Source organism: Ascaphus truei, chromosome 1 (genome assembly GCF_040206685.1).
Source record: "Ascaphus truei isolate aAscTru1 chromosome 1, aAscTru1.hap1, whole genome shotgun sequence".
NCBI lineage: Eukaryota > Metazoa > Chordata > Amphibia > Anura > Ascaphidae > Ascaphus > Ascaphus truei.
Genome location: NC_134483.1, coordinates 75,783,090 through 75,895,614, shown reverse-complemented (window position 1 = coordinate 75,895,614; position 112,525 = coordinate 75,783,090). Strand labels below are relative to the sequence as shown.

The 112,525-nt window shown below is 46.0% G+C and overlaps 1 protein-coding gene across 1 annotated transcript; it reads left to right on the top strand.

Annotated features, from left to right (window-relative positions):
• The first annotated feature begins 21,456 nt into the window (after window positions 1-21,456).
• On the top strand, window positions 21,457-83,586 carry LOC142489260 (very long chain fatty acid elongase 7-like). The gene is made up of 8 exons (XM_075589715.1): window positions 21,457-21,581; window positions 54,897-54,983; window positions 57,929-58,119; window positions 61,565-61,645; window positions 62,715-62,771; window positions 63,219-63,324; window positions 71,832-71,968; window positions 82,872-83,586. The coding sequence occupies exons 2-8, from the start codon at window positions 54,920-54,922 to the stop codon at window positions 83,079-83,081; spliced, it is 846 nt and encodes a 281-aa protein (XP_075445830.1). The 5' UTR covers window positions 21,457-21,581; window positions 54,897-54,919; the 3' UTR covers window positions 83,082-83,586.
• Window positions 83,587-112,525: the final 28,939 nt, after the last annotated feature.

Sequence of the window (112,525 nt, the reverse complement as noted above, 5' to 3'; positions counted from 1 at the left end):
TGTCCCTACGCGTTTCATCAGATAAACTGACTTCTTCTGTACTCTCCAATCTCTGCATGCTGCGGCCCCTCTGCTCCTTCCCTGCCTCCTGCAAGCCCCCTTACTAACCGCTTCCCGCGCAGGGCAGGAGATGGTAGTGGGGTGTCCCCCATTCTGTCCCTGTCCCCACTTACCCCGGCTTCCCGCCGATCCCTGCGCGGGGCAGCAGATGGTAGTGGGGTGTCCCCCCTTCTGTCCCTGTCCCCACTTACCCCGACTTCCCGCCGATCCCCCCGCGGGGCAGGAGATGGTAGTGGGGTGTCCCCCCTTTTGTCCTTGCCCCCGCTTACCCCGACTTCCCGCCGATCCCCGCGCGGGGTTGGAGATGGTCACGGGGGGGAGGGGGGCGAGCGGGGCAGTGGTGGTGGTCACGCGGCCCTTCCTCTTCTTCCCCTTGTCGTGTGTGTGTGTGTGTGTCTGTTTGTATGCATGAATGTGTGTGTGTGTGTGTGTGTGTGCATGGGTGTGTGTGTGTATGCATGGGTGTGTATGTGTGTCTGTGTGTATGCATGGGTGTGTGTGTGTGTGCATGGGTGTGTGTGTGCATGGGTGTGTGTGTGTGTGCATGGGTGTGTGTGTGTGTCTGTGTGTATGCATAGGTGTGTGTGTGCATGGGTGTATGTGTGCATGTGTGTGTGTGTGTGTGCATGGGTGTGTGTGTGTATGCATGTGTGTGTGTGTGTATGCATGTGTGTGTCTGTGTGTATGCATGGGTGTGTGTGTGTGTGTGTGTGCATGGGTGTGTGTTTGTGTGTGTGTATGCATGGGTGTGTGTGTGTGTATGCATGGGTGTGTGTGTGTGTATGCATGGGTGTGTGTGTGTGTGCATGGGTGTGTGTGTGTGTGTGTGTGTGTGTGTATGCATGGGTGTGTGTGTGTGTGCATGGGAGAGTGTGCCTCCCCCCACCCTGTCGCCTCCCCAAAGATTGCACTTTAGCCTAAGCCCAGCTATCTTCATGACGGCGCAGCATGAGGTGTGGGGGGGGATGCCGGTCTGCCCGCTCGACCACTAGCTTCATGCCGTTGAGTGGAGCAGGACAGTGGCAGCCACGGCGGGGCTGACTGTCCCCTGGGGCGCCTGCTGGGGGACACCTCGCGACATGCCTGCCACCTCCCCAAAGCTTCCACTACGCCCACGTGAGGTATGGGGGGGGGGATGTCGGCCTGCCCCCCCTTCCCCCCACGAGCAGGGAGATGGGCGCGGGTGGGTGGTGGTGGTGGTGCTGGTCGCGGCCTTTCCTCCCCCCCCCTGTATGTGTAGTGTGTGTGTGTGTGTCTGTATGTGTATGGGAGAATGTGTATGGGAGTATGTGTGTGACACCAGAGGTACCCCCCCCAATCAGTCACCCCCTACCCCCAGTCAGTGTCAGTCAACCCCCACCCACAGTCAGTGTCAGTCACCCCCCACCCCCAGTCAGTGTCAGTCACCCCCCACCCCCAGTCAGTGTCAGTCACCACCCACCCCCAGTCAGTGTCAGTCACCCCCCACCCCTAGTCAGTGTCAGTCACCCCCCACCCCCAGTCAGTGTCAGTCACCCGCCACCCCCAGTCAGTGTCAGTCACACCTCACCCCCAGTCAGTGTCAGTCACCCCCCCACCCCCAGTCAGTGTCAGTCACCCGCCACCCCCAGTCAGTGTCAGTCACCCGCCACCCCCAGTCAGTGTCAGTCAACCGCCACCCCCAGTCAGTGTCAGTCACCCGCCACCCCCAGTCAGTGTCAGTCACCCCCCCACCCCCAGTCAGTGTCAGTCACACCTCACCCCCAGTCAGTGTCAGTCACCCCCCACCCCCAGTCAGTGTCAGTCACCCCCCACCCCCAGTCAGTGTCAGTCACCCCCCACCCCCAGTCAGTGTCAGTCACCCGCCACCCCCAGTCAGTGTCAGTCACCCGCCACCCCCAGTCAGTGTCAGTCACCCGCCACCCCCAGTTAGTGTCAGTCACCCCCCCACCCCCAGTCAGTGTCAGTCACACCTCACCCCCAGTCAGTGTCAGTCACCCCCCACCCCCAGTCAGTGTCAGTCACACCTCACCCCCAGTCAGTGTCAGTCACCCACCACCCCCAGTCAGTGTCAGTCACCCCCCACCCCCAGTCAGTGTCAGTCACCCCCCACCCCCAGTCAGTGTCAGTCACCCCCCACCCCCAGTCAGTGTCAGTCACCCCCCACCCCCAGTCAGTGTCAGTCACCCCACACCCCCAGTCAGTGTCAGTCACCCCCCACCCCCAGTCAGTGTCAGTCACCCCCCACCCCCAGTCAGTGTCAGTCCCCCCCCACCCCCAGTCAGTGTGTCACCCCTGCCCCAGTCAGTGTCAGTCACCCCTGCCACAGTCAGTGTCAGTCACCCCTGCCCCAGTCAGTGTCAGTCACCCCTGCCCCAGTCAGTGTCAGTCACCCCTGCCCCACCCACCCAGCCAGCCAGCCACCCCTGCCCCACCCAGTCACTCACCCAGCCAGTCACTCACCCAGCCAGTCACTCACCCAGCCAGTCACTCACCCAGCCAGTCACTCACCCAGCCAGTCACTCACCCAGCCAGTCACTCACTCACCCAGCCAGTCAGTCAGCCACCCAGCCAGTCACCCAGCCACCCAGCCAGTCACTCACCCACCCAGTCAGTCACCCACCCAGCCACTCACCCACCCAGTCAGTCACCCACCCACCCAGTCACTCACCCACCCAGCCAGTCACTCACCCACCCAGTCACTCACCCAGCCACTCACCCACCCAGCCAGTCACCCACCCAGCCAGTCACCCACCCAGCCAGTCACTCACCCACCCAGCCAGTCACTCACCCACCCAGCCAGCCACTCAGTCACTCGCCCACCCAGCCAGCCACTCAGTCACTCACACACCCAGCCAGCCACTCAGTCACTCACGCACCCAGCCAGCCAATCAGTCACTCACCCACCCAGCCACTCACCCACCCAGCCAGTCACTCACCCACCCAGCCAGTCACTCACCAACCCAGCCAGTCACCCACCCAGCCAGTCACTCACCCAGCCAGTCACTCACCCAGCCAGTCACTCACCCAGCCAGTCACCCACCCAGCAAGTCACCCACCCAGCCAGTCACTCACCCAGCCAGTCACTCACCCAGCCAGTCACTCACCCAGCCAGTCACTCACCCAGCCAGTCACTCACCCAGCCAGTCACTCACCCAGTCAATCACTCAGTCACTCACCCAGCCAGTCACTCACCCAGCCAGTCACTCACCCAGCCAGTCACTTACCCAGCCAGCCAGTCACTCACCCAGCCAGTCACTCACCCACTCACCCAGCCAGTCACTCACTCACCCAGCCAGTCACTCAGTCACGCACCCAGCCAGTCACTCACCCAGCCAGTCACTCAGTCACTCACCCAGCCAGTCACTCAGTCACTCACCCAGCCAGTCACTCACCCAGCCTCTCTCTCTCTGTGTATCACCCACCCTCTGTATGTGTCACCCACCGTTTCCCACCTCTGTGTCTCCCCCCACACTCTCTCTCTCTCCCCCCACACTCTCTCTCTCTCCCCCCACACTCTCTCTCTCTCCCCCCACACTCTCTCTCTCCCCCCACACTCTCTCTCTCTCCCCCCACACTCTCTCTCTCTCTCCCCCCACACTCTCTCTCTCTCTCCCCCCACACTCTCTCTCTCTCCCCCCACACTCTCTCTCTCTCTCCCCCCACACTCTCTCTCTCCCCCTACACTCTCTCTCTCTCCCTCTCCCCGCACTCTCTTTCTCTCCCCCCCACACTCTCTCTCTCTCCCCCCCACACTCTCTCTCTCTCCCCCCACTCTCTCTCTCTCTCTCCCCCCCCCACACTCTCTCTCTCTCCCCCCACACTCTCTCTCTCTATCCCCCCACACTCTCTCTCTCTCTCTCCCCCCACACTCTCTCTCTCCCCCCACACTCTCTCTCCCCCCACACTCTCTCTCCCCCCACACTCTCTCTCCCCCCACACTCTCTCTCCCCCCACACTCTCTCTCTCTCTCCCCCCACACTCTCTCTCCCCCACACTCTCTCTCTCTCCCCCCAGACTCTCTCTCCCCCCACACTCTCTCTCCCCCCACTCTCTCTCTCCCCCCACACTCTCTCTCCCCCACACACTCACTCTCTCTCCCCCCACACCTCTCTCTCTTTCTCTCCCCCACACTCTCTCTCTCTCTGTCACTCACACTCTGGATCTCTTATTTACCCTGTATATCTTAACTGCCCTATACTACACCGAAATCTTAACTGCATATACATACATATATACACAAATATATATATATATATATATATGATATATATATGATATATATATTTGTGTATATATATGCAGTGGTTGACAAATCACCAAAAAATCTACTCGCCACACAAAAAAATCTACTCGCCACCTAGTACCAAACGTGTGCTGCTTGGGCCAATATTTACTCGCCCGGGGGTTAAATCCACTCGCCCGGGGCGAGCAAATGTATAGGTTTGTCGAACACTGTATATATGTATATATATGTATGTATATGCAGTTAAGATTTCGGTGGTATATATATATATATATACCACAATTATTAAGGTTATGGTGGGTAAAAAAAGTGACAAAAACCCTCCACAGTAAAGCATAAAGCAACTGTAAATATTCCTGTATGTTCATTTGCATGTCTTAGATAGGGTTGCAGACCTGTCTAAGACATGCAAATGAACATACAGGAATATTTACAGTTGCTATATATAGTATGCTATATATATATATTGTGACAGAAACCAGGCGATGGTAATAAATTCCATATATAGGGCTCCCAGGATACTGAACAGTTTCTATCCTGTTTAGGCTGAAAAGTGCAGCCTCATAATACATGCACTCCATCCCACAGTTTGGCAAGTGCTGGAACTGAGGGATGAGGGATCCAGACCAGAGTTTGTATGCTGCCTGATTTCTGTCACCTGTTCTGCTAGTTAGAAATCAGGTATTTAAGACTGATTTCCTGGTTCCTCTTCCCTCTCCCCAAGAGCCTGGAGGCAGGAAGGCTGCTGGAAGCAGAGAGGGGAAAAGCCTCTCCCCAAACAGGTTAAATCATTCTACTCCTTTTTTTTTCTAAAACTGCATTTACGCCTCGTCATTTAACCTACCCTAAAAGACCGTGTTCTAACAGTCCCGGACAGACGGCAGAGCCCCGGAGTAAGCCGTTTGTCACAATATGTATATATATATATATACACAGTATATTCTCTGATCCACTATGTGGTACTACACACTTAGTTTCAAAATTAGTGAATAGCTGCCTCCAATACTGTGTACTTTCCTACAGTCATTTCATTATTTTTCAGAGGTGACATAACTGTAACATGAACTTGCAACCTCCAGCGGGTAAAAAGTAATAGACACCACTGACTGAAACAATGACATTGTAACAAACACCTAGCAATAATAATCCCATTTAATGTTGTGGCAGATGATTACGGCGACTTGGGCCGGAAAGATGTCTTTAGTGCAGCGGTGTTCAGAGGCTCAGTTAAAGACTGCACCACCTGTGCTGAAGCAGGGACTGATTGAGCCACCTGTGCCGAATCAGGGATATCCTGAAAACCTGACCTGTTGGGAGGGCTTGAGGACTGGAGTTGGGCACCCCTGCTCTAGTGTATTATAGAATAACACAGTTTAGTAAATATAGGTCCTCTAAAAATATTTTTGTCCTTTTCTAAAATGCATAAATAAATAAGTGTGTAAGTGTGTAAGTGTGTGTGTGTGTGTGTGTGTATACCGCCCCTGATGATGGTCCCATAGCTGGACTGAAACGTATCTTGTATGAGTGAAGTATCTTTCGCTCTCTCCATAATTTACCATACCTGCTAGCTGGTCTAGCTTTATCTTGGTGGTTTTAGTATATTTGCTATAGGTTGAGGCAAGAGTGCATTGCACTTTATTATGTGTTCGTGATCCCATGTGAATATTTCTTCTGTGCGAGTAATCACGCTCTCTTTCTGCTTCACTAACAGGGCAATACCAAAAATGCAGGCGACAGATTAAACAACTCACCCATGTAACTGGCTTCTTTTACGAGATGTAATCAGTAATCCTCCTTAAAATAAATGTCTACTTTATTTTATTGTGCCCACTGTGGAGGTTTCACATTCTTTTCACCTAAAATATTATGTATGGTTATAACAAGTTTCCAAAGCATCTGATTACCCGGGAATCCTGAGTCTTTTCACTGCCAGAGAGGCCTTCAATGCAATGAGTTGCAGGTCCTTCTGGAAGCGAAAGAGTTAAACACCTTTTTTTTTTGTCTTAAATGATATTAAATCCATGAAACATATCACTGTTTAATATTTAATATCCAAGTACTATTCTTATTAAAAACAATTTAAGGGCTCTATATTAAAGTGGATACGAAGCGAAAAATCTGTACATTTGAAAAATAAATGCTATATTGTGGTAAGCTCACAAACTACATGGACGGTATCTATAGCTGTCCCGAAAGGTTATATTTATTGCCATTTATCAGTGACTGATGGCTGTTAAATAATAATATGTCCTCAATAAAGCTGTGGCCAATTTTACAATCCATCAATGGTGTGAATCAAATTACTTTATATATAATTTAAATAATATGAAACAAGAAGAAATTAAACAATCCCAAAAAATGCAAGAAGAATTGAATATGTAACGGTTGTTCCCTCTGGTCTGACCCCCCCAATCTCATATTGGCCCCTGTGGTCTATCCAGCCTTCATTACATGTTCGTGTCTGGTGGTGCATCTGTAGGCAACAGGACTCCTGAGTCTCCCGCATGATGGTATTCGGGGATGTCAGCAAGACAGGCAGCTGAGGTAGTGGGTGCGAGTCCTACCTATATCATGTGCAGCGCTTCCACCTCATCAGGTTCTATGCGTCCGCAGGGGGAGGGTCCTGATGAGGAACTCCTTCTTGGTGGTGAGGGCCCATGAGAGTAATTGCAGACTCACACCATGGGTTTCTCGTTGAACAAGTCATCTTTATTGTGCGTGATGATGTGGGCCAGCTGCCCCTCACAGTCATTGCTTCAGCCGCACATTGCTCTGTGCTCCCTTTAAAAGGTACGCCCTCCCAATGGAGTGGGATTCCCTCTCCCCGTAGGGAGATCACCCCTGTGCCAGGTCCCTGGACACAGTTGGCCTTCTCTAACTGAATATATATACGGTGCCACTAGTTACTGCACTAGTGGGCACATTAGAATTTGCTGCTTCGCCTTCACCTTGCAGCATCCAACCGTAGCAACAACAACTAACTTTAGGCAGTGCACTGCCTTATATACCTCAGGAGGCAGGCACATCTCTGATGTCACTAACTGTGGACTCAGAGCATGTAGCCACTCCCATACATACATACGACACCTCACCAAGGTGTGAGGGCAAACCTCCATGATTACTGCTGGCATTCCTGTAACTTACCAGGTTTTTCTGCCAGCAGGAGAGATGACAGTAGACCATTGTTATGCATGGCTACAAATATATAGAGCTCTGCAAGATGATCCACAAACATATAGCTGAAGATGTAAAAAAATGTAACTTTGATATGGTGATGAAGACTATTGAAGAGAACAAAAGCTTAAAGAAGGTACAGCAGCGACTCGTGATTGGAAGCAAATGATGACGTTCAAACAAGATAATCAAATAATTAAAGACTTTGCACGCACCATAAAAAAGAGTTGAGGATTTCTACATGAAATTGTACAAGAACACAGATAACACAGCGCACAATCCAACAGACAAAGTGCAAGAAGAAACCACCAATTATGTGCCATGCGTCCTCCCAGAAGACGGTAATAAAATCAATGAAGAATTGGAAGGCTCCTGGAGAAGATGGAATTACAACTGAACTCTTGAAAGAAGCTAGAGAAAATCCTTGCCAAACTCTTCATGCTGCTTGAAGAACAGGAAAATTCCAAAACAATGGAGCAATGCCATAGTAATTCTCATCCACACGAAAGGAGACAAAAGAAGGCGTCAACAACTACAGAACAATCAGTCTACTTCCGATAACTTTTCTAATTTTTTCAAAGATATTCACTAATCGGCTGCAACAGACCCTAGACTTCGCCCAGTCTAGAGAACAAGTGGGATTTCCAGTGAATACATCACAAAAGACCACATGAGAAGGAGTGGCTCAGTGAGTAAAGACACTGAATGACACTGAGAATGCTGCAGGGGAGTCTGGTTCAATTCCCGGTGTCGGCTCCTTGTGACCTTGGGCAAGTCACTTTATCTCCCTGTGCCTCAGGCAGCAAAAACATAGATTGTAAGCTCTACGGGGCAGGGACCTGTGCCTGCAAAATGTCTCTGTAAAGCGCTTTGTACAATTAGCAGTGCTATAGAAGAACATGCTATTATTATTATCCAAGTTATACAATAAATAATTTCCAGAAGTAATTAATATGATTTACTACTCTATCAGTCGGACAATGAAGATGGGATGGAGGGCATTTGGAAGAAATAATATTTCAAGGAAATCTTGCATTGCACCTCAAGAGGAAAGTGTTCAAGCAGTATATTTTGCCTCTGCTCAAGTAATGATGTGAAACCTGGAACTTAAATGTGAAAATAATTAAGAAGCTTCAGACAACTCAAAGAAGTATGGAGAGATGTAGGCTGGGTATTAACCGAAGAAAGGGGAAAAAGAAAGGGTTCTAGAGCAAACAAAAGTCTGTGATGTAATCACGAGTGAAGAAATTAAAATGGCAGTGGTTCTGACACATTACAAGAAGAAATAACAATCGTTGGACAAAGATGGTATTCCACATTAGAGATGGGCAGATTTGGATCTGCAGCGGATCATCCCGTTACTTTTGTCCACTGATTTCTGTGGCTCAATCTCACAAAGGGCAATTCGCGTTTTGTAGATTTTTATTATTATTATTGCCAATTCAATCAGCGGATTCAGCAATCCGTTGGTGGATTTTTAAAAATCTGCTAGTGGATTGTTGAATCCCCGGATTTGATTATACAAATCCATCAACGGTTTTTGATGAATCGGCGCAGATTAAAATTGACCAAATCTGTTTGCGGATTTTACACCATTAACCGGATCTTGGGGGGAAATGCGAGAAAATCCAGGAAATGGATTTGGGCTGATTTGCCCATCCCTACTCAACATTATTCCAAGGACAATTAAAAGACCAAGACAACAATCAAAAGTAAGATGGGAAGATTAACTAAAAAAAAATTGTTGGAGCAATGTGGAGAGAAGAGGCTTGCAACCTGTAACGCGTGCGCTGCCCACGGGCAAGATAGGACCCTGGTACAGAGGTGGGGATGTAAACACGCACCCACAGCAGCAGAAGCATACCTGGCAGGCGGATTGTCAACGTAGCCGGGTCTGGGATGGAGAGAGTGGGTTAGTCATGATACTTGCCAAGGTCCTGGGAAGGAGAGGTCAGGATGGTCAAAGCCGTATAGCCGTGGTCTGGGTTTTGAGAGGTCAGAAACGTAGAAGTCCGTATAGCCGTGGTGTGGGTTGGAGAGATCAGCAGCGTCGAGGGTAAGCCGGGGTCAAAATCCAGAGGGGTTTCCAAAGTTAAGCCGGGTCGGTACATGAAGAATCAAACTGCAGGGAAAAACACAGGACAAGGAGCAGGGCACAATGGACGTAGGAGCTCAAGGCTACAAGAGGTTATGCTCAGCACAGTAGGAAGGGAACTGCAGGATATTTATAGCACACAGAAACCAGTAGCAAGGGAGGAGGATCAGAGGCGCGGGATTGGCTGCAGGAGACAAGTGGACTGGAAGTACTTGCCACGCAGCTGGGGAGCGGTGCACGACGTCACGTGTGCGCGGCGCGCGAGAGAGAAGCATGGTGCGTCCGAGGGGGCGGAGCTAAGCTCCGTGGCACTCTAGAAAAGCTGCGCGTGTGCACGCGCTCTGTAAGCAGAGCGGGGGTGTGCGCACGCACTGGTGCCAAAGTGGAGGTCTGCGCGATGACAGGTAAGGTGGGAACACGTCGCAAAGGATGTTTTCCCCGATTCCTTACACAACCACAGTATGTGGAAGATCATCATTGGCCTTCATCTAACAGTGGATCGCAAGTGCTGCTATATATATATATATATATTTATATATATATATATATATATATATATATAAATGTATCTACAACAGAATGGCGGAAAAAGAAAAGAATCAAAGTGATGCAATTGCCCAGTCAAAGTCCAGACATCAACCCGATTGAAATGCTGTGGCTGGCCCTTAAGAGCGCTGTGCATAAACATATGCCCACAAACCTCTATGAACTGTAGCAACGTTGTAAAGAAGAGTGGGCCAAAATTCCTCCACAATGATGTGAGAGACTGATAAAGTCATACAGAAAACGATTACTTCAAGTTATTGCTGCTAAAGGTGGTTCTACAAGCTAATGAATCATAAGGTGTACTTAGTTTTTCACACATAGCTTCTCAATTTTGGCTTTATTTTTGTTAAATAAATCATGACACAGTGTACTATGTCATGTGTTGTTGTTCATCTGAGGTTGTATTTACCTAATTTTAGGACCTGCTAAGGAACAGATGATTGTTATTATGTCCTGATATGTAAAACCATAGAATTCAAAGTGGGTTTACTTTCTTTTTCATACAACTGTACATACACTATTTATGTGTATTAGTTGGATAAGATTATTGTTTTTTTAATTCAAAGACGTTTCTGTTGTTTTTAGTAGTTGTGTTACCTCTTTGTTGTCAAAGTGCTAAATAATTTCTTGTTGCAGTCACTCAGCTATGTTTGTTAAAATATTCTGTGCTGGACAAACTAAGCAATCCATTACAGACCACTCCTGAGTTGAAACGTTTCAGGCGTAAGGTCCCAAATATGTTGTCACAGTTGTCAAAGTTGTCAAAGTACAATAATAATACGCACAGTATGATTTGGGATTATAGACCAAGAATATGAATTTCCGATTATTTACTATTCTCACTTAATTCTGAAAGTAAATATTCTGAAAATAATCTCCAGTGGTTATGGAGTTCATTTGTTTTTTTCCTGTTTGCAAATGAGCTACTTTTTGAATAAATGAATGATATTCACAGCTTCACGAGGCGGCCTTTTAATGAGCGAGTCTAACTCCAATAAATGGACTTGGTTTAATATTTTGTAGTCAAATCGAGAGATAAGTATACCACATAACAAGTATATCTGAGTGGGAGTAATAACAGGGTTGATGTAGTAAGAGAAGTAGAATATTCACCGCTCTGTTTAACAAACGATGTTCTCTATTACTGAGTCTAAAATTATATCGGACAAACGAAACAAAAGGTTCCCCCTTGAATGCACTCGGGTCGATGAGTGAGAATGATATGGTTAATATATTAAAAACCTTTAATCACGTATATAGTCATAAAAATAGGCCTCTACAACACAATGATATAATGATATAATATTATATCATTGTGTTGTAGAGGCCTAACTGGATACGGTCATTGAACTGTGCCTCAGGGCATTTAATATTGCACATTTTGTGCTTGCCCTTCTCCACAATCCATCAATACACACCAGGTATTTCTCCCTTACTCACAAGTACGTTTATTTATCACTCATGTCTGATATGTTGCAAGTAGCCTACCATGTATATGATTTTGATTTCGGTGCATATACTATTGTGTTTCAGAGGCCATAATCTGATACGGTCACTGAACCGTGCCTCAGGGCATTAATATCGCACATTTTGTGCCTGCCCTTCACAGTAATCTATATATACACATTAGGTAATCTGTCCCCACTGTTTAGTACGTTTATTTACTTAGTTATTACATTACGCGTGTGTTAGTATATTTACTTTATACACTGTTCAGTTTTTACTATTTGTGTGTTTTTCATGTCTTTTCGTTTAGATTTACATCCTGGCTTGGGCCATTTATACTATGTAGGTCTGTGTATTTTTTCACTCCTTCAGATCCAGTATCAGCAGCCTCCTATACATTAGACTGTTGATTTTTTAGTAATAAGGGCATCTGACTCATGATTGAGTTCCCTATTCTGAAGGTTTTAATATGTGAATTATCTTTCTATTTGGCCCACAGTTAGTTGATGTATTATACTTTGCATTATCTTCCATATGTAATTGTTTAGGAAGATTCTTTGGTGTGTCATCAAGGACTGGCCCTGGACTTCTTGTACCATGCCCTTCTTTACAAGTTATTTTTATGACTATATACGTGATTAAAGGTTTTTAATATATTAACCATATCATTCTCACTCATCGACCCGAGTGCATTAAAGGGGGAACCTTTTGTTTCGTTTGTCTGTTTACTGTATACTCCAGTCCCCTTTTGCACCGGTGTTCGGTTTTATTGACTTGTCTATTAGTTGTACATCATACTTTAGCTGATGCGGGAGCTTTCCTCTCTCTTCCCCTCTCCCTCCTGATTTTTAGTCTAAAATTATATCGACAGGTAAAGTGAGCAGTAAGTGTGATTTTTCTTTAGAGTAGAGATGATGTTTATAGAAGAAAGTGCCAATCTTGATTGAGATACTAAGAACAAAGCTTTGATAGTACCACAAAAGAAGAAAGGCAAAGCATTGTTAAAATTTACTATTTTACATGCTGAAAATAAATAATACCTAATAATAAATACCATGTTTGAAAGTGAATTTAAAGATCAGTTATAGACTAGACTGCAGAGTAACAATTGTTACTGGCTACTTTGAAGGAAACCAGGGAATTACAAGTTCTTTTGGTTTACATAGGAATATACGGCATTGTTATGTATTCTGTTCTTGCTTTCACGTCCTTGTTATTTTTATTTGCCTTGCAAATCAGGACTACTGCTTTGTCAACACTCTGTGTTGCCTTTAGGCAGGACCTGTGATTCACTGATATTATCCATACAGTTTGGTTCCATGGTGAAGACAGCCATACACTGACACTGTGGTCATGTTTGTATGTTAGAAGGGTAACACAGCACTATACAGAAATCAGTTTGATCTATTACAATATAATGACAAAGGCAGTGACAAAAGAAGCCAATGTTTCAGTCCCTTTCCAGGGACCATTACCGAGGAGGCCTACACGAATGTAATTATGTTCACGGGTTTTCTGCTATGTATAGAGTTCTGTTGCGATTTTTATGGGGGGTTTTTTGGGGGGGAGGGAGCAATTACATAAAAAGGTTTTATCATATTTAGAAGTCTTCTAATAAATAGATTTCAAACATGTTTAAAACTTTTTTGTGATAATCTTTTCATGAAGTTAAAGCAGTAATCCAGGTGCATTACTTGTTTTTTTTGTTTGTTATAGGATTAATGCAGGGAGTCTCCAGAGCTAAACCCCAAATAATTTCAGCTCCGTGGACCCCCTGCTTCCAGAGACACTTACCTCAGTAGGGGTTCCAGTACATCTGCAGTCAGGGAACTTGTGTGCCTAACGAAATGGCAGCGTTTAAATGTCCTACGTTATTTGGGCCAATAGGAAGCCTTGACATCATCTGTTGTGGCTTCCTATAGGCAGCATGACTGGGGCATTTAAACTTCACAGAGATACCGGGAGCACCTTAGGCCTCGTTCAGGGTGCAGGCTTTGGAGGGAGGGCGTGCTGCCGTGCGTGCTGCCGTGAGAAACAAAGTATTCAATTTGAATACTGGTTGTCAGGATAGCAACTGCCCTGTCTCCGAAGCCAGGAGTTGAAGCTGGCTACAGTTTCAATAAACGAAAATTTCGTTTTTTGGAGCTGCAGCAGCGTCACAGGGACCTAGGCAGCCAATGAAATCATTCTTGAGAATGATTTCATGACTGCAACCTCGATACTTAACCTGCCGTGTGTAACCCCGCCCCCTCCCCAACGCTGAAAAGTCTGCTGGGGGATAAACACAGATCGCCCAGCAAACTGCCGCACTGCCGCCCTCCCGCCCTCCCTCCAACTCCTGCAGCTGGCACCCTGAACGAGGCCTTAGAAGGTAAGCATCTCTGCAAGCAGGGGGTTCCTGGAGCTGAAATGAATAGGTTTCAGCTCCGGAGAACACCTGCTTCAAACCTATAACCTGCTGCTTTAACTTAGTGATCAGAGAAGTAACACACGGATACCCTCATGAGGTCAAGAGAACGCAGTCATTTGGGCTTCAAAGTTTTTAGAACTTTCTTTCAATCATATGGACTTATCTGTGACACTCCGTTACCTGCACTCAGTAGATAGTGAACAACAGCAGCTCTCGCTGGTCAAACACATCAATGTGTATTTGATGGCGCTCAAAGTGCCAATAAAAACATGGGAGTAGTGTGCCTGACTTCAGTAATTCTGCTGATCTTACCTATTTATTCCAGAAACAACTCCATATATTACAAATCATTTCCTTTTTCTGTTCCCTCATTGATCCTGTTGAACAGTACCAGTGTTTGTAATGTTGTTGTAATGTGACTGAATATCTGGTTAACACTTTGAAGCAACACAGAAAACCCTGAGAATTTAATATGACCATTACCCTGAATTTAAATGTGTATATTATGGGCCATATTTACTAAGTACTGCTAAAGTGGAAAGCATTTTATGGTCCATTCCAAAGAACAAGTCATAAGGCCAGCTGTTTATAATTTGTTATTCATATTATTTACAATACTATTCACTTGGAAAGACTGGGAGGTGTCTTTAAGCACTAAAAAAAATCCATATGCCTTAGATTTGTTTAGAAAATATGGCCCTTTATTTACTCAAAAAATAAAATAACATTAACTTGCACTGCTGTAAAAAGAGAATGCCAACAAATAATCTAAACCATGACAATAAAAAAATATATATATATATTCAGATATTAACAGAATAATAACTCTAATGCTAATAATAATAATACTGTTCTTGATATAATCTATTGAAGAGCTGAAATCTTTAATTGTGCAGGTTTAAAAATAGACTTTTATACGAATGCATAAAAAGCTGTTAAATGGTACTTTGTTCTAATCCAATGGGAAATTAGATGAAAAGTACCCTATTCTTGGACTGTTTACAATGTAGCACCTTTAAATTCAATAATGGTGAATTATATAGGCCAAAATGGAGGATCCAGGGCACTACGGATTTGTAGAAAAGAAATTTATTCTAGGCACACACAACGTTTGGAGCTGTACAAAGCTCTTTCTGAAGTGACTAGGCCAGTCACTTGAGAAAGAGCTTTGTACAGCTCGAAACGTTGTGTGTGCCTAGAATAAATTTCTTTTCTACAAATCCGTACTGCCCTGGATCCTCCACTTTGTTCATATACTTTGAAATTACACCAGACAGGTTTTTCCCTGAACCACGGAGCACCAGTACCTCTAATCGCAAGTATATTGCTTTTATTATACATATTTTGGTGTGCAGACATAACTCTTTATTTGAATTATATTGGCTCCAATGATTGTTCTATTGCTCAGCGTCAGGGCAGCATGTCTGCAAAACAGGGAGCTAACAACCTTGTGTAGCAAGATGCTTTAAATGTAATTTTGCTTAGCAATTGTAACAACCTGAAGAGGCGTTTCAGAACAACTCCTCCCTTCTGAAACCATCAGATTACATTTAAGATATAATGTGGAGACAGAGCATAGTTGCTACAGCCTCAGGTCACTTTAAGTGCAAATTCCAATTTCTCCTCTCTCATAATTGTGCTTCAGTTTTATAACCTTGAAAGCATTACATTATAGATTTACTCAAATCAACAATATATTCTAAATTATCATGCCAAGCAATTCATAATGGATATATATATATATATATATATATATATATATATATATATATATATATATATATATATATAATAATACTGAGTTAAGTTATGGTGAGTAAAAAAAAGTGACAAAAACCCTTCACAGGATATATATATATATATAATATATATATATATATATATATATATATATATATATATATATATATATATATATATATATATATATCTGGTAATAAAGAACCATAGGCACTCTGTCTGAATAGAAAAAATGGGTGCAAATCCTGTACAAATAAATAGGCAATATGATACCGCACGTGGACGATTATCAGAGGCAGCACTCCAAATGAATATCAAAAATCTTGTATTATTCAACAAAACATCATATATATATATATATATATATATATATATATATATATATATATATATATATATATATATATATTCTTCAGTGTTAGGTGATATCTTTTTTATTTGGACAACATTTATGTCATAGGACACGCTTTCTAGAGTTCTCCTCTCTTCCTCAGGTCGCAATACTGATTAACAAATAGAATATATGGCTAAAACAGGGTTTGGGAGAGCAGGGAAAAAAAACAGAAACAAAAAAAAACAGATGTACTGTAGATAAGGTAGGGTGAGAAAGTGTTTGAAACATGGAAGGGTGTAAAACAGTGACAAGGAACAGCATGGAGGGGGAAGGAGATGCTGTGGGGATGTGGGGGGGGGGGTGAAAGGTGTGGATAAGGAGAGAGGGAGGCAGGATAATTACAAACAATTCTGATAGTGTGTGAGAAATGCCATATCCGCATGAAGTCCTTTTGTTTTGGTGTCAAAGAGTCTTATCATTCTGAGTTCAAATGTTTTCCGTTCTTGCGTGCGTTTAAACATTCCATTATGTAATGATCTGTTGTGAGAAATAATGTCCCACAGGTGAGCAGTATCATCCTTCTTCGTGTTGTTGTATAGAGTATCTGTACATATTCATTCTGCCTTGAAGTTTTTGGCTGGTTTCCCCAATGTAGCATCCTTGGTCACATTTGTTGCATTGAATCATATACACCACATTCCTGGATGTGCAGCACTAAGATCCTTTAACATTTTGTGTTCCATGGTTGTGACTGGCTGTGGGATCTTGGCATATATGTTTGCAGAGTTTGCAACGTTTGTTGTTGCACGGTTTTGTGCCATTATCAGTGTCTTTAAGTTCGTTATTAAGTTTTCTGTTGACTAATTTCTATTTGAGGTTTGGTGGTTGCCGGAACGCAAGAATGGGAGGTTTGGGAAAGATTTCTTTTAATGAAGAACTCATTTATTCTGCACTATCGCAACTGGAATAACACGGCTATTTCCAATATATTTGTGTGTAGACAGCATACTGCAAGTAGTCATCCAAACAAAAAATTGTATTGAAACAAAAGGGCACTGCAACCAACGTTTCGGTCACCACAGAGGGACCTTCATCAAGGTTATGCAGTGGTCAAGTGCCTGTGACCCTCCTTATATATCCCAACACCCAGTGCATCCAGGACAATTAACCAATCACCGGACACCAAAATAAATCAACATCAGCTGTATTCAATACCAACGTGACCAATGTATTGAATACAGCTGATTCTCCATTTTGTGGAGAATCCAGAAACATCATTATTTCAATCCACGTTCATTTTAGACGCTATTTCTTTTCTTCTCACACATAATTTTTTCACTTTTGAGCACAAATTTTATTTCCAGGAAGTTGACACAGCTATGGGCACAAGCTTTGCACCCTCTTATGCAAATCTCTTTATGGGGTGGTGGGAATCACATTATATTTTTTCTAGTCACAATACCTTTCGTAATAAAAAGATTTATTGATGATCTTATTATCATTTGGAAGGGTGATCACACTACACTGAATTTTTTTTATTAATTATCTTAATCACAATATATACAATCTGCACTTCACAGTTAATTTTCACCAACACACATTAATTTTCTGGATCTCCAACTATTCATTGATGTTTATGGGAATATAGAAACAGATGTGTTCCGGAAAATTAACTCCAGGAACACATTTCTAAGGGCGGACAGCTGCCATCCCAATGTGGTGATCAGGGGGATACCCAAGGGACAGTTCCTCAGACTGAGGAGGAATTGCTCTACTTTGGAGTGCTTTCTTTCTCAGTCTTACCCAACAGTTTGTGGATAGAGGTTATCCTGTTTGTGATCTAAGAGAGGCTTTTCAAACAGCATTTCATACAGATAGATCCACTCCTCCCATTGCATAAAGTATCACCGCATATCAAACATAAAAAGATGGGGAATAAATCTAAGAACAGGCTGTCAAATGACTCTCCTTTGTTTATCGCTCAATTTAACAAACAAAGCAACAGTGTTAAATCTATCATAAAAAAGCACTGGGGGGTTCTTGAAATGGATCCGATATTGAATAAATACATTAATTAGGGTCCACAATTTGTCTTTAGACGTGCTAAGAGAATCGGTTCCTACATTTCCCCCAGTGATATTTCCACTTCAGGAATTAGACAAAAGTCCTTTATTACTAATGGTTCCTTTCAATGTGGCGCATGTATCACATGCAGACACATGAAACCATCAACCTTTTTCCTCCCCAGCTCCCACCAAATTGTTGATCACAGTAAGACTAATAACAAAAATTACAAAATGAACAGTTTTATTAACTGTAATAGTTATCATGTGGTGTATTTAATTACATGTGTGTGCAGTAGAAGGTATGTGGGAAGAACCACGAGGGCTTTAAAGACCAGAATACAGGAGCACCTTAAACTAATTAGGAATAAAGACCTGAATCACCCACTGTCTAAACACTTTGTAGAATGTGGGTCAGGTGGGATAAGGAATTTTTCTTTTTTGGGAATCAAATTAGTACATCAACACAAAAGAGGAGCTGATCTAATCAATCTGCTGGACCGCAGGGAAGCGTATTGGATCTTTATGCTCCAAACACGCTTCCCTTTGGGGATGAATGTAGATTGGAGTTTGGGTCACTTTCTCAAATAGAATCCATACTGATTCCCTTCTTAGATATCCTTACCGAATACCCTATGACAATCCTTGTCTTGGGGTATAAGGAATGATGATTCCTGCAGTAGACTGTATTTATTATGTATTTAAACAGTGGGTCTATAATCATTCTTACTGTTTGGTTCTGTCATGATTTTGATATTGATGTTCAATTTTTCATGAATTTTTCATGTTTTTTATGTTTGTTATGATTTTCTTCATTATCCTTATCATGATTATTCATGAATTTTGTACACATTCTCTGAATTAATTCTTCAATGTTTATTAATTTTTTCAGTATGCATATGCTCTGTAGTATATATATATATATATAATATAAATATATATATATACATATATATACATATACACGTATATATATATATATATATATATATATATATATATATATACTGTATATATATAATTATTGTTGAATCACCATATATCAGCATTAGGTTTCTTTTAACTAGACACATTTTCATAATTTTTCCTTTTTTTTCATCATTATTTTCTTTATTTTGTTTTTATTAATGTTTTTAACTTACTTTACCCTTATTGGGTTAATGTGTGTTGCAGATAGGTCTCTTTTTCCCTTTTTCTTTAATTGTAACTCATTCATTATTAATAAATATGTTTTTTGTTTTGTTTTGGAGCTTAGGCTGAGTCCCCGCTAGCGCTGAGCGCGCTGGCGCTCAAAGCATGCTTGGCGGGTGTCCTGCGTCTGCTTGGGCGCTTGCGGGGGGGTGGAGGTTTTTTTTGGGCGCAAAACGGCGGCGGATCAGCTGTGTTAAAAGGGGACAGATCTGCACTAGTTCTTTACTCCTTGATAAAGAACAAGACGTTCAAAACGCGTACGAGGTTTTTTCCTATGCTGCATTGACTCCATTAAAGATTTTTGTACTTTGGATCCTCTCCTGACTCCCGTTTTTTGGTTGTGCTCTACTCATCTCAATCTGAATTACTTCAGCAGCAGCACGTCTACCCTACATGGAGGTGTTCGTGAGTTCTAACCTTTATTATTGCCTTACTGCCTTATTATTCCCAATAAAATTGTGAATTGTGGGTTTTTCTCATTCACTCTCAGTTTTCAGGGAACTCTGGTTATATTTGGCTGTGGACCTACTCACCTGTATATTGTATACACCTACATATGCTATTGGACTTACTACCTTTCAATACAAGCTAGGTATTTGAGCATTTTGACAAACTCTCTCTATAGGTACAAAAATAGGCTGCCCAAACAGACTTTTCGGTCCCGGAACGGGACCTTTCTCAAGGGAGGTGCTAGCAAAGCAAGTCAAACCACTCACAGACATGTTTCAACCTTGATGGGTATCATCAGTGTGAGGTTGGTTTATACTTGCTTTGCAATATATTGCAAAGCAAGTATAAACCAACCTCACACTGATGATAACCATCAAGGCTGAAACATGTCTGTGAGTGGTTTGACATGCTTTGCTAGTCCCATGCTGTGCTTAAAAGCTGTGTGAACGGCGATGCATCAGCTTAAATGGGCTCCATGTGTATGGATATTCCAGGCATAAGGTGACACAGTGTGTGTTCATTTGCATGTCATTTCCCAGAATCCCTTGCTGCAGTGGTATCACTGTATGCTAAGTGATAATGGTTGAAAGGCAGGGTTGTAGACCTGTCTAAGACATGTGCATGTGCACACTAGTGATTATATATATATATATATATATATATATATATTTATATTATATATATATATATATCACACAGTCTGTTTTTTTTTTTTTAAACATATGTGGGCCTGCTCCCTTGCCACTCTAAAAGGGCAAACATTTGTTAACAATTTGGCCATATCGGTTGAACTTTTGGCCCCACAAGTTTGATCTCATTTTTCATGGATTTTTCGAAACTTCTAAAAAGTTCAATGGAAACCGCAACTCTCCTCTTTCCAACTCACCTTTCACTGCCATACTAAACTGCTTAACATTTTTCTTTCTTCAGATATGTATTAATCCCAACTGGCTCCAAGCAGCATGAACTGAATATGTTGTGGAATTTACTATTACATTGTATAAAGGTAAGCTTTGGGATTTACATTTAAAATGATCTTAAATCATGAAGCATTTTTTTTAGAAATGGTACATGACTTGTTTTATTTTAGTGCCAACGATCAAAGTGGCTTATGAAACATTGAGGCACAGCACATTGGGCTGTATTTTAGAAATATGTAAGCGATATCCATGTTATAAACTAAACAAAAAAAAGGAGTGGAGAGAGGCTTTCTAAAGTAGATCCCTATTTCTTCAAAAAGTTTGCAAATACAAAAGTAGCTCCCCCCCCAAACAGGTCAGGTTTTCAGGATCTCTGCTTCAGCACAATGTGACTTAATTAGAGGCTCAGTCCAAGACCTGTGCTGAAGCAGGGACTGATTGAACCACCTGTGCTGAAGCAGGAATATCCTGAAATTCTGACATGGGTTGGCGGTGTTGATGACTGGAGGTGAGCACCCCTGCTCTATAAGTAATACCATCACACTTCACACTACCTCAGTGCAAGCCACAACGTGGTTGTTCGCCTGGGTGATCTGCATCAGATATTACAATGGAGGACTTGTCTGCGGAAGTGTAAAACCGCCCAGGCGTGAGACTACCTGTATATGCAGTAATTGGGCTATTCTATCAAGGTCATGCATTGCTACTCAATAGGGATGAGGATTGAGGCTGTAGCCACTCCCCACTCGCATGGATAACGTGGGAACGCCCGGAGAGAGGGGATGTGGCTGTGAATGAATCAGTCCACCCACCTTATGTGCAATCATCTGAAGCAGCACGGAGCCGCTTTATATATTTTTTTATTTTTAACCTTGTCCTGTGCTGCGGTGATATCTGCTCTGTGAAGAGGAATAGGTGCAGCTCCTGGTAAGTACATGCTGTATTTTTTTGTTACACCATTTATTCTCCCCCCCCCAGCACAGTAATCATGCTACTACTGACAGCGTGTCCATGTGCTCTTTATTTCAGCTGAACATTTCTTGTGTGTGTGTTTCTTCTCAGTAGTCTCTCAGCCTGTGTTCACTGGGTGTGTCTGTATTTTACATTCCAACTTCTGCCAAGGGGCTTGGTGTTCACCTTCTGAGTCTTGACTTGTGTCTGATCCATGTGCTAGTCTAGTAATCTCAAATCCGTAACCGTATATTCTTCCCTTGCGATTTCAGATGTTTTTTTTTTTTTTTTACTGTGGGTTTAGTCTAATTTAAGGGGTTTCTTCCTTCTGGGGGAAACAAGTGTACAGTATGTGTATGGGTTGTGCACTAGATGATTAATGTAGATTTTGTTCAGGTTGTGATAACTTCAGTAGGGTTGGCAGGAAAAGATTCTTGTGAATGAAATAATTTGAGACTACAGGAATCTTGTTCACATTGATGTGCAAAAGTTTCTGCTCTCCAACAGGGATCATCATGCTCCTAAACTTTACACATTTGAATGTATTAGCAAACATGTATTTACAGTACAGCTGGCTTGTTTAACCGTTTTCAGGAGTGCCACATTCTTCTGGAATGAATGATATACACCACCCTCATGACTTGTGGTGTTTGCATGCATTGTGCTGCAGGGAAATTAATTTTGGTTGAGATTTAAGCGTTTAATCCAGATTTTACTACACCATGCGCTTAACATTTTGATCAAAGGGATACTTGTATAACCACATTCTAGCTCAAAAATGTGCATTCTTATTCTGCCCAAAATAAGTGTTTTAAGAATGATATAATTTATGGACTAGTGGTGTTTTAAACGAATTGGGATCTGTTTATGTCCATGGGCTTTTTCAGGTTTGTATTGTAATTTGTCTACGTATTTGTTACGTTTTAAAATTTAAGGTGAGGGGGAGTTATTGAAATATATATCCTAATTTTTTTTTTTTTTAACGTATCAATCAATAGCCTCTTTGTTCAAGAGCTGTTAACGTTGAAATACAAATGCATGCTTTATCAGCCATTCTGGTGCACTGTTTCTAACTCCCTTCGTAATGAAACTTCTGTCACTACTTGCAAAGCCTGAGCAGTTTGTCCAACTGCAATTGTTATTTGTGATCTATCAGCCTTTGAGGAAGATGTTTGCTTCACTACCCCACAGCCTCAAAATAACCAGTTTAGCAGCTTGAAGGTTTGTGACACTGACAGATTGTGTAAATGGAAATTAATCATAATAACTTGGTTACCTACAAACTTCTCAAAAGCTCCTCCCTTTTGAATCTTTTGACGTGTAATCCACACTCTATTGATGTCATCAGGGCAGTCCTGGTTATATGTATGATATTTATCGGGTTTGGTAAATATTAACTTGAAAGTTAATGGAAAAGATTGTTTGCACAATAGGTGCGGTGAGGTGTTAAGCACCATCAGAAATCAGGCATTCTAGTGTGTGTCTCTGTGTGTATTATCTATCTCTATATATCAATCTCTCAGAAGCACATGCCCCATAGTGTATGATCAATGTATTAAATGGATTTAATTGGAGTATCCATAAAAATGTACACTCACAAACAAACTTGGTATAAGCGCAGTATGAATAGACCTGACAGGTGGGACTAGCTGCTGGGCTGTGATGCAGGAACAGATCAAACGCCTCACTCACCCCTGCAACCACAGGTAGGAACCACCTCTGTCAAGTCTTGGATAAATCATTTTATCTTCACCATTCATTTGATTGGTCATCACTTGAAGTCAGGATTTTAGTGATAGTATAACAGGTTGTGAATGTTCACGTTCTAGCCCTGTGATATTTTTATTATATTAATCCGTTATTAAATATGAGTATATTTAGAGGAAGTGCTTCTAGTCATTATATTTATTTTCTGTATCTAGCAGTTGTACATTGGTAGTTGATTAGAAGCAGTTGGGCCTACACTATTAACCCCATCCTTGGCACCGTCCCATTGCTTAACTTCATTTTCTTGACCAGACATTTTACATTGTGTAGTTTCATTGTGAAACTTTAATCACATTCACCTAAAAATCTGATTTTAGTGCTGATTAACTTTTTCATACTGTAGTTATACATAGTTCTAGATGGTAAGTTCCTTGTGATGGGCATCTCCTCCTTCCCATTGTCTGTGTATATTGACATACAGTATCTGTACTCCTTTCAAAAAACAAAAAACCATAATAATAATAATAAAAAAATCATACAATGTTGTTGTGCTCCTTCCCACAATGCACAGTGGAATAAGTCCACACCATTCATATAAAAGTTGATACTAATTGGAGGGAAAAGGTAATTTCATTTAAACCTGATTAATGTGTAGTATGTGAAGGTGTTATTTAGTATATGAAGGTGTTGTTTTGGTATATGAAGGTGTTGTTTTGGATTTTCCTTCCTCACTCCTAATTTACACTTGCTGCTAAAATTGTGCCTTTTTTCCAATCTTATTTATTTAAACACAATTCTTCGTTTCTGGAGTAGGACGTCTATTGCAACCAGACAAAAGCTCATCAACCTTTTTTGCCATCTGAAAGGGCAGCAATGGGGTTCATATCCATTGTTCTCCACATCTGTGTATTGCTAGCCAATCCAGCACAGGAGGAGTTAATACCTTGTAAAAACCTGTTTGCCACGTGCATGTAAACAAGACTTATGAAGGCTAAAGATTGCTTTTCTTCCCTGCGACTGTATTGCTCTTACTTGGGATATTGGCCTTGTTATTAAACAAATGTATAGCTAATATAAAAGCATGCTAGCTAAACTCTTGATGTGCGTGCAGTTATGCCGTTACAGTGGGGCTGAAGTTGCAAGACACGGGCAGCCTGAAGTTTCAGTCAGAATATGTAATGCTGGTTTTATAGGCAAGCAGCCGCAAACTGTCACTGCTTTTCTTGCCATCGCTTCCTTTCTTGCTGCCTTGGTTAAGAGAGGTGGATAATATGGAAATACCAGTTGGAGAGGTTGGGCTCTGGGCTCGGCTGATGGGAGGAAACTTCTCCCTCTTCCTGTAGTTTTTGTTTAATCCCCGCAGCAGGTGTATTGTCGCCTTACCCAGACACACAGTGAGACCTTAACCTAGAGCCCTGGCAGACTGCGCTGTTATGTTTTTTTTTGTATCAATCTTTTTTATTTGCATTGACATTTACAGGAATGAGTACATACTTTTCAATAACATAAAACTGTTTAAGTTCGACTGTATTGAGTGCATGCTAGCCAACATTGTTTTTTAATAGTTGGGGATAAGGGAGGGGGAGGGGTGGGGGGGGGGGGGCTGGGAGGGGGAGGGGGGCTGGGAGTGGGGGGGGGGGGGCTGGAATGGGGGCTGGGAGTGGGGGGGGGAGGGGTAGACAGACAGGGGGGAGGGCTTATGTTTTAAAAGGATTAGTGCAGGACTTCTCTGTGAGCTGTGTTAGGCTCTGACCGATGGTATACAACTCACTCGGGGTTCCCTGAATCCTCAGGCAGTGGAGGAGTTACAGTTTCTCTTCTACTTTGCAACGTGTACTGGAGGCACTGGCCAATTTACACACCCTTTTTTAAAAAAAAATTTAATCGTTGATTTAGAATGTAAGATTTATTTAATGGCTTTGCGTGAATGCTAAATGTTACATATACATTTTCCCATAAAAATAATTTTATGTTATGGTGGGTGAAAAAGGCAACAAAAAACCCCACCACCATTGCATTTGCTTATATGGTCTTTCAGGCAAAGGTGGCACGTCTGCTCATTTGCATGTCGTTTCCCAGAATCCCTTGCTGCAGTGGAAGCACTGTATGCTACGTGATAATGGTTGAAAGGCAGGGTTGCAGACCTGTCTAAGGCCTCGGCCATGCTCCCTGCTGGCGTGCTGAGGCGCAGGGAAAGCGGGTGCTTTCCCTGGCCTTGCGGTTGCTTACCGCACACGCTGTCAGCGGGCCGTCGGGGGGGGGGGGGGGCGCGGGGGTGGGCGCGTCACTGGCCGGGGGCGGGCCAGTGATGTCACGGAACTGGTTCGCCCTCATTGGGCGAACCGCTCATGTGACCGGCCTGTCGCGCCGGCAAGCGGGGGAATTTTAAATTCCCCTAAGACCTGCGCTTCCGCAAGCGCGCGGAAGCGCAGGTGAGCCCCTACTAAAGCCGCTCTAATTGCGGCTGTAGGGGCTCAGTGCTGAGCGGGAGCGCGCGTCAGCACGCTTCTGCCAGCAAGCGCTAAACATGGCCAAGGCCTAAGACATGTGAATGTGCTCACAATAAATTTATTTAGCAGCTTTGTTAGTGTAGAATAAATGATTTCTTCAGTATTGGGTGATACACTTTGGGGGGGGGGGGGGGGTGGTGGCGGCTAACAATTTGTCATAGGACAAGCTTTTGAGAGTTCTCCTCTTTTCCTCAGGTCGGCAATAATGATTAACAAATGGAATCTATGGCTAAAACAGTGTTTGGGAGAGGAGGGTAAAAAAACAGATGTACTATAGATAAGGTGCGAAAGTGAAGACATGGAAGGGTGTAAAACGGTGACAAGTAACAGCATGGCGGGGGGGGTGAAGGTGTGGACAAGAGAGAAAGACGGGATAATTACAAACTATTCTGATTGTGTGTGAGAAACATATACACCACATTCCAGTCACAACCATGGAAAACTCAATGTTAAAGGATCTTACTGCTGCACATCCAGGAATGTGGTGTATATGGTTCAATGCAACAAATGTGACCAAGGATGCTACATTGGGGAAACCAGCCAAAAACTTTAAGGCAGAATGAATATGCACAGACACTCTATACCAGGGGGGCGCAAACTTTTTTCCCTGCGCCTCCCTGCCGGCTGTCCCCTCACTCCCGCGCCCCCCTCCCAACCCCAACTTACCCGCGCTCCGGCGTAATGACGTCACGTTGCCATAGCAACGTGACGTCACATGACCTCGCAGCGTCATTTTGACGCCGCGTTGCCATGGCAACACAGGGAGGAAGCCGCCGGAGCCACGGTAAATTAGGTTTACAGAGGCCCTGCAGCTCCCCCGGCACTTAATTTAAGTGCCTTCGGGAAGCGCGCGGGGCCTCTGTAAACCCCGCGCCCCCCGTCGGCAGTGTCGCGCCCCCCCTGGGGGTCGCGCCCCACAGTTTGCGCACCGCTGCTCTATACTACACTACGAAGAAGGAAGATACTGCTCACCTGTCGGACATCATTTCTAACAACCGGATCATTCCATAAATGATTTAAAAATAAAAATCCTCAATGAAATGTTTTAAACGCACCCAAGAAGGGAAAACATTTAAACTTTGACACCAAAACAAAAGGACTTCATGCAGATAGTGTGTGAGAAACCCCATATCAGAATTGGTTCATTATCCTGTCTGCCTCTCCATCTCTCTTTATCCACACCTTCCCCCTCCATGCTGTTCCTTGTCACAGTTTTACACCCTTCCATGTCTTCAAAAACTTTCTCGCCCTACCTAATCTACAGTACATCTGTGTCCCCCCCCCCCCCCGCTCTCCCACACTGTTTTAGCCATAGATTCCTTTTGTCAATCAGTATTGTTGACATGAGGCAGAGAGGAAAACTCTCGAAAGCTTGTCCTATGACATAAATCGTTCCAAATAAAAAAGGAAATCGCCTAATACTAACGAACATATATAGCTATTTCGCACGCACACGTTGCATCAGCAATTTTAAATTCCAAAATTAAAGGTGAAGCCCTGTTCTGCTTCCCTTTTGTCGTTTGGATTGTACTCTGATATCCAAGTGGTTAATGTTGGGCACCAGAGGTTTGTGTGTGTGTGTGTGTGTGTGTGTGTACAGTGATGTGTTCCCTGGACTTAATTTGCAAGAGAGCTGTAATCTGTGGGGCTGTTTCAGACATGCATGGGGAGGGGAAGCCCATGCATTTGCCTTTCCAGGGACTATGCCTGGACTATTTTTAATGCAATTACCTTAGGCTCATTGTAGGGAACCAGGGAGAGACCGACCACCTGCTGAGAGGACTTCCATTTAAAAGCTGAAGCATTGTCCTCCCCTGTCTGAAATAGAGCTGACAGGGGCCTGTGTGAGAGCCCCTGTATGGAGTTCCGCAAATGGTCTTCGGCACGGATGCTGCAGTATTTGTGGGCAGCGTCTGCTGGAGACTTGAGAGCTGGATCGTGGGGGAGGGTCATCAGTCACCCCCCCATTGATGATCCCAGCGTGGCTGCAGGACCTCAGTGACATTCAGGAGTGAGCTGTGGCGACCCCCAGATGTACGATTTTGGGGTATCCACCCCCTCAGCTGGTGATCCCCACCACACAGGGCTAGGTAGCTAGGAGGGTCCTAGTCACATCTCCCTTTTGTGTTCCTGAAGAGAACCAGGATGTTTTGGGGTATCAAGTCGGGTAACGGTCCCCACCAAACCAGCCAAGAAGCCAGGTGGCTACCAATTGGCTTTTTGCTCGGTAGCTAGCAGGCTATTAGCCCTTTTCCCTGATTTGTTCCCTGGACTAATGGGAAGTAGCCAGAGGACTGTTACCACCTCTTGGACTGTTTCACAAGCACTAAAAGAGCCCATAATAGTGGTGTTACACGCATGGCTGCTATTCCTCGAAACTGTGTTATTTCACAGATCTAATCATGAGTACAATTGTATCTAAAAACTGTTTCTGTTTACAGCCATTGTGCTGTACATTTTTTCACAGAATCGTAAAAAGTATCTTGCTGCTTACAAATAGTTCTATTTTCCAGGAGCTGGAATAATGATGCTAGACCCAGGGTGGGCAATGGCCAGGGTGTGGCGAATTGGCAGTGAAACTGTGACGAATGGTAGCCTAGCCCCTCTGCCCCCTTCTCCCCCCCCCCCCCCCTTTCCTGCTTCTTACTGCACCGGCAGCCACAGGGACAGGAGAAAGAGCAGCAGCACGTAGAGGAAGCCCTCTCCCCTCCCCCTACTTCTTACTGCATCGGCAGCCACAGGGACAAGAGAAGTAGCACGGAGAGGAAGCTCTCACTCTCTCCTCCTCTCCCCCTCCCTTTTTCCCCCCTGCTTCTTACCGCACAGGCAGCCACAGGGACAGGAGAAGCTGCAGCAGCACAGAGAGAAAGCTCTCCAGCCTCACTCCGGTGCTTGCTCCTCAGCTGTGCAGGGAGGGAGAAGCCAGCCGGCCCCAGCCACTATCAGGGGGTTGAGAGTGACTTTGGCTGTACTGATCAGCTCCACCATGAGCCATAGACCCGGGGAGCAGCCCCCAGCACAGCCTCTCTAAACCCCCACAGCCTGCATAAGCACCCACCACCAGGCTTAGGATACCCCTCCCCCATGCCCAGGTACCCCCATCAGAACCTGATGTCCTCTCCTGCTGCCCAGATCCCCACTCATGCTGCTTTCATGCTCCCAGACCACCCCCTCTCAGACTGCCCTGACCCTCCCCTCTCACGCTGGCCTGACCCTCCCCTCTCACGCTGGCCTGACCCTCCCGTCTTGCGCTGCCCTGAACCTCCCCTCTCGCGCAGCCCTGACCCTCTCCTCTTGTGCTGTCCTCATCATCCCCACTCACGCTGCCCTCAGCATCCCCTCCCATGCTGCCAAGACCACCCCCACTTCCCCACAGCTGCACCAAGCCTGTCCACACGGCACCCACCCTGCCCCCACTGCTGCTGCGGAGTTACCGCCTCCCGCCGACACAGTTCCCCTGCCCTACGCCCCGCGCGTTATGCACCCTCCTATGTGCCCTACATATAGGACGGGGGGCTGCTTGATGATGAGGGGACTGCTGAAAGGGACTGGGGGAGATCATGATGATGGGGGTTAAATGAGATGGGGGTGAGGTAATGATGAGGAGGAGGGTAGTGGTGGTGGTGTGAGAGGACAATGAAGAGGGGGGTGAGAGGATGAGGGGGGTTGTGATGGGAGAATTTATAAACTTGTTCAATCAGTGTGTGTTGTTTAAAATTTTCGCATGCGCAACATAATGCCTCAATTTTTACATGCTGTGGCTATTTTCACTTCTAATTCGCCACACCTGTGGCTACATTGAAAAATAGGTTGCCCACCCCTGTGCTAGACTACTGGTTTTATGGATTTCTTTTGTAATCTAGATTGTGGTACAGTATATAAGCAGAGCCCTGATTCTGTTAGGAATAGCCTTACATTTTGTCTTCGCAATGGTATAATTAAACCGCTACAGTATCTGCAGGCAATTCAATATATGCTTAATATTCCTGGCCTGTACAAGAGAAAAGTTTAACTCCTGAACGTCTGTTTAGTTTTATGGGCCTATATAATTTCAAATGTATTCAATTGATGTACATTGTTACTATATTATAATTCTACAGTGTTTTTTGTTTTTGTCAGTGTTCTGCCTACTTGCACTTTCCAACTTTCTCAAACTTGTAATTTATAAGAGGGCTGAATATACAAAGCCTTCATTCAGGCCCTTTGTGTCAGGGTGCCCAGGGTATATATCCATTTTTCCTCAGTTCATTGTAGAACGATATCCAAGTCAACTGTTCTAATACCCCAAGACTTGATTAATGCATTGAAATTGTAGGCATGTTGTGTGTCCCCTGTGGACTTGATTCACGTGTCTTGATATGGGAGTAGTAAGGGAACAAATAGCGCACAGCTAGGGAGCCAGGTGGAGATAAAAATAAAATTCCATTTATTTCAGTGCATAGCTGATGACATCTTCACCCCGTTGGGGACAGAAAAACACACCTCCTACGCATTTCGGACTGGTTGGTCCTTTATCAAGGAGTCTGGTAGATGGAGCAATCAGTTACCTTTATATACCCGTAACTTCATTAAACTAATTAGACAAACGCCCCACAGGCCTTGGTGCCTTTGTGGTGGCGCCCCGCGTGACGTCACGCGCATGCACAATGGGGATTTTTACACGATCGTGCACAGATTTGTCTAATTAGTTTAATGAAGTTACGGGTATATAAGGTAACTGATTGCTCCATCTACCAGACTCCTTGATAAAGGACCTACCGGTCCGAAACACATAGGAGGTGTGTTTTTCTGCTCCCAACGGGGTGAAGATGTCATCAGCAATGCACTGAAATAAATGGAATTTTATTTTTATCTCCACCTGGCTCCCTGGCTGTGCGCTATTTGTTCTCTTCTTACTGCTTCTGGATTTCCCTTCATGGCTGGCACGCAACTGATTATTCCTGGAGATGATGCGAGTGGGTTAGAGACTTTAAGACTGCAATAGTTGAGTACTTTCATGTGTTTATTCAAGTGACTCAATGGTCTATATATTATACTCGCTCCCACTGGTTTCTTCATGAATTGTTATATACTGTAATAACAGTCTTTATCTGGATGAAGTTATACTGGGGTTGAGCACCCTATTTCTCCTTGCTTTGATATGGGAGTATCTAGTTTCTGATGGTTCCCATGTGTTTGCCCACATACTTCATTACACATTTACACGTGGCCATATGGATCACCCTCATTGACTTGCAATTGATGAATTTCTTTGTCATAGGATCTTGTTATTCCAATTTTGGATTTTGTTTTCAGGGGTATATATACTGCCAAGCTTTGCAGCTGCCAATCATTTTGCATTTCAGGCAGGGACCCACTATTTCAGTAGTGAAAGTGACCTGTTTTAATCCAACACCTTTAAGGATTTGTAAGTCATTTTTCAAAGTTATTTTGTAAACATGATTAACTGAGACTTGTTACTGTATGTAAATCAAGAGTTTGCACAGACCGTTAAAAATAATAAAAAAATATTTGGATACCAACCAGCTTTATTTACCGTACTAAACATGGCACTGTCCTTAGTTCACTTTCATCGTAGGTGGGGGCTGTTCCTTTTTAACGTGCTTTGTGTCTATAAATACATTTCTTTCCACCATTCAGTTTCTCATTAAGTTCCAACTCTGAGGTGCTGTAGTTTGGAGACCAAATCATTTAACTGTTAGCTCAAGTTGCAACCTTTCTGAATCACGGCTATCAAAACCCGTTAAAGCAACACAACTCATTTAATTTTTTACATTTCAAAATAATCAGAGGACCAAAAAAAATCATCATATTTACACCCAATTCTAGCTAAAAGTGAATGTTTTCATATGTTCTGGATTCTGTAAACATCGCTTAATAACAGGATACAAGCATCATTCTTCTATTGCATTTGTTTGGTTACCTGTCTGTGTTGGGAGTTCTGTTGATGCCTTAGGCACTGTTTCTGAAGCTGATCACCTCCCACATTGTCAACTTTTAATATATTGCTAGTTGATTAGGTGGAATGATCATGTACCTATTAACCTGCAGAACAGGTTATCTATAGGAATTGTCCTTCGTACTCGGGGTTACATAAATGTTCTGCAGTTGTTAACCTGCAAGGACTGAAATCTGTAATATTTGGGGGTCCCATGCATTTTTTTTTTTTATATATATACACTCGAAGCAGGGGTTCTCTGGACCTGAATTCCCTTCTGTTCTGGGGACCCCCTACTCCAGAGATGCTTGCCTCGAAAGAAAATGTACTATGAGAAAATAGTGGGTTTTGGGTTTTGGGTTTTTTATTTTACATTTTCAAAAACAACTCTGACTTTTTTTTTTTTTAAATGTAAAAATCCTTTTTGTTTGTATAGCAACCATTTACAAAGTTACATCCCCTTCCTCTTCTGAAACAGGCTCTGGCACACCCCCTTTTTTGAGCCCTGCCCTCTAGTAGTGCACCAATTGTATCTAGTGACTGCCTGGTCACTTGATCTTCCCCACAGAACTTTGCATCTTCTGCTGCACAGACAGCCATTTAGTGAACCCCCAAACTGAATCTTCGCAGATCGATCACAGGAGAACGGATCTATCGGCCACTTGGCTAATTACTTATCATTGTGTAAATTATATTGATGCACATGTTAAAAGGAAAAAATAAAAAAAAATGGCAGCTTGGACTGCCGGTTCTTTTTTGAATTTTTTTTTTCCCTTTTAATATGTGCATCAATAAAAACCACACAATAAGTAATTAGCTAAGTTGACAATCGATTTGTTCTGTTTGTTGCATTGTACTACATTAAAAATGTCATGCTAACGAGGCGCATGCACGAAGGCCACGGGTATGGTAGCATAAGTGTCTAGCTCCGTGCTGCGCTCACCGAAAATTTTGTTAACACCCCGAAAAGTGCGAATTTTATAATAAAAAGCGAGGAAACACTGACTAAACATACAAGGATGGCCCCGAAAAAGCCAGCAAGCCAGAAGAAGCAAAAATTGGCGGACGTCAGGACTTACTTTGGAGGAGCTGGCTCGAGTGGCGGGACAGGGGAAATGGCGCTTGCTTCAAACCCCGACACGGACACTGAGCAAGAAGGCGAGGAGGAAGGGCTCAATAATCAATCACTTTTACCAGTACGGCGTTGTGACTTTGAAAGGCTGTATAACGACCTAAAGTCTCTCCTGCAGGCTGAGATTAAAGAGGGATGTCGTGAAGCTAGGAACAAGAACGGACGACTTGGAAAATAAAGTGGATCACACGATCAAAGTAGTTAAGAAAACGGAAAAAAAGACTGGAGACTTACAGCGGCAAATAGACGAGTTGAAAGAACGTCAGGAAGATGCAGAGAACCGCGACAGGCGGAATAATCGAATACGGGGGGTCTCTGAAGAGGTAGGAGACTGTGAGGAGTTCATCGCGCGCTGGCTGGAGTCCCTGCTGCCTGATTGTGGAAAGGAAGCTCTGGCCATGGATCGCTGCCATAGAGCCCTCCGCTCCCGACCAGTGCAAAATGAGCAGCCCCGGGACATTATCATCCGGCTGCATTTCTATACTACCAGGGAGGCAGTTTTGCGCCAAACGAGGGCCCTACCAACGGTGGAATTTGAGGGCAGCAGAATGCTCATTTTCCAGGATCTGTCCCCTGTCACACTGCTTAGACGCCGCAGCTTGTTGCCAGTCACAAAGATCTTACGGGACCAGAACGTGCGGTATAGATGGACCTTCCCGTTTGGGTTGTTGGTGGCGAGGAACGGGAGGGCCATCACAATGAAAGATCCCACGGAAGGGCCGGAATTCCTAGCCAAGTTGGGCCTGAAGGGGGCCCCCACAAGGGAGGCTGAGGAAGCAGAGTCACTAGAGCCCGAGTGGAGTGGAGGGGTTGGCTCGCCCAAGGCTAAAGGGAGCAAGAGATGAAAGACTAAAATAGCCACCGCAGCGGCTCAGTTATTATTAAAAGTTGTCCAGTTCACTATGGAAAAAAATGCCTGCCTGTTGAATCGTAGGATCTACCAATATGAGTTGCCAGGTCACCTACAATGCCCCTGTCAGTAGGATACAGGGGAATAGCAGCCCACAGTTGGGCCGCGAAGATCCCACACCAACCTAAAAGCTCGGCGACAGCTCCTGTTAAAAGAAGGGGTAAATACTTTTGCTCCCCGACCTGGATGTGGAGAGAAGATGGCGGTCGAGATGGCGCTTCTCTGGATCCAGCTTGAGGCGCAGAACCCGGAAGAGGTGAAAAGGCGGGAGGAGAGCGCGCGCTCCATCCTCCTCGAGGCAGAGGAAAATCCAAAATGGCGTCCGGAAACCGGAAGTCGTCATCACAATGAGCCGAAAGGAGGGAAGCCATCTTGGATGGTGCAGATGACGTCACCGGGACACGAGAACGCATCGGGGAGCAACACATGGGTCTGGAAAGCCCCCTACAGGCGCAATTTAAGTTGCCGGACATGGAGCGGAATGTAGAAGGGGAGGGAATAAGAGATGGACGGGGATAATACAGGGCAAGAAGGGGGGGAGAGGGGGGGAGAGGGGGCAGAGGAGTAGGAAGGAGAGGGGGCCCGAGGAGCAGGAAGGAGAGGGTAGAATAGAATACAGGGCGACAGGAGACAGATCGAGGAGAGGCACTGGAAAATGTAAGGAAGGGAGGTTAGAAAAGGGAAGAGGAGGTAGGAGACAGTGAGGAATTAGGATGGAGACTAGTGGGAGGTACGAGGGGGGTGATAATAACCATCATAATTATATCAAAGGTAGACTGTTAGGATGTAAACGCCAAGCAAGCTGCAGGGACCTATAAGCAGTAGGATGCACCAAAGTTCACACAGGCAAGTTGGGGCATTTAAAGTTTTAGATTAGAAGGAGAAGATGGGTGTGTAGAGAGCGCGGACATGGGGTGGAGGAGGAGTTACATACCCCGGGGTCGGCATGGGTCTCAGTTGGGTCCGGGGGAGGTGGGTTCCCCTGGAACCCGATAAATGGACCCGTTGGGGGATAATTGCGGGTCGTGGACAGGGATCCACGAGAGCCGTCACCCCAAAGGTGCTGGACTTGGCTACAGGGCGGGGAGGCCCTGGAGCCGACGACAAATTGTTTTTTATGTGCATGTATTCATGTTGTGTTTTCACTTTTGTCTCCCCTTCTGGTTTTTCCTTCTGTGTCACTCCCTGCCACCCCTCACCCCTCCCCCCACATGTGAGAGCAAGGAAGGGGACGGGGAAGTCGGAGAAGACAGAGCTGGGAACAGCACGCCGCCTGACAGGGGCAGAACAGCTCGGGAGCACACCGACGGAGACAGGTCACGAATTAAGCAAAATGAATAATGAGAGCAGGTGTATTTCCCACAATGTTAAAGGCTTTAACAGCCCAGCAAAACGTAAGTTGGCCCTTAAGGATTACAAACGTCATAAGGTTGACATTCTTTCTCCAAGAGACTCACTTCTCCAGGGGTAGTTTCCCAAAATTTTTAGATAAGTACTTTAAAATAATACACCTAGCATCAGCACAGGAAAAGAAGAGAGGTGTAGCCATAGCAATCCATAATAGGATATCGTTTATGCTAGAGAAGAAGGTGGGGGATAGGGAAGGTAGATTCCTTATCCTTGTGGGATCCATACAGGACCAGCCCCTTACGCTGGTGTCAATATATGCACCATGCGAACCGGCTGCAGAATTTTTTTTCCGGAAATTGCACAAGGAAGCAAAGGGAAACATGATTGTAGCAGGGGACTTAAACAGGACATTGAACCCCAAGCTCGACCGATGCACAGCATCTAGCCTCCCCCCCCCAGACAGGACGTAATAAAGATTACACAAGGACTACGGCCAGCTAGTGGATATCTGGAGGGAGCAACACCCACAGATTAAGGACTACACTTTCTTCTCCCACCCCCATAACCGCTACAGCCGGATAGACTACTTCCTTGTGTCTAATAGACTGGTTCCAGTGGTCTCCCACTCGGGGATACACGACATTTCGTGGTCAGACCATGCACCTATAGAGCTGCGGTGCACACTAAATTTACTAGACAGGCCGGGAGCAAGCTGGAGACTAAATGAGCTGTTGTTAAAAATTCCAACAATTGTGAGAGAAGTAGGAGAGAAGATCAAGGAATATTTTACTGAGAACGAGGGTAGTGTGTCATCACACGCAACTTTGTGGGAGGCCCATAAGACTACCCTCAGGGGATCTCTTATGTGGCTAGCTGCTAGACGCAAAAGAGAGTAGAAGCGTCAGACTAAAGAGCTGCAGGAGAAATTGGCATCCCTCACAGCAACTCATAAAAGAAATTTTAGATATCAAACGTCAGTTAAACATTCGATTGGCCTCCAAAGCTGAGAAGGAGTTTAGCTGGACTAAGCGCAGGTTTTTCGAGAAGGCGAACAAGCCGGACACCCTCCAAGCTAACAGACTTAGAAACAAAATACCAAACTACCACATTCAATCTATTTGCACGCAGGGGGGAGAACTTACCTCGAATCCTAAGCGGATCGTGGCGGAATTTAAAAGCTACTACGAGACGCTCTACGATGGAGGCAAGGTCATACACAATCATAAAACGAGGGATAGTCTCCGGGAATTTTTAAATCGGGCGAAATTGCCGACATTGAGCTGGGCGGAGAGGGAAGCGTTACAGAATGACTTCTCTTTAGAAGAGTTAACGGAAGTTGTAAAGTCTCTTAAGCCTGCCAAGGCGCCCGGTCCAGATGGCTTCTCAAACCTATATTACAAAAAATACCTGAAAATTGCTAAAACTCTTTAATTCGGTCTTGCAAGGGGCCTCATTCCCAGCACAGATGCTTCAGGCGTCTATCTCCCTGATCCATAAATCTGGAAAGGACCCGGCAGACTGTAAAAGCTACCGGCCCATCTCGTTAATCAATACGGATATAAAAAATTTCTCCAAGCTAATAGAGTGGGTACCGTCCTTCCCAGATTGATTCATCCAGATCAGGTAGGTTTCATCGGAGGAAGGCAAGCGGCAGACAATACCAGACGAATAATCGATTTGATTGATCTGGCACAAAAGCAAAATATTCCGTTAATGGTATTGAGTCTGGACGCAGAAAAAGCCTTCGATAGGATCGATTGGCCCTATCTGAGGGGGACGCTGGAGGCATTTGGCTTCGAGGGACGTCTCCTGGGAGCCATTATGGCATTGTACGAGGGCCAGCGGCGAGGGTACGACATCAGGGGTTCCTATCAGAACAATTTCAAATCCATAGCGGTACAAGGCAAGGATGCCCGCTGTCTCCCTTGCTGTTCGCACTTTGTATAGAACCCTTGGCGGCACATTTGAGAAATAACCCAGATATTTTGGGAATATCAGTAAAAGAGCAGTCACACAAGGTGGCGCTATACGCGGATGATGTGATTCTGACATTATCCAATCCTCTTACCTCCCTGCCCAATGTTTTTTCAATTCTGGGGAATTTTAATCAAATTTCAGGGTTCAAAATTAATCAGGCCAAATCAGAAGCCCTCAACATAAATGTACCTAAACCAGTAGAAAAGCTAATTGGACTAAACTTCAACTTTAAGTGGCAACCCTCCATGATCAAATACCTAGGGGTTTATCTCACAAAGGATTACAAAGCTTTATATAAGGCAAATTATCCCACGTTGTTTATGACTCTGCGAGAGGATCTCAGGAGATGGGCGGAGTGTGGCATCTCTTGGATTGAACGAATTCACAGTGTGAAAATTAATCTCCTTCTGCGGGTGCTATACCTTTTCCAGGCCCTCCTGAACCCCCTATTAAAAGACGATGTCCTCTTGTTACAGTCTACAATAACGAAGTTTATCTGGAATAAAAAAGGCCCAAGAATAAAAAAAGACATCTTGAGGAGGGCGACCTCGAGAGGAGGGTTGGGGGTGCCTTGCCTGTTTGCCTATTACGAAGCAGCCCAATTGAGCCAAATCCTACAGTGGCACGCAGATCCGAACCTTCGGAGATGGGTGGCATTGGAAAAAGAATGTTGCGCACCCATAGAATTGCAGAACCTAATGTGGTTACCTGAAAAAAGCCGGTCCACACCGCTGCAGGCCATTTTAATTTCCTTGAAGATTTGGGAGGCTGCCAAATTCAGATGTTCTCTCACAACACTGAACTCATTGATGACCCCCATTTGGGGTAACCCAGACTTTGCTCCAGGATTGGATAGCTCTAGTTTTTCAAATTGGATTCGATCAGGGTATCTCCGACTAAAAGATCTGGAAGGTAGAAAATATGTTAAAACCTTTGACCATATCAAAGAGGAAAAAAACATTCCTAACTCAGAATTCTTTAGATACCTCCAGATCAGGGGCATTCTATAACAAAGCCCCTATTCGGCCCCGGAGAACAAATTTTTAGCAGTTGTGTTCAAGAGGAACGGACACGAGGGACTAACCTCTAGGATGTACAGGGAAGTGGTCTGCCCAGAGACAGAGGACGAACCCAGACTTAGTTATATGAGACAGTGGGAAGCAGATTTAGGAGAGACATTAGAAGACGAGGACTGGGACAGGATCCTGCAGGCAGCAGCTAAAAGCTCTACCTGTACCACATTAAAGGAGAACGCATATAAAGTCCTGATGTGTTGGTACTATACCCCAACTAAACTATCCAAATTTGTCAAAGGTTATTCACCACTCTGCCCCAAGCAGTGCGGGGAACGAGCGGACTTACGCCACATGCTGTGGTCTTGCACGAGGGTGGCTCCGATTTGGGTGGAAATTAGGGAGTGGCTGCAACGACTGCTCGGTGTGGAGATCCCCCTGGACCCGTGGCTGTTCTTATTGGGCAGGCGGATCCGGGGGCTCTCGAACGCAACACATAAATTAATTACACATTTTGCAACTACCACCAGGTGCGAGATCGCAGCATTATGGAAGCAACCAGATATTCCAATTATACCCAAAATCAGGAATAGAATTTGGTTTGATTGCCGGATGGAACAGTTGACAAGTCTGGTCAACGACACCGGCTCCAATTTTCTAAAAGTTTGGTCCCCTTGGCTGGCTCAGACAGACATCCCTGGGGTAGATAATACCACAATATTGCAATGATAGTCAAAAAAGCGTCCTCCGGTGACCAAACTGATCCATGACCACAAAGCGACAGCAGGCCTGAGGAGTAGGCAGGAGCCCTAAGATTGGGGGACTCTCCAAGCGGGGGAGATAAACATCTCCATCTCATGAGAAAGCGAACAGCCGCCTGGAAGGCGGGAAGAATGAGCGGTTGCCCTACTCCCACCAACGTTGTCGCCTCCTCCACACACCCCCCTCCCACCCTCCTACCCTTTGGTCACGTCTCCCTGTCTGTCTTGTGTGTCCGGTTTGTCAGTTTCTTTGGGTAGGGTGGAGAAAATGGGTGATTATACTAAAGCCAATGGGTTGTGTTACCATGTATGTACTGTATCACCTAATAAAATCAAAGTTATAAAAAAATAAATAATAATTTCATGCTATACATTTTCTCATAGCACAGAACTGATTTATTAAAGAAAAAAAACCACGTAGGATATTGTTGGTCTGCAGCTGTAAAAGACTTCATGTGTAATAAGATTCTTTGCCTGTCATAGTAAATTAAAGTAGGCAACGTAGTCTGTATTGAAGAATTGTTGCAAATCAGACTAATGCATGTGTTGCATTTGTTCTTATTTACCAGATTTCTACCTAATAACAATATAACAATATAATAATGTAACTGAACTGGAAATCTTACAATATACAATGATAGAGCAGCAGAGAAGTCACCCATTTTCTTCTCACCCAGTAGAGCGAGGTTGCCCATGTTCTGTTTCTTTAATGTCACCGAGCCTCAGTAACTCACAGCCCTCAGTACATATTATTACTTTGTGCTTTCAAAGTTACAAATGTAATTGACAAAATAGAGGAGGTACTGTATGCTGTTAGGCAGTATGCACTGCTAGTCATCAGCTGGTTTAGCTCACACTGGTAGAGCTGTTCTGAATAACCAGAGGTTGTGTGGGTTCCTATTCTGCTGCGGTTGGTTCGGACATCCTCTATTCCTACGGTGCCTTAAACTTGTTCCCCACAGCACACAAAGTGTTATTGGGTTGACAAGTGGAATCACTTCCTACAATTTGTAGAGGTTTTTTTTATTATTATATTGTAAAATAAAGTATTTCAAATCGATGTATGGCAGATGGCACAGTGAATGTGTCCCTTTTCTACCGTGGCCATTTTTTGGCATTGCCTTCATGTAGCACCAAAATGAGTGCACATACCTGTAGTAGCTCTCTCTCCCTGGCTTCATTAAAAGCAGACCATTTCCTGGTTGCACAGATTAATGTTCCCTGTGGAGCACACCTGAGATACCTGTGAGAAACATTAATAGCTACGTGTGTGAGCAGCACAAAAGTAGGATGTGACGGCTGGTTTTGCCACACTACTAGAAATTTGGCCTAGAAAAGCAGTGGTTGTGGGTCCTGTTGGGTCTGATTTCAGGTTGGCACCTTTATCAACTCTATACAGTATATAGTTGATGTAATGGCTATGCAAAGTACATATAAATATCTCCCTTCCAGGTGTGCTCCTTTTTCAGCACAGGCATGTCTCCCTAATTTATTTGGAGGGATGGTTTAGGAGATAGATCTCCAATGATGGAATGAATCTGTAACTGCTACTATGCTATATTAAGGTGTGTGTGTGTGTGTGTGTGTGTGTGTGTGTGTGTGTGTGTGTGTGTGTGTGTGTGTGTGTGTGTGTGTGTGTGTGTGTGTGTGTGTGTGTGTGTGTGTGTGTGTGTGTGTGTGTGTGTGTGTGTGTGTGTGTGTGTGTGTGTGTGTGTGTGTGTGTGCTCTCTCCCTTCCAGTTGGCAATACTCCCTCTCTGCCACCGGGAGTGCTGTTTCTGATCAGGACCTGTCTGAAAGCTTCTAATGACTTGATAACCTGTACATGTCAATTCCCTGCAGCCAGCCCTATTTAGACCTCTGTTTCCTGTTCCTGTTTGTACTTTATCCCATCTATTGCTGTTTCCAACCCCTGCTTGGTCCTGACTTTGCTTGCCTATTGCAGTAGCCACCTTGTAACCTACGCCAAGCCAAACCCAAGAACACAATGGCTCAGACCTGAGGCTGCACCCCTATTGAAACTCCTTCCGAAATAAATTCTAAACCTTCAATTTCAAATTTGATACAGAATTTCCAGTGATTTTAGGGGGGGTGGGGAGAACCCTGAATGTTCCTTTTTGAGACCTGAGCTGCAAATATCCACGAATGAAAGGAACTGGCAAATTCAAATGTTGGTGAAAGATTTGTCCATCTCTATAGGTTACTTTTATGTCCTGGTTTATGATAATCTGTAAAACGATCTGTCAAGAATGGAGGGATAATCTTACAATCTGTTCTATAATTATTATCGGGAGAGCATTTCACATGTGCGTGGTGATGAGAACCTATGGCCAGGAGTCAACGAAAAACGTGATCCGTGCTATCGCGGCCGAATAGTCTGCCTGCCATTGACTTTAATGGCATGTATCACTGAGATGGCACAAATCGTGCTTTGTCTCCCAGTCTTCGATTTATAATCTGTTATTGCTGATGAAATGCTGCCAGACAACACCGCATACTATTAAAATAAAATAACTGTCTGCTTTTACAATCATTTAAGCCATATTGTGAAGTGTTGTTGTATTGGTAAACTCTGGAACGCCATTAGGGTTACAATTGTACATTTTGACATTTTTGTTTGTTTTTCTTTAGTAAATACCAGTGTGTGTTGTCTTGGTGACACACACATTGTTCACGATGACCCATTGCGTGAAATAGCTACAATGTCACAGCAATAACCATCAAACATCAAGGAATAACATTTTTATTGCACATTCAAGAGGCACTCCTTTAGAAAACTCTATTTTTCACAATGTTCCTGCTTTGTGTACAATGAATTGTTCCATTTAAATTCATAAGCAATATACTTTATTAGGAAAGTTGTACGCCTATGGTTTCAAAGTTTGTAACTCCATGCGCGATATGTAATGTCCGGCTCTTAATCTAGTTCATTCTGTTAAACAAAAACAAAAAACACATGGTTGTGCGTGTGTGTGTTTTTCCTGTACTGTATATGAAAATATTGTAAAAATCTCTTGTTCAGGAGTTAATTATGCAACACAAAACTGTGTGTATACTCGTATCGGAGTTACCAGTGTAAAATATGGCTGAGCCACCTGTGCTGAAGCAGGGATATCATTAAAACCTGACTTTAGTGGCCCTTGAGGACTGCAGTTGGCAGTATATTGAGTTATTAGTGGGCACATTTATAAAGGAGACCTTACATACAGCACTTTGTTACATTCTGTGATCCAACCTGTAAAATGCTATCAAATGAGTCTTCACAAACTCCTAAAGTAGATCATGACTTGCGATGTACACAATTCCAGACTGAAGCTTTGTAACTCACGTTTTTGACTTTTGCACAGATGTTCACTATCTGCGTACATTTTTACAATCTGGCATCACGGGTTGGAACAAAAAACAAGCAAAGATGCCTAAAGCTACCTCCAATGTGACAAAAATACACAGTGCAATACCTATATATTCTCTTAGGATAAAAGGGTAATTCAGTTTAACCCTTTGGCCAAAGGGTCCCAAGCCTGCTGCCACTTTCAAGGCATGACCGTTAGCAGGTCCTAACACTCCCTGGGTTAAAATTCTTATTAACCTGTATAATTACACAATTCACAGGTTGGATCATGATGTGTAACTTGGTGTCAACAAAAGAAAGGTCCCTCTTATTTGTATAGGTAATTAGTAAAATTTCACATCGAATGTTGTGTTCAGCTCTACGGGGTATTTCTGTCGTTAGAAGGACATCAATAAAGTAGCAAGGCAGAGTATATAACTAAAATGATGCATGATCTTCAAAACTTGCTGTACAGCCTGGACGAAAGAAGGAAGAGGGAGGTGTGTTTTTAAAAACCTTTAAATACCTTGCGAGAGCCAATAGGTCTCCTTAAAGTTGTCAAATATTAAAAGGAACGTAGGGTTAAACAAGCGCAGATCACAGTTTGCTAATACAATCCATACACAGTGCATTCACTAGTACTAATTCAAAACGTCCACATTGTAACTTTTGTGGGTTGTATACTGTACAGAAAATGCAGCTACAATATGCTATGTTGCACAGAGAGAGAATGCAGTGGCATGTCAAATATTTTGTTGTGGGAAGTTTTGAATAAAAAGAATGTGAAACATCTATCAAGCATGCTAGTGTTACCGATGAGAGCAACGTCTTCATGGCATGACTGGTATGGTGCCAGTTTAGATTTCAGTTACCTTGATGTATGTGCAAAAGGCATTTGCTTTTTCGTGCAGATTTCTTTTCAATAATGCACTGTTATAATATTACGGTCAAATACGATTATGGTGGCAGAAAAACAGGGACTACGCTAGTGGGGGGCTCACACGGTCATTACACCCTGCCTAGCAGGGATTTGATCGTGTTGGTGGATAGAATTGCTGGGACAAGAACCCCCCCCCCCCCGTGTAATATTACAAAAAAAGTAAAATATTGGCTTGGTGATGTGCGTGGGCTGTAGGGAAATGGAGCGGCATTTTGGAACAAACACGTAGGGCCAGTGTTTGGAGGAAGTATAGAAGAAAGACCACCTATCTTCTCTTGATACACACAGTGGTTTGGTGTCGTTGTTCTAATTTGCGCTGTAACAGGTTTGTTGTGTAATTGTCACAGCAGCAGGTTGATTTAGGCATAATGCTTCAAAGAATCCCTCATTTGTTTGCGACTGTAAAATGTGTAAACTAATTCAATCTGTTCTATTACTACACTACATAAAGTTTAGCAAGCAGTGGCATCTGTTGCAAAAGTTACTCCACACTAAATATTTTAATGCTTCCACTCCAAATTCACCTACAAGTTCCCTTAAAGCAGCAAAACATTTGAAATCTTCTGTTCCTTTTTAAATACATTTGGTTGTGTAGTATTGGATAATAGTATGTTTTTTTTTAATTTTATTTTTTGTTTTGTTTTTATTCAACATTTTAAATGCAATTTTTTTTATTAATGTTTTTAAAGAATCCTTTGATTTCTATAGCAGATTTTAGCCCAGCTCCAAAGCAGTGCAAGATCTTTAGCAACAAATGATCGCAAACACGAAAGTGTTGCAATCTTCCCACGAGTTTGAGCTGTGACAATAGATAATGTTACCTTAGTAATATAAGAATACGTTGTAGCTGCTGATTTACACTAACTGAAGGATTGATTTGAAACTGAAAGACGGCCATTATGTTAGGCACACAAACAGGATTTATAACAGGAGCACCAAATGATTGCCATCTTAGGTAAGAATGTAGAATTATACATTGTCACATGCTTTGCAAATATAAGAAAAAAAAGAGGGGGGGAAATTGATGCTTTATTCAGAACTTTAAATGGTCCACCAGTTAGTCTTGTAGTGAATAAAATATTTTCTTGTATGCAGGGCCACAGACAGATTTCCCAGGGCCCAGGACTAGTTATGACCAGCCCCCCCCCATTGGCAGTGTTTTGAGCCCCCCCATTTCACACCTCTTCCCGTGTATTTTTCTCCCCCCCCCACCCACCCATCAATTGCCCCATTCTCACTCCATCCCACCCCCCAGCCTCACATGCATTTCTCTCCCCTGCGTCTCATTCTTGCTCCCTCATTTCCTCGCTCCCTCCCTCTCTCTTCGTCAATTACCCCACTCTCGCTCAATCCCCCTCCTCACTCATTTCCCCTCTCACACAATCCCCCCACAAAATATATACCAAAAAACTTTCCACCCCCAAATACATACAACCCTCCGCCCAATATATCTCTCTCTACACACTTATGTACACCTCTACACCTACTGCACCGACACACTTTATTGGAGCAAATACCCAGTATGTACCTGGCAGATACCTGGAATGCGCCGCTCCTCACCTCTGACAAGCCCCGTTGCGTTTGCCTTCCCAGCCATGGTTCATGCCTGGCTGACGGGCGGCTGATCTGTTAAATGATAATGATTAGGATTTAATAGGCTGCAATTCTTCGCGTGTCTACCAGATGGCATAAATTCATGAATTGTAATGCAGTATATATATATATATATATATATATATATATATATATATATATATATATATATATATATATATATATATATATATATATATATATATATATATATATATATATATATATATATATATATATATATATATATATATATATATATATATATATATATATATATATATATATATATACACTGTGCAGTATTGCAGCCAACGGGAATAAAATGCTTCAATCCCTGCCTGGAAAATACCTCAATGCACTCGGGCAGAAAACAGTCACAAACCCCAATACACCCGGGTATACCCGAATTCGTGGGACTAGCCGAGTTCGATTAAAGTGTGTCGCCAGTGTATGTACACCTCTACACATATGTACACCTCTACACATATGTACACCTCTACACATATGTACACCTCTACACATATGTACACCTCTACACATGTACACCTCTACACATGTACACCTCTACACATATGTACACCTCTACACATATGTACACCTCTACACATATGTACACCGCTACACATATGTACACCTCTACACATATTTACACATCTACACCTCTGTACACCTCTACACCTCTACACATATGTACACCTCTACACATATGTACACCTCTACACATATGTACACCTCTACACCTCTGTACACCTCTACACCTCTGTACACCTCTACACCTCTACACCTCTACACATATGTACACCTCTACACATATGTACACCTCTACACCTCTACACATATGTACACCTCTACACCTCTACACATATGTACACCTCTACACATATGTACACCTCTACACATATGTACACCTCTACACATATGTACCTCTGTACACCTCTACACATATGTACACCTCTCCACCTCTACACATATGTACACCTCTACACATATGTACACCTCTACACCTCTACACCTCTACATATATGTGCACCTCTACACCTCTACACATATGTACACCTCTACACCTCTACACATATGTGTCATGGGAGAGGGGGTTTGGCCCGGTATTAAAGGGGTTACACCCCATTTGGCCACCCCCTGCTCTCACTTGGGAGGCAAGGAGTTAACTGGACTGCGGTCCAGTAATGTGTTTTTACCCTGCGTCGGCACCCAAATGTGTATTCCCCTGTAAAGATGTATTGTACCCCATTCCAGTGTCTGCACCAACACTCACACTGGGATCTATGCGGGAGGGAAAGGGTTAATGTTAATTCTGTGTTTATGGCCCTTAGTCCCTTTTCCTGCCTTTGCAGACTCCATTTTGCAGTTTCTCCATAGGTCGCCATGGGGGCTCAATACAATCCTATGGAGATTCCGGCGATTTGGGCCCGTTTCCGTAGAAGACCTGCAAGTGGCGCTCGAGAGGAGGAGCGGCGGTTCCCCATTGAAAGTGAATGAAGTAATGCATTTCAATGGGGATTCCTGGAAGCCGACCTCCGGAGACGAGCTGGCAGCCTGCCAGACCACAAAACCGCAAGAGCGGCAAAAAAAGAGCTTTGATTGCGCAATTGGCGTGAGAACTAGGGCCTCGGTCAAGTTCACGGCCAATTGGCGTGGGAACGTTTGTTCTTGGGCACACAGAAATAAAATTCCTTTTGCCCCTAGATGTTAGGAACCCCCTCACTTGACCCCAACAGGGTCCGACAATTAATGACGACGAGAAAGGGTTGCGCCGGCCAAGAGGGTCCTACCATTGACCGTAATGGCGGAGAAAGCCGCGTGGCTTTCAAACACTTAAGTGTGAAACCGGGTAATCTGAAAACCCATAACTCCGGTTCCGTGGGGACCTGAGGGTTGGGATTCGGCAAGGATGTAGTCACTGCTCTGGCGTGACTGCATGGCAATTTCCAGCCCTCTCCCCTCAACCGAACGGAGTAGGGTTAACTGTTAAAAAGTGTGTGTGTCCCATTAACTTCAATGGTAGCGGAGGTCCCATTGAATCCTATGGCGGCGCCAGCCCATGCATTTCCTATGGAGGCGCCGGCCCTATTGATTTTAATGGAGGGAAGCCGTGTGGAAAAAACGGCTAAGTCAGAATGAGCAGAAACCTGGAACCCATAACTCGGGTTTTGTTCAACCTAGAGGGCTGAGATTCGGTCACCATGTAGTCCTAGTTCCGGCAGGATTGCATGGCAAATAGCGACCCACTCGGGGCGACAGAACGGAGTCAGGGTAATGGTAAAGTTTAGGTTTCTGCCGTTGACTTGCATGGCAGAAAAAGTCACTTTTGTAATGTGCTTTTAGACTGTATTTTTGTATCTCCGGTTCTGGGGGTCGTGGAAGGCTGATATTTGGCCACTATGGCAAGGGTCCTCCGGCATGAGGACCTGTCAAATTTCAGTCCGCTCAGACCCACAGAACGGATTATTTTAATATGTATTTTAAAGAATGTATTGTATTTTGGATCTGGTATAAAAACCCAGAGCCCATATGGTATGCTAATACTCAGGGGGGAGACAAGTGGTCTACAATAAACCCCTGATCAAAGGCTCCCCCACCCTGCTTGTGTATGCTAGCACAAAGGAAAGCAGGATGTGGGTACTTTATGATAAGTGTTGTTTCACACCTTGGGACAAAGGTTTTCCTGTCCCAAGCAGACTTTCAGACGCCGGTCTTGTGGGAGGGGGGCTAGGTAAATGAGCCCCTGATTAGAATAAGGCCCACCCAGTGGGCAGGTATTACTTTGCCTCTCAGGTGAGGTGGCAAGGAGGAATTGGGTGCAGATAATTGTCCTCCAATGACTTGCACTCAGTGCCAGGGTATAGGAGTGAAACTCCATATAAAGGAGTGTAAGCTCTATGCCCAGTGTCTTTCGTGTCTTTTCGTGATGTCTTCATTTAAACCTGTATTGCTGAATGAATTGCCAATCCTGTACCTGATTGCTTCATTGTCCAACCCCTAAGTAAGTGTCTATACCTTGTCTGTTATTTGTATCATCTTGTGTGCTCTCCTTCTTTAAGGAATAAACTATATTTATTATATCTAAGTCGTGTTAAATTCAACCCAGATATTTGGTGTATATTATACCCTGTCACAAGCTACAGTGACAATATGTACACCTTTACACATATGTACACCTCTACACATATGTACACCTCTACACATGTGTACACCTCTACATCCTGCTGCCGGACCCCGGCTCTCCCCAGCTGCGGGCCTCTTTCCTCATTGACTGTCCCACACCGAGCGCCTGGCGTGTGCTGGGTCTCTATGACATCAGCACGTGCCGGTAGTAAGCTGGGCGGAGCTTCCAGCGCGCACTGGCATGGAGGGAGGCCCGGTGACGCGCTGACATCAGAAGCGGGGACAATCGGTGTGGAGTGAGGCCTGCAGCTGGGCAGCCACCGGGCCCAGGACACTTGTCCCGGCTGTCCCCACCCCTGTCGGCGGCCCTACTTGTAAGACCGCATGTCAGGTGATCTGAATGAGCAAGTCAATTACTACTCATTTTTTATTGTAGTAATAAGCTAATTATTTTGCAGCCATTTTTACAACATCTGTAATCTACAATCCTATGACCGTTAAGATAATGTTATCCATTTAAATGTAATTTATTTTAGTGCTGTTACAAAACTGCAATCCACCATAGTGGGAAATGTTGCTGTCGCCGCCACACTTATGGGAAATAGGAGCACATAATGCCCTTTCTGTTAAAGTAACTTGCTATTCTTACAGCTCATACCCTTATTCATGACACACACACACACACACTGTGAATGTAATGCTGTAGTTTCATTGCCTCCACTCATTCCTTTCCTCCTAGGCCTTTTAATAAAATCTTGTATAAATTATACATCGGAGAATGGGAATACATTCAGATGCATCTGTTTAAAATGTTTAATAGATCACTGTATTCACTCCTGTATCTCTTTCGTAGTTTGCAAAGCATTGTCCATTTAAAGATCGCACTTTGCAGCACACACTGCAGTTATTATATCTGACCTATTCTGCTGCTTTAATTTAGCTTCTGAAATCTAGAACCCAAACGTCAATTGCTTTTTGTTGTGTTTTTAAAAGCTTCAGTCAGACTTAGAACTATGCAACTAATTTTGACAGATTTATTATCAATCATTCTTCCTGGTAATGTACAGGTTATTAAGAATTTAATTTAGTGTTAGGACCCTTGAGATGTGGTCTGCCTTGGAGGGGCTCAAGGGCTTACAACACTTTGGCCAAAGGGTTAAACTAAAGACCATTTTATTAAAAAGAAAATGTATGCAACTGTTCGGAACACTTACCAGTGGCCTAAACAGAGATCGAAATTTTATGAGTCATTACTTACACAAGTGAACTCTCTTCCCATGAGCGCTAAAGGCCATGTCTGTACATACTGTGCTGTATGTATGCACACACAGATGTCTCTTACACATACTAATACTCCTTGTTTTCCATCCCTATACACCAATAGGGACCACATAGTATCTACACACACTTTTAGTTATGCTACAATCTCTCACATTTCCACACCTACCCACACCATTTATATTAACTCCCACTCCACACACACCTTTTGTAAAGCACTGTATACACTGTGGGCTCTCCATTTATATATATATATATACACACACACACACACACACACACACACACACACACACACACACACACACACACACACACACACACAGACTCACATCACTAACTTTCAGGAACCATTTAACACCTCTAGCCATAAATCACATCCACACACAGGAGAGGGACAAGCACAGATAACATTCCAAGAGACATTGTTTTTAAGTATACCCTTTGCTTGCTTCATTCATTCATTGTAACATCGCCGGAAGAAGAGATCAGTGTATCTCGAAAGCTCGCACAAATAAAAGCATTTCGTTAGCCACAGAAAGGTATCATCTATTTATTTTTTTGATTATTGAAGCTCGGCTAACACGGTACTGATACCTCTACATATTTATATATTATGCACTGTACCATGTATCTGTAATGGATGTAGCACTGAGCTCTGTCTGTGTTTCATGTTCTGTCTCTGGTTTTTAATATTTTAGAACAAAGTAATATTTGAATACACATTTGGTTCAATGATACATCTCTGGGAGATTTCACTGTTACCTGGTGTTGTGCTGCTCACCTGCTAGCCTTACAGGATACTGAGTGTCCGCCAGTGTTAGTGGGGACGAATAGGACCGGCTTTAGGGTTCCTCTCAGTTCTTCACTTGGTGCAGCGCCTCCATTCCCCGCAGGCCCCAGCAGAACTGGGTGCAGTCCCTGCAGGAAAACCCTCTGGTACTCCCCCGGTTTAATTGCACTCTCAGACAGGAGTATAAAACAGGAACAGATCTTTATTCTTCAACAGGTACACTTCTTCCAAGGGTCCCTGGACTCAACCCAGGGAGCTACAGGCCACCAAGTCTATCCTTAGCTCCCTTATTCCCTGAGGGAGAGGATCTCTCCAGCCCACAGAACTCCTAGAATTTGGCTCTGCAGCCCCTTTTATACCCAGGGGGAAGGCCTTAGGTCTGAGCCCTTGATAGGGCAGAATACAAACCCTAGGCCTACCCCCTGTCACTCAAGGGAGCTGCTCACTGCAAGGGAAAACCCAGATTATCCCTAACACTGCCTGCACTGGTACCAGGGCTTGTGTTGGGCAGGGCAGATTAGTAGCCAAGAGGATACATGGCTACATAGTATTTCCATTTTATATTTTGAAACCATAAATAGTAAAACTGAACTAAACTACTTTCTAAATATAAGAACCACTTTTGATTAGAACAGGAGCCACACTAACTAGAACATTCACTGGTAATGTCTGCAGCTAGACATCAAAAGCATATGCATGTCTTTAGTTATATAGCGCCATTTATGTACAGGCATACCCCGGTTTAAGGACACTCACTTTAAGTACACTCGCGAGTAAGTGCATCTCGCTCAATAGGCAAATGGCAGCTCACGCATGCGCCTGTCTGCAAGTCCTGAACAGCAATACCAGCTCCCTATCTGTACCGAAGCTGTGCGCAAGCGGGGAGACTATAGAGCCTGTTACAAACGCGTTATTTACATCAGTTATGCACGTATATGACGATTGCAGTACAGTACATGCATCGATAAGTGGGGAAAAGGTAGTGCTTCACTTTAAGTACATTTTCGCTTTACATACATGCTCCGGTCCCATTGCGTACGTTAATGTGGGGTATGCCTGTACATAGCGCTTCACAGCAGTAATACACGTGACATAATAATATAACGCATACTCTAGTGGGAATAAGTGCTTCAGACATGACCGTAACAATAAGAGAAAGTCCCTGACCTGAAGAGCTTACAATCAAAGTGGTAATAAGGGAGACTGTAGGAGGGTGTTATGGTAAATGCGTCTGCCAAGGGGTCAGTGCATCTGAGATGTATAGCATCAGCCAGAAGAGCTACCCATATGCTTCGTTAAAGAGGTGTGTTTTTTTAGATAGGTCGTAAAGGTGGAGAGAGGGTGCCAGTCGAATATTGACGGGGAAGGACATTAGAGGTGTTGGCCAGTGAGTGAGAGGTTTTAGGCGGGAGTGGGCTTCAGATACAAAAGGGGTAGACAGAAGACATCCTTGAGCAGAACGCAAGAGACAGGCAGGTGCATAGTGAGAAACTAGGGATGTGATACAAGGAGGGGCAGAAAAGAATGTAGCCTTAGGCTACGCTTATAGTGACGGCGACTCGACGTTGCGGCAAAACAAATGCATTGCCGCGTGCGCTTATAGTAAGCGCGACGCAACGGATTGGTCGCGATCGCTGGAAGTCATCTCTATTTGATTTTCCAGTAACAGTCGCCAGCACTATAAACGTAGCCTTAAAAGAGAGGAGCATTTTGAAGTAATACGGGATTTGATAGGCACTCAGGAGATTTCAGCAGGAGAGATGTGGCGACAGATGTAGGAGAGAGTAAAGTGATTCTAGCAGCAGCATTAAGGAGAGGCAGGAAGGCCGGACAGCAGGAGGTTACAATAGTTGAGATTGGAGAGAATGAGGGCCGCAGTAGAGTTTTTGCCGTAAAGGGACAGAGAAAAAGGGTGTATCTTTGCAATGTTACACTGGTAAAAATGACAGCTTTTACCTACATTGTGAACTGTGATGGATTCGAGTGTAACCTATTTATTTATAAAAATGTTTTACCAGGAAGTAATACATTCAAGTTACCTCTCGTTTTCAAGTATGTCCTGGGCACAGAGTTCTGACGACAAATACATGGTTACATTAAATATAAAGCCAGTGCATGAACAGTTAAAGATTGGTATATGTTATGGGCGTATGGAACAGTTGCAGACCAGATTAAAATGTGAGACTGACTTAGTTTTGAAAGAACTTGGACTGGTGGCGATTTTCAGAGTCTCTGGTAGATTGTTTGTTGTGAGGTGCGCGGTAAAAGGAAGAGCGGCCGGATTCTTTGTTGAACCATGGGACCATAAAAAGTCTTTTGGAGTCAGATCTCGGGTAAGAGCTGTGTCTGGTAGGGATGAGGAGCTTGTTCAGATACGTGGGTAGCTTGCCCAGAAAGTATTTAAAGGCAAGACAGGAAAAATAAACTTTGCACCTAGCCTCAAGTAATGGCTAATCTAGTCTTTGAGCATTTCGCAGTCGTGTGTTGTAGTTACATTGCAGGACAAAGCGGCATATTGAGTCATAGAGTGTCTAGTTTGCAAAGGTGAGTTTGAGGTGCTTTATCATATACTATGTCCCCATAGTCTATAATTGGTATTTACTGTGCGATACGCTTTCTAACCAGCTGTCTTAGGGAGGACTTGTTCCTATAAAGCAGGGGGGCGCGAGATTGTCGGCAGGGGGCGCTGTATTTACGGAGGCCCCACGCGCTTCGCAAAGGCACTTAAATTAAATGCCGGGGAAGCGGCAAAGGCCTCTGTAAACTGCACTTACCTTGGCTCAGACGGCTTCTGGAGATGCGTCGCCATGGCAACACGGCGTCATGATGCCCAGAACGAAAGATTGTGCTCCCCTGACAGGGGGGCGCAGGGAAAAAAAGATTGTGCTCCCCTGCTATAAAGTACGCCTAGTTTGGCATAGGTTTTGGATATCAAGGTATCGATGTGCAACCCAAATATTAAATGGGAGACGCACCATATGCCCAGATATTTAAAACTAGTGATGGGATCTAGGATGATATTAGAGTTGGTTCTGATCTGTAGCTCTGTCATTTGTAGCTTTAGAAATGTACTGTAGGCTTGGTCCCATATTCCATTGTTGGTTTTGTCAGTGTTTGAAAACAGTTTGTTTTAGGAAATCCAGTTTGTCTCATCAGATTAGAAACGTATTCCAAAGTCAGAGAGGCTAGGGCTGGGTGCATATAAGATTGTGTCATCTGCATACAGTACATGTGCATTGAAGCTCACATACAAGGCTGTAGGTAGGTCGTTGATGAAGACAGAAATGAGTAGGGGCCCCAGAACAGAGCCTTGTGGGACACCTCGGGTGATATCCAAGGGGTTGGAGTTAGAGCCAGAGAGACTCATGTTGGGATCTACCTGATGGGTAGGAATGAAAAACAGTTTAAAGCATCATTCCCCTATTCCACAGTTTGTTTAACAAGGTAACACGATTAACAGTATCAAAAGCCTTTGCAAAATCTTATATTGCACCAGTAAGACGTCCCAATTCCATTCGACATTTGGATCTCGTTGCAAACTTTTAGGAAGGTAGTTATTGTGCAGGGTTTTGGACGAAAGCCAGATTGAAGTTGGCTAAGGACATTGTCTTGGTATAGTAATCACTTAATTGGGAGTTGACACATTTTTACATGATTTTAGATAGTACTGGAAGAAGAAAGAATGGCCTGTAGTTCGAAACATATATATATATATATATATTTTTTTTTACCCACTTTTGAAGACAACTCTGACAGTTTTCCAGGGCTTGTGGATATGGCCTGCAGACAAAATGGTTGATTAGGGAAGCAAGGGGTATGGCAATGGCTGGGACAACGAGGCGTAGAAACTTTGATTTGCTGTAGGTCAGGTCCACATTGGCGGATTTAGTTTTAGGCAACGTGCTTGTGATCTAGGGTAGATGGTCTGGACACCTATTATTATTTTAATTTTTAATTTTTTTTACAGTCTTACATTCTCAATTTTAGCTGGGATTGGTCTTGGACTTTTGTGGATGTTATATCACGTGTACTTCTGCTGTGAAGTGCTATGTACATAAATGGTGAATATATCTATCTATCACACACGCACACCAGCATGTGATTTTGTGCCTGGGGCAAGTTTTTCCAATTGCACAGCACCCCCACTCCACAGCCACACAGCACACTTACTTACACAGCATGATACACTCCACACTTGCAGACACGCAGCATACATGCACACACAGCAACTCCTCCCCCTGACATCATGGAGAGGAGAGTCGGGCAGAGTCCTGCATATCTCTGCCTCACACCTGCCTCAGTTTCTGCTGTCCACTCTTTTTCTCTGCCTCCCTCCTCTCTTCTCACTGACTGGCGCTGCACTAACACACCTATCAGACAGCACTGCAGCCGGTCATAGTGTCTGATCCTGATGTCACGGTAGTGAAGCAGGATCGGGTGCGCTGTGACTGACTGCAGCTCTCACTGTGACAGGTCGATCAGTGCAGGGCTGCAACATACTGTATGTGCCGGGAGGGAGGGGGTAAGGGGATTTCGCCCCCGATCTCCCTCCCCCCCCCCCCGATCTCCCCCCCCACCCCCGATCTCCCCCCCTTCTAGTTTTGCCTCTGCACGTGGCTGTCCCACGTGCCATAAAAATCTACATCTGGTACATTTTCTCAGTGTGGCTAGTCTGACTGCTATAATGTTCAACACCATTTATCCAGCTTTATTTATCCTATCTTTATCATAAAATGTAAATTCGCTACTTTTCATTGAGGTTTTTTTTTTCTTTTTCCGTATCTGGTATAGGAATTAAACCCATAAGATACTGAATGAATAGAATGGCCGTTGTGTTGTTTTTATAAGGCTTTAAAAACCCTTCTGTATAAATATATTTAATTATTTAGCTTTTTGTGTGTACATTTTTAGACATTTGTTTTATGTTTTGCAGAGCAAATTTGAATTCCAGTGAGCATGGCCTTCAAGGAACTAACCTCAAGGGCAGTACTTCTATACGATGAATGGATTAAAGATGCTGGTGAGTCCATTAGGAGCGATGTCATTTGGAGAATATCAGTGGATAGTGCATGAGTACTCGACCTCCTGCTTCTGGTTAAACTTTTGGCTCCTTAGGCAGGGAGCACTTGCCCTCTATGTGGCTGTGGCTTTAAAAGTATTTGAAGAAAATATACCTATATTTTTGCAAAAATAAACGGTGAGTGAGGCTTCACCACCCCTTACCTACAGATGCAGCCACGAGTATCCGAACACTTGCCTTTGAAAATCTGGGGCAATCTCCCAGTAATGCTGCGACATTTCTGCAGACAGACTAATGGCCCATCGGATTACCACAGCGGCGGTCCCTGGCAGTCTCATTCAGTTTCAATGGGACTGCCAGGGACCCCCGCTGTGTTAATCCGATGGGCCATTAGTCTGTCTGCAGAAATGTCACAGAAATGTTGCAGCATTACTGGGAGATTGCCCCAGATTTTCCAAGGCGAGTGTTCGGATACTCGTGGCTGCATCAGTACTTGGTATAGGTAATTAACTGATTCCTGGTTAAGGGAGATGAGACCTTTGTCCTGGCTGTCAGTTTTGTGCATGTAAGTAACCAAATGGCTGGAGACTTCTTGCACTCGAGCAGAGGTTCTCAACTCAAGAACCCCCTGACAGGTCAGGTTTTCAGGATATCCCTGCTTCAGCACATGTGGCTCAGTCAAAGACTGCACCACCTGTGCTGATGCAGGGATATTCTGAAAACCTGACCTTTTGGGGGGGAGGATGTTGAGGGCTGTAGTTGAGAACCCCTGCACTAGACAAAAGAATAACAGTTTGGGCTCTAGCAGTAGACGTACAAACGTTTTTAGCCATGTTGGGATAGTTTGCAAATTTCCCCCTTTTTTTTTGATTGGTCGAAAGTTTCCTTTGATTCAAAAGTTTGAGACAAGTTTGCTTAACGCTAAAAAGTCAGTGGGCATTGCTTGTTCAAATAATTTCAAATACTTTAAAAATTCGATACTTTTGAAAAATTTCGGGGCTGATTTTTTTGCCACTTTGGTGCCAAAAGCTTCATCAAAACTTCCATGGGGTTTTTCAAACTTCTTGGAAAGTTCGATCGAAACAGCGGCGAAGCGAATCTCAGCAGGTTTGCACATCTCTCTTCAGCAGCACGTTTTATGTAGGTAGAATAAAACTTGAGCCTAAAAAAAGGGAAAACTGCCAAACGGTGTGTAACACCTAGTCGCTTAAAGTTCAATACAATAATCTTTGAAGTGGGGGAAGCTAGTTGGAGACCCAGAACCAGCTCGTATGGCATATTTTTAGTTATTTTTCTGTATTTCAGCCACAAGCACCATATTTCTGGTACTTCTAGGTTATAGTTTTATAAATACCAGCAATATAGAAAAAAAATCCAGTTAATGTGGCTTCACATTAAAACTATATTTTCTTCTTGCAAACAGATCCATTTATAGCATCTTGGTTTGTTGCTTCTAATGGTCCTTCGTGTAGAATCAACCTGTTGGATGTTTGCCGTAGGGCCAGGCCAGCTAAAGTGTTTCAAGTTCAATTGTCTCCACCACGGATAACAAAATATAATACGGAGCTAAAAAAATATTTTGTTTCCTCGTTTTTTTTTATTTTTGTATTTTTCATTATTTTAAGTGGGTGTCTTGTAGAGTCCTTGGAATCTAAAAGACAAGTTTAATCTCGGGGCGATAGGAGATATGCTAGAAAATGGAGGAAGGCGTCTCAATTGTATTGTCAATGTGTGAAAGGTGAAGAAAGTCGAGCTCCGATGGTTACTGAGCTAGTGCGGAGAAGTCGTAGGAAACTGGATTTGTTAATGGTTAACAGAACAAGTTAATGATTTAGAGGCTGGGTGACTGTGCTTCCACCTATACCGTGCTGGCTGGAGTCCAAAAGCAATGAGGACGATCGAGGTTCATATATAAATCCAGTCTTTCTGAGGCTGATAAACTAATTTATTTTTCAATATTTAAAAATAAATGTGAAGTTTAATGTTTAGTTGCTGATTTCCTGTTAGCATACTTTTTATGAGAATTTAAGCCACCAAAAGCTTTTTTTTATGAGAACCATTGAACAGCTGCAGAAAGTGTCTTATATTTTAGGAAATTAAGGGGATAGTGCTCTTGGCATATTTGGGAGTTTAAGCCCCTTGATCACTATGCTGTGGAACCACTATCCTGTGCTGAAGAAAAAAATTGCTCTATTAAAAAAATGGAACTAGTATCTTCTCCAGCACTGGGAAGCTGCTTCATAGCATATTAAGCGCATACGTGTGGGGGTAATCCTATATACACCGAAGTGGGGGCACTGTCGTACGATAACTTCCATTTGAAGTACACCCCAAAACTGGAACAATCTACCGGAGACTCTCTCAGCCACCACCAGTCTAAGACTGCGCTTATAGCACCGGCGCCGCGGCAAAACAAATGTATTGCCACTGTCGCGTGCGCTTATAGTAGAGACGGAGCGATGGGTTGGTCGCGATCGCTGGATGTAGTCAATCTGATTTTTCCAGCGACCACAGCGTGCTGTCGCCGGCGACGGCACTATAAGTGCAGCCTCTTTCAAAACTAAAGCTGTCTCACATTTTAATCTGGTCTGTAACGGTTACACACGCCTATACTGTAATATATATTATCTCTAACAGTGCATGCAATGTCTTGTATATAATCTATACCCTGTTCACTTATGTAAATGGATTTGTAACCATGTATTATTATTTGTTATTTTAACTCTGTGCCCAGGACATACTTGAAAATGAGAGGAAACTCTCAATGTATTACTTCCTGGTAAAACATTTTATACATCAATTATTTATTTTATGTCAGTGGGAATTTAATAAATAACCCCCTAAGCCTTGTTAGCGGTAAAAAGAAACCCATAATATAAATGTTTGTTTATTGGGACTATTCTTTAGTACAATTAACATGAAATCACCGTTTTTCTTTTCCGTAGATCCAAGGGTGGAAGATTGGCCACTCATGTCATCTCCCATCCCGCAAACAATTATTATTGTCGCTTACATTTATTTTGTGACATCCCTGGGTCCGAGGCTCATGGAGAATAGGAAACCATTTCATCTGACGCAGTTAATGGCGCTCTATAACTTCACTATGGTGGCCTTTTCCTTATACATGGTCTATGAAGTAAGTTCACAGAAGAATTTCATGTTAAGTTTATGCTAGATGGGGTCTTAATAAGTAAAACATGTCGTCCGTGCATCTATGAAATGTAAAATTCCATATGTGTACAGGTAGCTGCAGAGGTCCCGGTGGCCAAACAAAACAGTTGAGCCCCGATGCCCGTCCTCTTGTTGCTGCCGGGCCATGGCTCTCCCCAGCTGTATGGGTTTCAGAGAGGCCCTTCGCTGCTGTTGCCGCCAGACCCTGGCTCTCCCCAAGACTGCCGACACTGGGTGAGGAGCCCAGTTGTAACTAGTCCTGAGCACCGGGAAATCAGTCGGTGGCCCTGCAGCTAGGGATTCTGGGCAATGACATACAAATGAGAACAGTCACTTTTTCCTTCATGTCCATTTTAATATGAACCCCTATAAGCTTATGCCTGCCGTATTGCACAGTTTTTTCTAAGAGATAATGGGCAATAGCAGTGTTTGTAGACATGTCTGAGACATGATGTGCTCACAAGTGGTATTTTTGAAGTGAAACTTCTTCTTTGCTGGCACCTACAGAGTTTTTATAGGAAAAATCCCTTGTGCTGTAACGAAAAACCACGATGGAAGTGACGCCAAACAGCTAGGCAGCGTATGCGCAAATGAGGAGGTTGTAAAGCCTTCCACGCATGCGCAGAAGCTCATAGTCATTCTCCTGTTCGCACGCACAGTGTCACACGTGCACTCAGTCATGTGCGCACGGTGTCACGCCCGGTGACGCGCGTGCGCACACTGTATCTTGCGCGCGTGCGCACACTGTCTCGCGCGCGTGCGCACACTGTTTCTCACGCGCACACGAGGAATTCACTGTTAGTATAAATATAGAAGTGCAAATAGCTAAAACGGGTGTGGGTCTAGCTCGCGCATTCTAAGTCAAATGTCTTTGCGTTTTGTCACTGACATGGTAATGTTTTGATTAAAAATCAAAACACAATCACAAATACAATTTTTGTGACAAAAGACAAAAGTTTCACTTAAAATGCAATTGCTCGGCACACATTTTTTTTTTTTTTGCTTTACATGGAGGATTTTTCCACCTTTCTTTTCTTTGTTTACTCACTGTGTGTGTTTGTATATAATACAGTGTCAAGGGAGACCAGGAATTTACACCTTTTTATACCGGGATCATATCACTGAGCAAAACCAAATAGTAAAACAAATTGTCATTTATTCCATAGAAACAGACGTACGCACAGTGTATTACAAAATACAAGAGAAAACACACTTACTGGGGGTCTGGGCTGCAAAACTAGCCTTTCCTAGGTGAAACAGTCCATAAAATAAAGTTTTTAGGTTGACTGGGACTTGGCCCAAAATGTCCTGGAACTCAAATCGGCACGAAGTTCCCATCACCACCACTGTATCTGCTTCGGAGCTGCAGAAATCCCTTGACCGGGAGATAGTACCAAACGTCCTGGTACTCCTTTTGACTTGCAATCCCAACCGCGACCGCTATGTTCTCTTTTCAGACCTTGGCCCCGAAAAGTGGGATTTAGAAAATTTCTTGCCTTGAAATTTCTGAAGTTGGCTCGCTGGTATTTCTCTCAGAGCATCTTTTGGTGATTTCGAATTTGCTGCTGCTGTCTTGGCGCTTAGAAAACTCTTGTCCGGATTGGCTGCAGGGTTTCTTATAGTATTTTGGAATTAATTACTACAGCCAACCCTAGCGTGGGACCTGTCCAACCAGCCATTTACATGTCTTCCAGTCTTCTGAAGCCGGGCAAGCGGATCTTCTGAATGAAACATGGACATGCACGAGTTTGCCACTTGCTATGCAGAAGCCACCCACGGGGCTAGGTACCTCCAGGTCTGGGAAGGGGAATGCTAGCCGGAACGGCTTGCATTGATCCCAGGACGTGGCTACTTCACCTAGCCATCCTGCCCAAATGTGCTTCCCAACTCTGGCAGCTTCTGTGGCTTTCAAGTCTGGACCTCGAGTAGACACAGGGGCACCACAGTTTGGTAGCCCCCTGGCTCACTCAGAATACCGGCTTTGAAAGTCCCAGCTTATTTTACAGTGCACAAGCATAAATACATTTTAAGCATACCTGTTTAATAAAATATACTTTACTTTTATTCTATCTAAGTCTTCTGGTTATGAGAGAGAGAATGAGACTCTTTACTTTTATTGCCACTAGCCATATCCCTCACACACTGCAAACCTGACTTAGGCTTTTAAAATCCGCACAGCCTTCTGTGCTATTAAAACATTATAAAACAAAATATTTTTTCTAAGTCCCAAAGTAGAATGAAAAAAACGCTTCGGTTCATTCACAGGGCTGTATCTCATTCCCTTCTTGAAAACCGGACATAAGTTTCATAAAAATCCTCACAACCTTATATATGGTTGGAGTACTCCCAGAACCCCTATACCAGGTTCTGGGTGAGCAGGGAATTAACTGGGCATCACCCCTTATACTAGGGACCCTTTTGCCGTTTAAGGGATACCACACATCCCTATGCCCCATTTACCTTTCTGGTCTGTGCTGAAGCAGGGGGTCCTAGCAGTGAAACGCGCAAGTGTTTTCGAGGGGAGATTTTGCTGGAGCAATGTATCCGAGAATCCGACCTGATTCCCGAGTACATTTTTGAGGTATCCAGTATCTCTGGAACTCCGCTACCTAGACACAATCTGACAAAACTTTCTCCATAAAACCCCCCTTGAAGCGCATAGCCTAGCAATCTCTGCTTGCTGGCACTCCTGGAAAGGTAAAACACTGAACATTCTTTATTGATGCACAATTACATACATTGCATGTACAACAAACAGGTTCAAGAGCTGACACTCTAAAAACCCACATATGGATCAGAGGTAACCAGCCGGGCATAATACCTTTTTATTGATGGCCTGATTACCCCCTCACCTTCACATACAGTAATATAAAATATGTAGTCCTACATAGGACCAAATTGAATTAATAACAGCGATACAATGAATCTGTTAAAAGTACTAGAGGTTCCAATCATGCTAGTTCTTTGCAATCAATTTTTAAGTGTTTTGCTGGAAATGTGTATAAATGGTGACACGCAAAGTTTATGGTGCGTCTTATACTTCTCTCTTATCCTTTTCTGTTGTTATTGGGTCGGTCCCAACAAGATTCATAGTCATTGTTTCACTCCATTCCAAACTTCATATTGTAAAAAATATTGTAAACAAATAACAGAGCACATTTTTTCACAAATCTATCACTATTCTGAACTATTTACAATTTTTGTTAGACACGTTGCTGGCATTTAAGTTGTTCTACGTAGGATTGCACCTTCAACACTGGATGTTCTGTATTTGTAATATTTCATGTTAATTGTGAACGTGTTTGAGGGAGACTGCCATAACTTTGTACAAAAGTTATTTCTTTTAGGTTAATACGTCCATGAATTTTAACAATGTTTTACAACAATGCTTTTTTGTTCTTTTTTTCAAGTTTCTTGTGGCAGGCTGGGGTACAAGTTATTCCTATCGTTGTGATGTTGTTGATTACTCTAGGTCACCCCTGGCTGTAAGGGTAAGTAACTGGGCATAAGTTTAGATTTATGATAACATGCCTCTGATCATTCAAGTACATCAAATATATAAAAGGTAAATGTGATGAGAATGTCACTTGGGGTAATTGGCAAAAAGAAAAGTGTGTGTGTTTTTATTTTTTTTATTTTTTAGCCTTGACTATTAATTATGTGTCCTATAATAAAATGGAAATGATTTTAAATTGCAAAAAACCCTAGGGTATTGCAATGCTGCTGTTTGCATGGATTGGTTCTTGTAATACACGTGTGTTTTGAGCAAATCTCCTCCTTTTTTTTCTTTCCTGTGGCCGTGGGACCACTTTGAAAGAGTTTACAAATAGCACATGTTCTGTAGTTAACAATAAATCAGTTTTTCTAGGGAAATAAAGAATATATGTGGCGGTGGAGCAGACATTTATAGCATTGTTTTTACACATTGACCACCGTATTGTAAATGCAGTATTGTTTACTATACAGTATATAATTAAAGTACATTTTGTCGTTTAACTGAAACACAGAAATAGATTGGTGATAGGACACCACCTGAGGAAGCCATGGAATTAGGGGTTTGGGCCCAACTCTTTAAGAAATTCCCTATTACAAGATGTTAATGAATTTACACCACAGTAAGACCTAACACCGCTCGCATATAGGGAAAGCCAGAGGCACGTATATTGTTTTCACTTTCACTGTGTTTGTTCGTGCGTCAACGTTATATTAAATTGTATTATTTTTGGCCAGAATTTGGCTTTTAATGGTGTCCGTCCTCCCACAGCGATGGGAGCGGTTACTATAGGTCCTGTATATCCAATTGCCAGCCAATGATGCAATTATTTGTAATTACACTTCCCAATATTGGACTGAGTGCAGCAAATAGGGCTCTTGGGTGATTCTGTTATCACCCTGTTTGTTCAAAGATGTTAATGAATAAATGTTTCAAGTACCAATAGTAATGTTTGGCATACAGTACATTTATAGCTGATGATGAAAAAACTGAATTTTTTTTTTGTGGACAAAATAAACAGATTGTTTCAAACGTTACAGGTGTAAACTGATTTTTGTTTCCTGTAGATGGCTTGGACCTGTTGGCTGTACTACTTCTCAAAGTTTATTGAATTATTAGACACTGTGAGTATTCAGGAAATGTGCCCCCGTGTCATCACTAATGGTGAGGATGTTCTGCGTTGGGAAGATTTATAATTAGGAGCTGTTTTTTTCTTTTTTTCTAGATAAACTGTATATAAAGTTTAGTTTAATGTGTAATAAATACATTTTCTGTACAATAGAATCATTGCTTCTGTTCTACTTAGACTTGTACAGATAATACCGGCTTAAATTTATGCCACAGTTTTGATACTGTACTTTTAGACAGTCTTATGCCCGTTACACATTTTTGAAGTCATGCATGCACATAAGTGTTACACTTTGCTCTTATCTTTATTTCCTGCCCTTCCCATTTAAACAGCAGTCAATTAGGAAAACGTATTAACCAGAAAAATTTATTAACCAGAAAAATATACAATACAGTAAAGGATATGTTTTCACTTAACACTATTGCTTTTTTTTATTTTTAAGATCTTTTTTGTCTTGCGTAAGAAGAATAGCCAAATCACTTTCTTGCATGTATACCATCACTCCATCATGCCATGGACCTGGTGGTTTGGTGTCAAGTTTGCTGCAGGTAATGCAAAGTATTCTTACTATTGTGTTCACGTGTAGGAAACATGAAGCATTTTAGTATTTTACATCCAGTCGTGATTCCCGAACGTCTCTGGGTGACGCGCGCGCACAGAAGCTCACAGCTCATTGGAACACTTTGCGCACCTAGTCTGGCGTCTTTCCAGATTTAGAAAATATTGCTAAGCAATGTGTGTGTTTGTTGTTTGGCCCCTCTGGCCTCCATATTTATTTATTTTCTGTTGAAACTAGAGTGAGCCAGCCTTCTACTTTCACAGGATGCAGCATGGTGATCAAAGGGAAGCGCAAACATGTGGAGATATAAAAAATAAAAATGATGGGGCAGTATTGTGACAAATAAATATGTATTCTTCTTTAAGTCTGCTGTTATTTATACTCACAAGTGTGAGGATGATACTGTGTACGTAGAGGTATCTTTGGGTATATGTCTGCAGTGATGATAAGCTGGCTGGAACCTCGGTGTGGGAATGTATTCCTTAAATGGTTAAACACAGAAAAGCCAACATAGCGCGATCTGTTTAAAAACTGTATTCAAGTGGTTAAAAATATAACAATACACTCACATGATGTATGCTATTTAAAAGCATTTAGATACGCAATGGATCTCGCCTCCGGTGTCTTAGTGCAGTTTTTCCTTCCCTCTTCTCAGCGTGCGTCTCACTCCTGCGTTCCAGCAGGGCGGATGTGACGTCAGTGAGACTTCGGGAGTTGCGTATCTAAATGCTTTTAAATAGCATACATCATGTGAGTGTATTGTTATATTTTTAACCACTTGAATACAGTTTTTAAACAGATCGCGCTATGTTGGCTTTTCTGTATTTAACCATTTAAGGAATACATTCCCACACCGAGGTTCCAGCCAGCTTATCATCACTGCAGACATATACCCAAAGATACCTTTACGTACACAGTATCATCCTCACACTTGTGAGTATAAATAACAGCAGACTTAAAGAAGAATACATATTTATTTGTCACAATACTGCCCCATCAGTTTTATTTTTTATATCTCCACATGTTTGCGCTTCCCTTTGATCACCATGTCGCCATATTCACCTGGGATTGAGAGAGCAGTCCTGCACTGGGTCACAGCAGCATTCAAGGATTTGTTTGTATCACTTATATTTATTCAATTTATGGTTTATATGTTAATATTGGATTAACACGTGTTTAAAGCTTATAATAGAGCGCCACTTTTGATATATCACTATTTGCGCAGCATGCAGCCATCACTGGTTTGTAATTTAGCATGTTGGAAGTCTCAGAGAGGCTAAAGGACTTAAAGTCATTGCTAATTATTCTAGCTTCTAATCCTCATGGAACATTATACATTCACCTCCTCTCCGCTTCACATTCATCGGCCCCTTCACTTGCTGCATTACGCGGCCCCTTCACTTGCTGCATTACGCGGCCCCTTCACTTGCTGCATAACGCGGCCCCTTCACTTGCTGCGTTACGCGGCCCCTTCACTTGCTGCGTTACGCGGCCTCTTCACTTGCTGCGTTACGCGGCCTCTTCACTTGCTGCGTTACGCGGCCCCTTCACTTGCTGCGTTACACGGCCCCTTCACTTGCTGCGTTACGCGGCCTCTTCACTTGCTGCGTTACACGGCCCCTTCACTTGCTCCGTTACACGGCCCCTTCACTTGCTGCGTTACACGGCCTCTTCACTTGCTGCATTACGCGGCCTCTTCACTTGCTGCATTACACGGCCCCTTCACTTGCTGCATTACGCGGCCTCTTCACTTGCTGCATTACGCGGACCCTTCACTTGCTGCATTACACGGCCTCTTCACTTGCTGCATTACACGGCCCCTTCACTTGCTGCATTACGCGGCCCCTTCACTTGCTGCATTACGCGGCCCCTTCACTTGCTGCATTACACGGCCCCTTCACTTGCTGCATTACGCGGACCCTTCACTTGCTGCATTACACGGCCCCTTCACTTGCTGTATTACGCGGCCCCTTCACTTGCTGCATTACGCGGCCCCTTCACTTGCTGCATTACGCGGCCCCTTCACTTGCTGCATTACGCGGCCCCTTCACTTGCTGCATTACGCGGCCTCTTCACTTGCTGCATTAGACGGCCTCTTCACTTGCTGCATTACACGGCCCCTTCACTTGCTGCATTACGCGGCCCCTTCACTTGCTGCATTACGCGGCCCCTTCACTTGCTGCATTACACGGCCCCTTCACTTGCTGCATTACACGGCCCCTTCACTTGCTGCATTACGCGGCCTCTTCACTTGCTGCGTTACGCGGCCCCTTCACTTGCTGCATTACGCGGACCCTTCACTTGCTGCATTACACGGCCCCTTCACTTGCTGTATTACGCGGCCCCTTCACTTGCTGCATTACGCGGCCCCTTCACTTGCTGCATTACGCGGCCCCTTCACTTGCTGCGTTACGCGGCCCCTTCACTTGCTGCATTACGCGGCCCCTTCACTTGCTGCGTTACGCGGCCCCTTCACGTGCTGCATTACGCGGCCCCTTCACTTGCTGCATTACACGGCCCCTTCACTTGCTGCATTACACGGCCCCTTCACTTGCTGCGTTACACGGCCCCTTCACTTGCTGCATTACGCGGCCTCTTCACTTGCTGCATTACGCGGCCCCTTCACTTGCTGCATTTCACGGCCCCTTCACTTGCTGCGTTACACGGCCCCTTCACTTGCTGCGTTACACGGCCCCTTCACTTGCTGCATTACGCGGCCCCTTCACTTGCTGCATTACGCGGCCCCTTCACTTGCTGCGTTACGCGGCCCCTTCACTTGCTGCGTTACGCGGCCCCTTCGCTTGCTGCATTACGTGGCCTCTTCGCTTGCTGCATTACGCGGCCCCTTCACTTGCTGCATTACGTGGCCTCTTCGCTTGCTGCGTTACGCGGCCTCTTCACTTGCTGCATTACGCGGCCCCTTCACTTGCTGCGTTACACGGCCCCTTCACTTGCTGCATTACACGGCCTCTTCACTTGCTGCATTACACGGCCCCTTCACTTGCTGCGTTACACGGCCCCTTCACTTGCTGCGTTACGCGGCCTCTTCACTTGCTGCATTACGCGGCCCCTTCACTTGCTGCTTTTCAAGGCCCCTTCACTTGCTGCATTACACGGCCCCTTCACTTGCTGCGTTACGCGGCCCCTTCACTTGCTGCATTACGCGGCCCCTTCACTTGCTGCGTTACGCGGCCTCTTCACTTGCTGCGTTACGCGGCCCCTTCACTTGCTGCGTTACGCGGCCCCTTCACTTGCTGCATTACGTGGCCTCTTCGCTTGCTGCATTACGTGGCCTCTTCGCTTGCTGCGTTACGCGGCCTCTTCACTTGCTGCATTACGCGGCCCCTTCACTTGCTGCGTTACGCGGCCCCTTCACTTGCTGCATTACACGGCCTCTTCACTTGCTGCATTACACGGCCTCTTCACTTGCTGCATTACACGGCCCCTACACTTGCTGTAGCCTCTTCAAGGAAACAACTGGTTTAAGCTGCTACAGGAGAAGCAGGAGCCAGAGTAATTGGGATGAATATTAATGCTCTCTGATATTTACAGTGTCCTATTTAATTAAAATGAGATCTCTGCCTCCTGACACTCTTGGCAAAATGGTGTCCTTTTGTGTACATACATATTAACTTTTTTTTTTAATATACATTTTGATGTATATTTTGCTGTATCGCGCGCGCACACACGATTCTCTTGTGCTTCGGACGTGTATGTGTACACGTACACCTACCTGCCTATATATATACACACACGCATGCACACCTACCCACCTGTATACACACACACGCATGCACACCTACTCGCGTGTGCGCACATCAACCCGCCTGTACGCGCGCGCACACACACACACGCAGATCTACCCGCCTGTACGCGCGCGCACACACACACGCAGATCTACCCGCCTGTGCGCGCGCACACACACACGCAGATCTACCCGCCTGCACGCGCACACACACACACACACACACACACACACACACGCAGATCTACCTGCCTGTACGCGCACGCACACACACACGCAGATCTACCCGCCTGTACGCGCGCGCACACACACACGCAGATCTACCCGCCTGTACACGCACACACACACACGCAGATCTACCCGCCTGTGCACGCGCGCACACACACACGCATATCTACCCACCTGTACACGCACACACACACACGCAGATCTACCCGCCTGTACGCGCGCGCACACACACACGCAGATCTACCCGCCTGTACGCGCGCGCACACACACACGCAGATCTACCCGCCTGTGCGCGCGCACACACACACGCAGATCTACCCGCCTGCACGCGCACACACACACACACACACACACACACACACGCAGATCTACCTGCCTGTACGCGCACGCACACACACACACACGCAGATCTACCCGCCTGTACGCGCGCGCACACACACACGCAGATCTACCCGCCTGTACACGCACACACACACACGCAGATCTACCCGCCTGTACGCGCGCGCACACACACGCAGATCTACCCGCCTGTGCGCGGTCCCACACACCTCATGCCTTATTGCAACTCCTCCTAAATACAACATGAATGATGCTATAGCCTTATTTATTTTCCTCCTGGATCTTTCCACTGCTGCATCGTTGCTCCCACGCCAGCGCAGCCTAGGAGATACCACTTTCCAAACAGTCACCTGATTAAATCTGGTTACAATCCACCCTATGTCCCATCACATGTTCCACATTAAATCCAGCGATGGGACCGCTGCCAAATAATTTCCCCTCCACATGCAGCAAAATGATATCAGGATGGTCCCTACCCCTTTTCCTACGCAATAACTCGGACAGGTGTTGGTCCCAACACATCCCCTTGCTGCCCATCCAAAACATCTTGGCGAAGCCTGCCCTTATCCCAAACTGCCTTCCCCCCCCCCCCCGCATTGCTGCCGAAATAAGGGCCCTATTATCCTTGAATTTGACCCCCCTCTTCCAACCCGCTACCAACTTGCAACTGATGAAATCGTTGGTAAAATCCCCGTCTCCAACTTCAAGGTGACGCCTGCTAAAAATGTTCCAATCATTGAGGCTGAACCTCCCAATTCCAGTTTCTTTACTAGAAACCTTAACATTCCGCCCCTGATTTTCTCTATGCTCACTCCCTCGGGCCTTTGTTCTTCTTCTGCACTTAACCAGGCCCGCCATTCATCCCAAGCCTTGGTGTATGCTGACCACTTGCCCGGTGCTACCGAAGCCTTCACCAGCTCCATCACTCCCTCACTGCTTGCTGTCAAAGTTGAATGGTTCCCCTGTTGTAGACAATTCCGGGACCAACTCCTGGAATGCCATGAACTGAAAACGAGATAGGGCATCTGTGATCTTTTTAACCAAACCCGGCACATGCTTCACCTTGAACCTTACTGTATATTATGATCCAGACACTTTAGAACTAGCAACCTCCAGAAGTCGGACCACTAACAGAGAAGACGCTGAATGCTGGTCCACGGCAGCTACCACGCCCATATCCGTCCGGAAGATGACCTCCCTGTTGGCCAACTCCATTCCCCATAGCTGCACTGCCACCACCAGCAGAAAGATCTCCAAGAATGTTAAGTTCCCCATAAACTCCTGCTGCCCCCACTCCTCCGGCCATCGCTTAGTGCACCATCGTCCCTGAAAAAATGCTCTAAAAACCACAAGCCCAGCCCCATCCGTGAAGAGCTGAACTTTCCCACTCACCATATCTCCTTGAAATGCTATCGTGCACCCGTTGTACCACCCTAGGAAGGTGTCTCACACTTGCAGATCCCCATTTACCTGCTTTGACACCCTATCAAAGTGGTGCTGCGATTTTACCCCTGACATTGTGAATGCCAGTCGCCTCTGAAAGACCCTTCCCATTGACAAGATACTGGTTGCAAAATTGAGTTGGGCCAGCAGGGACTGGAACTGCCTCAGCGTGGCTTTCTTGAGCCCCATAAACTCCCTCAAAGCCTGTAGCTTCCTGAGAGCTAAGGAATTTCCATCTTCACAAAATCAATTGCAATACCCAAAAAATTGATGCGTACCACAGGGCTCTTCCCCTTGTCCTTAGCCAAAGAAACATGCCATGAGTTCCTGAAATTCCAACAGTAACCTCCCGCACACATCGGACCCATCCTTCCTATGAATAGCAAGTCATCCAAGTAGTGCAGGATACAACGAACTCTGGGTACATCTCCTAATGTCCAGTACAACAAGGAGCTGAACATCTCAAAGTTTAAAACATGAGATCAAACACCCCATTGGGAGGCATAGATCTACAAAGAATTCCTCACCCAGCTTGCACCCCAGCAGGTGTAAGCATTCTGGGTGCATGGGCAGCAGACCGAATGCCGACTCGGCTTTTCCCATCCACACCCCCGGTCCAGCCTCCCTTTCCAGATCCCTGAAACTGTCAAAAGATGCATACTGCATGCTACACAAGTTCTTCTCAATCCCATCATTCACGGACAACCCCTCTGGGTATGACAGGTGAAATATGAGACTGAATGAACCCAGCTCCTGCTTTGGGGCCACCCCCAATGGAGAAACTCTCTCAACGCTGGTAACAGGGGAAAGGAAAACGTCCTGCCATTCTGCCTGCCCTCGCCTCCTTTGCTATTTTCGCCTGTGCTACCCCCATGTGCATCTCCAGTGATTTCTCATTCTTTCTGTATAGGGGAAAACCACTCAAAAAACCCCCCTCTGGCAGCTTCGCCGCCTCCCTATTTGGGTAGCGGCAGAGCCACGGTCCCATCCAATATCCAGTGTTTTTTGCCCCAGCTTCTCCACTTGCTCTCCTTAAATCCACCCTTGCCATTTTTATAGCATTTAGACATGGGGTGGCTATCCCCGTAGCTGTTGCACTCATGTCTAAACTGACAACCTGTGCCCCACTTACTCTGGGCCTCGCTATACTGCCAGCAAAACTCCCCCCTTCTTATTCTCGACCTACTACCCAGCTCGCTGTGAGCTTCCGGACCTAGAGGAATCGGTTTTATTCAGCATTATTTTGCCCATCTACAGGTCCATGTCCTTTACGTCCCACCGCAACGGTTTCTTAATCGCCTTTTTCTGCCTGCGGTCCCTATCATACTTCCACCACCCCGGACTCTCCTAAAATGTCTAGGTTTCCCTAATTGACAAATCCTCCCCCTTTAGCCAAATCCACGCGAATTCCACCCCAAAATACGTGTCCCAATCCAAATTCACACCTACCTGCCAAAATTCCTACGCAAAATCCATTTAAACACCCAAATCCATGCTCCTTGTTGTAATCCGCCCCTATACCCCAAAATCCGCGTTCCCTGCCCAAATCCACACACTGCTCAATGTTCCCACAAATCCGCACCGCTTACTAAATAGCGCGAATCCGCGCCAAATCCTCCCCTATACCACAAAATACGTATCCGCGCACTCCTCTCAATGCACCCACAAATCCACACCACTTATTAAATCCGCACTAAACCACGGAATCCGCGCCAGCGCCCCAACTCCATGCCACCTGCCGGCGGATCGCTGAAAACAATTCGCCAATGGATTCCAGGAATCTGAAACTGGCTCACTATGCCTAAATGCGCATGCCCTTCCAAAACCAACACGAAAATCTGCAGATCTTCCCAAAAAAACCCATAAGATTAAGATTCCCCATTTTTCTACCTTCCACCTCTGCTGCTGCCTCTTTGCTCCGCCAGGCGATCCCTCTGGCTGGAATCTCCACTTCACGGCCGAGCACGTGAGCATCCACCCCGGACCGCGCTGCTGCACCTTCTCCTGCAGCTCCACCACCGACCACAACCACCTTCAGCTCTGCTGGGCTCTCCGACCATGTCTTTCTTCCTCCTCACCGTGCAGCCATCTCTCTGGATCAGGACACCAGGAATATGGAATCCGGAACCAGGAAAAGGTGACTTACCTGGAGTTGATCATAGAAAGAGGAGGCTAGGATCCCTCCCCCATTGCCTTAAGTACCCCTTCCTTAACCTCTCCCCTGGCCTGGCATCACTGCATTGTATGGGGAGGGGACCCTCGGCCTTATGTCATGCCGCCCCTTCCTTAGAAGTCCAGGGCTCCCTTTATGTACACTAAAGGATACAATTTCACAAAGTGTGAAAGGAGGCAGGTATCACAATTGTGTTTTTTTTTTTTTTTTTTAATGTTTTGTTGCTGATTTTCCTGCTGGTTTAATTTCTCAAAACTATGCTATTAAGGGATGTGTGTGTTGTTTATTTATTTTTTAATGAGAACCGGTGTGTGTGTGTGTGTGTGTGTGTGTGTGTGTGTGTGTGGTGTGTGTGTGTGTGGCCTGAATTTAAATATTCACGAGATCACACACACTTTGGTTCTCAACTTCTTTCCAGTGATTAAATATTATAGTGCATTATACTTTTGCAATAGAAGATTTTGCACTTGGAAGTATCCTAACCAGGTACGTTTTTCATGCCATGACAATCATCTGATCTCGTTTGGATTTGGTTCCAAATATCTAACATCCTCTTTTTCTTGTTCAGGTGGTTTGGGCACATTCCATGCATTAGTGAACAGTATCGTTCATGTTATCATGTACTCTTATTATGGATTGTCGGCAATGGGACCAGTCTATCAAAAGTACCTGTGGTGGAAAAAATACATGACCTCTATACAACTGGTATGTATATCTTATCTCTGATTTTTTTTTTTTTTTTGCCATGAAAATAATGGAATGTTACCTTATCGTCGGAAAAATGACGCTAGCATTTTTAGTTTCAAACAGAGCGTTATATTTTTACTAAAGCTTAGAAGAAGCACAGGAATCTTCTCTGTTCTGGAGATTTCATTTATGTTCATAGCAGCAAATAAAATATCACTTCTGAGCTTATTCACATGTTTTCACACCTGCCTTTCCCCATAATCAATTAGCATGGGTAATGACCTGCAAATGAGCTCTGACAGGGTATCCCTTTTTGCCTCCTATCCATTTTAACATGGATCCCTAGAAGCTTATGCCTGCCGTATGACAAGTTATACAGCAAAGCCTGGGTTAAAGAAGTGCGTAGTCAGCCAGGTTTGCTGACCATGCGTTTCTATAACCAAGGCTTTGCAGTCAAAGCTGAGTGCTCATTTGCATGTCATTACCCAGAATCCCTGGCTGCAGTGGAAGTATGCATGCTTATTGATTATGGGGAAAGGCAGGTCTGAGACATGTGAATGTGTTCTTAAGTGATATTTTTATTAGCTGTACGTTGGATTTGTTTTTGGCACTTTTTTACTCACCAGAACTGACTTTGTGTACCTGATCTATGTTCAAATAAATGGCGCTAAACCCTTCTGTACCATGAAAGCTGCTTCACAGTATATTAAACAGGTGCCATGGTGTTTTACAATCAATGGTTTAAAGAATTAAGAGACCAAAGAGCCACCTGGGTCAGCCTCACGCCAGTGCCCAATACAAAGCCGCAATGTCATCAGGAGATGAGCTGCTGCTTTCTATTAGTGATCCTGCAGACATATTTGTAGTTTATTTTGACTTACAATTCGGCACAAATAAAACTTAAAATCTGAAAACGTATGGGTCCACGGTCATTGCAATAAAGTACATGGCCATGTAACCTTGTCTGTGCCATTTTCAACATTTATTTCAAAATATGATGCTTTTAGTAAACTTTTTTTGGTTGTTTTAAGCTATACCCCCCCAAAACTAAATTTGTGTAGTTCAGCAGATCTAACACAGCAGTACCTGCTTTCACTAAGAGCTAGTTAGTTGCTTATACTTATGTAACGGGTTTCCCCCCCCCCCCCCCCCAATCGCAGATTATACTGTGGGTGCGGGGAAACATACAGTGTTACTCGGGTGTGGTGCGTTACCTGTTGGCTCACAGGAGGGCTGAGCCGCCACGGGGAACCTGGGGCAATATATTATACTAATGAGTAACCACTTACTCGGTGCAGCGCCTCCACCTGCGATGGCTCCCACCAGAGGGGGAGTGGTTCCTCGCAGGACAATACAATAACCATATACACGTATGTGAGTTAACCAAATACCTTTTACTTTGGAGCATAAGAAACACATATACAATCACAATGAATATAACAGGTGTCCCTCTCTAGAGAAGACACTAACCACTGCGTCTCACACAACACTAACACTATCTTGCGCCACGGCGGACGCCAACACTCTATGTGCCACGGCGGACGCTAACACTTTATGCGCCACGGCGGACGCTAACACTTCCACAGAATGATCCCACCCCGTGTCCAGTAAACCCAACCCAATGTCTCGCACTCCCAAGTCATATACAAGTGTGTGTGTGTGACTGCGCAGCCACTATGTCTGGTGATAGGCCTTGTTGGTGCACGTGAGGTTATCGGTTACCTGCCGAGCACTCCAGTGCTCGGACCTGCAGCGGACTTCACAAAGGATCAAGACGAACTCCCGCACGATATCCGTGATCCACCGCAGGACGATCCATCAGAGGCGATCTCTATCGGATAATAGTCCAGCTCTCTCCCAGCAAGACGCACAATGTTCGTTGCACTCTAACAAATAGCTAATGGGGCAGAGTCCCTAACCTAGGGCATGTCCCTACAACACTCCACTAGGGTGACTCAGGGCTATCTGGGGCCTAGGGGAATTGCTGGCCTAGTGCAGAGAGTCACTAACTCCTGCACCCTACCTCCTTCCCCTCGCTGCTCCTGTCACCAACTGCCAACGTGCTGCAACCCGCAAAATGTATCTATTCCCTGCAAGCAGGGAGCTCCTGCAGCCCTATTGGCTCCCTGGCATCACGTGTCCGATCCAAAGGCTCATGGGACTTGAAGTTCCCTTACAGAGCCCTCCTCTCATTGGTGGCAGTTCGCGCGCTTGTCTTGCGCATGCGCGATCTAACCAGGGCCTCCCGTCGCATCGGCAGTCGGCGCACGCGCGAAGAACTGTCATGGCGGCGCCCTGCACCGGGAACCGCCGGGCGCGCCTCGCAACCCGACCGCGGCCCTAGCAACTGGCCGCACGCGTCTCTGGCAACCGGCCGCAGCATGAAGAGCGCGGGTCACGCGCGCCCATGCCCCCACACCTCCCCGCGAACGGCCGCATCTACTCCCGACCACCGCACGGTGAGTACCCAGAGGGGGGCCCACAAGCAGAAGGGGGACCTGGCTACATCCTCCCCCTGGTAAAATCCCCAACGTCCCTGCTTGGGACACAACAATGTAACTATGTACAGAAGTTAAATAATAAAAATGCCACAACCACATACGATCTTAATTAACTCTAGATCAGATTACACATTTCAGTGAACATCACAATGACAGACTGCACTCTGCCGCGAGCCCACTGCTGAGCCTCATAATGGGGTACCCCAATTTGATCCTAGGTTACTCGATTTGGAGGGTACCTAACTCTTTGTTTCCGGCGAAGCTGTTCTTCTGCAACTCCCTCGGGGGAGTAATAAACACAGTCCTGAGGCTCGGCCTCTTCCCTTGAGGGGATAATTGTCTCTGAACAGTCTCTGTTAGGCACAAAGCACGGGCTCTGTGCATCCAACGGCTGGCCTGCTGGTGCCACCTTAGTAGGCATTGGCCTACGGGGCCCTTTACCCGTAGCTCCTCCGGGAGATGCCCCTTCTGTGGAGTAGTCCCTTTGAGAGGGTCCTTCCATAGGATCTTCAGGAGTTTCAGAGTGGGTCTCATTATCGACAGTCTCTTGACCCAACTCTGATAAGTCAGGCTCACCATTGAGCGGTGTGGCCAGTATCTCTGTCTCTTCATCTTCCACTTGTTGAATGGGGAGAAGATGATTATGGTGCCATACCTTTACCCGGCCGTCGGTGTCTTTGATGCGATAGACCGGGAGGCCAGGCATCTGGGATTCTATTTCATACACTCCGTCTCTCCATCGGTCGGCCAATTTGTGTTTTCCCGGGACTCCCAGATTTCTAAGCAACACAGCGTCCCCAGGACGAAGTTCCCGATATTTGACCTTATGAACATATCGTCTTTTATTTCCAGCGTTCAACGTAGCTGTAGCCTTCTCAGCTTGTTGATAGGCCTGCTGTAAACTGTCTTTGAGCCTTTGCACGTATTTGAAATGGGTAGCGTTGTGTATCCCATCTGTCGAGACGCGAAGGCACACATCCACTGGCAGTCTCGACTCTCGCCCAAACATGAGGAAGTATGGGGAGAACCCAGTTGACTCGTGTCTGGTACAGTTGTACGCATGCACCAAGGCCTCCACATGTCGACTCCATTCAGTTTTCTGTGCACTCCGCAGAGTTCCGAGCATGTCCAGTAAGGTTCGATTAAATCGCTCTGGCAGGGCATCTCCTTCGGGGTGATATGGAGTCGTTCGTGATTCTGATCAAGGTGCTTTCAAAGTCCCGCCCTTGGTCGGAGTGAAGGCGGTTGGGAAGACCATAGTGCACAAAGTATTTCTCCCATAATATTTTTGCAACTGTGATGGCTTTCTGATCTTTCGTGAGGAAGGCCTGGGCATGTCGGGTGTAGTGGTCCGTGATGACCAGTACATTGCATATTCCCCGGCTTTCAGGTTCAATGCACAGAAAGTCCATACACACAAGATCCATGGGGCCAGAACTTTTTAGACGGCCCATGGAGGCTGCTCGGGTAGGCAGGGTCTTGCGCTGTATACACCTAGTACAGCGGCGACAGTGACGCTCAACGGCCTCTCGCATCTTGGGCCAGAAAAAGCGATCTCTGACCAGGCCAAAGGTCTTGTCTATACCAAGATGTCCATGATCATCATGTAGGGACTTCAACACCAGGTATTGTAAGTTCTTAGGGAGGACTAGTTGTCGCCTATCCGGGTGGTTGTGGTATTGCACCACCTGATAGAGTAAGCAATTGTCTATCTCGAATTTGTCCCATTCCCGCATGAGCAAGGCCACCACATCATTGGGCGCGCGTTTCAGAAGGGCTGGGTTCTTTTCAACGGCTCGCCTGATGATACTAACGACAGGGTCTCGTATTTGGTAGTCTACCAGATCCTTCCACCGTAACACCTTGTCATGCGTGATGTTCATCCCTTTGGGGTCGCAGTAGGCGGCTGGAACAGCCTGCAACCGGCATCCCAATGAATCAGCCACTCGTAATTCTGAAAAGGCCACTTGGTCGTTGACGATGGTGGCCATGCTACACATAGCTCGCACTCCGGGTCCTGGGAGTTCCTCCCATTCCTCATCATCTGGAATAGCACTTAACCCGGGTCGTCTGGATAGAGCGTCAGCCCCTATATTCAAAGGTCCCGGCTTATACTTCATGGAGAACCTGTAGTTGCTTAGGGCGGCCAGCCAGCGGTGTCCGGCGGCACCCAATTTGGCCGAGGTATTGACGTATGTGAGGGGATTGTTATCCGTCCTTACCTCGAAGGTAACACCGTACAGGTAATCGTGGAGCTTCTCGGTGATAGCCCACTTGAGAGCCAGGAACTCCAACTTGTGGACTGGGTATCTCTGTCCACTGGGCGTCAAGCTGCAGCTGATGTAGGATACAGGCCGAAGACCCTCAGGGTGCTTCTGGTGCAGGACGGCACCCAGTCCATTGAGACTGGCATCCACATGCAGAACGTATGGCTGTTCGGGATCAGCATTCGCAAGCACCGGCGCTTCGGTCAGACACTTCTTCAATTTCAGGAAGGCCTGCTCACACTCAGACGTCCATTTATCACCAAACGGTTGGCGTGCCGATACAGCCTTCCAGGTCTCTGAGGGGTATATCTTCAACAGATTGTTCAGGGGTTTAGCTCTACTAGAGTACCCTTCCACGAAGCGACAGTAATACCCACAGAATACCAGGAAGGATCGCAGCTCCGTGACATTCTCGGGACGAGGCCAGTTCACTTCTGCTTCTACCTTGGCGGGGTCGGTGGCGATCCCTTGGGTGGACACGATGTGTCCCACGTAGGTCACTGAGGTATGGCAAAACCGGCACTTGTCTAGGGACAATTTCAACCCTTCGTTCCCCAGACGGTCTATCACTTTAAGTAACCGCTCTTCGTGCTCTTCCAGAGTTCTTCCGAAGATGATGATGTCATCCAGATATACAAGACACTCCCGCAGGCTCATGTCCCCGATAGTCTTTTCCATCAGACGTTGGAAGGTAGCAGGCTCCCCACATATACCTTGGGACATACGTGTAAATTGTTAGAATCCCAATGGGCAGACGAAAGCTGTTTTCTCCTGATCTTCCGCATTCATAGGTACCTGATAGTACCCGGATCGGAGGTCGAGCACGCTGAACCATTGACTTCCATTCAGCGCATTCAGTATCTCTTCAATGCGCGGAAGGTTGTACTGATCCGGTATCGTACGATTGTTCAGAGTTCGATAGTCGACACACAGTCGTACGGATCCGTTCTTTTTACGCACCACCACTATGGGTGACGCGTAGGGGCCCCGAGACTCCGTCAAAATCCCGGCATCTTCCATATCGTGAATGACGTTCCTCACATCGTCCACATCCGCGGGGCGATGCGACGAGAGCGTTCTCGGAAAGGGGTGGCATCACTCAGTCGAATGGTATGTTTGGTGCTGCGACTGCACCCCACATCCATCTCACTCGTGGAGAACACCTGTCGTCGTTGATTCAACTGGGTTGCCAGCCGCTCCTTCCACTGGGTGGACAGCGTTGACTCACCGAAGTTGAAGTCCAGCTCAACTAACTGCTCATCCACGGCCGCCGCCTTCACCTGAGGCGTGGTTTCTACAGGGCTGACCGGATATATGCAACCTAACTTCTGGTCGGCATCAAATTCCATCGGGAAGGGGGAGAGATTTTGTACATACATATCGGTTCATAGAGGGATCTTAGCCATCCACTCCCTCACTTTGGGTAGTACCCTATACCCTCTCCGAACCTCTTCTTCTTCAGGCGTACTTTCCAGAGACAAAAACTGATCGCTCCCATCTCGTTCGGGATAACAACACCAGACGGCCATTCTTCGCACTCCCCCTGGTAATATGGTCGTCAGCCCGCGTTGACGATTGTAGAGATCCCCGTGTCGCTCCAGGGCATACACCCGTTTGCACTCCTCTCGTAGGACCGGATCTAGGAGAGCGGTGGCTAGCGGCAACTCGTTAGTCTCTTTCAGTTACGCTCGGATCACCGCCTGTACTATATCAGCGTTGGTGCCCAAGATGATCGGATACTTGCACTGGTCTTGGGGCTCCGGGCATACCAGGGCCGCTACATGCATGGGGTGTCTCTTGCCGGTGTTCAGCTGGAGTATTTCCATTTGAACCCTTACAATCCCATCGATGGGGTAGTCTTCATTACTTAGCCCCCGTACGGTCACATGATCGGCCGCTCTCAGGGGGCAGTGTCGGAGGTGCTGTTCATAGAACGGGCGGTATATGATGGTCACTTGTGACCCCGTGTCCAGTAGAGCCGACGCATAGATCCCTTCTAGTAACACCGGTATGATAGCTGCAGGACCTACTTGGCTGTAAGCTTCCCAGTTGGGGCGTCATCCCCTGCGTCAGCCTCCGCAGAGGTATCGGTAGTTCCCGGAGGGGTCTCCACATCAGACCCGACAGTTTGTACTCGGCATACTATCGACCGGGCTGGGTTTCTTCGGTCGGGAGTTTTGTCCTCGGTGAGGTCCTCCCTTTCTGGACAATCACGGAAGAAGTGGCCGTTCTTACCGCAGGTATAGCAAAGGAGATCTCTTTGTTCCGAGCGGCCCCTGTACGGAGAAGATGATTTACGGGCGGGTCTAGCTTTGGGGCCCGAGCCCTTAGTTGCGACCTCCTCATCCTGGGTCGGGGTGTTCTTGGCCTTGGCCCCAGCGGCTTTAGCAGGGTCACTGGTGGAAGGCTCCTTAACCTTCTTGGAAGTGTGCAACTGGGCATAGGCTTCATGTTTTTTTATCTCATCCATTAGCTTTTCCCAGGAAGGGGGGTCGCCCTGCATCATGGAGCACTTTATCATGATTACGATATGGTGGTCAGGTATCGCTCCTCTCAGAAATTGAGCACGACAGTATTCATCCACTTGGGCGGCCGTAATACTTTTCCTTTTTCGCATTTCCCATAAGACTGCTCGAATCCGCTGTAAGAAGTCATATAGCTCCTCTCCGTCTTTCTGGCAAAGATCGTAGAACCGTTTCATCAATTGCCCTATGTCCTCAGTTCGTCCATAAGCCCGCGCAAGAGTCTCTAGCATTTAATGTGCGGTGACGTCCGCATGTTGATCTTTAGCCATCTGTATTGTGGTGGATGCGGGAGGGTGCAGGCATTCCATTATGCATTGCCGCTTCACCAACTCAGAGCATGTCCATTCTTCTAGAACCTGAGAAGTGTATTCTCTCCAGACGTCAAACGCTTCTTCACCCGTTGGGGTCGGCTTGGTTCCTGAAAAGATTTTTATCTTGCAATACTGTTGCGAAATCTGAGCTTCGGATCGGGACGGCCCCAATTCTAGGAGGGCCTGAGCTAGCATTCGGATTTCGTCCCCAGGTTTAGAGGACGAGTTGGCCATACTTAATGGTGGGCTGTAGTCGGCGTGTGAGGCCCTCTCGGCCCCGCGATCACGTTCAGAGGGGGAAGGCGATGTGTGCATTGCAACCTCTTGTAAATTTGTGCGGGAGCTGCCGGGTTCTGATTTTATGGGCAGTTCAGGATAGACAACAATACAGCAAGACCCGGTGGACGTCGTGAGCCACAAGCTGGATGGACCCTGATCTTCAGTTATATCTTGCCCTATACTCACTAACACGGAGCAATACTCCCGATTCGCATCCTTACGTCGCTCTAACACTCTTATTTTGGCAGCATCCCGGATATGTGGGTGTTGCCGCAAGTCCAGTTGTATGGATGAAGACGGCGTATCAACAGGAACCCGGCTCACCGCGAGCATGTGGAGCGGCGGCACTTGTAGCTCCACGGCCCAATCACACACTTCTGAGCGTGAGGGGGACGGTAATGGTGGTGACATTTTGAGAAAAAAAATGGACAGGGCACCCCAGGTCTAAGAACTCAGCAGCGCCTCCAAATGTAACGGGCTTCCCCCCCCCCAATCACAGATTATACTGTGGGTGCGGGGAATCATACAGTGTTACTCGGGTGTGGTGCGTTACCTGTTGGCTCACAGGAGGGCTGAGCTTCCGCCACGGGGAACCTGGGGCAATATATTATACTAATGAGTAACCACTTACTCGGTGCAGCGCCTCCACCTGCGATGGCTCCCACCAGAGGGGGAGTGGTTCCTCGCAGGACAATACAATAACCATATACACGTATGTGAGTTAACCAAATACCTTTTACTTTGGAGCATAAGAAACACATATATAATCACAATGAATATAACAGATGTCCCTCTCTAGAGAAGACACTAACCACTGCGTCTCACACAACACTAAAACTATCTTGCGCCACGGCGGACGCAACACTTTATGCGCCACGGCGGACGCTAACACTTTATGCGCCACGGCGGACGCTAACACTTCCACAGAATGATCCCACCCCGTGTCCAGTAAACCCAACCCAATGTCTCGCACTCCCAAGTCATATACAAGTGTGTGTGTGACTGCGCAGCCACTATGTCTGGTGATAGGCCTTGTTGGTGCACGTGAGGTTATGGGTTACCTGCCGAGCACTCCAGTGCTCGGACCTGCAGCGGACATCACAAAGGATCAAGGCGAACTCCCGCACGATATCCGTGATCCACCGCAGGACGATCCATCAGAGGCGATCTCTATCGGATAATAGTCCAGCTCTCTCCCAGCAAGACGCACAATGTTCGTTGCACTCTAACAAATAGCTAATGGGGCAGAGTCCCTAACCTAGGGCCTGTCCCTACAACACTCCACTAGGGTGACTCAGGGCTATCTGGGGCCTAGGGGAATTGCTGGCCTAGTGCAGAGAGTCACTGACTCCTGCACCCTACCTCCTTCCCCTAGCTGCTCCTGTCACCAACTGCCAACGTGCTGCAACCCGCGAAATGTATCTATTCCCTGCAAGCAGGGAGCTCCTGCAGCCCTATTGGCTCCCTGGCGTCACGTGTCCGCTCCAAAGGCTCATGGAACTTGAAGTTCCCTTACACAGCCCTCCTCTCATTGGTGGCAGTTTGCGCGCTTGTCTTGCGCATGCGCGATCTAACCAGGGCCTCCCGTCGCATCGGCAGTCGGCGCACGCGCGAAGAACTGTCATGGCGGCGCCCTGCACCGGGATCCGCCGGGCGCGCCTCGCAACCCGACCGCGGCCCTAGCAACCGGCCGCATGCGTCTCTGGCAACCGTCCGCAGCATGAAGAGCGTGCGTCACGCGCGCCCATGCCCCCACACCTCCCTGCGGACGGCCGCATCTACTCCCGACCGCCGCACGGTGAGTACCCAGAGGGGGGCCCACAAGCAGAATGGGGACCTGGCTACACTTAACTGACTAGAAGCACTATGGGGATTCCAGAGGGGCATTTTCAAAGGTTTTGTATTCAGAATGGTGATCATCATTTAAAAAAAAAAAAAACTTTTCTGTAAAGTAGGAACACCCTGTAGAATATTATAAGGGAAATGTACCAATCCTCAATACGGAAGTAATTTGACTCCGTAGTACGTGTTAAAACAAAAATAATAAATAAATGTAAAAGCCAAGCACACTAAATTAGCAAGTCATAACCAAATAAGTGCTCAGAAGTCAAGTATGTAGGTCACTATTACAGTATTTTGGGGCACGGGTAGAACCAGTCCTATGGTTAGCCTATCAATATGTTTGCTATGTCTTTATTTATGCTAATAAGGTTTTTTTTCTCGTATTGAGTTTGATTAATTTAGATAGAGAGATCTATCAACTGTCTGCTTTGAAGCTTCTTTTTTTCCCCCTAACTTCATGACTAGAAATCATTTGATTCCTCTGCAAAACCATTAAATGAAAGAAAAGCATGGTGCTAATAAACAGGAATAGCCAAAGTTCTACTGTACGGCCCGGTACAAAAAGTACTGTACGTAGTGTGTAATCTCTTTCACATGTTGGCCCCCCAATATCCCGGGCGTGGGTTAGCCCAAATGATATTGTGGTTTGGAAAGGTTTTTTTGCCCCCTTTTTCTCCTCTGTTACTGCTTGGCTTTTGAAAAGCTGGGAGGGAATGTTATACCTAGTCTTCTGAGGAGACACTGTTATACAGTATTTGTATTAATATGTTATGTGCTCATGGCAAAAGCAGACCTGGCAAAAGTGTAGTACCAACATGTTATTGAAATCTTATAAATGCAGAGAAATTGCAATGGAGGACAAATATGAATATATTTAATGGAATAGGAAAGTGGGAATAATTATAACGTTAAAGTGGCTAATTTCCATTTTAAACAAAAATGTTCTATATCAGAGTTAAGGAGGGAAATTGACTGAAGCCACAATTTCAATACTAATTTATGTTGACAATTTCTCATGGGAAATTTCACCTATATATTGACATACAGCAATGTGCTGTATTTGGTAACGTGCTTGAGTGCACATATTCCCCAGGTTTGCTTCTTTTCGTGTTGCTACTACTTCAAAAGTTAGTATTTCAATAAGTAACCCATACGAACATTTCCTTACTTTTTGTTTTCGATTTTGTTTCCTTCAGACGCAGTTCCTAATGGTTACCTTTCACATTGGACAGTTCTTCTTCATGAATGATTGTCACTACCAGTTCCCAATCTTCTTATATGTCATTGTATCATATGGATTAATTTTCTTAGTCTTGTTCCTCAATTTTTGGTTCCATGCTTATACCAAAGGAAAGAGGCTGCCGAAGAACATTCAAAATGGAGAAATCAAGAACAAATCTCATTGATGTGATCAATAACATATCCTATAACTAGTAGTACCAGAGAATGGTACTTTGTATTATATGACAATCAAGACATACATTGGGTGGCAGTAAACTGTACATCTTTGCACATTTTTTTTCCCCCAACAACAAAAAAACCCTGTATTTTTACTGTAAGTTATTTGGGTTTGTATGTTGGTGATTAAAGGGCGTACAGGAGTTTTTCACCAAATGTACATATTAAGAAATGTAATTTATTTAACGGAGACACTATTGTTTGTCACATATAAAGCTGAAATGATGTCTTGTTTTAACAATGGATGTCTATGAAAAGTACTTTGAGCACCAATGTTTGTGTTGATTTGAACTACTAAGAAATAACACTGAACTGGTAATTGTATTAAACAAAAATGATTGTCGTCTTTTAAGACATGAAACCTTTTTGTAATTAAGTCCACAACACTTGATGTCGATTTTGTAAAATGAATTCAAGTTGGCACAAAATGCCTGTTTTTTTGTACAAATTTGTTCCAAAATAAAAATGGTTGTGGTTCGTTTTGTTGCATGATTCAGTCACACAATAATGTAATTAATTCCCTCGTCTGTCACTGAGTAATGTTACATATCTCATATACAAGTGGTGATCATAAATTCATGCATCTAATCAATCTTAAAAATATGTACTTTATATTACAAAGAAACGATGCATTCAAAGGAGTTTAACTTCCACGTTTTATGAGATGTGCTCACAAGACATGGAGGGGGGAAAAAAGGACCAGATTAGTGTTTTGAAATGCAGTGTTTTAGATTTCTTATACATAATTTGCCTGCTTATCCCAGCAAGAGTTTTGCATGGCATAGGAACCGTTCACATTTTAGTAATGATAGATTGTAGACTAGATTGCTGTGAAGTTTTTCTTGTGTATTCTGAAAAGATTGTGCATTGTTTTCCAGAACAAATTGAAAGTTGGTGTTGGTCCCATGTGCGTATTTGGTCATTTAACCCCAATCTAATTAGTATGAAAACATTTTTGTTTTCTAAAATAGTGCACGAGACATGGTGTCTGGTCACGCGTTTCCTCACACATGATCATGTTGAAAGAACACAATCCCCATCCATAACATATTCAATCGGGATGGGTGTTAGTCTTCTTCTTTGTCTCTCATTGGTTGGTCTACATGTGGAACAACTATTTTGTGCCACTTGTGGGGTAAATGCTGAATTTTAATTGCAATCTTGCACACTTTTGTTTTGGAAAAGATAGTTCTGGAGGTGGGAAATCTTACAGAAGCCCACAAAAAAATATTTAAAAAAAACCTCTTATTTCACTGAAAGTCCTAAAAAGAGCAATATTTCACTGGACAAGCGTCTATGCCGGACTCCAAATGTGACCCCTCTTTTCCCAGCTCCAAGGGTCACATCCGAATTGGCTATAAAACTACCTGCTTAGCATGTCATGGAGACTTTCCTTATAGATTGTTGCACTGGCTGGGCATGTGTAAAGGCTGCAAAAAAAAAAAAAAAAAAATAGTTGCCAGGGATGTTTGCAAAAAAGTGTCAAGTTTTATTAAACGATATAAAAAAAAATTTATTCCGGGTCAGGTTGCAAAAATAAAAATACATACTGTATGTTGCAGAAACAAGATTTGCCCTGTGGTAGATCAGAGCTCATTAGAGAAGGCACGTGCTTGAGAGCGATCAGAATGTGTAAGTATTAGGGGAGGGTATAAGCTATCAAACTATTTTTGGACAGGTGCCCAGCCCCATTTTAGACTAAGACATGCCCACTGTACCCACTCCTTCTGGATCTGGTAACGCACCTGTATCCGCTACCGGTTAAACCACACACATCCTATTACCATTTTTATGTTCTATATTTATGATTTTTTTTTTTTTGTGATTGTGTACTGTTGAGCAGTATACAGAGTTAATATTTATATTTTTTTGGGGGGGGGGAACAAAGTAGAATAATTCACAAGGAGACATTAAGTACAGAGCACGACAGAAACCAAGACCTTTAGAAGTGATTACAAGGCTGCGATACATAATATATAGACTAACATGGAGTGATATAACAACTCACAGAAAGAGAAGGAATGCTTGAGCCATGCACTAAATCACTTGTGCCTCTGCATAATGCTCGATCTACTACATCTGATCCCGAATCCCACTGCTATTATATAATTGTGTTTGCTGTTTTACATACCTTCTGCAAATTCCTTCTTCCAGTGCTGTCAGCAGACATGGTGACTTACTACTGTATTTCGTGTGCGAGTTGGGAAGGCAGTCTGACCATTCAATTGCATCGCCCACAGTGTGTGACATCATTGGGGGGTATAAGTTGTCACGCTTTGACAGAAAAAAAATAAAAATCTGTTCAAGCAGTAATGTAATTGAAGACAGCGCAAGACTGATGAGTGAAGCAATGTGTGGCAGAGCAAAAAAGGTCACCCCCTGTTCAAAATCAATTATTGAGGGTAAAAAAAGTCATATGATTCATTTTCCTCATGAATGAAGAATTATCTTCCCCCTCCCCCCCTCCTTAATTAACAATATAGGAAACAGGACAAAAATATTAAATGCAGAGCGCCTCAATGTCTTGGGGGTGTACTGTATGTCTATATAATGTGGCAACAATACACGGCGTTAAAAGGACAGTCAAGTTATTTGCTAAAACAAATTATACGTCACACAAACCAGCAATATGTTATTGCAGAAGAAATATGTTTTGGGTTTCTAAAATAGACTAAAAAATAAAATAAAAAAGGGGGGTGCAAAGGAGAAATAACAGACACAATTAGAAAAGCAAAATACAATGTATATGTACGAATAGAACATCTAACACTTACATAAAATAAAGGTGGGTCACAGTGATCCTGATCATCCGCATTGCACAGAGGATCGGGGCTCAGGTCACTGAAGCCCCCGCGATTCCAAAGTCCTAGTTGTTGAAAGGAAAGAGAAAAGTTCCAGCCCTAATGATGGAATTAAGATGCTGGATCAGTCCTTCAGTTGGCGTCCTCGTGGGTATGCACAGCTGGCAGCTTCCGCAGTCACAGATCTTACTTTGCTGGGTATGACCTCACCACAACGCGTTTTGTGTCAGAGCGACACTTCGGGGGTTTTCTAATATAGACTCACAGGGGTGTGTGTGTGTGTGTGTGTGTGTGTGTGTACACACGCACAATGTTAATAAATAATTTATTCTTACACGTTTTTTTTTTTTAATTTTAAAAATATATAAATTAATAACACAATAAAAACACACAGACCACTGCAAACCTGATGCTTCCAGCAGCACGGACCGTGCACGCGCGTTAATCGGGATATCGCAAAAGATGTTTTGGGGCACGCTTCAACCGCTGTGATAAATAAAATGGACAGTTCAGCTCAGGAGGGCTCAGGTCTCAGGTCTCATGTACATACAGTAAGTGAAAAAAAAGTCTAACGGAAACACATCATAGCATTTATGCCCAGCACACCGTAGACACGGTCTAAACAAAAAAGTCGGAAGCAACGGCATGAAGAAGGGTTGTGTTGGATGAGTGGAGTGAGTGAATCAGTCTTGGAGTTGGACCGGAGTGAGAGAATGCAGCTCTCCATGGATACAGCTGTGATACCAGATATTGGCAGGACAGAGACGCAATGCTGAGGAGCGTCCTGTGGTGGAGGGAACGCTGGTTTGTTCGAATCTCCCCAACCCTGACAGTCATGCCAAAGGTCCTTTACCATGCACAGAAACACCAACACTGATTCCCCCTGTGCTGAAATTGACTGTCACATTTGTGAGTGTGATTTAATTCATGTGCATCTTTATTATTAAATAATGATTACACTATCAGACCCCTTGATCTAATTAAGTGTACTACAAGACTAGTGCAGTAGGTAGTTCCACTGTGGAGAAGGGTTAACCCATGCTCTGACATAAACTCCTGGAAACAAGAAAAAGCCTGTAAAGAAAGAGATACTGACATGCTTGAAAAAGAATGAGGCAACTCACTGAGTGCATAGAGTTTTTCTTTAATCAATCTGTACACCCTGTTGAGACAAACTACACTATATGTTCTTGTGACAGGGTAGATTCGCTGTCTGATAACTAGCATGGGAGACCTATATATAGTGGTTGAGCCCAGCACTGATCAGGTTAATCTCCGTCTGAGAGCAGCTGACTTAATTAGCCAGGTTCAACTGGCTCTTTCAGGAGCTTTAAAAGGCTGTAGCTCTCAGTAGTCTATTTTCTGTGAATCAGGGTGTCCAACATCCTGAATCTCTGATGGAGGAGCGAAGGATGCCCTGTATCAAAGCCTGTCTGTTTTGGATGCTCTCTCTTAACTAGGGAGGTACACCCCATGGAACTCCTAGACCACACTGGACTTGGACTCTCCCCTCTCACCCCAGCCAGGAGAACGCTGGGAGGCAGAAGGTAAACTTACCTGCCAGTGAAGTTGTTTGGTATAGTTTTAAGCGGCTTAGCATCCAACCTATAGATCCAGATAGGAGCTAGGTATTTTTGCCTGATCATTAAATTATGCTGAAAATAAACTCTTTTGATGCTCCATGTTTTGAGGCTGAATAAGAGTTTACCATTAGAAAACCTTCGTGTTGTTGCGTTCTCACTGTAACAGTTCTCTTTTGCATTTTTATATTACAAACAATCTAATGCGCCCAAGAAGTCCATTCCTGATTTTTGTGATTCTTCGTTTGGCATTCACGTGAGATTCTTAGAACTTTCTGGCTGCAATTGGATTGGATCACTTTTCTGATGAATATAAAAGTTATATTTTCTACTGTATAATTTTTTTTAACCTTAGCTCTTTATATTTGCACTAAAAGTAAAAAAATATTATGTTGTGGTGAGATATATTAGCGCTGAGTCACTACATTTTCCAACACACAGAACCCCAAGAAGCTCATTTTGGGAACCCCTGAGCCCCCACAAAAATATATATGTATATAAGTGTCAAAAAGGAGTGCTACTGAGGGTGGCAGATGCATAAAACAAAGTATAAAAAAGCCCAATGACAAAAATACACAGTAAAATACTTGTGAGCCACATCAAGGCAGACCCTGCTCGCAGGTCCTAACACTACCAGATAAAATACTAATACACCTATATAGACTGGCCTTCTGGCAGCTATTTCTTTTTCTGGGCCTTTCCTCTGTCAGTCCTGTTAGTGCAGGCAGTGGAAAGGTTAATTCCTTCAGTTGGCCTGTATGTGTATTTCAGCCTTGAATATTGTATCAGTATTCGAGGGCAGGCTTAGCAACTCTGAGGCTGTCAATCTAAGGGGTGGATATCGGTTGGAACGCCCCCTGCTGTGTGTGGGCCAATCCATATCCGGCTCTGGCTTGTAATGAGTCAGAGTTAGAGACACTCCCCAAGGATGTTCAAATTGGGACACGCCTCCTAAATTAGTTAGGTCAGTTAGTCAGGTTGAGAGAGGATCTGAGAGAAGTCAGTCAGGGGAAGAACTGTCTCTTCCTCCTAGCCAAGCTAAGGCTGGGAGGGGAGGGAATCCATGCTGTCTATATCAGGGATCTGGTGTAGATGGAGTAGAGAGAGAAGCAGATGAGTACTGCATGAGAACTGTGTATTCTCTGTCCTGGAGCTGCTGGCTGAATAAATAATGAAAAGACATGCTATGTTTGTTACTGGCTCTGAATGAAGGTGTGTCACTGGGGGGTCCATCCCCTGAAGATCCACAGGGGATCCTTGCTGGCTGGAGGCACTGCACCATCAAGAGAGACAACAAGGTAATCTGTCCCCCCCCCCCCTGTTCCCTGTTCTGGCTCTCCTAACACCACCGCAGAGCCCTCAGCCCTCCTGTTGCCAGCAGGTCACAGCACCAATACCCTATGAAGGTAACCAAGAAGGAGTATACCCCAAATCTCACTTAGGGGGGGGGTACCCTAAAAGGGTTACATTTGGAGGCACTGCTGAGATGGAACTGCTCCCCAGGACAGGTTTTAACAACGGGACAGGTTTTCAGAGACAGTGGACCATGCAGCAATGTTTGGGACTTTTGCAGCAGCAGACAGGCCCCGGAGAGGGAATCTCTCCCTGAAGCTTCCCCAGGGAGGGGGTTACCCTAAAGAGGACTTTCTATGTTTGGGCAACACCCTGGTGCTATGTGCCAGGGAGTATGCTACCCACATAATGTTGCTAGCCTGTGGGGCGACCCCCTGGTGGCTATGTGCCAGGGAGCGTGGATACCCACATACACACCGCTAAATAGGATTTGGGGTGACTCCCTGGTGGCTATGTGCCAAGGAGCGTGGATACCCTGCCTATCAGCTAACCCGGAAAAGGATGGGGAATAACGGGTCCCTGAGGCTACACCAGGGAGTCTGCAGGCCCATCCTGGCACTGCAGTTGGGGTGACCCCCTGGGGGCTAGGGGCCAGGGAGCGTGATACCCTTCTGTATTCCCCAACGAAGATAGCAGCAAGGGGACAGGGACTCTGAGGTGAGATCGGAGACCCCTGTGCACCCAGCAATAACAGGACTATTGCGGTAAAGGTTCGTGAGGCGTTCCCTGAAGCTATACCAGTGTGAGTGGTACTCAGCAGAAAGAATTGTGCTTTACTTTGTGTGGTCCCTTACTGAAGAAAAGTGGGCCACGTCTGTTCTCACAAGTCCTCAGAAGATGGTGGTTTTGCTCTCAAGGATACTGCGTGGTGCTGGACTTTGTGCTTTAAAATGGCGGTTCCTGAGAACTGGGGACCACATGGACTCTTATCTACCTCAAAATGGCGTTTCACGATCCTACCAGGGAAGCCATGTGCTCTTTTGCAAAAGTTGCATCAACTTGCAAGCTTTTGCTGGACTTACAGTTTGCAGAAACAGCGCAAAATACTGAAATCCCTCCCCCTTGCTTGCTCTGGATTGGACTATACTATTTACCAGGGGGAGGAGCTGGGTGTGCCCTGCAGGAGCACACAGGATGTGAGGAGCCAGACGCATGTGTACTCCAGAGACAGCAATTGTGCCTCTACTGTGATCTGCCTACCATATCGATGAAGAACTGTGGGCAGGTTTATGAACTAACCGTTGGCGTCCTTGTCATCCGGGACTCCCCTGAGAACCAACTCCTCTGGGTCTGCCCGCTGTGTGACTACCCAGGCGGCTTGTTGCACCTGATGGGAAGCTGCTCCGCTTGTCGAGTGCCTTATCTGAGGGCTAGTCTCGATGGCCCTGAAGAACCGGACCTGGTAATGAGCACTGGGGAGCTGCGTACCTTATACCAACTGGTGCGTAAGTTATCCCAACTGGCCCAAGTATCAGCCGATGATGCTGTGCATCATTACATCGCCATGGTGTACGAACTGTTCTACCCTGACCTGCAAGTGGTGTCCACTCGCCCGTCGTCCAGGTCCAGCATGGATCTGCCAACTCTAAGGCATGTTGGTCGAAAAGAACGCTCTCTGATGAGTCCTACCGACTGGGTGAATGCCTTTCAACAAGTGCCTGACCCTCTTCCGTCTCCAGAGCCATTCCCCTCTGCGCCTGTGCCAGCGGCACTCAGTGGTCTGCCATCCGAGCCCTGCGGTACCGCCTCACTTCCACACCGTGAGGTGCGTTCTACTGGTGGTACCCTCTGTTGAGGCTGCTGTTCCGGACACCCCACAGGTATTGGCCGATACCTCCTACGTACCCGATGATGTTGGGGACAACCTAATTGCTACTACTGACCGTGAGCTGCCTGTCCTTTCTTCAGATCCCCACTGGGATCAAGCCCAGAAAGCTGCAGAGCTGTACCTGCGGCGTCAGCGGGAGATGGGCGAGGCCCGAGCTCGTGCCCTTTCCTACATGCGAGCTGCTGAACGCCACTACGATGATATGCTGTTACAGAGTCAACTGTCGGGAGAAGTGCTGGCCGGCACCACCCCTGATGTCTGCGTCGACTCTACTGTTGCTGCTCCACCACCGGGAGATGAGAAGGTCGCCCAGTCGCATGGCTGGGTGAGCTCCAGTGATATCCAGGCCTTTCCTCCTGCGCTGTAGGAAGCGGAAGGAAGCCAGAGATGCTCTTCAGGCCAAAGCGCTGGCTGAAGCCTGCTATATTAAGGCCAAAGGGAGGGGCAAATTGAACTTGACCCAGGACTGTGCCATTGTTCCTCCCGGGGAGGGTTCCCTGAATGTGCCCCCTCGAGACTTTGGTGAGGCCCCGTTGTCACCGGCGGCCCAAGTCCCTGTGTCATCTGCCCCTTCTGTCCCGCTTTCCCCATCCGTCACCAGTCTCAGGATACGAGCTCTGAACCCAGGCCCTTATCACCAGTGAGTCCTGTGGCTCCCAATGGACAATGTGCCTGTGACACATATGGAAGGGTCTGTGCAGTGGGGGGATTGTGATGAGAAGGAGACGGGTTCAGTAAAATCTGTAAATGTATTGTCTCCTGTCAGGGAGGAGACAGAGCGAGTACCATTATGGGAAGGTCCCATTTTCTGGGTGCTACCTGGCACCACTACCGACATAAGTTTAGTGAAATTTAGCCGCGCAGAAAGAGTACTTGTTCATAGATTCAGGAAGATGGGTTACGAATACCCCCATCTCCCTGAGAATTTAATGCACAGTGCTGAAGCTCACCGTATAGAGTGGGTGAAAGAAGCTATACTTGCCCATCTAGCTGCCACTGCTAAGAATCCTACCTATGTGGATCTTGACAGAGCTCCACAATTATTAAAGTTATGGGTGGTGGGCCGCAATATTCACCTAGATAGGGTGGAGTACATTTCTGAGTTTGGTAAACGCAGGTGCTACTCTGTAAGAGTGCCTGACAGTCAGGGCAGACTGGTCAGGAAGCATGACCCAGCTCATTACTACTAAGGTAGCTCACTCCTATTGTAGGAATGGTGTTATTACATTGCAATGTATTGTAATGTCATGTCCTGTATTTGTGTTCATCATGTTCTGCTGAAATGTGCCAAGTTGTTGCATTTCACGTATGTTAAATTTATAGGTGTTGGAGTTTTACCAGAGGGAGTATATTGCCTGGCCTTCCGGCAGCTATTTCTTTTTTTGGGCTTTCCTCTGTCAGTCCTGTTAGTGCAGGCAGTGGAAAGGTTAATTCCTTCAGTTGGCCTGTATGTGTATTTCAGCCTTGAATATTGTATCAGTATTCGAGGGCAGGCTTAGCAACTCTGAGGCTGTCAATCTAAGGGGTGGATATTGGTTGGAACACCTCCTGCTGTGTGTGGGCCAATCTGTATCCGGCTCTGGCTTGTAATGAGTCAGAGTTAGAGACACTCCCTAAGGATGTTCAAATTGGGACATGCCTCCTAAATTAGTTAGGTCAGTTAGTCAGTTGAGAGAGGATGAGCTGAGGATGAGCTGAGACCAGCTGACAATAAGTTAATCAACACACAGAACCCCAAGAAGCTCATTTTGGGAACTCCTGAGCCGCCACAAAAATATATATGTATATGTGTCAAAAAGGAGTGCTCTGAGCACCACGCCTCCGGATGGTTCATCGGTCAGTGACAGCGCCTCCAGCCCCAGAGGAACCTGGAGCGGCCAGAATGGAGCTCAGGGGCACTTCTTCTTTGGGTGGTCATTTCAAGCAGTACACCAGATGGGGTATAGCTGGGATTTATTGGTACAGCATGATGAGACACAGGATACAGTCCCCGAATGCAATACCCAGACTTGAGGCCTTGAATACCTCTTCTTGGTTAACTTTACCCCCTAGTGGGGCAAGGCCTCAGCCTACTCATTTTGGGGAGAGCCTCACTGTTGCATCCTCACAGCATGGAGGACAGCCCAGAACTACTGTTACACTCAAACCTCTAGAGGCACCCCACTCCTTCCCAGGGGAGTGGCTTGTAAGCTGGCCTCCTATATTCATAGGCCCCCCTTAGCAATAAAGTTCAGGAATAGCCTGTTATTGTAACATACACACACACAGAACAGAATAACAGGCCCTGCATGATCTACTCCCAACACAGACCACTCTTTACTAGGACTAACAGTGTTGGAAAGCCAGGGAATCAGTAGTCCAAAGGGACTTGGCTACATCCTCCCCCTGGTTTTGAAAAGCCCTCCCAACCTCACAGGAGGGAGTAACATCCATCACATAGTTATACAATTGAACACAAAATGCAGTAAACATTTCAACAGGTCATACAGTACTTTTAGACTGTCAATAATAGTGCACGGGGTCAGGCTTGCGCACCATGTTCCCCTCGCTGTCACTGTCACAGAGTAGCAGCGCTTGTGGCCATTTTCTGCGACATACTTCACCCTGTCAATGTGTATACTGCGGCCTACATGCCATATCTTATTTAGATAAGCAACTCGTTCCTCTCGTTCATGTGTATTATTGCCAACTCGTTGCATTACATGGTCTATAATAGCTATGCGCACCCACTCATCCCTGCACATTTCGGCCATGCACATTAAATCTTCTGGAAGGTAGGGGTAATCATATCCTTCCAGCCGGAACCTTTGGACCAGCACCCTATCGGCGCGACTACTCTTTGTTAGGTTATGCCCATAGGCCTGGCCTGGTAACACCCAGTATATGGGTCCTACCCACAGAGGCTCACTAACTCAGTCCTCTCCCTCTGGTTTAGAGACAAGGCCCTCCACATTTTAGCGCAGCACTCGCGCATGATTTCTGCCTCCTGCTTGGCAGGAAACTGACCCTCCTTCCACCAATAATCAATTTGGGACCCCCGTTCTAGTACGAACCGTGTCCGTTTTAAATGTGGCACATATTCCCTAAATAGTGGATCCTACCACTGCAATGCTTCCGTCCCTTTAGTCACCTTATCTGGCATACATGCAATAGTCATCACAGAGGGAATAGCCAGGGTCATTATGGGAGTAACAGGGCAAGGGGCCCGGGGCTTGTCACTGTGGTCACGGACAGCTCCTTAGGGACCAAGTTCCAGACTGGGTGAACGGTCAGAATGGAGCGACGATACAGAGCGGGACCGAAGGGCAGAACGGAATAAGTCCCGCACCCCAAAGTCAAGTTTCTCCGGGGAGTTAGGGCATCGTACCCGACTGGAGCGGCAACCGGAGAAGCTGTCCGCATCAAGGCCTGCAGCTGTCCATGCCCAGAAGTAGGGACAACTGTAGCTGAAGGCCAAGCAAGGCCTCCCATGGCCTGGATTTCAACGGAGCAGCATTGCTGATCATACCCCTGCTTCCGTACCCGGCAGTGCTCTAAAAAGTTCCTCTGATTTTGCACTCACCAATGAAGCAGGGGCAGGTGCAGCAGTCGGAGGAACAGCAGTATCGGCCGATACCACTAGTGGAGATTTCTCCACACTGATAGCATCATCGATGCGCTCCCCGTAGGTAGTAGCCACGTAGGCCATGGCTCGATCTCTGGCCTCGCAGATGGCTTGGCACTGTAGGCGGAGCTGGCACATCCTTCCACGAGCATCGGTCCTGCATGGAGCGACATCTTGGGTCGGTACGGCCGGGAAGGAGATAGGGCTCAAGAGAGATGGATGAGTCGCAGCCTCGGGATCGGTTGAGGCCCCGTCAGACACCTCAAGTTTGGCCGGAAACGCGTTGATCCAACAGCGGATGGTTCCTCCTGGGGTGAGCAGTGCAACAAGAGCATGGGAGGCTTTGTACAGCCGGGCCTGTCCAGGCACCGGCTCGCCTCCTCTAAGGTGCGGATCGGGGCTGGGACGGGTGAGATGGTAGAAGGGGACTCACGTGACTGCACACCGTGGGCTCAGGTACGTCCAATAGTAAAGCTTCTCCTGCAGGACAGGAGAAACCGCTGACCTCGGTTCCCAGTGCTCCCAGCGACCCCATCCCAGAGTCCATAATTAGGGACCGACGGGTCCCATGTCGGAAGTCGGAGCCGACCAGGTGCTGGAGCATAATCCAGTAATCAGGCCGAGGGGCCTCAGACAGCTGTCCAGCCACCTCCACTAGTCTCTGGAGGAACCCAGTGATATAGGGAACTCCTCTATTGGCAGTGTAAGAGGACATGTGCAGAGGTATGCAATGGGGACTTTTTTAAGGTGAAATTAAATAAGGCTTTTATTACGCCTGTTTCTTTAACACAAGAAAATCATCCAAACGTATGCAAATAAGGGGTCAAACAAAGCTTCTGTTCCACTTGGGAGTATTTCTAGTTAAACCTATGCAGTCAACAACTCATTTTAAGTTAGCATGTCTCCCAGCCCCAAACATATATCTTGATATGTGCAGATATACCAAAAGTCTTAGAAAGTAAAGTCTTATCTGTTTCTTGTAGGGGAAGGCTTCTTTGTTCTCCAGGTTTTAGAAGTCCTTTCCCCTGTGTCTTGCTGGCAGCGTGCAGTCTCTGGCAGGCTCAAGACGTCTGTTCCTATGGTCAGTCCCACAATTTGTGAGACTCAGGAAAAATCTCACTTCCTGTCTCAAAGGCAGGCTTTTCTAACAAACCTAATCAGCCAGGTGGTGTTGGTTAATTGACTACCAGCAGTTAACCACCACACTGCTGGATTAGAGGCACATTTCCTGAACAGGGATAACTCCCCTGTTAAAGGCAGACCGTCAAGATCGGGCTCAGGCTCTGCCTCCGTGAAGCATCCAGCTATGTCACGGGTGACGCGTGCAGCTACAACCTACACGCAGGCGCCGCACAACTTGAAAAGAAAATACACAAAGGACAGTAATGTGTCCCGCCCCGTAGTGCGTCCCGTGACGACATGGGCGACGCACGTCGCATGCTACCTACACGCAGGCACCGCGTGGACATAGGCAAACAAGGGGTTAACACTCAGCAGCTGCTCCACACCTGTAGTGCATTCTGGCCTATCAGTGGACAGCATACGTCTAACTCTCATTACCCTGCAGCTGTGGGCTGTCTTGCATTCGTTACTTTGCACCTGTGTGCTGCCTTTCCATTGGCTGCCTGTCCTTTAAATGCTCAGCCAGCCCTCCTACAAACTGGCTGAGCATAAACATAGGTTTGTGTTTCGTGTGCTTGTCTCAAGCAACCTACTGCCTTGTCTTGTTTTGCTTCCTGTTTTTGACCACAGCTCGTACCTGGACCTCTGCCTTCTCTGACCCCTTGACCTCAGCTCGCTTCTGGACTTCCACCCTCTCTCCTCCTTGACCACGACTATTGATAACGACAATTTTACTCTCTCCAATCCCTGACCACGGCGAGTATATACTACCATCCACACCTCTCCTACCCTGACCCGGCCACACGAACATTACTCTGCACTCCAGACGCGGTTACGCGGTTGTAGGTCGGTGGCTACTAATATTCCCACCTCAGCCTTACGGTCCCGTCCAGCTTGTGGTGAGCACCAGGGTCCTGGAAATGGAGGTACAGTGTGGTACTTTCTGAGCACGGGGAAGCGGATCCCAGTGCAGGCCCCCCCCCCACGCACACTGCGGGCAGACCAAACGGAGTGAATTCTCCCCATCATTTGGTAGTAGTAGCAATCCTCCGGGGAGAACAAAGTGAACACCCTTTTCTTCTTCCATCGTCAAAGTCCGTAGAGGGAGCGAGTAAGCATACGACTGTGCAGTATTACTACCATGTGCATCTGTGGCTAAGTCTTCACATCCGCGGCTCAGTGGCAGATAGATATGCCCTTAGCTCCTCCATCTTGTTTTTAGATAGTCCACTGGAGATAACAGGGTGGCACTTGGCGTTTGCGCCAATCCCGGATAACTTTGCCAGAAGGGTGCGGTCAGGCTCCGCGCCAAATCCATAGATTTGCAGATAAAGTCTTGCAACTTTGCAACTATGTGGTCTCCCCTTTTCGGCGGGAACCACCATTTTACATAGTGAAAGAACTTTATGCAGCTCCCTTTTCATGGGCCATGTTGTGCGTGGCTGCAGCTCCTACAGCAGAGGTTCTGGCACCCACGGATCTGGCGACCATCCTCGGATACCTGCCCGATCACACAGACTGGTATAATTGGGTGGGCAATAGTTTCCCCGGGATGCATCAGGGAACTACCCTCACCGTCTTCATAGTGTAATTGGATGGGCAACAGTCTCACCGGTGTCGCATCAGGGAACTGCCCCAACTTCTTCTTGTAGCACAAGTAGACTGTAGTCTCCCTGTAGGTGCATCAGGGAACTACCCCCACTTTTCTTCTTAGAATAGCACGATTGGGAAACAACCTCCCCCGCGACGCATCAGAGAGCTTCTTCGTAAGTTAGATCACCGCACGGCAGCCCCTTGCTAAAGGGACTGCCATAGTATAGTGCAGCTCTTCAAGCAGAGGGACTAACTTGCCACTCCTAAGATGCCTGCCAGCATATACAGCACAGAGGGTAGTTAGTGCATGGCTGCAAGGCACACACATATGGAGAACACAGATAAGTGACCACAAGGGGTCACCGAAGCCCCTATTGAATGCACTCTAGATACACATAATTGCTATTTGACTAAAAGCAGCAGTAAAGTACCTGCTACCACAAATCCCTAATGGGAACCAACCACAAAAAGGTCCCACAGAACCACTATACACATAACTGAAAACAAAAAAACTTTATTAACTGTAAGAACGCAGAAAAAATGTGACAAAAAACATACAGTGTAGTTTAAAAGTCCCCAATGGTGAGACAGAGAGGTAGTGGAAAGGACTGCTGGTCAGTTGACACTGAGGCAAAATGGTGTCATCTGTACAAAAACCTCCAGAAAAGACCTTCATGTGACTAATAATTGCAACCACACTCATGGATACATGTCCACACTACAATTCACAGGACAGGAGAACACACAGACTGAGTAATACAATGTATGCCGTGCTGCAGAGGGTATAGGCAGTGAAAAATATCACACACGTGGTACCAGTACCTGAAAAGGGGGGGGGGGGGGATCCCAGTTATATACAGTGACTGTATGAATAGTCACAGTGGGGAATGAGAGACTGTATGATGGAGAAAGTCTCTATAATGGGGAACCTAATTGGCGGTGCAATTGCTCATTTCTACAGACGGTTTATTAAGACATTCTCAGACATAATCGCTCCCTCCCATTAACAAACTCACCTAGAAAAGATCCCCATTCAAATGGACTCCAGAAGTCGATTCAGAATTTGAATGATTAAAGTCACTTTTTTCTTATGCCCCTATCCTCGTTCATCCAAACCCTGAACTTCCATTCATCCTGGAAGTTGATGCCTCCAACTCAGCTGTTGGTGCCATTCGTTCCCAAACAGGGCATCCATGTGCCTTCTACTCTCACCAGGTGTCTGCAGCAGAAAGGAACTATGACATTGGAAAAAAAGGAACTCTTGGCTATAAAGGCTGCATTTGCAGAATGGAGACACTTACTTGAGGGGGCCACTCACCCGGTTACCATCCTTACGGATCACAGGAACTTAGCCTCTTTGATGATCGAATAAATTCTATCAGCCTGGCAGGCTCAGTGGACCTTGTTCTTCGCATGTTTCCAATTCCCCATTAACTATTGCTCCGGCTCTAAAATGTGAAGGCAGATGCCCTGTCTCGACTGACACTTAAACCTTCTAGAGCAGGGGAGCGCAAACTTTTTTGTGCTGCGCCCCCGTCTCTCTGCCCCCGGCTCTCGCGCCCCCCTGCCTACCTTTATCCGCATCAGATGACGCTGCGTGGGCGTGTGACATCAGGTCACATGGTGCCGCAGCGTCTATTGACGCCGTGTTGCCATGGCGACGCAACACAGACTGCTGAATCCCGGTAAGTAAACAGTTGCAGGGGCCTCACGCGATCCCCCGGCATTTAATTTAAATGCCTGGGGGAAGAGCGCGGGCCCTCTGCAACTGTCCGCGCCCCCCCAGCACAATCTCCCGCCCCCCTGGGGGTCGCGCCCCCCACTTTGCGCACCGCTGTTCTAGAGGATTAGAACAGCAAGAGACCATTCTACCAAAAACACATTTCCTAGGCATCACGTTTTCTTCTGAACTCCTTACAAGGATTAAGAGAGCCTAACACAATGACACTTTTCTTAACAACCCTCCACAGGAGGCTGAACTGTTCCTACAGGACAGTTTATGAAACTTTAAAGACCGTCTGTTCGTCCCTAAGGAAGTAAGACTAAAAGTGCTCCAACTAAGGCTAGGTTCCTGCTGCAGCGGCCGCTATGGCGCGCACTGCTGGGACAAGAGACGCCCCTCAATGGGGCCGGGGCCGCTATATACATTGCCCACCGCGTTGTGCGAACAGATTTCTCTGAAGACAGGAAATCTGTGCTCACAACTTGCAATGGAGTACTGCTCATGCCCCCTGGTGGCTCAGCCAATGAGGGCAAACCTGCCGGGTGACATCATGGCCGCGCCCCCCACCCCCCTTGTCTTTCCCCCTGCAGCTCACCGCAGACCGGGGATCTCAGCTGCACGCGCCGACAACGGGGCCTCAGCCTTATACATTATTCCCGACTGGCCAGCCATCCGGGTGTCCTCAAAACACAGGAACTGTTGTCCCGCTCATTTTGGTGGCCCAAACGGTCTCAAGACATCACTGACTATGTTCTCTCATGCGAAACCTGTGCCAGCAGCAAAGTTGCACAAGCATCCCCTGTGGATTTGCTGCAGCCTCTTCCGGTCACCACTCGTTCTTGGGGGTCAATATCAACGGAGTTTTTGGTAGAACTAACCAGATCCAGTGGTAATGACACCATTCTTGTGGTAGTGGATCGGCTCACAAAGATGCCCATTTCATTGCTACACAGAGCCTCCCTTCAGCAGAACAGACATCAAATTGATCCTAAAAGATGTTTGGCGGCTGCACGAGGCCCCAGGCGAAATCATATCAGATGGGAGGGGGGTGGGGGGGTTACAATTCACCTCAAAGTTCTGGAGAAACTTCGGTTCTACCTTCGGAATCAGTTTAAATGTATCGTCCGGCTATCACCCCCAATCTAACGGTTAGACTGAAAGGACCAATCAAACACCCAAAAATCTATTCTCTATCCACCCATTGTGTGGAAGCGTGAGTAAGAGATACTCATTAATATTCCTGTTACTTTGCATTCTCACATGAAGGCTGAAAAAAGGGAAGCACCACTGGTGGTAACCAGTTTTGAACAGAAAGACTAGGATCTACCGCCATCTGGAGGAGTTGTCTGGTAATGACCTTGGAAAATACTGGTTTTAACATTGTTCTGTGAATGCTGGCTTGATGGCAGTGGCATCAGCGCCACTTCACCGGGCCCTGTGCTTGCAAAGGCCCAGTGCTCTCCCCCAGGTCACCACCTGTGGAGCCGGGAGCGGTAACAGAGGCAGCCCATCCAGGTGGCGATCACAGGAGCCGAACCAGACTTCAGCAGGGGCTCAACTTCCATGCCAAGATCCCCTGGGTGGCCCCTCTCCAGCAACACCGCCATCTCACAGGTAGGGCTATGGGGAGCGTAGGGGGCTCCGCATTCACCGTTTGCACCAGGCCCTGCAATTTGCAAGCCGGGGCTGCTTGTATTGATGAAAGGGAAATGAGAATGAGATTTCTATTTGGAAAGCAGATTTGAGACACATGACTAGACCAAGCGAGCAAACAACTGCAGGATAAATTAAGAAGTCATATTTCTATGTCTCTGAGCAGGTGTTCTCATAGTATTTAACACTGAAACATTGATTAACTGTGAAAATATTCGATATCCCCAGCAGTCATGCGAAAAACCCACATAAGAGTCGAATAATAACAGTGATAAAATGTATTTCAAATTGTAGTTGGCTATAAAGACATTGATAATGAGCAATAGTTGGGCTCTTCAGACCCTTTGTACATTGATAATCAAGCTCTAATGTTCTTATGGAACTATTTTGAAGGTATACTTATCCACAGGGTAGATAGAAGTCCAGGTAAGGGTAGGGATAAAGAGAGGAAGGGATAACAGGGCACTACTCACGGACATCCATGGTTAAGAAAAAATTAGGAGAAATGCGTAATCCATAAAAATGAAATTATTTATTGGTCATATGAAAAGAATTGCGATGGTGTCACCCTACCTATGCATTTCACGCCTAAGCGCTTTGTCAAGGTATACATATCACTAAGTCAGAAGTATATTTATAGGTAAATGATAGCATCAATAAAACAATCACATACGTACCTGTGATCTGCCTCTTATCGCACCCGGCACCACCTGCAGCGTCATTACAATGTAATGTGCGCCCCCGAAAGTGCAGAGTGTATGCGCAGAGGGAAAAATAGCACAGTGCAAAAAATATTTACGTTCTCACTATAATGACACTGTAACGGGTGCTCGCCACAAACCAGGACGGGACCGCAGGGCCGAGGTGGGGATATAGAAACACCGACTTGGAGCCATGAAGTCGAGCCCAGATTGTGGGTTTCATAGTCGTGGGTAGCCAGGACAGGGTAGGAGAGAGCAGTGTAGTCGTGATCCAGGCAGAGGTCAAGGCAGGTGGCACAAGAATGATGGTCGGGGTCACAGGCTGGGATCGGCACCAGGGAAGCCAAAGCAACAGAGAAGGCTTCCGCAACATTGGCTTCAGCACAGGGAAGGAGGCTTCAGCAAACGTGCTTGTGACAAGCACAGGTTACAATGATTATGCTCAGCCCCTTCCTGGTGGAAGAGGCTGACCCTAAATAGCAAGGAGAGCCAATAGGTGCCGGGCTGCACAGCAGGCAGCAACAAGGAAGACAGCAATTTAAGTCCAGGAACAGCTGTAGCCAATTATTCAGCACAGGAAGAGGTTTGCCAGGAACCAAGATGGCTAATGCAGTCATGTAAGGGCAAATTACAGCCAAACCCCGGACTGGAACCCTTACAGACACATTACAAGAGATTCATAAGGCAAATAATTCAAAATCTCTCTACAAGGGGGCAATGTTTCAGAGTCTAGACCTGTAACAGGGGAATTATCCCTGTTCAGGAAATGTGCCTCTAATCCAGCAGTGTGGTGGTTAACTGCTGGTAGTCAATTATCCAACACCACCTGCCTGATTAGCTTCTTAGAAAAGCCTGTCTTTTGAGACAGGAAGAGAGATTGTTCCTGAGTCTCACAAGTTGTGAGACTGACCATGGGGACAGATGTCTTGAGCCTGCCAGAAGAAACAGCAGAGCTGCTTGCAAGACACAGGGGAAAGCACCTCTAAACCTGAATGCTGACAAAACCTGAGGAAAAAGGCAGCAACCCAGGAACAGAGAAGACTTTCCCTCCATCTACAAGAAACAGATAAGACTTTCCTTTTATAAGACTTTTGGTATATCTGCTCATATCAAAATATATGTTTGTGGCTGGGAGACATGCTTATCTAAAGGGAGTTGTGGACTGCATAGGTTTCACTAGAAATACTCCCAAGTGAATAGAAGCTTTGTTTGACCCCTTGTTTGGATGATTTCTGATGTTAAGGAAACAGGCGCATTAAAAGCCTTATTTAATTTCACCTTAACAAGTCTCCCTTGCATACCTCTGTGCGCGTCCTCCTACAAGACCCTTCCTCTGACCCCTTCCCACAGCTCCAAAAAATGGAATATTGTTCTTCCCTTTCAGTGAGAAGTTCAACTGATGCACTTTCAGATCATCCTCTCCTCCTCTGCAACGCATACTCTGTTTTATAGAAAAAGGTTGAAACCACACTTGTGCTTCCAGGATGTTGATAACAAGATGAAGACAACTTAAACTCCTTCCAGCTACTGTGTAGGAGCCCTCCCAGCTCCTCGAGGTTCCAGAGGCGAGTATAAAAGTTCTATTAGCACAATAATAAAAAGTAAGTAGAAAGTTACAGTATTACAAAGTAAGCAAATAGAGGTTCACTGTTCGTCTAGCCGGCTAGATGCTCAGGATGGTTTGGCACTATGCAAGCTCCATGTCCCGTGCGCTTAGACAGATTTTCTCTCGTGAGTGCAATTCCTCCAACACTGCCTGGTTGCGTCAGTAGTGGGGATTCCTGGCATGATGAGTACTGACGTGTCTGAGAAGGCTACATTGGGCACCGAACAGGATCAGCTGTGGTATGCCATGACCACTACACGTTTTGCACAGCTTTGTCCTTCATCAGGGAGACACGTTTGAGGTCAGTGTCTAGCTTAATATACCCCCACCCATCAGGGGTCAATTAGAGATAATTAAAGAGACAGAGTATAGTTTCTGATACACATGTAAACCTTTCCATAATAAACATCACAATGAGACAAGGTGAATTATATATGTTATGGAAGTATCGCCCCAGTAACATACTGCCAATATATTACTAGTATACATTAAAAATATATTTAACTTGATGCTGGTGTAACTAAGAAACCTATAAGAAGTATATATCTTGAATAAATAAAGGGTATAGTGTACCCGTAGGGATATAAAATAATATATATGTTACACAGATTCAGCTAGTGCTCATGCCAGTAATAATAATTGATACAAAATATACAATGCATAATGGGGTGAATTGCCCTTAATAAATACAGTAGCAAAAATAAACTATAAAAAAAAAAGTCCAACGTGCAAAATAAGGAATAATATCCAGTAATAATATGGGTTATGCAGCTTGCTTCACCAGATCCAACCATCGGGTCCGGATAGATACTACAGAAGATAAAGAAAAGAAAAAAAGTGCAAAACCCATAGTGTATGTAGCCCCCTGTAAACAGAACGGGCTATATATCTTTCTCCTACTGTGGTAAGTCCTGTTAAGGGCAGGCGCCAGTAGTAATCATGGGTTTTCCCCCTTCACACCATGCCCTGAGTAATAGATGCAGGCCCCTGACTCTGCTGCAGGCATGAGATAGAGGGGAGGTCCTGCTGACATCATGAGGGGTGGGGCTGACTCTATTTAGTAGCCAGTTCCTGTGAGGACGTGGGCTCTTGTTATGTGGAGTTGGAGGAGAGAAGTTGTGTCCTGGGACCAGGAGAGAGACTACGGTCCTATGAGTGTGGAGAGTGAGCAGAGCTAGAGTGGACCAATGCCCCTCCTGACCCTACTGAGTGGGCATTGGGGGGTATTGAGGCTCCCCAGAGACCATCCTGCAGGAGTACAGTCTGGAGGAGAGGAGAGGAGGAGGAGATCTGGTGTACATTTGGAGTGCCTTGGCATATTACCTGTCGTGTACTACTGCTGCTGTGTGCCAGAAAGAGAATAAAGACCTTGCTGATTTTACCTAAGACTGTGTGATTCTGGAGCATTCACCTTGGGACCAGGGTTCTTCTTCTATAAGGGTCCTACCCCACATCCCTGGGAAGTTATAGAAGATTGAGGCGCTGCACCACTAGGAGAATGGAGGCAACTACCCCAGAAGCCTGGTCCTGTGTCCCCAACATCACCGCGGGAAGCTCAGGCCCTTCTGTTACCGGCAGGTACGCACCACCAAAGCACATGTAGCCAGCCCTCATTACACCCTAGATATAGCATCTGTGTCTGGGTGGGGGGGGGGGGGGGGGGAGGGAATATGGGTTACATGTAGAAGGTTTAATAATAGAATAAAGAGAACGGTTAAAAATTACTTACAAACGTAAGTAGGTATCGGGCACATAAATATGTATGAGGAGCCCTTGGTTTCCTCATTCTCCCCCTAACTCATTTGTACCGCAGCCGCCGCCCTTTATTAGTCTGCATCTATAGCCAGAAATTCCCCGAACAAGGCCCTTGAGAGACTCTGAGCCACCACCACTCCTGATCCGTAGAGTCCCGAACATCAGAGCGGAGAGAGCAGAAGACAGAGAGGGCTGTGTCTACCAAGGTTGCCAAGCTAGAAGTCCCGTTGGAGTACTCGGAGCCTGCTTGTAGTATCCAGTGTGGGAGTGAACATCAGTCTGGGCCCAACCCCTGAATGACGACGCGAGTATGCAGCGCGTTGACGTTACAAGGACACGTGACGCAGAAGCGGGACCACACCGGTCACCAGGGGAAGACAATGCAGACTGGAGGAGATCTCCCGGCAGGAGAGCAAGGAAACTGCGGCTGTTCCAGTGGAACCTTCTTCACTGACTATCACACATATTTATGCCTGATACCTACTTACGTTTGTAAGTTATTTTTAACCGTTCTCTTTATTCTATTATTAAACCTTCTACACTATGGGTTTTGCGCTTTTTTCTTTTCTTTATCTAGTATACATTAAAATTTAATAATAAAAATGATCATCTGCTATATATTTGTGAAAGCGTCGTATGTGGCTATGTCTGTATGTGTCTCCCTGTGTCCCTCCCTGTGTCCCTAGCGGCAATCCCATTGGACCTTGGGCCAGGCCAATGAGATTGCTTCCTTGGCCCGCCCCCGCACACCTCTCATTGGCCTGAGGCGGAGTGATGGACCAAAGGTCACACACACACACACCCCCTCCCCCTCGCTCTCTGCAGCTCTCCCCTCACATAGGCCGGTCCCTCAGCTGACCATCCTCGAGGGTGCTCCCCACGGCTCTCACCACCCATAGGCCACTCCCTCACCCGGCACTCTCCCTCACTCCCTGCCCTTTGCCCCCTGCCCTCCCTCCCCCTGCCCTTTGCCCCCTGCCTCCCTCCCCCTGCCCTCCCTCCCCCTGCCCTTTGCCCCCTGCCCTCCCCCTCCCTGCCCTTTGGCACCCTGCCCCTCCCTGCCCTTTGGCCGCCCCGCCCCTCCCTGCCCTTTGGCCCCCCCACGCCCCTCCCTGCCCTTTGGCCCCCCCCGCCCCTCCCTGCCCTTTGGCCCCCCCTGCCCCTCCTGCCCTTTGGCCCCCCCGCCCCTCCCTGCCCTTTGGCCCCCCCGCCCCTCCCTGCCCTTTGGCCCCCCCCCGCCCCTCCCTGCCCTTTGGCCCCCCCCGCCCCTCCCTACCCTTTGGCCCCCCCCACCCCTCCCTGCCCTTTGCCCCCCCCTGCCCCCCCCTGCCCTTTGCCCCCCTGCCCCTCCCTGCCCTTTGCCCCTCCCTGCCCTTTGCCCCTCCCTGCCCTTTGCCCCCCCTGCCCTTTGCCCCTCCCTGCCCTTTGCCCCTCCCTGCCCTTTGCCTCCCCTGCCCTTTGAGCCTCCCTGCCCTTTGACCCGCCCCTCCCTGCCCTTTGACCTGCCCCTCCCTGCCCTTTGACCCGCCCCTCCCTGCCCTTTGCCCCACCCCTCCCTGCCCTTTGCCACTCCCTGCCCTTTGCCCCTCCCTGCCCTTTGCCCCTCTCCTCCCTGCCCTTTGCCCCACCCCTCCCTGCCCTTTGCCCCACCCCTCCTTGCCCTTTGCCCCTCCCTGCCCTTTGCCCCTCCCTGCCCTTTGCCCCGCCCCTCCCTGCCCTTTGCCCCTCCCTGCCCTTTGCCCCGCCCTTTGCCCCTCCCTGCCCTTTGCCCCGCCCCTCCCTGACCTTTGCCCTTCCCTGCCCTTTGCCCCGCCCCTCCCTCCCCTCCCTGCCCTTTGCCCTGCCCTTTGCCCTGCCCCTCCCTGCCCTTTGCCCCTCCCTGCCCTTTGCCCCGCCCCTCCCTGACCTTTGCCCCTCCCTGCCCTTTGCCCTGCCCCTCCCTCCCCTCCCTGCCCCCACACCCCTCCCTGCCCCCACCCCCCGCCCCCCGCCCCTCCCTGCCCTTTGTCCCCCCCGCCCCTCCCTGCCCTTTGCCCCCCCCGCCCCTCCCTGCCCTTTGCCCCCCCGCCCCTCCCTGCCCTTTTCCCCTCCCGCCTCTCCCTGCCCTTTGCCCCCCGCCCCTCCCTGCCCTTTGCCCCCCCTCCCCTCCCTGCCCTTTGCTCCCCCCGCCCCTCCATGCCCTTTGCCCCCCTGCCCTTTGCCCTCCCCACCCTTCTACGCCCCTTAGCCCCCCCCCCACCCGCCCTTCGACACCCCTCCCCCCGCCCTTACACTCCATGCCCCCTGCCCTTCCACGCCCGGGCAACGCCGGGTATATCAGCTAGTTGAATATAAAAATAAATAATGATGATACTGAAAAAGTGAATAAATCATATTACATAATAGGTGCATAAATGATCAAACAGAGTGGAGGGGGGAAGGAAAGGGGGAGGGAGGGGAAAAAGGAAAGGGAGGGAAAGGTGGGAGGGGGAGGGACAGGATAGATAGGGGCAGTAGGTGCTGTTTTACTTCAATAACTGTGCAGTGAATGTTTATGTAAATTTTTTTAAAGTTGGTGTTGAGGGTCAAACGTGGGTTTCTTTTGAGTTTGCTGAATACAATATTTCAAGCAGCAATCCTCCCTAGCCACAATTTCCCCCTTTACCTTTATGTAAACCCCTTGAGCCAAACCACGGTCCTCCAACATCCACGGAACCCTAGTTCCTGAAATCTTTCCCTTTAAAAAAAATCCTGGACATGGATACTTTCCTGGGAGGACATTATGGCTGCTGGGGTCAACCTTGGTTCAGCGAATAATAGAAAACCGTTAAGTCTTTGGGAGAGGACATTACGGCTTTTTGGGTCACCCACTGCCATAATTGTAGTTTTTTCTCTATAGCAGCAAAAATATGTAATACAGTATGTGCAATATTTAGAGGGGAGGGAGACTAGGACCCCTCACCCCCAGTTCACAAGACTGACAGAACCCCAAACAAACAATGGGTGTGGATTCCAAGTAGTGATTCTATTGAGCTGCAGGAGACGCCTGTGTCCACCTTCATAATCCTGATCCTGGTAATGTAATGACCAAGTGGTGATTACAGGACCCAATACTGCTGTGCAATCCTGTTACTGTAATGTGTGACCCGCTGAGTAAATTCAGATTAGTTCACTGCCAACTTTTGTACTTTGTTTATACTATTATCTTATATTATGTGTGGGATATGTTTTACAATATTGTCTAATGGAATGAATATGACGCACAGGGACTGAGTTTCTATAGGCAAATTGTTTGACATATTATAGATGTAAAAAGCGTTCTCCTATGATTGCTTGTCACATCAGCCTCGCTCAGCTATCTGACTCAGATTTTAGCAAAAGCAGAGAGAGGAGATGGGAGCTCATTTGAACATTCTTCCTCCATGCTGCTGAGTCAGCTGGTCATGGTACTTGTCAATGAAAGGAGAAGTGGCAGCAGAGGCCCACAGTCGCGCATGCGCAGTTAGGGCGATGCGGCGGCCATTACAGAGTTGTGCAGGCTCAGCGGAGAGTAGCGGTGGCCATTACAGATCGCGCACGCGGCCCCAATAGGAAAGAGGGCCATGGAGGACTACAGCCCCCAGAATGCTTAGAGGCAGACAGGCCACCTGACACCAGGGAGCCAATAAGGCTTACAGCTTTCCCTGAGAGGAAAGATACATTGTTGTGTGCTGCAGTGAGTTGTCAGAAGAAGCTGGGACACAGACAGGGGAGGGTGGGTAAGTATAGAGAGCAAGTGGCTCATACACTAGGCCAGACATTCCCCCCTTAGGCCCCAATCACCTCAGCTTGTGGTTACTACAGGGACTCCCCTTAGATAGGGACAGGGTCCTATAGAACCCAGACAAGTGAGGGTACAACCAGGAAGCGTCTGCAGAGATAAGAGACTTTCTAAAGGTGGATCACTCCATGCGGGAGCCACCCACCGCTAGGCAGAGTTACAGGACATCGCTGAGGAGATCGCAGAGCGGCGGATCCTTTGTGAAGTGTCTGCAGCCCCAGGTGCTGGAGCACTGGGGTAGGTATCGTATTTTAAGTGCACCAACCTACCGGTACATCAGGCGCTGATCCCGTCTATATGTTTTGGGTTTCTTAGAGGACTCGTGGGACTCTGGGTACATGGTGTTGGGGGAGGAGTAAGGTGTAAAGGGTATAGCCCAGTTAGGGGCAAGGTTATAGCTGCCAGCTAGTGGCAGAGGGTGACACGGCTGTGTTGCTATTATGTGATGTGATGTTATTGTTTTGCCCATATAGTAAACAGTTATATATATATCTAGTGTATGTGTTCATTTGAATGTGTCCTGCGAGGAACAACTCCCGCTCTGCTGAGAGCCATCGCAGGTGGAGGCGCTGTATCATATAGTATTGTTCCAAAGGATACACCCCAGGCTCTCACTGGCGGAGGCTCAGACCTCCTGTGAGCCTAACAGGTAAAGCACCACACCTGGTAATACATATAGATTCTCCTCATATGCACCCTATCTGCGATTGGGGGGGGGGCGGGAATATGGGTTACACACATTTACTATTATTATATTTTATTTATAACACACCGATATATTCCACAGAGCAGTGTAATATCACACAAAGTGAATATAGGCACACATGCATGAGAGACCCAAGTGTGCGCACATGGACAACAGGCAAGCTATTTACACAGTCGGCACATAGACATTTTATTGCACATATACACACACGAACTAGCATGCACATAACATAGGCATACATAGACAGTGCTGAAAAAAGATGTGCAAAGGTATCAGAGGTTAAAAAACAAAGCAAAAAGCCTGTGTGAGCAAAACTCCTTTTTGTTTGACTCCCCTGTGTGTGATTTCATTGTGTTCAGCAAGTGTTTGTACAGTATAGCCGGAGCCACCTCTACTCTCCCCCCTTTGAGAGTAAAAGTTATGTTGGAGATGTTATATCTGTCAGTGTTATTTTGTGAACAGTACATTCTGTGGGTTTTACTTTTGGTAACTTGGTAACCCCCTGCACACTGGTCTTGTAGTGTATCAGAGATTGCACAAAACAAATTGTGCTGGTGGTGTGAGCAGTCTCCAGAAAGGTAATCCTGTCCTGCACCACTATTTGCTCTGTACAGGTTGTGCTAGGTGTTAGTGATGTCAGGATAATCCTGTCTTTTATCAGTTGTGCCACCCAGCGCAAATTGTGATGGGTATTAGATAGTTGATCTGTCCTATCTCCATTGTACAGAGCAGATTATTCAAAAGGTGTTACTGATCTCCAGCAAGGCGACCAAATCCAGTGTAATTAGACAGAGCAGGGTATGTAGGTGGTGTGACTGATCTCAGATTAATCCTGTGTGACAGAGCAAATTGTGCTGCTGCTGATCCTCTCCTGTTCCTGAAGACTGCACAGTCTACAGAGCAGGTTGTGCTGAGTGTGTTCTTGCCCTGCAAATCCTTATCTGACTCAGTGTTGCTGCCAACCTGCTTGTACCAATGTCTGAAAGAAGAAAGGTGTCCCTATTTAATCCAAAACTGTTAATGCTATTTTCTTTACCCGTTACAATCACTACATTGTTAACATATTAGACATTTAACATGATGTTGCCTGAATAAAGTATTCCTTTCTGGTCCCGTCTTTGTAATCACTAGGTTATGATGTTTTTTGTACATTTTGCTACCAGCATGAAAAGTACCTAATGTACTATGTGTTAAAAGGGTTAAATCTTTCTAGGATTCCCAAGTCTCCTTAATTTACTGAAGCAAGTTTGTCCAAAATTTAGTTGGGAATGCCCCCAATTCACGCTGGCCAGGGCAACGGGCAAAAAAAATTGTTTGCCTCCTTTATCAACCACAGCAAGTTGCTGTTTTTTTATTTTAACATTCTTTTTTGGGGTAACAAAGAAAGGTGAGGTTCAAACATTAAATGTCAATACCATAGCATTATTTTGTTTCGTTAAGATGTTTAGGGAAAAGACGAGAGACTGAAAAGAAGGGGGAGGGGGGAAAGAGTGAGTTCAGAGAGTTGTAGTGTTCATTTAATTGTATTTTGTGCTCTCGCTTATGAAATGAAGGTACAGTTGCCCAAGGCTTAATATACTGTTGCCAGATCAAACTAGCTTAAATCCAATTTAGCAGAGTGACACCGCCCAGCTCTGCTCTGCCCCGAGACACCAGAGAATGCTAGCTACAGATCCCAGACCGTAGAGAAATGTAAGCATTGGTCTGTTAAATAGCTTGTGAGTCTCTCCATGGACATCACATACACATTTTGTGATTTGATTCACACATTGGGGCTTCAATCGTTTCCACTGAGCTGCAATACAGCAACTGGTTGCCATAATAATATGGTCAATCAATTTGCGAGAGGCATGTGGGATATCTTGAGTCAGTCTGTTGAGGAGGGACACCCAGGGATCTGGGCCTAGAGAGGTGCCCAGAATACTATTGAGAAGAGTGAATATATCAGACCACAATGGAGCATTCTTAGGCCATCTCACCAAACGTGTGCCATTGTACCAATCTGACCACTGGATCTGAAGCACTCTTGGGGAGTGTCAGACTACATTCTATGAAATCTATCTGGGGTAACATACCATCTATGTAGCATTTTATTTTCTGGCAACACAGATTGAGCTATAAGAGACAGTGTCACAAATATCCATCCAATCTTCCATCTCCAAGGTTTCGCCCAAGTCTCTCCCCCAGAGCAACATAACTTTGCTATTGGCCTCGGTAGGAGACGAATGCAGAGGTATAACTAGGGAGACATAAATTGGGGAAATAAACAGTGGCATTTATTTAGCCCATAGCTTCAAAACAATACAGCTTCATGTCAGCAAAAATAAACAAAACAGACCTATCCATTTGTAAGGGCTAACTCACAGTTCCCAATCCCTATCTGCAGGGCTGGGAGGCAAGGCCTCTTACCAATCTCTGACTCCAAAGAGGTATCTGTGAACAGGGGCTCTTTATATAAGTCTCCGGGTCTGGGTAGGTGTCTGTGGGGTGCATCCTCTGGCAGGTTCCAGGGTCCACTGTGCGCTGGAATAAAGGGTCTGATTCCCTGGGGATCTCTCTAGCAGCCCAGTCCTTCTGGGCTAGAGAACCCCAGGCAGTTTGTGCAGCACACCTTTAAACCAGCTTGATGAGCCAGGTGGAGACTGGCTAATTGACTCTGGCTGCAATTAACCAGCTCCTTGCTGGACTCAGTTACAGACAGGCTCTAGGTGTGCTGCCTTTATAAACTGGGTTAAGGCCCCATCACATACTTCCCCCCATTTGTGGGTAGCTCGGGCTATCTACGGCTGAAACCCATCGCACCACTCTCTCGAGAGGTGACTGTGGCTCGAAATGAGAATGGTTGTTTGGAGAGTGTGGACACTCGGTCACGCTGGAACTGGAGCCTTTTCTCCAGGTGCCCTTCACTCCTCCCAGTATTTTAGGGGTTCGCCTTCGGGCCACAATCTGGCACCTTTCTAGCAGTTTGTGTCCTGGATATGTGGCTGTGGTTGAAGAGGACACACGTTACGCAGTCCTTGTGTCAGGTGCAGATAGCCAGTGTCTCTTCCCATATGTGCTTGTATTCAGCTCACTTTAGAAGCTTGTGGCAGACTTTTTCCAAGCACTCTTTCGATGATGTGCTTAGCTTCCTCCCTTCTACAGAGGACTCAGAGCTCAAGCTCCTTTTTCCACTTTACTAAGTCTTCTTTTAATCGCTTGGCAATGAGTTATCTCCTGCTTCGTGTGATCTTTTCTTCTCTGAGACGTGGTCCAGTATCATTGATCCCGGGCGGTTCCAACCTGGCAGAGATTTTATTCACTCTCATTGAATCACTACCCCACAGCACACGCTTTTTCCTCTCTCTCTCCCTCCCCCACAGGTCAAGCTTTCTCCTCTCTCCCTGCCACCAGCACAAGCTTTCTCCTTTCTCTCCCTCCCAACAGCACAAGCTTTCTCCTCTCCCCCCCACCAGCACAAACTTTCTCCTCTCTCTCCCCCCATACACACAAGCATACTCCTCTCTCCCCCCCATGCACACGCTTTGTCCTCTCTCCCTCCCCCAGCACAAGCTTTCTCTTCTCTCCC

What these genes read in the sequence shown, in the direction of transcription:
- LOC142489260 (XM_075589715.1), top strand. Translation starts at nt 54,920, where the DNA reads ATGGCCTTCAAGGAACTAACCTCAAGGGCAGTACTTCTATACGATGAA. An exon ending in TGAATGGATTAAAGATGCTG is followed by an intron (nt 54,984 to 57,928) that starts GTGAGTCCATTA and finishes TCTTTTCCGTAG; the next exon opens with ATCCAAGGGTGGAAGATTGG. An exon ending in TGGTGTCAAGTTTGCTGCAG is followed by an intron (nt 63,325 to 71,831) that starts GTAATGCAAAGT and finishes TTTCTTGTTCAG; the next exon opens with GTGGTTTGGGCACATTCCAT.